The sequence below is a fragment of the Nansenia antarctica genome (assembly GCF_963989245.1).
Source record: "Nansenia antarctica genome assembly, chromosome: 5".
Taxonomy (NCBI): domain Eukaryota; kingdom Metazoa; phylum Chordata; class Actinopteri; order Argentiniformes; family Microstomatidae; genus Nansenia; species Nansenia antarctica.
In genome coordinates, this window is record NC_137690.1 from 25,554,006 (window position 1) to 25,698,184 (window position 144,179).

At 41.7% G+C, this 144,179-nt stretch overlaps 5 protein-coding genes across 5 annotated transcripts in view; 3 read left to right on the forward strand and 2 right to left on the reverse strand.

Moving 5' to 3' along the window:
* Nucleotides 1–14,099: 14,099 nt before the first annotated feature.
* On the forward strand, nucleotides 14,100–39,445 carry rufy3 (RUN and FYVE domain containing 3). Its single transcript, XM_080532796.1, has 18 exons — nucleotides 14,100–14,561; nucleotides 26,169–26,342; nucleotides 26,671–26,788; nucleotides 27,616–27,717; nucleotides 27,831–27,954; nucleotides 28,485–28,549; nucleotides 29,182–29,247; nucleotides 29,346–29,415; nucleotides 29,532–29,624; nucleotides 30,823–30,906; nucleotides 31,018–31,185; nucleotides 32,200–32,297; nucleotides 36,033–36,152; nucleotides 36,279–36,408; nucleotides 36,929–37,005; nucleotides 37,154–37,181; nucleotides 37,370–37,447; nucleotides 38,185–39,445. Exons 1-18 carry the CDS (start codon nucleotides 14,285–14,287, stop codon nucleotides 38,326–38,328), a joined length of 2,016 nt encoding a protein of 671 aa, XP_080388922.1. The 5' UTR covers nucleotides 14,100–14,284; the 3' UTR covers nucleotides 38,329–39,445.
* Nucleotides 39,446–40,054: 609 nt separating this feature from the next.
* grsf1 (G-rich RNA sequence binding factor 1) lies at nucleotides 40,055–44,918 on the reverse strand. The gene is made up of 10 exons (XM_080532800.1): nucleotides 44,541–44,918; nucleotides 44,156–44,303; nucleotides 43,214–43,369; nucleotides 42,884–43,018; nucleotides 42,569–42,707; nucleotides 42,176–42,297; nucleotides 41,118–41,203; nucleotides 40,747–40,882; nucleotides 40,496–40,548; nucleotides 40,055–40,268 (listed from the first exon to the last, which is right to left on the reverse strand). Exons 1-10 carry the CDS (start codon nucleotides 44,769–44,771, stop codon nucleotides 40,257–40,259), a joined length of 1,218 nt encoding a protein of 405 aa, XP_080388926.1. The 5' UTR covers nucleotides 44,772–44,918; the 3' UTR covers nucleotides 40,055–40,256.
* A 1,805-nt stretch (nucleotides 44,919–46,723) lies between these two features.
* Nucleotides 46,724–65,652, forward strand: mob1ba (MOB kinase activator 1Ba). Its single transcript, XM_080532365.1, has 6 exons — nucleotides 46,724–46,763; nucleotides 62,550–62,716; nucleotides 64,093–64,186; nucleotides 64,284–64,417; nucleotides 64,781–64,944; nucleotides 65,565–65,652. The coding sequence occupies exons 1-6, from the start codon at nucleotides 46,750–46,752 to the stop codon at nucleotides 65,640–65,642; spliced, it is 651 nt and encodes a 216-aa protein (XP_080388491.1). The 5' UTR covers nucleotides 46,724–46,749; the 3' UTR covers nucleotides 65,643–65,652.
* Nucleotides 52,133–55,255, reverse strand: LOC308159092 (polyadenylate-binding protein 1-like; the record flags this gene model as incomplete). Its single annotated transcript, XM_080532847.1, has 4 exons — nucleotides 52,133–52,273; nucleotides 52,389–52,817; nucleotides 52,943–53,251; nucleotides 54,689–55,255. 4 exons carry the CDS (start codon nucleotides 55,253–55,255, stop codon nucleotides 52,133–52,135), a joined length of 1,446 nt encoding a protein of 481 aa, XP_080388973.1.
* A 35,343-nt stretch (nucleotides 65,653–100,995) lies between the features above and the next one.
* The window catches only part of slc4a4a (solute carrier family 4 member 4a), a gene marked incomplete at its 3' end in the record, with an annotated part of 67,959 nt that continues 24,775 nt past the window's right edge, over nucleotides 100,996–144,179 (forward strand). Inside the window, 8 exon segments of the mRNA XM_080532248.1 lie at nucleotides 100,996–101,083; nucleotides 110,523–110,699; nucleotides 122,662–122,797; nucleotides 125,959–126,119; nucleotides 129,340–129,519; nucleotides 134,226–134,299; nucleotides 143,686–143,843; nucleotides 144,104–144,179. The exon segment at nucleotides 144,104–144,179 is cut by the window's right edge and continues 12 nt beyond it. Of these exon segments, the coding sequence (XP_080388374.1) occupies nucleotides 101,011–101,083; nucleotides 110,523–110,699; nucleotides 122,662–122,797; nucleotides 125,959–126,119; nucleotides 129,340–129,519; nucleotides 134,226–134,299; nucleotides 143,686–143,843; nucleotides 144,104–144,179 (1,035 nt within the window). The 5' untranslated portion in view covers nucleotides 100,996–101,010.

Consider the following 144,179-nt stretch of genomic DNA (forward strand, 5'->3'; position numbering starts at 1 on the left):
TGATCCGCGGTACACATGCGTGCCGAACCGTGGGGGGCGATCCGTTACACCCCTAACAGCTACCTATATTTTCCTTACCGGGTCAACGGTTACAGGCTGACTCTGCCCGCTTCTTCTGTATCCTCTCTATCCTCTGTATCTGTACCCTGCTCCCGCTCCTCCCTGCTAGCCTCCTCTTCAACCCTAACCCTAAACCTCTGTATCTGTACCCTGCTCCCGCTCCTCCCTGCCAGCCTCCTCTTCAACCCTAACCCTAACCCTAAACCTCTGTATCTGTACCCTGCTCCCGCTCCTCCCTGCTAGCCTCCTCTTCAACCCTAACCCTAACCCTAAACCTCTGTATCTGTACCCTGCTCCCGCTCCTCCCTGCTAGCCTCCTCTTCAACCCTAACCCTAACCCTAACCCTCTGTATCTGTACCCTGCTCCCGCTCCTCCCTGCCAGCCTCCTCTTCAACCTGTTGCTGTTGCTGCTGTGGTAAACTTGAGGGTGCAGCAAACATGTCCCTAATGTTTACACATTTGGCAGCATCTGCCTCGAGTTTCTTCTTGTTTTTCTCCCTAAGTTTTTCCCAGCCTCCCTTCCGTTTTAGTGTGCTTTTGCGCTCCATCTCTCTCAGTATCTATCTAGTAACTATCCAGGCTAACAAAATTTATTTTGCCGGCCGGCTCGGCCCAAAACTACCGCGAAACTGAGACGGAGGTCTGGTGCTGCGTGCGTGCGTGACCCCTGACCCCCCCCTTCTCTCTGTTGATTGGGCAAGCCCAGTGTCTGTACCGAAAATGGACCAATGGGCCGCTGTCCCTGATTTATGGGCCGTTCAATGGTCGCTTTCGATTTATGGGCCGTTCGATGGTAGCTTTCGGCCGGGCCGGCTGGTCGGCGGCTCGGCCCAAAACTACCGCGGCCCACCGGGCAAATGCCCGGTATGCCAGATGGCCAGTCCAGCCCTGCGCTGGACCGAAATACAGCACACAGAGTCCTCTCTCTGTCTAAGGAGAACAGAAAGGTGACACATCAGGAAGAGAAGCAGCCGTATCCTGATCACCCAGAGAGATTTAAGTACTGCCGACTGGTGCTGTGTAGAGAGGGTCTGACTGGGTGCTGTTACTGGGAGGGAGAGTGGAGGGGAGAAGGGGCTGATATAGGAGTGACATATAAAGGAATCAGCAGGAGAGGGTTGGGTGGTGACTGTGTGTTGTTGGGAGCCAATGACAAGTCCTGGAGTCTGGACTGCTCTGGCAGCTCTGACACTTACTCTGCCTGGCACAATAATGACAGAACCTTCATACCTGTCCAGTCCTCTGGCTCCCACAGAGTAGGAGTGTATCTGCACTGGCCCGCTGGCACTCTGTCCTTCTACAGCGTCTCCTCTGACACACTGACCCTCCTGCACACATTCCACTCCACATTCGCTGAGCCCCTCTACCCAGGGTTTGGCATTCCTCATGGCTCAGTGACCCTGTGTGAACTAGTCTAAGGGAGATCACACTGAACACCAAAGGCTCAAAGATGTTGGATCATAACGTGATGTCATGATGTACCGTAGTATTACACACATCAAGCTTCATACACTCAAACTCAAAGGTTGTGATTTTCCACTAAGATCAAGCCTACACACATGCAGTTAGACAGTGGTGTGTTTTCCCTGAGATGTTGGATGTACAGATGTTCCCTCTCCCCTGTGTCTAGTGTGTGCAGTGTGTAGTGTGTAGTGTGCAGTGTGTAGTGTTTAAGGTGCAGCGTGTAGGGTGTAGTGTGTAGTGTCAGTGTAGCTCTTGTGATGAGTAGCCCTGCCTGAGACCTGTCAGCCCAAAATGTCTTCCTTGGACCACAAGGACATCCTCTTGGTTTAATGGCAGAATCTTGGGTCATCCAGGGGAGAGGTCCCCCGGTTTGAGCCCTACTGGTTACATCAGTCCCACTCTAACCACTAGAGGGCGGCAGTGTATGTGCATAAGAGTTAATCACATTGGGTATTTGAGCTATGAATGATGCTGTATTACCGGTATGTGTCCTCTGTGTGTAGTGTCAGTCCCACTATGACCACTAGAGGACAGCAGTACAGGTCCTGTGAGATGGAGGAGTCTCTGACTGTAAAGTCTTCATACATGGGTGAGGGGGATGAGATGAGAGTAGAGGGTAAGTTTGGTGGAAAAAGGGTTTTTGACTGGGGATGGAATGGTAAGACCAGTAAAAGAGGGGTGTGGCCAGAGGAAAGGTGGTGAGGTACAGTCGAGGTAAAATAACTGCAAAAGGAGATACAGAGGCAAGAAGGGTAAGGATGCAAGAGGGGAGATTAAACTGCAGAACATGTGAGTTTATGTACTGACTAAGTGTCTGAGATGATCTGTGTGTTTTGAAGATGTTCTGTGTAAAATCAACCATATGGATCAACCATATGGAACCATATGGATAGGAGACATGTCATATGTCTTCACATCAGGTAATCCAGACGTAGTGAAGCTAATGATAGCTTACAGAGTGTTCCTGGAGGCCTAAGACATCTACTTTGGTACCCCTCTTCACACAGCATCTGCCAAGGGACATGTGGACTGTGCCAGGGAGCTGCTCAATGTAGGTGAGGAGGAAGAGGAGCAAGAGGAATATGAAGAACAGTTGTAAGCAAATCACATTTACATTTTTGACCAGTGACACTGTACTCTCATACCAGTGACCAGTGGTACTCTACACATGATAATGTAGACAGTGCATGGTATTACAGTATAAGGTATTACAGTATATGGTATTACAGTAAATTAATATAAAAGTGAATATACATGTGATGATATGTATGAGTATGATATGTACAGAACAGGGCAATTAGGTCTTGAGGTATCTAACATATATTCAGATGTAAAATTAAAGATCAATATAATAAATATTGTATGTGCCAATGCCAATGGTATGTGACAATGCCTGTATTGCTGACTCTGCCAATCTGATAAAACGTTTCCAAACAACTTTAACATTTGTTTGTTAACCCTAGGTGCCAAGGTGAAGGCTGCCAAGTACCATGATAGCTCTCCACCACACAGCCAGAGTAGAAATAATGGACACGATTGACCTGTTGGTGCAGTTTGGGGGCAACGTTTATGCCAGAGACAACCTGAACAGAAAGCCCAGAGACTACACCAAGCCTGGATCTCCTACTGAACTCTGCTTGACGTTTTATGAGAGTAAGTGTCAATGTGCTATAATTAGTATATTCAATTGATTTTCTTTCCAAATAATCTCAGGAACCGGGTACAGCGTCCCTCATAACAGCAGCCAAAGATGAATGATTGTATATGAAGTGTATGGCCAGTGTTTTATGAATTTATGAGGGGTTGGTGTGTGATGCGGACCCAGGTGCGGTGTAGGACAAAGTGACGACGGCAGGCAGCGGTTGGTCCCTTACTGGACTTCCTTTGCTAAAACAAATCAGAAATGATAAATTAAACATACTGTACATTTAATCATTCTGCTCCCCCCCTGTTATTTTTATGTTAAATGGCATTAATCCCAGTTACATGAATCTTTCTGGCAAATATGAAGCTGTGACTTTCCAAAGTGTTAACCATAGAGCAGGGCATAATACAGGACATATTAGGTAGTAGGCTATATGTAGCCTACTTGAAATCAACTTCATTAATGCTTCTGGACTAAGTGTATTAGCAATGGAATGACAGTGATGTGATCTACTGTATTGAAATAATCAGAGACATAAAGCTATCTAGGAAATATGAAGCAGTATTATATGTATCGTCGATGTATAAAGAATCAGAATCTCGCCGACTTCCGAGGTCATTTTAAGCAAAAGTATTTGGCCAAATGAGCTATTATTTTCAGGGATAGGACACTCGTAGCCACTATGGCGAGTGTTTCTTTGACTGAAGTGACTGGCGAATTCTCAAAATGGCTTCATGTGATTGGACGAACAAATCAGCCCTGGACTCAATGCACGGTGAGGCCAGGCCTCCCTTGCCCACCCATTTTCAGTGATTTGGCCAATCACATATTGCCATGAAAAAAATTGCATTACATTGACTTCTATGAGAAACCACTTTCCTGGGGGAGGCCTGGCCTCCCTCAATACAAACAGATAGGGATTTTGGCCTGTAGGTGCTTTACAATTGCAATATTGGGTTTTAGCCATGGAAAAATTCATATAAATAATTCAAATAAATAAATAAAATAAATATATATTGCTTTTTTAAATCTCTCTCTCTTCTCTCAAATTATTGGGGAGGCCAGGCCTCCTCCACCTCTATGGAGGAGCCTCCACTGCAGTGTACTACAGCACCAGAGTACCAGTGTACTAAAGCACCAGAGTACCAGTGTACTAAAGCACCAGAGTACCAGTGTACTAAAGCACCAGAGTACCAGTGTACTACAGCGGTAGAATGACAGTTCAATCGTTTTTTAGACTGGGATCTATTCATACAACAAGGGACACAGCACTTTCCCGTTTTTCCCATATTTGTCAGCGTCTTTGAGCCTCGGAAAAGCGCTATATAAATATAATTTATTATTATTATTATTATTACTGAGGCATTTCGAAGACAGCGCCTCAGCCAACTTTGGACCCGGAAACACGTCACGACTTAACAACCGAATACAAATAAAACTTGATTTGATTTGATTTGACTATTCTGCATTCATATTGAACTCAATCAATGTCTTTTAGTGATCTCATTACAAAACCAGAAGAGTGGGCTGTTAGATAGATTGGGGATAACACTACCAATATCAGCCCAAACCATAAAGACTCCCCGCACAGCTACTGGGGTAATTCAGAATTTATTTGAATTAGGATCTGCGCATTTTTCACCGCTAGGGCCAACAGCGGCCCGCTCTCTTCCATACAGGGAAGACTGATAATCTGGTGTACTGGCGCCCTCTAGTGACTCAAACGTAAACTGCTTAAACATGAGGATTTTATATTGCAAATGAACACAGCCAGCCTGCAGCACCAACATGTACCACACAGTAACCCCGTAGCTAATCAGATAGAACATCGCATTTATGCTAATCAGTGCATCTCGTATTAAACACCCCCTCCTAAATTTCGTTGTTTGGTACCTGTACTATAGCAATGACAATAAAGACCATTCATTCATTCATTTAGAGCCCGAATGCTAATCAGTGCAATGCATCCTGTATCAAAAAGAATAGCCTGAATGCTATAATATCATTACAATGTGCTATCGTACATGCCACCAAACTGTGCAAACTGTAGTAAATATGCCGAAACACTTAAAGGTAAACATTATAACAATGATGGATAATAATTTAACTTACAGATATTGCCACTCAAAGGGTTAGAAATTAAACGATAACTAAGGATGCTGCAAGAATATTGATGCTGTAAAAAAAACCTATAGTTTTCTTGTAGGGTTAATACATGGAAACCGTTCGATTACAACATAACTACACATAATTAGATGATCAAACGGTCCTTTGCTTTTTGAACACGTCCCAAAACGAAGGTATGTTTACATGTAAATGTCTCCCTAAAGCAGTAGCCTGCGGCAAACGAGAATAGTGAAATAGTGACTTTCAAAATAAACCTTTTTAATGGCTTCTGTGTCGTTCTGTGTGCTTTAAACTGCCCCCTGCGATAGACAGTCAGACGTGTTGTACATGTCTTTATTAGGATAACCCCTGGAGATGCATCATCTCGTTAGCCACGTATAGTGGCTACGTAGTACATACATCAGTGGCCAATGTGTTTCTATATCTGTCGGATAAACGGGAGCGTTGACAGGTATGTATAGGCCTACTTGAAATCAACTTCATCATGAATGTTTTTGGACTAAGTGTATTAGCAATTAAAATGACAGAGGGGTTGATCTGGTGTATTGAAATAATAAGAGACATAAAGTTATCCAGGAAATATGAAACAGTAGGTTAAGTAATTAGGTTCGTAAATTCGCCTAAGCGCACACTGGGTTCAACGTCATAATAGAACCAAGTAATTTGATTGGACAAGAGGCAGTCAAGCAGACGGATGACGTCGAGATGACTTGACGTCACACAACGCAGCTATAAAAAGAGCGCGGCTTCAGTCTGGCCACTAGTACGAATTCAGAGCTACGACGAGGTAAGCGCTCGTGGCCGAACTGAAGCTCGTTACCGTTGGAGATGTATTGTGTTTGTGTGTATTTGTGTGTTAAAATTGGCAAATAGTGGCAAATAGTATTTGTGATTGTTAAAATTGTAATTATAGAATTGTATATTTTTTATATTGTGTGTTTGTGTGTATTTGTGTGTTAAAATTGTAATTATAATAATTATATTTATATAATTGTATTATAATTTATATATTGTATTATAATTATATAATTATAATTTGTTATATTGTGTGTTTGTGTGTATTTGTGTGTTAAAATGGGCAAATAGTGGCAAATAGTATTTGTGATTGTTAAAATTGTAACAATCACAGCTAGAACCCTGTGGCTTTAATTCTTGTAATAGCCATCTAGTTGTGACATCACAATGTGCTGATGTCACTGGGTGAGTTATCGTGTCTGAGCTCAGGTTAGGTACAAACCACTGGTATAGAATAGAATAGAATACAGTTGCCTATACAATGAAATTGTAGTGGTTCTTCTGAAGGTGCAAAAACAGAAAACATATTCACTGCATATTCACAAACATATACACATATAACATATCACAAATATTACACACTAGACAATTAAAAAGCGAAAATGCTATAAAACAAGCTAAGAGACAATGAGGTCTGTGGTGTCAAGTGCAAATAAAGACAACAATCTAGCTGCTAGCATGTCCCAAGTACCAAGTTGACGGTTTATCCTGTGATGGCCTAGGCGTGACATCTTAAAAAAAAGATTTGGTTGTACCGAATGATAACAATCTATGCTAGTCCTATTTACACATCTTTGGGTGCAACATATAATATTAATGGAAAATGTGTTATGCATCATTTAACTTTTTAATTTTTTGCACTTCTGAAAACCTTATCCGTCATTGACCCATTTATGTATTGTATACAGTGTGTGTGTGTGTATTTATGTATTTTATATAGTGTGTGTGTGTTTGTGTGTGTATTGTATACAGCGTGTGTGTGTTTGTATTTATGTATTGTATACAGCATGTGGGTGTGTGTGTGTGTGTGTGTGTACACTGAGTAGAGATCAACGTGGGTCTTGTGTGTAAATTACCGGAGACTCTTGAGTTAGAGATTTGTGCATTAGAAATTTGCCTTGACCCATGAAAGTCTATGGGCTTGACCACTGTGAAAGTCTATGGGCTTGACGGCCCGCCTGTATTAATAGGATACAGCTTTTTGGCACGTTGCACCTGTCGTCATGATAACTGATGCTTCAATCACAATGTGATGTCAACACCAGTCACTTGTGCGGCTGAAACAGCCTCACAGTCATCCGTGAACTCATAGTAATTATATAATAATAATATATAAATATATAATACATAATTTCACATTCTCTTCCTTGTTTTTCATATTGTAGACATGGATGATAATATATACAATATCAGTGGAAAATCGACGAGAAGTAGGCATAGGAAGATGGCCGACCTTATGCAGACATCTGACCGGTTACAGGCTGCTAAGAGGCTGAAGGAGGACAGCCCTGTTACTGTAAGTGTAACCATCACTATTAGCACACACGTCCCTGCAGTTATACCATTGTTGTGTTACCATGCAGCCATGAACGATGCCACACCTCCTCTGTTCTGTCCTGCAGGTCTCCTCTGTGGGCACAGCCGCCCCCATCCCGGCTGCCCCCGGGGACACAATCGACCCCTGGAGCTACGACCAGAGGCAGACTCGGGGGAAGCCGGAGCAGGACGACTGGGAGGCCACGGCGAAGGACAACCCTGTTCCTGTGAGTGTAACCACTTTACATTTTTACATTTTTGGCATTTGGCTGATGCCTTATTCCAAAGTGACTTACAATCAGTACATTTGAGTAAGCAAGTGAGTCATCAATCCACCAGTCGTAGCAAACATTTTTTAAAATATTTATATACTGGAGAGACAGTACGGAGCCCCCCTGGTGTCACATGGTAGAAACATTTTTTTTATTGTGTGAATTCGTTCCCTCGGTTTAGTAATTCGTTCCCTCGGTTTAGTAATTCGTTAGGGTTAGGGTTAGGCCCTACGAGCCAGAATGATCGCAAGGATTAGGGTTAGGGTTAGGGTTAGAATCCTTGCCATCGTTCCTAACCCTAACGAATTACTAAACCGAGGGAACAGATTTACTAAACCGAGGGAACGGATTCACACATCAAATATTTTTGACCCCAGGGGGGCTCCGTAAGACAGGAACGGCACAAGGTGGTCAATAGAAGTTTTTAGGGGACACAGTAGAGGGGAAAAGCGGGTGTCTTCAGGAGACGCAGTGCTGGGGGGCAGTAGATGTCTCAGGAGTAACCATCACTATTAGCACACACGTCCCTGCAGTTTTGCCAGTGTTGTGTAACCATGCATGCCACCTCCTCCGTTCTGCTCCTGCAGTTCTATTTGGGTGACGAGAGAAAATGGCCAGGCGCCCAAGCCAAGACGGCAGGACCCCTGGCCCAGCAAGGAGCGCCCCAGGCCCAGAGACCAGCCCCTCTGGAGGTCATAGCTGCCCCTCAGGGAGAGAAGGCTGCCCCCCAGGCCCAGGGCGGAGCCCCCCAGGGAGCAGCCAGCCTGGAGGACCAACCCGGAGGTGTGTGTGTGTGTGTGTGTGTGTGTGTGTGTGTGTGTGTTTGTGTGTGTGTGTACTGAGTAGAGATCAACGTGGGTCTTGTGTGTAAATTACCAGAGAGTCTTGAAGATTTGCACATAAAAAAATTGCCTTGACAAGTAAAAGTCTACGGGCTTGACGGCCTGCCTGTATTAATAGGATTGTTGTAACTTTATAGGTTACATGATTAACTTTATAGGTTACAGGATTAACTTTATAGGTTAGATGATTAACTTTATAGGTTACAGGATTAACTTTATAGGTTCATGATTGATTAATATGTTACATGATTGGCAATTAAAAGACATTTATTAATATGTTACATAACTTAAAGAAGTACATTTCTGTTGTATTGGCTAAGAATAGGTAGAACTGTCCCACAAGGCCTTGCAGCAAGATGTCATAGAAGTTGACAGTTTAGTTTGTTGGTTTTGAGAAATGCAAATTGTAACGTCCAGAATTAAAGTGAATATCCACTAGCTGGTTTATTGTTTGAAAGTGATCAAAAGTGTCGGCCAACAGATATTTTTATATAAAGAAGCTTTCGCTTTATAACCCGACGTCCTAGCCATCATTTAGGAAGGTAGAAATACTACAAGGATACAGCTTTTTGGCACGTTGCACCTGTTGTCATGACAATGTCGCGCAATATCAACGTCAGTCACTTTTGAAGTTCAAACAGCCTCACAGTCATCCATAGGGGTCAAGTCATTCTAAAATAATAATAATATATAAATATAAAATACGTAATTTCACATTCTCTTCCTTCCGTTTTTTATATTGTAGTCATGAGCAGGAAGAATCAGAGGAAGCTTCGGCAGGCTGCTAAGCGGAGAGAGGAGGCTGCTGGGCTGACGGAGGACAGACCTGTTACTGTAAGTGTAACCATCACTATTAGCACACACGTCCCTGCAGTTATACCAGTGTTGTGTAACCATGCAGCCATGAATGATGCCACACTTCCTCTGTTCTGCTCCTGCAGGTCTGTTCGGCTGACAAGGCCTATGAGACCAGTGCCTCTGTGGCCACGGTTGCCCCCATCATGGCCGCCCCTAGGGACAACCAGGAGGTCAAGGCAGCCCCTCAGAAAGAGAAGGAAGCGCCCCAGAAAGAGAAGGCAGCGCCTCAGAAAGAGAAGGCATCCCCTCAGAAAGAGAAGGCAGGCGTCCAGGAGGTCAAGACAGCTCCCCAGAAGGAGAAGGCAGCCCCTCAGCTGGTCAAAGCAGCCCCCCAGGGTGAGGAGCCTCAGGGAGATAAGACCCCCAAAATGTCTCGTGTGGCCCAGGCGTGTGAGCGTGTGAAGGCGGAGGAGAAGGAGAAGTGGAGGGCCCTGCTGGAGGCGGAGAAGGCCAGCAGCGCTCTGGCAAAGGCGGAGGTGGAGGAGGGCCTCCTCCAAAAGCTCCACGATATGGGGCAAGAAAGGAGCAGCCTCCTCCACAACATCTCTGACCTGGAGAAGGAGAGGCGCCAGGCCCTCCTGGAGGTGAAAGAAGGCAGACTTAGAGACAGCGACCTCCAACAAAAGCTCCACGTTATGGAGAAGGAGAAGAGGAGCCACGCCCTCGCTGCAGAGCAAGAAATGGATAGGAGGCTGGCCAAGATCAGGGCGGGGGTCAGGGCGATCCTCCTGGAGACCGCAGACGCCAGGGCCAAAGAGAGTGAGGCCCTGCTGGACCTGGAGAAGAGCAGGGATGAGGCCTGCACGAAGCTCCAGGAGGACAGAGGCCGGTGGGAGAAGGAGAAGGCCTCCTTCACAGCCGCCCACCTGCGCACCGCTGAGGTTGAGAAGAGGAGCAGGGCGGAGGTGGACGCGCTGAAGACGGACCTGGTCACCTCTCGTCAGCAGCTCTCGCTCTCCCAGACCAAGCTGCAGCAGGTGGAGGTCCAGACCAAGCTGCAGCAGGCGGAGGTCCAGACCAAGCTGCAGCAGGTAGAGAACCAGGCTCTAACAAAGAGGAAGGAGTGGCTGGACGACCTGAGGTTGGTTGGCGACGAGTTGGACGCAGTGTGGGAAGTAAAGAGAGAAGAAAAGAGAGAGGAGGAGAAGAAGTCCAAAGTTCCCTCTCTTAAATGTTTAGGGGTAGGGTTAGGGTTAGTGTTAGGGTTAGGCTTTGGGTTAAAACGTTTATTGGGTTAGGGTTAGAGAAAGAAAAGAAAAGAGAGAGGAGAAGAAGAAGTCCAAAGTTCCCTTCTTTAAATGTTTAGGGTTGGGGTTAGGGTTTGGGTTAGCACATTTAATTCGTTTAATTAATTACATTTTTGGGTTAATTGGCATATTTATATGGTGTTTGAAAAAAAACTAAAAGTGTTTGAATGACACACACACAATAAAAAGTGTGCTAAAAAACTGTGTGAGACTTCATTACATTTTCAATTTTATGTGAGATTTCATTACAAAAGTCAGTAATTAGTGTGCTTGCTGTAGGCAAAGTCAACCAGGACTATATACACGTGTCCGACAGGTCCAAGAGCACCACTGAGACATGGGAACTGGCAGCCCTTTCTCTGACAAGACAAGACCACATGGAAAACGTGAAAAACACAAAACACGTGTGTGCCATTTCTACAGATTTAACAATACACAGATATCTTACATCAACATGTTCATCTCTTCACACTGTCACTCCACATCTGAATATCTAAGCCATAACATTAATAGTTTTCTGTCTGTTCTGGCCGTTTGACGTTTGTTTGTTCGCTAGCTAACACAGTGGCTTTGACACCTGGTTACCACGGTAACGGTCTATGGTCTTAACATACGGATGGGCAACTTGGATGGTGGTGGGGGCCACAGAATGTATGTACTGGTGTAACCGAGTTAAACATTATGTGTACAGTTAGGTATTTGTATATATTTGGACACAGACAGATTATTTTTTTATTTTAGCTGTTTACCAAAACATCTTCCAGTTACAGTTATATAATGAATATGGGCTTAAAGTGCAGACTCTCAGCTTTAGGGTAAGGGTATTCACATCCAAATTTAAGGAAAGGTTTAGGAATTACAGCTCTTTAATATGTAGGTCAAGGGACCAAAAGTAATTGGACAATTGACTCAAAAGCTGTTTCATGGGCCAGTGTGGACAATTCCTTCATTATGTGTTCATCAATTAAGCAGGTAAAAGGTCTGAGTTGATTCCAAGTGTGGCATTTGCATTTGGAAGCTGTTCACAGGTTAGTCACCCTCCATGACCTCCTGTACCCATGTAGGTACTTGCTCTAGGTGTTCTATGCGGAAGAGTGGCACCAATGAAGGGGCAGTGTTTCCTCTACATGCATTTCATCGTGGCGGACCGCCACGATGGAATTTCCTCCGCCACCATTCAGATTTCTCAAAAAAAAAAAAAAAAAAAATTAGGCCGCTTTTCAGACCTTCACATCGCTAGACACACCCACAAGCGCGAAGCGACGCGCTTGCAAAACTGTTTTGTGATTGGTCGAATACATCTAGGCTGCGTGTAGTCTACAAACTACTTCAAATGTTACAATATGCGCGACGACGGTGCTGGATCCTGGATCTGTGCATCGGTGTGCAGGAAGAACACGGAGCAGGCGCCAGACCAGACTAGATGATCGTGGAGTGAAGATATTATGAAAGTGTACGTGCTTGTCGATCACCCGTCGCATCGCGTACGCTTTAATAATCTCTTCACTCCACAATCATCTAGTCTGGTCTGGCGCCTGCTCCGTCTGTTTTTCTTCCTGCACACAGGTAAACAGATCCAGGATCCAGCAGCGTCTTCGGGCTCGCGCAAACAAACCCGGCGAATTTTTTTACTTGCCCCAGGCAAGCGTTACTGTTGAAGCCTGCTGATACATGATTCTTCCCTGCACATTGACAATGTTTTCTCTCTCTTTCTTCTGCGTTGTGAAGGGATCCACTGCAGCGTACACGAAAAGCGGCTACTGTGTCAACCGCTTCACATAATAGTTACAACAACCATAAAGCCTCCATAATGATAATGAAAAGAAGGGGAGACGAATTTTTTATTGACAACGGAATTACATGCTGGAAAAACATGCAGACACAGACAATAAGAGACACACGGGAGAAGTACGGGAAAACATTTTATTTTTTTTGGCCATCCTCGAGTTTTGGCTGAAATTACGTCGTTGTTTTGAGCGCGCGTGCGCGTTTCATGCGCGTGCACGCGAAAAAAAATCGCGGCCATTGTACAAATTCCTGGAGGAAACACTGACTTGGGCCCGGGGCCAGTCATAATTTACTAAAATAATTATTATTTATTTTTATTCTCTCATTATGACACTGTAGAAACTATACTGGGGGGTAGAGGGTAAGTAGATGTCTCAGTAGGGATAATCAATCAATCAATCTACTAATCTATCAATCTAGTTTTATATTGGAAAATGTGATGATAAATACATATAAAACGGAGGTATGATATATATGGCAGATATATATGGCAGTCTCACGCGCCTGTCACGTCTCCAGTACATTCGAACTTCGCATCCTTTGAAACATATGGCGGGATGTAAGGATCTTGTAACTTTGCAAACAATGTCAGAATTGAAATAGTTTAGTCTATGTTCAACTGCCACGGCGTTGCCTTTAATATACAAATATTGTATGACCCCCCCCCGGTCAGCCTGCTCACACGCCGCGACTCCACGGTTCTTTGGTGGAAAGGCATTTTTAACGAACTCCCAGCGAAGTCAAAACACGAAAATCTGCTCTCACTACCTTTTCCAATAGTTCAACTGGAAAAGGTAGTGAGAGCAGATTTTCGTGTGTTTTGACTTTGCTGGGAGTCGGATCTATATATATTCAGGTAAGTCACCTATTTTGGATTCAAAACAGCGAATTTCGCCGAACGGTGAGCGATTATCATGCCTGGTTGTTCCATCATCAAGCTTGACCAGCCAACATTTAGCTGGATGACCACCTTGGTCCTTGACCATCTCATTACCAGTTTGACCAGCCAACATTTAGCTGGTCGACCAGCTTGACCAGCAAATTGAACGCCACTGACCAGCTTTGACCAGCTAACATTCAGATGGTCTACCAGCCCGACCAGCCCACATTGAGCTTGATCAACACGACCAACACTGACCAGCTTCTTTAACCACGCAACATCAAATTCAAGCTGATCTAAGATGGATTTTTAAGCAGGGTACTCTCATAAAGGTATTTAGGAGATATTAAACGTAATCTAGGATATTACATGTTTGGAATCATAGAATGACCCATAGCTGCTGTAAGATGAAGATTAAGGGTAAAGCCATATTATTTACAGAAACTCTGGGAAAGCAATTTTACCAGTTGTATTTAGATTGTGATTGTGGCGACACCTAGTGGATAAACGAGGCAACTCTCTTTCTGGCATAGTACCGGTGGGGAAAATCAATTCGCGCTGAGTTATTGGGTGAGAATGCTTCGGCTAGTGAACTTTTAAGCCCCTGTGGCAGAGTTGCTGAGTAACTGGAATGTAGGTTCGACCTGGCAGCATTAATCACTCTTCAGCCAGAGTCCGTAGCGGCTAACCTCAGGTCTTTCAACCCTGTAGTGCTGCTCTGTTTTTGTTTGTCTCTTCGAACAAGTCACATGAATGTTCTGAGCTGAAGATGGCGGAGCAGCAGGGCATGTCAGCACCGGACCGTCTCCAGGACTCACAAGTTTCACAAAGTTCGGCGTCTGGGGACTTTGGTGGGACATCACATTTTCTAGATAAAAACGGACACCTCGCTAGCAGCCCGGAGGAGACTTTCTCCCCGACCTCGGTCATCTATTTCAAAGAGGCGTTGAGTTCTGCGAACATACGGTTCTCCTCGAAGACAGGACTGTCCTCTCCCACTCCGGCGCAATATGACTTCCAAATTGAGAGAACGAAGAAGACTAAAAGTGAGTGAGCTTCTATGTTGTACAATTCTAAAAAAAAAAGACTCTACAATCATGTGGTTATGTTAGCCAGCTGGCTGGCTAGCTAGCTAGTAACACTGCTTCTAGCTGACTGGCTTGAATAGCCTAGATTAGCTGCCAGTGGGATGCGTTCGTAAATACGCTCTGTAAATCTGATCAGCACTCATGGAATGTCTCTGGTCCAATCAAATTACTTGGTCCCCTTTATGACGTTGAACCCAGTGTGCGCTCCGGCGCTCTCAGGGCGCATTTACGAACGCAGCCCAGTTCTGGGCTAGCTAAGTAACTTTAGCCAGCTGGTTTGATGTCAACAACTCGAACACCCTAACGTTGACTGTGATTTGCAGTCAGTGTGACAACGAGCAATTCAGTAATGCTCGCCAAAGTCACCTAGCTGTACGGACTGTCCTGTATTAGCTAGGAGGAGATTGATGGTTAAAGTAATGCCAGACAGACAAACGTATAGCCTGCTAGTTCTCTACCATAGCTACAATGTAGGTCACTACTATGGAGAATGTTCAGCATTCTATGACATGTTCATGATCATAACTTGATACTGAGATTCTGACTAAGTACATATAACCTTTAACACAATAGTATTGAAACTGCAACACGGAACTGCTCTTAAAGCTGGTGTTGCACGGGGTTGACATTGAATCTTCAATCTTTTCCTTCTTCTTGAACATATAGATTATAATCTAGTTTAGTCGCTCGCCAAACTTGTTTGTTCTCCACCAGGGACGTGTGCAATATGGATCTCTTTTATTTATAGCTAGATGTCAGACAAAGCTCATACATCAATGGTCTGCAGCTACTAGGGCCCCTGGTTTTTGAGAAGGGATACCCAGAATATACAGAATGGCACTGTAGTTGATTGAGTTCAGTAGGTAGTGTGACTGACTGACTGACTGACTAGCAGGGTGGAAAAAGGGGATATTTTATGGAAATGCTGTCTTGTGATTCTGGCTCATTGGCATGAGTGTCCATGGGTCAGGTGTTAAGTCAGGGGGGGGATGCTAAATATTTGCTTATAAATGCAAATGCACACTAAGGATGAATCAGCTTGGGGTTGGCTATATGTTATAACATATAAAAAGCATATAAGAAAGGGAATACACATAATACAGAATATTACAGAATAATACAGCCCCCCCCGCTTTAGGCTAGGCTATTTCTTTGATGTTCACAATTTTCTATTAGGTCTTTTTATTTGATTTGATTTCTGCACCTATCATAGATTTAAACCTGGGCTCTACTACCATAAATGTTTGAGTCACTGAACGCATTTCATAAGTGGGCCTCGTAAGGACATCGTACTGATGCTCCAGAGATGGATGGATCCTCCCCTGCATCACCAGCATCAAATGGGCCACATCTTGGTACTACCCCCCCTCCTTTTTTTACGCATGCACCATCTGCTCACGTGACACTTGATCTCCTACCCAGCTCATTAGTCCACCATTTTGGTGAACACCCGCCCCAGTGTACTGACTGCGCACAGCCAATCCAATTAGAGCGAACCAGGACTGAGCTGTCCAGAGCGTTGTGATTTCCACCAGAGACGGGCAGTGCTCTCCCAGCGTTCTAAATCCCTAGGTTGTGCAGCAGAGACCACAGCAAGTAGGAGAGGAGGAGAGGGCAGGGCAGTCTTTGTTGAGACGACAGCTCTTTTTCCTTACTCATCCGTAAAGGGAGAAGAGGGGGGGAGGAGGCACAGAGAAAAGAAGAGCAGCATCATTTCTAAGACCTACTGAGGACTGCCGTTTGCCTTTCCTCCTCTTGTCCTCTTTTTTCCCCATTGTTTTCTTGGTCTTTTCATTCCCTCGCCTATTGTATTGTGAAGACAGCTCCGGCGGAGCGGTGAGAGCTTTTTTCCTCTCCCCCCTCTCCATTTTCCGCCTCTCTTTGCGCGTGGCCTACTGGAGAGAGAGCTGCACTCTCTCCCCCTGTGTTGTTATCGCCTCATCAGCTGAGTCATCATGTCTGATCTGACGCCTCAGACCGACGCCCCAACCCCAACCACTGACAAGATCACGCAGGCCGCCCGGGAGACCATTTACCTCTGCAACTTTCGCGTGTCAGTAGATGGAGAATGGCTCTGCCTGCGAGAGCTCAACGATATCTCCCTCACCCCAGACCCAGAGCCAGCCCACGAAGGTAGGTGGCGGCTAGGCTAGTGCGTAAGGCGATGTTGTTGCACAGTGCACAGCACACACTGGTGTGGATCCAGGCGAGTGCCATGCCCTGGTGGGTCCTGGTAATGCTAGTTTTGAAATTGAGAGGACTAAAGCTGTGTTCTTAGGAGTTATGTTGAGAAGGGGTACGATGCTGCATATTAATGAGGTGTTTCAGCAGACGGTGGGTAGCCTACCACCAGCTCCAAGGCCATCCCCTCTCCCTAGAATTGACCCGCCCGCAGCGTCTTGCATTTCTATGCTGCCACAGACAAATTTGTTTGTTTAGCAAATTCTCTCTGCTTAATGGCCGCACATTCTGCCCCAGTCATGTTATTTAAACACAGCACTGAAGGCCCCAAGTTATTCTTACAATATCATCATGAGTACATATGCGATTATAGCTTAAGACCAGAGTTGAATCCCTGCCTCAGTCAGCCCCTCCCTACTGTTTCCCCTTTTCTATCCGCATCTAGGCTACTTCATACCTGTTTAGATAAAATACCAAAGGGAGGTTGGATGTTCACTCTCCTTTTAAAAAATAAAATCAAGAAATCCTCCTTACTACTGTATCAGCCTTATGAATGACCGTGTCTCATACCATCCCTGTCCTCCTCCACTGCCTCAGCATGTTTTTAACGTGATTTAGAATAAATTAAAATCATGGCATACAACTTATGCAATTATCAAGCCCCCTCGCCTCCCTTCCCTGATTGCTGATACACTGAAAAGCACTGTGCTAATAATGTCCATTATGTCCTGGGACTTCATCTATCTGAATCTCTCTACTGTATAAGGCTACTCTGTGTACTAAAACATAGTAATTGTAATACAATATAGAAATATTATCTTTGTTGTAGCCTAGCCTTCTTGTAAGAGATTTTCAGATATTATAATCTCTTGAATTAATTGTCATATGGAGAGATCAAAAAGAGTAAACTGCCTCATGCCACGATGTTGGCCACACTGTCATTTGACATTAGATAGTCTAGATAACATTATAATTGTCATATTGAATTGGCTTGTTGTCAAAACGAATTAGGCCTAAGATTTATCGTTACAAAGTAATGCACTACAGTAATAATATTACTTTTTGCAGTAACTGAGTTACTATTCCAATTTGGGTAATAATAGTACTGATCAAATAAATAGGTTGTAATCGTTCCCTTTCTATTACTGTCCACATAAATATTTGTGATTACTGTGTGACGTAGTATAGTGATATGAGAAAAAACCTGTCTGCATCTAATTGTTTTTGTCCACTCGTCTAGTTTCTGTTTACGCACACACATACTACTAACTGCTTTAATGAGGGAGATAAAAAGAATGGCAGAAGCGTCTAAAACAGAACTGGGAAGGACTCCCATTACTTTGATCTGGTCTGTAATTATTAGGCTACTTGTGGTGGTGTAGACCTATGTAACGTTGTAATGTTGAGTTGTTGACATTGTTTATGTTGAGTAAGTACCAGCAATGTTTTGTTGCAAAAGTAATGTCACGAGTAGTGTAACAAATGACTTTTTCCAGGGTTTGAAGACTAACTGTGTTACAGACCCACAGGGTTAGGACTTAACCTGCTTGACTGTGTTAAACCAGGAAGGAATGTAGGCTAATTTGTTATTATTGAAATTAGTAACAAGATTTACATTTTTACCATTTAGGCTAGGAGATGCTTTTATCCACAGCTACTTACAATTAGAGATTACAGGGACGGTCTCCCTGGAGTAACTTTGGGCTAAGGCACACTAGTGGTGGTGTTCCCAGGTGGGATTTGAACTCATGACCTTCTGATCACCAGTCCAACTCACTATATCCACTAGGCCAGGCCACCACTACCCCAAGTAATAGGTAATACAAAATGTTTGATGATAATGCTAACACATTTAGCACATTACAAGTAATTAGTATAATTCAGATTAGATATAAACTCCTCAAAAAAAAGTTCGGAAACGTTATTTCGGTCGATTATTCCTTTAATAATACCAATTATTGGTATTGTATTTCATGTCGTTGGAAAGCCTGATTAGTGACCTTTGCAACGAGGTACAACTTGTAAGGATCACACATTTGTGGAATGAGCAACACAGCTAACCTGTGTGTGTAGCGGCCCCAAAAAAAGAAAAGGTACAAAATGTGGTAACATTCCCTGAAATATTATTCTGTTGGTATTTGAGGAGTTTTTTTGAGGAGTACAAACATATATATATATATTTATTTAGTTATTAATCTTTGTAGGCCCAGAACATATGTTGGCAAGAAAATGCAGAGTCATTGTACATTGATGTTGTAGCCTATTCTATTTTGGTAAAAGTTGTCCATCTGCCTGTCCTCAATGCAGCCCACAACATCACCCCTGGCCTCCAACAAATTGAAGCTGCAGAAAGCTTCATGAAAATGTAACACTCAAGGAAGGAATACAATGTGGGTGATGGGGTGATGGGTTGGGGAAGATGACGGATGGAAAGGGAGAAGATGGGCCCAATGTCCTTAGGGTATTCCTGATCCTTACCAACAGCTGTTTGGTGAATGGATACTCCCCATAGGATGCGAAAACTGTCTTTGGAAGAGGCCCATATATGCAGGAAAGCTATGGCTTGAATTGATTAGGTTAGACTACTGTATTCAACAGTTAAGTTATGAGTTGCTCATCCCTGATTTAGGCTTATTTTACTCCCTTCTCATATTACTAGGCCTAGCCTATAACATGGAAAATATTTTGAGTTTTCTGTTAAGATGAGCAAGTGAAATGTTGTTGTTGTTTTTGATTATGCACTCATGGGGAAAGAAAACATGCATGTAACAAGGGTAGGCGCAATAAGCCATGGCTTCAGCCTACACCTTTTTGGTCCTGTTACGTATTGTGACTGTGTATTTTTTTTAATACATGTATTGTGAATTGTATAAGGGACCAAAATAAACATTCTCAATCCAAAAAAATCAATCAATAGTTCTACAGTCTGGTCCTTTTTAGTTGGTCTGGTCAATGGAGTATTCTAAAATACAGTGCAGTTTTTGCAGTAGCTTTGTGAACTAAAAGTACAGAGCCTTTTTTCTCCAAAGCCCTATGCTTAGGCTAGTTCTGTACAACGGCAATAGTATTTGGAATTATTAGCCTAGCTAATGTGCAAATGATTGCGTGAATGATTAATCCACTCCTTGATGTGCATTGATATCTGTCACTAATGCGTTGTTGACATTTTGTCTAGCCAATTTGTTCCAGTTCTTTCACAACCGTCTGAATATTGTATATAACGTAGCCTAGGCCCCAGTGGTTCTCAACCTTTTTTGGGCCAGCGCCCCCCTGTCCATTATCCAGGTCTCTTACCGGCGCCCCCCATCAAAAAAAGTTGGCTTTTTTTCTTCCCTGAATTTTAATGTTGACTAATATTCTGTGTTATATCATTTAAAAAGCATGTCACTGAATGCCAAATAATAGATTTGATTTAACTGGGCAGTTGGAATATCATTATCATTAGTTTACCAGAGAGCAGAAAAGCCATGTGAATGTGAATAAAAATGCTGTTTATGAGTGTTAAACAAACTCAGACAACATCAGAGAATACAAACAGACTGTTTTATGATGCTAATATTTATAAATTTTTTGATTAGACTTTGTTTCCAAAGTTCAGAGCACTGCGCTCTGGGACCGCTCAGAGATGGGTGCTCTGACTGAAAAGACGGTTTGCCCGAGCGAACTGACCGTTCGTGCATTTACGAACGTACCTGTAATAACAGTGCTGACAGCTGATCAATCGCAAGCAGACAGAGTAGTGGTTTCCTATAGCAACAAAAGACGTTGACAGCTGTTCAGAGTGCTTATGTGTTCGTTTCCAGGGCATCACATGAGGAGCAACATATCACTAAAAAGCGATCGTATATTTTAGTTTGTAAACGTTAAGACGAACACATCGCAATGCTAAACTCAGAATGGCACTAGGGAAAACATCCACAACAACACTTAACAGTAATACATTTATGTAATATACTGTGATGAACCTGCGAGGGGAGGGGACATTCGTAGCTGATTTCTCCAGGTTAGATTATTGGTAGGATAAGCGACAGAGAACTTTCCGGACTGGTTTATTACAATACGATCGCTTTTTTTAGATAGGTTGTTCCTGCTGCGATGTTCTGGTATGGTGGTATGGTATTAGCAGCACTCATTTTTTTTAAACATTTTTTTTTAAATTTGTTTTTCAGATTTTATCCCTTTTTCACCCAATTTGGTATCCAATTGCACCCAACCTAGCATCCAATTATCCCCTGCCTATTGCGTAGGATCCGCCGCACGACCCCGTGGCCGGCAGCCCCAGAGGAGATCGCCAGGCAGACTAGCTGACTGGCTCCTCGAGCCCGACACGTTACTCCAGCACCAGACGGGGGCGGTGTTGTGCGACGGATCCTTGTCCGGAAATAGTCCTATACCCCCCTTTGGGAGCGGCCGCTCAATATGCCGCTCCCTGTGTGCCCCGGCCATATCCGGGTCTGGCGAGACCGGGATTCGATCCCAGTCCCCGGTGGGCAGCTTGCACTAGTGGCTAATGCTTAGACCGCTACGCCACCGCGGGGCTTGCAGCACTCATTTTAAATTAAATAAGCTGTATTGAAAGGAAGCGAACGAAGCGAACGCATAAGCGCAGAGGGTAGTGTGTATACGCGGGGAGGGAGTATTTGGCACGACAGGCTTACGTCACCGGCGGGGACATGGACTGAGTATCAAAACTAACATAATAAATATTCTCTCTCGCTTATAGCCAACAATTACAATGAGCCTACAAACTGAAACACGTCACTCAAGCATAGCCTACAAGGAAAACACTCATAGAAATTAAACAAGACCGTAAATTGAACAACACCGTATCGCTGTTAGATGAGCAACACAAATTAAATAGCCTATTCCTCATAAATCTTCGCCAACTGGCTAAATCCAAAGACAATCAACTATTTACAGTTATATAGCCTATTCCACTCCGTGTTCATTTGCGGGTGCTATGCAAGAAAAGGATGGCAAGGGTTGAAAGTTGGCTTGTGCTAGCATTAGCTATGGTGCATCCATGGTCAACATGACATTACAGATGGGATGAACCGGGGTTCTTTCGTAGACTAGCATAGTATTGCAATTTCTGCACTGTACATGAACTGTCAAGATTCTTCTACAATGCAGCTTACCCAGACACATTGGAAACTATCAAAAGCTCTGCCTTTGCTAGCTGAGTTTTTAGCTTAATCTTCTTGATGACACTCTCACTTTTATTTTTTTGGGCGCTGCGCTACGTGTGTCTGCGTCACAGAGCCCGGCCAAGTTCAGAACACTGCGCTCTGGGAGCGCTCAGAGATGGGTGCTCTGACTGAAAAGACGGTTTGTCCGAGCGAACTGACCGTTCGTGCATTTACGAACGTACCCGTAATAACACTGCTGACAGCTGTTTTTCATGAGAAAAATACTTTATGTGTGAACGCCCCCCAAGAACACCTCAACGCCCCCCTTTAAAAAATATTTGTTCCAGCCAGGGTTTGACGCTTACCTTTTCCCCAGGTAGCACTGTGCTACCATGTCAAAAAATTTAGTAGCACACCAACAATTTCAGTAGCACAATGAAAATTGCGCAATTTTCGTATGACGCCAACAAATTATCATAATCATAACATATCAGAATTATCATAACCGGCTCTTGGCCGTAATAAAAATGGAGACTCACACAATGTAAAGGGGAAGTAAGAATATTCATTTATTAATAAATGATTCATGAATAAATAAATAATTAAGCCCAGGCGAAATAGTGTGCGGAATTGATCTTCACAGCAAGGTCTTCTCTCATGGCATCCGCTATCTGCCCGATCATGTCAGCGCATCGTTTGTCATTACTATAGGTTGGATTTAATTCAACGCCATTTTTCTTGTGAAGGGCGAATAATTTGTGGAATTTAATAAATGGGATCTCTTCTTTTGCCACGTAGTAAGCGATGTTAAAATTTAACTTGAGCTGTCTTTTAATTTCCTCACTGGAGCTAGCCTTCTGGCGTCCAACAGCTTTCTCAAGGGGCTTGTTCTGAGCTGACATGAAAGCTTCCCTGCATTTCACATGTTTGCGAGACAGACCATGTTTTTTCACTGTGTCGCGTTTCAGCTGTGCGTCTCCTGACACAAACGCGGTCTTTCCAGCTAACTTCATGTGGGCGACACACCACTTGCAATACATCTTCCCTTCCTTCAGCAACAGCCACGGGAAAGATGTTTGCCACTCGGCACTGTACCTGTAGACCTTTGTCACTTTTGTCAGACCAGACTTCGCGTTGGCAGTGGCACCGCCATTATCACCGTGTGGATAATGACCTTCCCCCTCCCCTGACACACTTTCTGACCGGGCGCTCTCCTCCTCGCTTTCCCCGTCTCTGTTTTCTTCGTCACTCTCGTCTCCAGCTGTAATGTTGACTCCACTACCCCCCTCTACCTCCTCTCTGTCTGGAACGGTGCTAACATTAGCCTTGCTAAAGTATGCCGTAATCGGATTCATTTTAACAGCGGTCTTTTTCTGACAGGATTTTCAAATGTAAATGCGCGCTTGTTGTGCTTGCGGGTCACGTGTCTGTTTTTTTTTCCTTCTGTTTTCAAAGGATTGCATTGGTCTAGATGCGCTGTGATCTTATTAACGAACATAAGATTGACTGCGCATGACAGTAGTTCAGCTTTAAAATATATATATATAATTTTTTTTTTGTCGCACTGGTGCGATTGAATGTATTTCCAAGTCGCACAGAAATATATTCACTCGCAAATGCGACCAAAACAGTCGCACTGTCGAACCCTGGTTCCAGCGCCCCCCGATGTTGTCTGAACGCCCCCGTTGAGAAACGATGCCCTAGACCTAGGCCTACATCATCTTCTGATTTCACTTTTGTTTGTTAAGTAATGAAAATTCTTATTTGGCAGAAGAACATAAGAGCCTGATGTAGGCCTATGTATCACAATGAAAGGGCGCCTATGCCAAGATAGTGCTCAGAAATTGTGAATTAAGTCTTGTTTATGTGAACATACAGTCTTGGCCTAATAGGCATTGGAGGATTAGTATGAATATGACTTTCTGATTTGATCAGACTGATCCCTGATGTGGGAGTCATGCCTGATATCCCAGTGTCATCCAGGGAAATGGGAGTCATTCCAGTTGACTAACTGGCTATTTTCCATATCCATGCTTTTGCAAGGATTCGTGTATAGAGTCACACAAAGTATATCCCTTTGGTTTCCCTGTAGGTTTCATCTGATTCTGTGTGAGTTTCTGGGTTAACTGATATGCCCCCCAAAAATCCACCTTAAGACATGGCTTTTCGTTAAGCTAGGTGGGGCTATTCCAGTACTTGCTATTCTGACGAAAACATATCTTCACATTGAGTAGGCCTACATCCCTGTTTCCTTTACGGTTGCCTTTGTTTACACCCATGGTATGCATGATACTATCCTTGTTTTCTGTTTTTCTTTTCCATTGCACTTTGCAAAGACTCATGGGAGGATTTCACAGATTTGGTGGAGCACATGCAAACGCTTGATGAGTTCAAAGGTGCGTATTGCAGCGTCCCAGTTCAGCTCCTACCATTCCCGCCTCCAGTCACTCCCTGCCACGGGGGTCATCTCAACGCCTGGGCCACCTTGGCTCCGTCTCTGGCCGTCCAACCCATAGAGAACAGAACAATGTTCTGTCTCTCTATGGTCCAACCAACCCTGCCTGCGCTACGTGACATCTCTCATCCACCTCCATATGATTGCTCCAACCAGCTTGCCTTCAGCCTTTCTTTTAATCTTCCTTTCCATTTCTCAGTGTTGATTTCTCTCCATTTCTCTCTTAGTCTTCTGCCCCTATTTTTTTAGACAGAGATGATATACTAGACAGTGTATCATAGTCTCTCTCTCTGTCTTCTGGCACTTAATTCTCTCTCCATTTCCTGAAGAATGTGGTGCTTTATTGGGCCCAAACTGAAGGCCTCATGCCCTGCTGCTAGGCCTGTTTGTCTGAGCACAATGCCAGAGAATTCTCTGCCAGGTATACCCACACAAGCTGCCAAACCGGTACCAAATCGCCTGGCTCCTTGGAGAAATACACAACAACACAACAAGGGCTTACTGTTTGATATGATGTGTATAGCTACATTGCATTGCTCGAGTCTAGCCTGTTAAAATCTGGTATGACAATCCTAAATCACCATGAAACGTTTGTGGTTTACCACATAGAGGTGTTGAAGAGATGTCGTTTGGAATAACTTATTATTATTTTACCATTTTGTCATGTCTCTGTAGACAGAATGTAGTCTCACAATTTTTGAAATGATTCCTCGCCCACCTCTCTGATTAGGCCTGTGGTTAAATTTCCAACCTCTGTCTACACACTTTCAAGCTTCAACAGTCTTGTTAAAAGAAGAGCTGTTAGCTGGCTGACCTTGTCTCAGATCCAAAGATATTGGCAAGGCACGTTGTTGCTGTAGGTGTAGCTATTTTGTTGCATTTTTGCATTATTAAAAGGTGAGCCCTGTAGTACGGTAAGTAGAGAAAGAGAACTGTCGCTTCCACTTCTGCTTCTTCATTTTTCATTTTCATTATTATTAAGAGGTCACTCATGTAGCTCACATATAGCTCCGGTATATTGTAGGCTAGTTGCTTGAGGAAGGGTCTGTACCTAGGCTTACATCCATGTCATGATGGGGACATGCCTGCCTTTGAAAAGGAGTAATAGCCCCAGGATTGAGGAGGGTCTGTTTTAGAGATCGGCATGGAAGGTGAAGTTGATGTCATTCATTGTTTTTATATCTCCACATAAGCCATCCGTTATGCAGTATCAATGTGAAACCTTTATTATGTTTATCTATGTTTATGGTTTGTCACTCTTATAGGCCTCCTGTGAGGGTTATCTAGACACATGATTTAGTTATAGAATGTGCTTACAGCCTTTTCTGTCCTGTCAGGATGACAACATCTTTCACATTACTTGAATTCCAGTCAGTTAGCCACACTAATTGATACAAAATGATGGACAGTTTTTGAGGATCCCCTTCATGTTGTGATATAGGCTAAATTAAGTTGTAAAAGACTTCTGAAACATTATCTTGATTTGAAATATATATTTGAGATAAAAGCAGTTGATATGACATCTAGGCCTTGATATCATTAGATATATATCACTTGATATATCATTAGAAACATGGCAAATTAATCTCTTTTGCGTACAAGTTGGCTTCCACCTCAGGGTTTCAGTGTGCTGAAGTCGCACATCGCCAACATGTTGCTAGGTTTCTTGCCTTCTCAGCTCTGAGGTTAACACCCATGTGCTGCTGCCAGACCTCAGCCAGTGTTGTTGCTATGGCGACCCGTGCCTCTGTGCCAGGGGTTGTTTGTTGACTCTGCCTTGTACTGTTCTCCCGTCTCCAGATCCCAAGGACCCCATCGCCATCGAGAGGCTCAACCTGATGAACATGGCCAAGCTGAGCATCAAGGGCCTGATCGAGTCAGCGCTCAACCTGGGCCGCACACTGGACTCGGACTACGCACCTCTTCAGCAGTTCTTTGTGGTGATGGAGCATTGTCTGAAGCACGGCTTAAAAAGTATGGATGCTATGGCTTGGTCATCATTTAGTCCAAGTATTGGCTCAATTCTCGCAGTGCACTTCTCTTACAGGAATCGCATTCTGCCAAGTAAAGTAGGAATGTTTCTGTCCCTCTGTTCTAGATCACTACAAGCAGTTGATTCTCGCTGTAGGCTATATCCGATATAGGGGGACAGTGTACTTTGCTTGGAAAAATTAATTGGATAAAAGAGTCAAATCACCTAGAATGGGCCATTTTATTTTTAACATGAAATCATGAAATGAAATCATGTTCAGAACCCCATCATTGGTGACGCTGAACTTTGACTCCCCATCATGTGTTGTAGCCAAGAAGACCTTCCTTGGCCAGAACAAGTCGTTTTGGGGGGCCTTGGAGCTGGTGGAAAAGTTGACTCCTGAAGCGGGAGAGATTACTGCCAGTGTGAAAGACCTACCTGGCCTCAAGTAAGCTTTTAGGTTCAGCTTGTTATTCCTAATGTCAACCCCTTCATGTCCTCCTCTCATTGGATGTATATCTTCGATATATCAAGATATGTAAGCCCTGTTGTAGGTGGTAGAAGGGCAATTCCATGGTAATGCATTCCAACAGACTCTGGGACTCAATGTTTCACTTTCAAATCAAACAACACACAATAAAAAGCCAATCAAAAACTCTTGATAGCAAAGATGAACAAACTATACAACTATACGCACAAAGAATACTTCTAACAATTCCAACTTGAAATATACACGTTTACTTTAAAAACTGCAGCAGTAGAAGTAGAAGCAGAAGTTCGGCAATGGAATAACCCTGAAAACTCCCTCTTTTTATTTATTTATTATTTCATTTACATAGTGAGTTGACTATCATATGATGGCTTGAGTTTGAAAATAGCCTATCATATGATGGCTTGAGTTTGAAAATAGCCTATCTCTTTTGGTTGTTGATCTACTGTAACTGAAGTGGATTTACATCCAGTAACAGAATGCAAATACAGTAGGATAACCATTAATGTTGTCCTGAAGAATTCATAAGGGCATGAAGACAGAAAGTAGTTTGAGTAGTACTCAAAAAGTAGAGTAGGATGGTCCATTGAATGACTACACTGTGTTTTTTGTTGTGTAAGGTTTTATACTATTGTACACATCATTCCTTACTTTTTCAGAACAGAAGTAGCCTATATCGTATTAGTCTAAAACCTGTACTAGATCACAGTCTATATCTGATGAGTCTAAAACCTATACTAGATCAGTCTATATCTGATGAGTCTAAAACCTATACTATATCACAGAACCCCTTTAGGAAGAGGTCGGGCCTGGCTGCGCCTGGCCTTGATGCAGAAGAAGCTGTCTGACTACATGAAGACCATCATCAACAGAAAGGATCTGCTCAGGTGGGTTGGCACAGCACCACACCAGACATACGTTTACGTAACGACACCACAACCGTTCCATTATTGCAAGTGCTGTGAGTGTTCTGGTTAACAATGTCTGCCTCACCTTTTAGTGAATTCTATGAGGCCAATGCTCTGATGATGGAGGAGGAAGGAGCCGTGATCGCTGGGCTGCTGGTGGGGCTAAACGTCATAGACGCCAACCTTTGTATGAAGGGAGAAGACTTGGACTCTCAGGTCATTATCTTGTTCTGTACTTCCTAAATGCATTTTCATGCAATGCGGTTATCCAGTAGGGGGCGATTGGTGGTAGAGTGTGTAGTTGGAGTGTATCTGCAGTGTAGTAGAGAAAGAAAGCCTAGACAAACTCGCTAGTAAACGGTGAGACAACTTTCGTGGGTGGGTGAGTATTGAGGGGATATCTTGAGAATTGCAGTAGATCATTTGAACGCTATAAATTGAAAAGTTAGGTTGACTCAGTTGCACACAGTAGCGTATACCGTTAGTGTCTATATTGATTTTATTTTGTATAGATAGTAGCCTTCAAAGCACACACAGCTTGTTGGTTGAAGTACAGTAGACAAACAAAGCTATTGCGCTAATCAGGAGTCAAAGATGAGTGTGCTGGAAAAGTGCATAGGAAAGATTTCTTGGGCTCACTTGAATTTTCTGTATTATTTGGCTATTACCAAGTCTTATGTCACTTAAAACATAGTTGTTGTTTTTTGCAATAAATATACTCTTCTAACTCGTTGTTTCATCTGCAGGTTGGGGTTATCGATTTCTCAATGTATCTGAAGGATGGGGGACATAGCAGCAAGAGCACAGAGGGGTAAGTTCCTGTTGGCTTGTAACCTCAGTTATGCCTTTATCATTGGCTGAGTTTCATTCCACTTCTACTTGCTTTCACAGAAAGTTCTGTCTGATAGGACTTGATGGGGGAAAATACTATGGCACTCCCACTAGCATACCTAGCTAGTCAGCTGTGTCTACTGCTCCTTTGACTGATAGGAAGGGGAGTGAACAAGGGCAAAGTACAACTTTGTGGAATCTGTATGCCATTGTTATTGTCTCTGCATTTAGTCAGGGATATTCTACTCAAAATACAATTTGACTGACCTTTTTTTAGGCATGAATTAGGTCCAATAGTGTTGTTAGGGGGGTACCCCTTAAGTTATTTTAATTTGATTGCGAGCCCAGAAGTAAATTGTGGAAAAGTACCGCTAGCTGTTTGGCTAAGTCTAAAATTACTAAACTAAGTTCAATGTAACTTACGGGCCAATATATGTTGATGTTCTCAATTTAAAAGATTCACTTTGGGGGAAAAATCCTTCTTCTGTTTTTGTGCCACCAGGTTTTATAGGGAGGATGGTATATAGATCCCCTATAAATTCCGCCCAAAATCGTTGAATCCAACTGCTGTCAATATTTTGTTTTTCTCTCTTTATCTTTCTCACACTTCAGTGATGGACAGATCACAGCAATTCTCGATCAGAAGAATTATGTTGAAGAGCTGAACAGACATTTAAGGTACTGTCAGGCTTCCCTTAAAACAACTATCTTTCCTTACTTAATTCCTAGTTACTGGTTTTGACAAACGTATTCTGTCACGTATTCTCAATTCCCAGTGCATCAGTGAATAACCTCCAGGCTAAAGTGGATGCGCTTGAAAAGTCCAACACAAAGCTAACAGAAGAGGTGGGGTTTTTCTACCTCAATCACAGTGTAACATGAATAATTGTAATATCTAGCATGACCATCATATTACTTAATGATGCATCTATTGAAGTGCACTATGTACTTTGTCTCTTCAGCTTGCAGTTGCAAACAACCGGATCATCACCTTGCAAGAGGATGTGGAACGAGTTAAGGAGGAGAGCTCCTACCAACTGGAGTCCAGTCGCAAGGTTGTCTATAGTATTTGTAAAGAAAAATACATATGCCATGTATGAATGAAACCGTAGAAATCCGTTGGATCGCCCCGCGGTGGTGTAGCGGTCTACGCACTGGCCGCTAGTGCATGCTGCCCACCGGGGCCGGGGTTCGTATCCCGGCTCGCCAGATCCAGATATGGCCGAGGCACACGGGAAGCGGCATATTGGCCGGCCGCTTCCGAGGGGGGTATAGGAGTATTTCTGGACTAGGATCCGTCGCGCAACACCGCCCCCTGGGTGCCGGAATAACGGTACTGGGCTCGAGGAGCCAGTCAGCCTAGTCTGCCTGGCGCCCTCCTCTGGGACTGCCGGCCACGGGGTCGTGCGGCGGATCCCATGCAATAGGCAGGGGATAATTGGATGCTAAGTTGGGTTAAATTGGCTACCAAATTGGGTGAAAAAGGGATAAAATCTGAAAAACAAATTTTAAAGAAAAGAAATCCGTTGGATCTGCGCATAATGGTGTCTGTCTTAAATTGTTTGCCAATCCTATACCTCTAAAACGAACCGATAACCAACAGTAAAATGCAATATGATTTTGTCGACTCATCTGTGAACTCACACCTGCAGCAGCGTTGAGAGGGATGCACTGGACTCTGATATGTAGTGTATAACCCTAATTACACATTCAGTGTAACTGAATCATGACAACCATCATGACATTTTTTGGTAACGATCCATTGTGATGCAAATAGTCGTTTTGACAGACACAACCGTCCAGGTCAAAACAATGATGTACCATATAGGTGTTCATGTGTCCAGGGAGTTATGGGGCAAGCACAGTGAAGGCAAATAAAAAAAAGTGTAGAATAATGGGAACAGGGTGGTGTTCCATTATTTAATTTGCAACATGGTGTATAAATAATCTTTGTTTATAAAGTTCAGTACTGAGTTCAGCTTGTCTTCTACCCAGATACAAACATAACTTTATTATTATTACAAATTAAGGAAAGATTCCTCATCAAATTAAATTGCCAGGTTGGAGAGGAATAGAATCAGAAGGGAATACCTTTTGAGGGAGAGTGTGTGTGTTAAAGGGTGGAGGAGATGGATACCGTTTTGCAGATAGACCGAAGGTAGCAAAACAGTTGTTCAAAATCTTTAATTTACACTACTGATATTGGGTAACTTGAAAGTACCCAATGTGTAATGTGTGCCATGTCTTCCCCAGGCATCGAGAGCAGACGGATCTGCAGATGGTCAGGTGTTGGGTGAGGCACGCAAGCAGCTCAAGGAGGAAACTCAGCTTCGATTGGTCAGTTACACTCTTCGTTCCCCTCCTACTCTATAGAGGAAGAAGTAGAGAGGCTTAATTCTGATTGGGACTGTAGTCTGTTTGTAAAATGGTTGTCCAATGGTTGTTCAGGATGTGGAGAAGGAGCTGGAGGTGCAGATCGGGATGAAGCAGGAGATGGAGCTGTCCATGAAGATGCTGGAGAAAGACATCTGTGAGAAACAGGACGCCCTGGTGGAGCTCAGACAGCAGCTTGAGGACCTGCGTTCCCTCAACCAACAACTCTCTCACAAGTCACAGGTACACAGTCACAGAGTCACAGGTACACAGTAACAGGTACACAGTCACAGGTACATAGTCATAGTCTCACAGGTACACAGTCACAGGTACACAGTCTCACAGGTACACAGTCACAGGTACACAGTCACAGGTACATAGTCACAGGTACACAGTCACAGGTACACAGTCACAGGTACACAGTCACAGGTACACAGTCACAGGTACACAGTCACAGGTACACAGTCACAGGTACACAGTCACAGGTACAGAGTCACAGGTACACAGTCACAGGTACACAGTCACAGGTACACAGTCACAGGTACACAGTCACAGGTACAGAGTCACAGGTACACAGTCACAGGTACACAGTCACAGGTACAGAGTCACAGGTACACAGTAACAGGTACACAGTCACAGGTACACAGTCTCACAGGTACACAGTCACAGGTACACAGTCACAGGTACACAGTCACAAATACACAGTCACAGGTACAGAGTCACAGGTACACAGTCACAAATACACAGTCACAGGTACAGAGTCACAGGTACAGAGTCACAGGTACACAGTCTCACAGGTACACAGTCACACAGTCACAGGTACAGAGTCACAGGTACAGAGTCTCACAGGTACACAGTCACACAGTCACACAGTCACAGGTACACAGTCACAGGTACACAATCACAGTCACTGCACGTCACATGTGATGAGGCCTAAGGACCACTCCTGACTCTTCTGTCATGATTAGGGCCTGTGAAATTCTTGACCCCCTGACCTGTCACAAATCTTATCCTCAAGGCACCACTGCATGCACTTCCACAGTCCGACAGTTCCAGTTATCCTTCTGCCCACGTAATGACATGAAGTCAGCAACATTCTAAATAGACTGGGCTTGCACATTAATTCAAAACCAGTTTGGAATTCTACAGGTCAAGAATGTCCTGCTAGCAATTGATTTTTGCAATGTTCACCTTAAATTTGCATACATCATCACCATCTCCTTATGGCCTTTGTATCGTTTGGGGATGCGTCCACAGAGCACAGAGATCAGTGGCAAACAGAAGAGCGAGGTCATTATTCGCTTGGAAGAGAAGACCAACCAGATGGCGGGGACCATTAAACTACTGGAGAGCAGGTGGGCCCACACTCTCACCACCCACAATGCCATGCTTAGCTCACCAAAGCATTTTGGGTTTAAAAAGGATTGTGCACCCAAAATACAACTTCATCATGATCTCACACATACTTTGGCTGTGGTCTATTCACCGATCCAAGTTTTGGGATACTTAGTTCCCTAACTGAGATACGTCATAGCCATCATTTGTTGAGCATTATACTGTAAAGCCATTCATTCTGTATGTAAAACACCTTACAAATATACCATTCCATTCAGAATCGTATGCCTGCTTTTATTTTGCAATTGAGTTACTAAATTGTGTTATGGGGAAACTCCACAGTAACAGAATGATGCTGGGACTTGATTTTTCACTTTCAGACAAATGTCAAACAAAACCCTTGATAGCAAACAAACCATACAGCCCTATGCACAAGGACTACTTCTAACAGTTCCAACGGAAAGACATTAGTAAATTAGGGACTGTGCAGATTCAAATGTTATACATTCAGCGGCATACTAGTGTGATAGGAGTTATGGCAGTACAATGTGTAAACGAGTTGGTATTAACAGTTCTATGAACCCTACTCCTACTCCAGTCTTGCCAGTTGTAGGTGTTGGAATTTAATTGACGTGTGCCTCCTTTGTTTCTAGTTTCTTTGTCTACAAACTGCTGATGTTATTGATCATACTGAAATAGTACTCACATAGACCCATGCCCATGTGTTTGAACGTACAGTGCATTCAGTAAGTATTCACCCTGCTGGACTTTTTCCACATGTTGTGTTACAGACTAGATAAAATAGATTGAATCGATGTTTTTTGTCACTGATCTGCACAAAATACCCCATAATGTCAAAGTGAAAATTCCGATATTTTAGAAATGTTTACCAATGAATTCAACATGAAAAACTGAAATGTCTTCAGCGCAAGGGTAATAGTTCACGTGATTTCAGAATGAATATCTTTGGATTCCTTTTTATGTGGTATCTGAATTGCATAGGAATCAATTACACACTGGGTGGATCAGGTTGTCATTAGAAACTGAGCAAATGGAGAGGAACAGAACTGCTCAGGAATGCTTCTGAGACCTGGGGAGAAGAAAAATCTACAAAATTGGATGGCTGAGTGGAAAAATCACAGTCAATCAGACATAATCAGTAACTCTACAAAATGTCAATGTAACCGAGTGAATCCCTTCAAGAAAGCAAATCACGAGGAGAAAAAATATGGAGATTAAACAATTCACTTCTCCAAGATAAGATCTTTGTTGAAAAAAATCAATAAAGCCATAAAAGAATACGTAGAGATAAATGACAATGGAGATACTAATCCAACTATTATATGGGAGGGCCTTAAAGCGGTACTACGAGGACAGATAATATCATATTGTGCATGGAAGAAAAGACAAACACAACAAAAACAGAAAATACTTGAACAACAAATACAACACTTGGAAGACAAATTTAAAAATACAAATGAAATAATAGTAAAAAATGAATTAAAAAAGAAGTATAAGGAGTTGGATAAAATCCGTACAGAGGAAGTGGAGAAATTAATGACATACACCAAACAGAAATATTACGATGGAGGACCTAAGTCTTTAAAACTCCTAGCATATCGACTTAAGACACAGACTAAAAAAGCACACATTTCGAAATTGAAGACTGTAGAAGGCTCTGGAACAATAACGGAAAAGAAAGCAAATCACATCCATAATTGTGTTCGCAACAATGAATTCAAGTGATACAGCAAAGAAAGTGGCTGGAAATGGCTTTACTACAAAGCATTAAGTTTAGTGCAAATCCAGCACAGTTTCTGCATCATCGCTCGTTTGAAGAATAGTGGCAGCATCATGTTATGGGTATGTTTGTCACTGGCAGGGACTGGTGAGTTTGTCAGGATCAAGACCAAATTATGACATTTGCGGAGTTGGTAATGACAGTCTAATCCGCATAATGTGTAATTGATTCATATGCAATTCAGAGACCCTCTCAAATATATTCATTCAGAAATCACATTAACTGTTATCCTTGCACTCAGATGGTCTCAATTCAACTTATTGAATGACTTATTTTAATTACATTTAATTTGAGCTCAAGACTTAAGATTTCAGCTTTTCATTTTTAATTAATTAGTAAACATTTAAAAAATATATGTATATATTTTTCACTTTGACATTGAGGTATTTTGTGTAGATTAGCGGCCAAAAAATTAATTAAATCTATTTAAAGTCAGGTTGTAACACAACAACATGTCCAGGGAGTTGAATACTTAGTAAAGGCACTGTATATACAGTATCTAGTATTTCACTCTGTTCCTTAAAAATTGAGTTGAAGCCACTTGCCTGCAGTAATTTCGGTCTTCCTCTTCTGTCCCTTATTATTTTTGTTTTATCTATCCATTTTCATTCCTTTCATCGCTTGGTTCTCCTCCTTTGTTTTCCAAAAAAGTGAGAAAGACTTGATGAAGCAGGCTAGAAACTTAAATTCCGCCGCAGAGAAATTGCTTCAGAAGCAGCAATAGGCCCCTCCTCCCTCCAAGACGACACACACACATCATAGTTTCATACATCAGATTCCGAATCTAATCATAAAACCTTGCCTTTATCGATATGGCTAAACTGGGTATTTCTTTTCCAGTTTGACATACTATGTTGCGGTTCCTGTCTTTTTATGAACTGTTAAAAACAAACAACCTTTTCCTCCAAATCTCCTGAAATGGCTTTCCAGCATCAGCTTTGATTAGTATGGACTGAGGCAGTCCCTCTAGCTGCCCCTGTCCTTGTGTTCTTTCAGTTGTAACAGTGCGTGGCTAAATCGGATTAGCAACACTGCTGACTTTTGCCTGAGTTAATTTATGAAGTAATGTCCAAAATGTAACGCTTTTACAAAGGGAGAGTGTATCATATGTCCACTTGTAATCAAACATGATTGAATAAGTGGAGTTGAGATGTTGTTGGCAGTACTAAAATGGCAGTTTTAGCAAGTGAGATGTGTACAGTACTTTGGTCAAACATTTTAAATAGATACTGTCCTTTTCTTTTTTCCCTTACGGCAGAGATTGGTTGGTATAGCGCAAAGTCCTACAGTGGCAGGCATACATCTTTACAAATCAGTTCTAAAACTACTCTCACCCCATGACTACTAAAGGACAATTATTGCAGCAGAGATGGATACATATTAGCTAATATAATGATAGATGGACAATGTACCCAGGTTTCAGTTTGCTCAAATCTCTTATTATTTTCTTACATTATTAAAGCTGATAGCATGTTGCTAATAATACTCATGCTATTGGCTATACTGCTGTTATAATACAACATTAAAAAGGAATTAAGCTAATTTAAACCTGGTTTTGTCCATTTGTATCATTGTGAAGATATTATGCCCTTAAACAATCCATATCAAAATGTAAGGCTTTACTGTTTCTCTTGAGAGTCCAGGTCAGGATGATAACATACTCAGTGCAAAATGCAAGAAATGAAACGTGTATGTGGACATAACATAGATGTAAACTGTAGTAAAATCTAGCATAATAAAAAAAAAAGTCAAAACCAAACTGAGCGCCTGCTTCACTTTTCTTTAGATAAGGTATGTCTGTTTTTTCCCTGATCATCTCCTTTTTAAACTTCCTGCTAGCTATCATTTAGCTCCTTTTCTTTCCCTGTTCCCTTTTTTTCCTGTTGAAACTGGGTCTCTCTCCCCCATCCTCTTAATTTTCATTTTACCATAAGTTCATGTGACCCCAACCCAGATCCAAACAGGCAGAGCGTGAGAGGGATCTAGCTGAAGAGGCCAACCGACTTTTCAAACAGGAGTTTGGGGACAAGATCGAAAGTCTGCAGCTGGAGGCAGAACAGCTGAGAAAACAGAGGTATTTCATCAAGCAATTTATGAAGTGACCAATGAATAACTGCTCCACATAGGTTCTTGTTTTTGATCAGATTATAACTTGCAAGTTCTGTGCAAAACATCAGATGTGAAAAAGTGTATGTCACAGGTCCTGTTTGGAGCTTGAGCTGCGTAAGGAAAGGGAGCGAAGGAGTGGACCCCACATCGACCCTGTGTCTGGGGAGAAGAAGCCCTCTACACCCCAGAGGGACAGGAAACATCTGGAGGATGTCAGAAAGGTACAACACTGGCTCACCCCTTTACCGGAGGACACCAACTCAAATGTTTTCCATAATGTGGGTTACTTTGATCATGTTCACATTAAACTCATACAACACACATTTTGACAAAACAGGGGTTATTACTCCTAATTGCAGCTATATGATTTCAAACCATCTAGTATGATGTCCATGTGAGGGTGGTGGTAATCTATGCAGATTGAAAATTATTAATGTCTGGATGCATGCCTTTTGGCTCAAAATGTCATAAAAATCCATCCATTTGGTCAAACCCAAATGTCATCTTGTTTACTCTATTTTGTATCACACACAGTACATACTAGATTAATTTGCTCATAGCTCTTCATTGCCTCTGGCTGGTGTTGCATTATATATAGTTAGTTTCTCCTCTGTAACACTGCAAACATTTATATTCACCCTTAAGAGTTTAGATTAATTTAAGAAACATAATTCTGTAGTTGAGGGTTCTGGATGTTTCTTCAGGGGCTGATACAGTTATGTTGTGGTTGTTGTTTCATAGGAACTGGAGGCAGTTAAGAAAGAGAACGATCAACTGCGTACAGTGTTGGAGGACAAGGGAAGTCTAGGCTCCAACATGTAAGTATGAGGGAGGTTTATACTGGTGTCTATACTGGTAAGTAATGGCACAGTGAAGCATGTTTTCTTCTTTTAGCTCTACTCTTCTCAGTTAAAGTGATTAAATCATCAGCCAATTGTTTTGATTTGTACCTCTCTTGTTTTGAAGGTCATTGTCACAAAATGAGGACGAACAGGTAGGATGCATTAATAAACCATGTACATGATGAAGTACTTATACTTATAAGTAATTATACTGCTCACTAAATGTTCCTTCTATTCAAGCATTTATTAATTTTGATGTATTTGTTTGAACAGTAAGCATGTTTGTATTTTCATCTGATTAATATGCACACAATATCAACTGAAGCTGCGTCTTCTCTAGGATGAGTCATTCCTTGAGATCAGCCAGCCTTCAATCTGTACTTTGTGTGAACAAGAGGAGTCTATCACAAAGACTAAGGTACTGGGCTCTAACAATTAGACACTTTCGTTGGTTTGGTTATCTAAATTAAAAATGACCTTGTTTACTTTCCTTCCAATGACACTATCACACTGATTGCTTATATTTCTGTAAACTTGCAACGTGTGACTGCTTTCAGTGTTAAATTTATTAATTTGGTTAAGTGACATCACACACTGGCCTATTTGACTGTTCAATTGCCAATTCAGCTGCTGCAACTGTACTTGATGACATATTAAAACAAAAGGCCTACCGGTATTTGGTTTCATTATTTTATTAAACATTGGTTGCAAGTTTATGTAAAATATATTTGAGTGGTCGTAATTGTAAAATGGGATTTCATGAGTAAGGCCATGCAAACTCGATTATCTAATGGATTTCATTTCCATTAATTTTTTTTTTTAAGTGTATCAAATATCCAGCTTAGATGGATAAACAAGAAAAGTATCAGAAATATTATGATATCATTTTGGGGTCCCTAGTGGGATCTTAGCTGAGGTCATTGGTGTTTTGGTTAAGGAAAGGTGAGACAGGTGTAATTACCTCATGCTATTCGTAAGGATCAAAACCCAGGGGTGGGCACAGTATACATTACATTATTTGAAGTGAAGCAGGGCATCTGTTAAACAATGAATCAAGTTTGTATGGCCTAAATAGTGCATGCTTTAACACACCAACTAGTGATGAGTGTTGTGGACAGATCTGCCGGCGTCTCACCCCTGCTTTTCTTTCTGTAGGGACAGTGTAAGAACTGCCATGGGGTTTTCTGCGAGAGCTGTCTGGCCAACGAGTTGCCTTTACCCTCGTCAATCAACCCAGAGCATGTTTGTGACATGTGTTACTCTGAGTTACTCCAGCAGTACGCCTCAGGCCCATCCTGAAACACAGGCCCTGCTTCTTTAAAACTAGTGTGTGTGTGTTATTCATTACAATACAAAGGGACAATCACTTCAGTATGATGCAAAATGCCCTATTCAATCAACCATGCAGGATAAGTCAAATTCTACATTCTTGTACAGCTAGAATGGACATTTGGATTAATGTACTTCACAAGACAGTGTTAACAGTGTGACACTAAAATAACCCATACTTCATACACATCTAAACAGGAACACTGAATAAATGTTTTCTTTTTTTGAATTCGGCCAAAATGGCTACATGAGTTCTGAACTCAACTGGACAAGCGTCTTAAAGGTCTTCTCAGAAATGTTAGGAGGTTGTTAGTAGAAAGGGATATTTTCAGTTGCCCTGGGTGAAAAGCTTTATCTGCTTGTGTACATATCTGAATTGATCACATTATTTTGTCATTAATAACTAAAATGTCCACCAAGTGGATCTATTAAGTATGTTTTTCTGCTGTAATTTTCTGCAGTGTTGTAAGAACAAGTGATTTAGAACATCTATATCTTTAATATAACTTGAATTGTCTATACATCTCATTTTGCCTATCCTTTTCCCTCACATGGATCAACTTGTGCTGAAAGCATTGATTGAGATTCTGTATGGAATGCAATTTGTGAAAATGTGATATTAATTGTACAGTTGTGATTGCACTGACTTGCTGGTTTGCATTATGATTGATCATAGTTACTGAAATAGTTTGCCATGAATTTGACGAGTGGGAAAAATGCAAGACTTTGAACATTTTTATGTAGTAATTTTAAGCTGGGTTATTGAGTTAAATGCCTCTGTAATTATCTGGACACTTATGTTTCTGCTTTATTAAACCATGTAATACTTGGAGAGAACAGATGCATATGTTTCCTTGATGAACAATAAACTTTTATCAAGTTTTACCAAACCAGGGTTTATTTCAATGATCTGCTATTCCAACGGTCATGTTTTCAGTATCTTCAAATCCATCCAAAGATTAGAAACTATTATTCTTCATTGATTAACAACACACAAAATTGCATAATAAAAACAAATGGGAGAATATCTTCCATGAAATTATTTCCCTTTCTAATCTAGCTGCAAAGAGAACAGGTGTACAGGTGTTGTCCCGCACAAATGATGTAACACCTCTCCATTAAAGGACAGTGATGAAGAAATCTGAATCAAGATGTTTATTCATGAACATTTTACTATGACACTGGTTGTTTTACAGTGCTGTGTCCCAGTGAGGGCTTTTCTCTTGGTGTAATCACCCCCTGTGACCAAAGAGAAAGATATTATTTGGCTGCCATTAGGCTACTATCATACTAGCTCTGTTATGACACCTCTACTTCAAACACACATTTCACCAATAGGCTTAAGACAAAATATGTGCAGTCAAATTATTTTGTTGCAAATGTGACTGGATTACACAACTCTGATTTTCATCTTGATATAGGCCAAGTGTCGGTATTAAATTATGCTGCATAACAGACTTCCCATATTCATTCATCTATATGCCTACTGCATTTGTAGCCAGACTGAAAAGTTACCAGAACCTTATTTGATCATCAACAATCTTGATTCTTACAGCTTTGAGAATATTTCTCTCCACTATACATCTTATTATGACGATGTGTTTAATGATAAATCAGCATCACCTCGAAACTACTAAACAATCTTCATGACAAGACGCATATTTCACCAGTTTTGTCAAAATTGGGCCACGTGTAATTGTCCCAGTGGTGTTGGAGAAAAAACAAAATGCGTGTGACATATGAACAGACAGAGAATGATTTTATCAGTGGGGGATAATAACTAGCAGCACAGCTTTAGGAATGTCTTTATTGTTGTTGATCACTTATTTTACCTCCACAGCAAATATATACAGTCATGTTGATACAGATTATTAGTCTTCAAAGAGAATGTCCCTTGCCTAAGAATTCACCTGCAGACAAAAATAAAAACAGAATTATATGCTGTTACTCAAACCCATAATATGATGACTACTTACTACTACCTAGGAGTGTTGTACTTTGACAATGCTACCATATTAATTAATTATGTATGTCTAATAATCTAGACCAAAGATACAATCAGTAAATCAGTCAGTTCTGGATAGTGTACAGATTTTGTTTACCCTATTCATTCTGACATAGTGAATTTAATTCTTACCCCTTCATCAGTTGTTGTTGCCGAATTCAGAAACAACTCTATGTATCTTTCGTCTGCACAGAAAAATGAATGAGTTTAAGGCACAAGACTTTATTACAGCAATGAAATGCAAGTTGGATGGAATACAACCATCATGCAATTGGATTTTATATCTGCATCATAACATTATAGACCTACTTCAATTATTGTTACCCTGCATTGACAACACAGAAAGCTCTGGTATTCCAAGATCAGTCAGAAGTCAAACTTACACATGTGAGCCTTGTCTCTGGTCATGGCTGAAACAGCATCCATATGACACTTGAAGAAGACATCAGCCTCTCCACTAGGTCTCCCATCTGGACCAAACTCAACCAGGATCTTTGACAGAGCTATGGGAGAGAAGAACTGAAAAGAAAACAAGCTTATTATTATTCAGATAATTATTCTTATCAAAATGATTCCCCTTTTGACCTCTACTCAATACAAATGTAAAATTAGGGTAATATTAACATGACCTGATCGACCTTCTACGATAAGCTAAAAAACTGGGGTTCACTTTATCGCCATGGGGCATATCTTAGCATAAGATCCATATTGAGTCCTACATCAGTGCATGATGTGCAAGTTGTCAATGTTGTACCTGGACAATGTCTTCTCCAGTTGCTTGGAAGGGAAGGCCTCTCATGTGGACGTTATGTAGAGACTGACCAGACATTTGAGAGGATCCTAATAGAAAGGACAATTAGGTAAGTACCGTAGGCTAGATAATAACAGAAGTCAAATCGATACTAAAGGACATGATACAGTACAACACATTTCTAAGAAGTAGAGAAGCAGTTGAAAAATGTGCTGATACATTGAAATACAGCCCTCCTTTATATTTGGAGGCAAAGGACAAGCCCCAACTCAGATTTAGTAAGTACAATAAGTTCAACTTCAGGAATTGATGCATTTTAATTTCCATACATAACAGACTGGAGGGATATTTATTCTGCATCCACACACGCAACTGTTTACGTTTGTGGTGTAGCAGCTTACATTACTGCCCCAGTGGGTACTTCAGATTGTGCATGCTGGATCCCGGTGTAGCAACTACATCACTCCTCAATAAAACAAATTACAGCCAATCTACCACAAGGTGCGTGCTGTGTGCACATGGAGGAGAGCGAGGAGAGATATTAGCCTTCCTAATATCAGCCTACTTTTTTCATGTTGGTGGTCACGTTTAATACATAAGGGCTTTGATAAATAGGGAGACTAGAGAAGGATGATCAATAAGAGAGAATCATTGCACCTGTAATTTTTTCTGAGTGGGGCAGTCCCACTCATATTTTTCATTTTATTGGACAGATATAGTGAAGACAGGAAAGTAAGGAGAAGAAGAAGAGAGAGAGGGCATGTCAGCAGGGCATGGGCCAGATTCGAACACATGCCGACATGGGAATATGTGTGCACTGTAGACCGCAGTGCCAGACCACTGGACCACCCCAGGTCACAGGTGTTAATTTTTTTTGCCCTGCTTTTAAAACACCATGGCTCAAACAAACAAGGAAATCTCTTCCGGACACAATAGATACAATCCTTATCTCCTGAATTTGTATACGGTACTCTTATTTCTATCAACTGCTCCTTTTTCCTTGATCTGATTTTCCAGATATGAAAATGAACCCCTGGTTATATGAGTCATCTCACTCTCACCAGTTCTTGACTGTGCTGCAGTTTCAGTCCTCCTGGGGATGGAGGAAGGACTAGATGGAGACTGCTGACTCCGCCAACTGGAGTGGATCTCACTTCTTTTGCTGGGAAACACTTCGATGTACCTGAGCAAATTGTTAAGTGTGAGTGAGGTTCATTTAAACATTCCAATGCACACCTCGATTACATAGAGCCAGCTTCAAATAAAACAAAATGAATCAATAAAATCACTAAAACAAACTTTGCATCCACGTTTTAACATGAAGTCATCCAGACTGCACATAATTGCAGACAGAAAACATACTGTATGCTTACCGGCTTGATTAATTAAATGTTGTTAAAAGTCTCAAACTTCAAATACAATGAATTAATATAACTTGTCCAGACTGAACCGACCTGTTCCCTATGACCTCCTTGTCCTTCTGAAGGGCCTCGTCAGCCATCTCCTGGGAAGCAAACTGTACATAGGCCTCCCCAGAGTTTTTCCCTCTGTGGTTACTGACTATGGTGACTCCATTCTCAACTATATCCAAATCTGTAGATTACAAGATTATATTGTTAATAAATTATTTGTGGTGACAAAATTCCAAAAGTGTATGGATGATAAAATGTAAGGACTTTTTTTAGGATACTGAAATGTTTTGCACATAAACTGCAGACGACAAACAACAAAGTTACAAAATAGACGGTGTACTGCATACGATCCCACACCTGAGAAGAACAGGATGACATCTGTCTCAGTGCAACTGTAGGGAAGGCCTCGAAGTCTAACCACTCCATCCTTGGCTGGGAGCTGGACAGACTTCCTCAGGATGTCCTCAGCATCATTGTTGGTGACTTCATACACTAAATGTGGAACAAAGAACATGTTCTCTTACTATAAAGTAAGTAGTTTATAGTTCAGTCTGAAATCATGTGTGATTCACCATATAACTTGACTCCAGCTGAGACACATTCTAAGTCAAAGTCCTAGTTATTTGGCAACTTTCTGCAAGTTGCTAGAACAACAAGGAAATCAAATCATTCAATGGGGGAGCAAACCTTCAACATAGCGGGGTCCAAGATACTGCCTGTGCTTTTCCAAGGCCTTACTAATGTCCTCTTCATTCTCCAGCTCTATGAAGGCCTGTCCATTTGGCTTCCCGTCTTTATTCACAGTAAGATGAATTCCCTTCAACCCATCACGAATCCTGCAGTCTGCCAAGAAACAGAAGATGGATCAAGGATACAAAGCTTTTCTGGATTCCAGGAAGCGTATTAGATCGCAAAGGTAAGGAAGGGCTATCAAAGATGCAAGTAAGACAGACATTATCAGATGAGTATAACAGTTCAGTTAAGGTCTACAAGTCATAACTTATGTTAACATGATTATCTATGATTGATGATAACCATCAACCTGATAGCCACGGTGGATTCAACAGTGTCTTGTAGACTAATGGCTGAGCTTTATGATATACAGAGGTCAAAGTAGAGATTATCAGATTTAATTTAATGTTTTATTTTTTTCAGATTGGTTTCACATTACAACCCTTACATTACAACTATGTATAGTCCCCCTATTTCAGGGCCCCAAAAGTAATGTAAATGTGGTTTGATCTGGTAGGCCAAGACTTCTACAGTGGATGACTGAAGAATGCTCACCATAATTAACAAAACAAAACAACTGTCCCACTGACTTCAGGCAGTTATTGCAAGAATTGTCGACCAAATACATGAATACTTGGTTCGTTATTTAGACATTACATTTTCTCTCCAATACATTTGGAGCACTGAAATAGGTGGAGTATGTTTCAAAAATGTTGTACTTTCCAAATTGTGAACCCAATCTGAAAATAAAAACCGCTGAATTAAAGTTGAAAATGTCTACTTTGAGCCCATAGTAATTGTTTGATTTAAAATCGAAACTGTTAAAGAATGTAGAGCTAAAAGAAGACAACATGCTTTCTCTTTCCAATAAGTCTTATGGAGGAAACGATGCCTTACCAGAGAAGAAGTGCATCACATCTTCAGCTGTGCAGGACCATGGAAGACCTTTAGCCCGGATGATGTAAACGTCCTTTTTCCCAGGTTCTGGGTTGGAGCTGTAGTCTGGTAAGGGTGGGTACTCCTCATCTTTGTAAGGTGCCCCTGACTAAAAAGCACAATAAGAAAAGCGGGACAGAAAATCAAGCCACCATGACAGGATCGGGACCGCATGTACGATTGATATACTCAATACATCGACAGTTGTATCGGGTAAGAAGTAAGAACATGACAGCTGCATGTGTGTGTGTGTGTGTGTGTGTGTGTGTGTGTGTGTGTGTGTGTGTGTGTGTGTGTGTGTGTTGGCTAATGGTTATGTTGTAGCAATGCCATGAAAGCAACCGACCTCGGTGGACAGACCGTGTTGACAAATGTCCCAGGGAGACTGGTGTTTGTAGGGGCTCGGATCCTGAAGTGTCGCTGTCCAATGGTATCGAGTAACGTCAAGTCCACATCTTTGACCGGCGGTCCCCACAGCTGATGCTGATCTGCTGTGTAATAAGACGCTAGTGGAGAGTCGCCTGGCCAGGACACAGCGATGCACAGCCAACAACAAGGACCGACACTTCCCAGACATGTTCTGACACAGCAGGTTGCGGTGGGAAGGTGCGATATACAATACAAATACAGTAGAGTCTCGTATAGCAACCGTTAGCTAGTTTACTGAGCCATACACATTAACTGAGTAAATAAACAATAAAAAGTGCGCACACCGGTCAGTCGACTCACGTTGGCCCAAGGACAGCAGTTGTCAACAAAGGTCATAGTAACATAATAGTCAAAGAAATCGCCGTTTCCTGTGTATGTGTCGCCATCTAGTGGTAGGGAAGTCTGGTGTCTTCGAGATTATGCGACGTCGTTTCACGCAGAGGTTTTAAACCGAGAGTCCCAACTAACAAAACAGGGGCTGTGTTCGGAATGGCATGAATGAATGAATGAATGAATGAATGAATGGTCTTTATTGTCATTGCTACAGTACAGGTACCAAACAACGAAATTTAGGAGGGGTGGCTCCCCTGGTGTTAGGAAAGAACAAAAAACACTTTTAAAAAAATCACAAGAAGGGAAGGAGCTGGTTTACATAAATAAAGGCTATGTACACTATCCACTATACTATACTGTACAGATAGACGACTAGGGTTGTCATATTGCACAATAGTGTTATTGCACATTTATTTAAAGTGTCGCAGTTTGCAGGCTTGAAATGTACATATTTGTGCCTCAGCACTACACCTGATTTTTTCAGTCCAGCAGCTGCCATCAATCCGTCCAGACTGTCCAGGGCCCAGAACCTAGGTCTTTGCTGTGTTCAGGGCCTGGACGGCCCTGTGGTAGAAGCTGTTCTTCAGTCTGTTTGTCCTTGCGGCCAAGGTCCTGAACCGCCTTTTCGAGGGCAGCCGGGTAAAGTGTTCGTACCCAGGGTGGGTTGGGTCCCTGGAGATCTTGGAGGCCTTCCTGAGACAGCGTGTGTTGTACAGCTCTTCCAGAGAGGGGAGGGGGGCGCCGGTGATCTTCTGTGCTGTTCTCACGACTCTCTGTAGCGCATTTCTCTCCGCGGTTGTGCAGCTGGAGAACCAGTCCTCTGTGGACCTGTGGGCTCTGTAGGCGAACTGGTATGGGTCCAGGTTGGGCGGGAGGCGTGTGAGTATGTGGGCCCGGACTAGTTTCTCGAAGCACTTCATGATGATTGGTGTGAGTGCCACCGGGCGGTAGTCGTTTAGGCAGCTCACCGTGCTTTTCTTCGGGACTGGGATGATAGTTGAGGTTTTCAGGCAGGGTGGGATGGTGGCCTGGGACAGGGACTGGTTGAAGATGTTGGTGAAAACCCCGGCCAGCTGGTCGGCGCAGTCCCTCAGCACCCGTCCCAGGACGCCATCCGGCCCCGAGGCTTTCCTGGGGTCCACCGCCTTCAGCACGCGTCTCACTTCATGCTCTGTGAGGGTGAGGCTGCTGAGAGCTGGAGAGAGTGGTGTTTGTGTTGTGGTTACCTCCGTTCGCCCCTCGTCGAACCGGGCGTAGAAGGTGTTCAGCTTTCCCGCCAGCAGGGGGTCGTCCTCTGCGGCTGTGAGCCTGTTGGCTCTGAAGTTTGTCATGTGCTGAACCCCCTGCATACTAGCATACTACTCATACTAGATATGACGTAGATTTTGAGTATGCAGTGCGTTCACACGATAGAGTATGTGAAATTTGAGTATGCAAGAAATGTATACTAGATTTTCGGTCGGCTGGTATTGGCATACTTATTATGAATTTAGTAGGCAGTATGCAGTATATACTAATTGAGTATGCTAGTATGCAGTATGCTAGTATGCCATTTCGAACACAGCCAGGGACTTCCTCCTGGATCGCCGCTGGGCGCTGCAGACCGAGAAGGCGAGATCACAATTGTAGGGGACGTGAACGGAGGAGTGTGTCAGCAGCGTTGCCCACATGCCAGTCCCGTCTCTGACTTGGCATCATCCTCTTGGGCTGAACAAGAAGTTTACTGCCGGAATCTCGTAGCCGCAGTGAGTGGAGGGAGTCGAGGTTTTTGGGAGCATCTTTCACAGGGAGAAATGAGCTTTTTGTTGTAAGTAAACCATTCAGTTGTATCAACGATCAGCTTTGCTCGCTAGTAGCACCGTATCATTTTCCATCGTATCTCACCGCATTCACTGTATCGTCTGGGTTTATTGAGCTATACTATATTGACTAATGCCATGGCAACGGACTAGTGCTAGCAGCTAGCTACCTAACGCGTTTGCGTTGTGACAGCGAGCCACATATATAATAAAGACTGATCACTAAAGGCTGTGTGTCAGGAATCAGTTAAGGCATTGTGGCATTGAGCTTAACTATCTAGCCATACAGATATTATGTCATTACATTGGTTCTAGCAGGGTAGCTACGTACGTCGAGGTTCCCAAGGCGAAGGACAAGCGCATACTATCATATATATCATAATATAGATTGGGTATAACAGATTAGTAACAGAACAAGTTATCTCTGCTGATTGAAACAAACTGTTACAGGATTGCTGTGGGCAATGCAGTCAGATAATGTCATTTTGACTTGACTCTCTCACCTGAAAAACAATCTTATGTCCATCTATGGAAAAACAGACATTTCCAATGAGTGAGGGTTTGTTCCAATGCTTCAATCCACTTGTTTTTTGTATTTTATTACCATAAAGCCCAATTCTAGCAGAATAAGACATATTGTATTATTACTACTACTATCTATTATTACTAATCACCTCTGAGCTAGCTAGCTAGCTTGCTAGTTCGTTAACACTATTCACACAATGGAACTATAGCCACTTTCTAGTCACCAACTATAATATGACACTTTCTAGTTAAGTCACAATAATAATGAACAATTTGAACCAATGTTTTCTGTCAGAAATACAGAAATTATATTTGCTACGGTTACTTACTTTCATCTGCTGACTTCCTTCATCTGTCTCTCTCTCACACACACACTCCCGCGCTAAACAATTATTCTCCGGGCGAAGCGCGAGACTACTTGCGAACCAATGAGGTGCGTGTATGTAGGCTACTGGACCGGAGTGTGTAACATCATCTGTAATTGGGCTAGAATGATTTCAGAAAATAATAATAATAATAATAATGATAATAATAATAATGATTATTCTCTTTTAGGTCGTGCTGAGATGAAATTTAGGGATACTCAAGCACCCCTAAAAAGCGTCTAAAATCGTCCATATCGCCAGATTCGGGTTGGGTGCGTTTAATAAAAAAACGTTATAAAACGTTAAATAAATGCGGGAAGTTAGCCTGCTTGTCAGAGGTTTGGGGTCTACGTCCGTCCATTACTAAAACTATGATTGTTGGCCTTTATTTGCACTTCCAGCAGAGACGAATGGCTTGTTTGAGATTAGCACGTCAGAGCGTGTGTGTGGAGGGAGCTGAGCCCCGCCCTTCGTGAAACGAGGAGACAAGCGGACAAGCGTGGCAGCAAAACGCACAGAGGAGAAACATATTAAATGAGGGTGCACATAAATTAGGCAAATGACACAGAATAAACATATTTCGACCACATAAGAAACATTTCGACCACATAAGAAACATATTTTTATATAATATATACGCAAACGCAAAACCCTTTATATATACAACGCAAACGCGTTATAAATATAATTATTAAAAAAAAATTATAAAAAAATAATGAACCAAATTGACATTGAACATTTTTCTTGGGGGGGCGGGAGGTCCCGTTGGGGGGGCGGCCCGCCCTCCCAAGGCAATGGTAGGGGAAACACTGCACACTATCACTATCAGACTGACAGGTGACATGAACTCAATAGCTGGGTGATATCGTCTAAAAACAATAGTGGCCTGCAGTCTCTTGTTAAGTGGTAGCGAGGTGGACTGCGTTGTTGTGATCAGGAGGTGGTGGATAAAGCCACCCTACTGTACCAGTCCATCATTATCTTCACTTCACATCATTGTATTGAAATTTGTATTAACATCAGTGATAGCAGGTCGAGTGGCATAAGGGCTCTGCACACAGCGTGCGATTTCTGTTGCGCGTCAACATTCTATTTTGAAGTTTGAATGGAAGTCTATGAGAACATCGCATTTCAACACACACGGCCCCGATTTTCATTTTGAATGGGACAAAGCACAAGGCGTGCGAGTTTTGTCGCACTGTCAAATTTGTGCTTTTTCCCATTCAAAATGAATGGAATCGAATTTTCGCCGTGCGATTAAAATCGGGGCCGTGTGTGTTGAAATGCGATGTTCTCATAGACTTCCATTCAAACTTCAAAATGGAATGTTGACGCGCAACAGAAATCGCACGCTGTGTGGAGAGCCCTATAGAGGACTCATTGTTGTCCTCTTCTCACCTATCTTTCTCTCTCTCTCTCTCTCTCTCTCTCTCTCTCTCTCTCCTTAAAGTCAAGTCTACTGTACAAGCTAGCTAAAGTGGTGGACTCTGACAACATTGTTTCAGACAACATTAAATGCTTGTAACACTGTGCAGCTGGATTTGGATGAGTTAAAAGAAAACACAAATATTTCAATGAGCTTATATCCCCTCTGACAACTCATGCTCAAACAGCTTTTAATGGTAATGAAAAAGTATTGACATGCTCAACTTTACAGTGCAACAAATTCAGGCATGTTTTGGTGCTATAGCCTGGCAAAAAATCTAACTTGAAAAAAATGAAGATGGCCAGAGCACAAATATCCTTCAGCCATTAAGGCCATCTTACATGAATATCACAGCGGTCACAAGGACCATAATGTAATACCTCCCCATGTGACTTGTTATGGAATAAAAAAAAGCTGAGAGTGAGATCTACCCTACTAGGCCTATCATGGCTTTATTCTAGATATTCGAGAATCCAACATTGCAATGATGAATGTAATTAGCTATGTAGGCCTAGTTCAGTTTGAGGCAGGGTACAGAGTGAAGTGTTAAGTGAAGGCAATTAATTCCTGTAAAGGTATAAGACAGTACAGTGACTACATTGATGATGTGCCTTAATGGAATAGGAAGCAGGTAATAACATGTCAGTGCATTCTGTTCATTCTATGCTGTGCTTCTCTGTTTGAGTGAAGAAAGGGGGAAGCAAGCACAGACAGAACTTAAGTTGTGACTCATAGACATAAAGGTTAGCATTTCCACTGAGTGTTCATTTGGGTCGGTTTTTCTACTCACTTCCCCAATAGCGTCTTCTGTTTTCAGGCAAACATGATACTCGAAAGCCTAGAGACAAAAATCAGTCCTTGAATAAAGTGGTAAAAAAATAAATAAAAATTATCCTGCATAATTGAGTCAAGAGCCAAGTTCACAATAATCCTCTTCTGTTCTATGACCTTTTTGGGGACACACACCATGCATAAGACATGTGACAGTGTAGGTAGGCCTAACCGTTACAAACCTAACTTTTACTCAAAAACAAATGTTCGGGCTACTATTATCCTATTTTGCAAATAATCTAGGCTATAGCCTATACTTGAATGTGTGTCAGGTTTGATAGTCAACTTGTTTAACATGGCCATTATAATCAGTTATCTGATATGTTGTAGGTCTAAGCCTACATTTTACCATCAGACAATTGCGACCTCAATTCAGTTGCATTTCCTCATTCATTCTAGTATTTCAACATTAAACAGGGTCGTGATCTGCGATATTCAACAATTTTGTTTTTCTCCAACAGTGGTTGTTCTTTGTTGTGACTGTCATTCAGTCCACTTTTGCTCCTCCATCATACTTTCTATTATGACCCTGCCAAGGGCTGAAACGAATCATTACAAAAAATCCTTGAATAGAATTGTCTACCTCGAGTATTCTATTAAGCACAGTATTTTATTTATCTTTTGGCATTTTTAATGCTGAAAATGAATGACATGTTAAAACATTTTCCTGTTCTATGTATAGGCATTTGTCAATGGCTCTAAGCTGCAGAGGCTAGGCTATAGCCTACAGTACATTTTATAATTTGTTCTCAATAAAGCATTTTTAAAAAGCACTGTTTTCGCAATGTTTTTCAATCCAATTACTTGATTAACTTAATTACCAAAATACTTGATAGTTGCAGTTAGGGTTGGGTACCGTTTGGGTTTTATTCGATACCGGTGCCAAATCGATACTTTAAAAACGGTACCGGTACCAAAACAGTACTTAAATCGGTACTTTTGATTGGCGGGGTGGTCACTGACGCAATTTTCCACGTGCACACCATTAATGCCGAGCGGTGATGTTTTATATAGAAGGTGATCAAATACCAACATATCCTGACGCTACAGCTGCAGCAGAACATGGGGAACCCGCATATAGCACTGAATGTGACTGACAGATACGCCCAAGACACACACACACACACACACACACACAAAGATAATCAGCTCATTGAATATGAAGTACACAAGAGTACACACAGAACCGGGAACGCGCATACAGCACTGAACAACATTCGTAGAATATAAACTTGTGACTGACAGTCACATACATACACACACACACACACACTGAAAGATTATCAGCTCATCAATACGAAGTAGGCCTACATGAGAGTACATGCACAAAACGGGCTAACGTTACTCATTAACTGTTTACACAACAGCGTCAGTCAAATCACAGTGTGACAGTCAGATGGAGCATTAGGTAAACAACCAACAGCAAGGTAATGCATATTATCAGCTGAGAAAAACAACGTTTACCTTTGATGACATCGACATGAGCCCTGTTTACCCGTACCTCCGCCGTTCTGTTTGTGATGATTTTAGATTATTTTTGCACTGCACATATTGCCCTGTAATAAGAGCATGCGACCACAGCTCCCTTGTGTCTCGTATTGTCCAAATGTTCCCTGAATTTTAGCTGCATGTTTTTCCAGCATGTAAATCCGTTGTCTATAAAAATTCGACTCCAATTCTTTTCCCCTGCCAATATTGTGTCGTTGTTAAATCCAAATTTCCCGCTAAATTCTGACCAATTACAAAACTGTTTTGCAAGCGCGTCGCCTCGCGCATGTTGAGAGCGATTCAGTCTCGATTACGTGAACTGAGTGGAACTTTAACAGGCGATGTCACGTGCGGTTGACTGTTGCATGTAACGTCCATTTCGGACACCAGGGGGCGAGAGAGGAACCGAAACGAGGAACCGAAATCTCCGTTGCAATTCGGTTCGGTAGGTACCGAATGTAAAGTAACCGGTACCATACCGGTACCGGTTTTCGGTACCCAACCCTAGTGTGGAGAGAGAAAGACAGCGATGCTGAGCTGGGAGGTGCATTGCTGGTCAAGGAGGCCTTGTCTTGGCCTGGTCTATCTGGTCCAACCAGGGCTTTAACTTGTATCATCGAGGTCCAGCTTACCCTTTTCTAGACATACCTGAGTCAATCTATTTAATTTTTTGGAATGAAATAATTTATTAATATTGCAATATCTTTTCAATGCTTAAATATGCTTTATCGGTGAAGTCGGTTTAAAAAGTCTGGATCTTAGCCGCTTGGAACTCAAGATGGGATGTGGCCAGATTTCTGTGCAGCCTCCTCTGCCCACTGAGCCTCCAGCACAGTGACATGTAGCATGTTGTGGATGGATGAGAATGAGATGGGACGTTCAGCTGGAGGGATGGAGAGTAAATATCAGTAACATTAACTGTAACAGCTAATGGGGATCCATAGAAATAAACACACAGACTCACGTATTATCTGCTTCTGGTCCTCATGGGCAGCGACAGCCAGAATGGAGGCAGGGAGAGGCTCCTGGTCCTGGACATGGACAGCAGGCTGCTGGGCCTGTGGAATGGCAGCCATGAAGAATCCAGGTGGGGGAGCAACCTGGTAGAGGTTGATGTCTGGGTTGGGAACGGTGCAGACGCTGGCCATCCTCTGCATGTGCTGGTTGGTTCTGTGAGTCTGGCGCTCCTCCTTGCTCTGGGCCAGGGCCACATACAGGGGCTTGGTGGCCACGATGCGGCCGTTCATCTCAGTCACAGCCTTGGTGGCCGCCTCAGGGGAGGAGAAGCACACAAAGCCAAATCCCTTGCTGCGTCCACCCTCCATCATCACCTTTGCACTGGTGATCGTTCCAAAGTGGGAGAACTCTTTGTGCAGCTGCTCATCATCCAAGCGGTCATGCAAGTTCTTCACATACAGGTTGACACCCTGGTAGAGAGAAACCCTGTTTAGTGAGATGTTTTTCATCCCTCAAATACATCAACAATGTTTACCATGACTATCACCTTATTTTACTTATACAGTATATGTATATTTCTTTCATAAACACACACCTGGTATCTGGTCCTGCAGCCCTGCTTTATCTGCTCAAACTGGTGCTTCAGCACAGTCTGGCGCTCTTCTCTCTTCAGGGCACGGCCCACGTAGATCCATCTCCCATTTATCTCCTGGCCATTCATCTCATCAATGGCTCTCTTGGCATCCTCATGCCTTTCGAAGTTGACAAATCCAAAACCCATGGATTTACCAGCGCCATCAGTCATGACACGGACGCTCAGGGCTGGTCCAAATCTTTCAAACCTCTCCTTAAGGCGTTGGTCATCCATATCCTCTCCAAAGTTTTTGATGTAAATATTAGTGAACTCTCGAGTGAGTGTGGGTGTGGGTGTGGGTGTGGTTGTGGGTGTGTGTGTGGGTGTGGGTGTGAGTGTGGGTGTGGGTGTGGGTGTGGGTGTGGGTGTTTGTGTGCGTGTGTTATGGCTAATGGAGGAATTTCGTCCAGAATTTTGGTCCTCATGGGCAGCGACAGCCAGAATGGAGGCAGGGAGAGGCTCCTGGTCCTGGACATGGACAGCAGGCTGCTGGGCCTGTGGTATGGCAGCCATGAAGAATCCAGGTGGGGGAGCAACCTGGTAGAGGTTGATGTCTGGGTTGGGAACGGTGCAGACGCTGGCCATCCTCTGCATGTGCTGGTTGGTGCTGTGAGCTTTGCGCTCCTCCTTGCGCTGGGCCAGGGCCACGTTCTGTACAGCCTCCTCAGCCCACTGGGCCTCCAGCACAGCGACATCTAGCATGTTGTGGATGGATGAGATGGGACTCTCACCTGGAGGGAGGGAGAGTAAATATCAGTAACAGTAACTAACAGCTAATGGGGATCCATAGAAACAAACAAATAGACTCACATATCATCTGCCTCTGGTCCTCATGGGCAGCGACAGCCAGAATGGAGGCAGGGAGAGGCTCTTGGTCCTTGACATGGACAGCAGGCTGCTGGGCCTGTGGAATGGCAGCCATGAAGAATCCAGGTGGGGGAGCAACCTGGTAGAGGTTGATGTCTGGGTTGGGAACGGTGCAGATGCTGGCCATCCTCTGCATGTGCTGGTTGGTTGTGTGAGTCTGGCGCTCCTCCTTGCTCTGGGCCAGGGCCACATACAGGGGCTTGGTGGCCACGATGCGGCCGTTCATCTCAGTCACAGCCTTGGTGGCCGCCTCAGGGGAGGAGAAGCACACAAAGCCAAATCCCTTGCTGCGTCCACCCTCCATCATCACCTTTGCACTGGTGATCGTTCCAAAGTGGGAGAACTCTTTGTGCAGCTGCTCATCATCCAAGCGGTCATGCAAGTTCTTCACATACAGGTTGACACCCTGGTAGAGAGAAACCCTGTTTAGTGAGATGTTTTTCATCCCTCAAATACATCAACAATGTTTACCATGACTATCACCTTATTTTACTTATACAGTATATGTATATTTCTTTCATAAACACACACCTGGTATCTGGTCCTGCAGCCCTGCTTTATCTGCTCAAACTGGCGCTTCAGCACAGTCTGGCGCTCTCCTCTCTTCAGGGCACGGCCCATGTAGATCCATCTCCCATTTATCTCCTGGCCATTCATCTCATCAATGGCTCTCTTGGCATCCTCATGCCTTTCGAAGTTGACAAATTCAAAACCCATGGATTTACCAGCGCCATCAGTCATGACACGGACGCTCAGGGCTGGTCCAAATCTTTCAAACCTCTCCTTAAGGCGTTGGTCATCCATATCCTCTCCAAAGTTTTTGATGTAAATATTAGTGAACTCTCGAGCCCTGGATCCAAGTTCAGCCTCTCGTTCATCGCAAGATTTGAATTGTCTAATAAACACTTTTCTGCCACTCAATAACATGCCATTGAGTCTCTTAATAGCTCTCTCAGCGGCCTCCTGGGTATTATACTGCACAAAGCCAAAGCCTTTAGAGCCATTCTCATCAGATGCTACCTTGCAGGAAAGGATGTCCCCAAACACAGAGAACATGTCGTAGAGGTGCTTGCTGTCAAAAGTCTCCACTAAATTCTTGATGAAGATGTTGCCGACCCCACTATTCCTCAGAGAAGGGTCACGCTGAGACCACATGATGCGCATAGGTCTTCCATTGACGTCATCAAAGTTCATGGTGTCCAGGGCACGCTCTGCGTCAGCTTGCTGGTGAAAGTTGACAAAGGCATACCCAAGAGATCGGCGTGTTATCAAATCCCTGCACACTCTTATAGAGATGATTGGACCAGAAGGGCTGAATTTCTCATGCAGCATTCCCTCAGTGGTGTCCCTGTGGAGATCTCCTACATACAAGGAGGCCATCGATTGAATAGACGCACTAGGATTCATGTCTGCTGACCGTAAGATTGGAAAAGTTTGTGAAACAAATAACTGTCTGTCTATCTAGCTCTTCACAGAGGACTTGCAGGTAAATGAACAGCATGTGTACTGCAGATGGATTCTAGAACCCCAGCTGCATGTTTTAGAAGAATTCTAACTTCAGTCATTGTTGCATCACAGACCATAGCCAGGGTCCATTTAGAGGCCCTTAAGCATGTCTTTCCCAGAGAGAGAGAGTTGACCATATTACACATAGCTGCAACATTTGCAGGAAAAGCACTATGCAAATAAAAAGTTATTGTTATTAGTCTTATTATGATTATGATTATTATTATTATACAGCAATCGGACTGGTTGAATTATGTCTCAAAACCACCAAGGTCATGTCCTCTGTGTGTCTCAATGGGAGCTACAGTCCTGGTCCATCCATGTTGGCAGAGCCTTCTGAAAAATCATTTCATAGAACACTTTGAAAGAAGTTGAAACATTTGAAACAATGTAACTATTTATTGAACTAATAGATATTTCTTTGTTCATTCTCTAAACAACTGTTCAACTTAAGTTGAATTCAGCACATTGTCAAATGTTTAAATAACTTTAACTTTCCTCCACTTTGCACATAACTGTGTAGACAGAGAGCTTCAGATGTAAGACTGACAAACAGTCAGATATTGCTTCCAGCTGTTTTACTTTTTCTTTTCAGTAAACCTCATTATGGTTTATGGATACCCAAGTATATCAAAGTTAGCGTTGTTTTGGGGCCCAAAATACCATAACTGTCCCATCTCACTGCTGTGTACTACTGATATAACTACAGTAAACTGTGTAATACTGATATAACTACAGTAAACTGTGTAATACTGATATAACTACATCTCACTGCTGTGTACTACTGATATAACTACAGTAAACTGTGTAATACTGATATAACTACATCTCACTGCTGTGTAATACTGATATAACTACATCTCACTGCTGTGTAATACTGATATAACTACAGTAAACTGTAATACTGATATAACTACAGTAAACTGATATAACTACAGTAAACTGATATAACTACAGTAAACTACATCTCACTGCTGTGTAATACTGGTATAACTACAGTAAACTGTGTAATACTGATATAACTACAGTAAACTGTGTAATAGTGATATAACTACAGTAAACTGTGTAATAATATAACTACAGTAAACTGTGTAATAGTGCTATAACTACAGTAAACGGATGCTTGGTAAAGTCTGTCAGTGCTGCTCCACAAGGGATGTGTTAATAGTCTCCATGATGGAGGCTGAAGTTCCATACTGACAAAGGCTGACAGTTTACATGGTGACAGTGGCTGTAGCTGGTCTGCATGGGGAAGGTGAATGCTGGTCGCCATAGTGATGGAGACTATAGTTGGTGTCCATAGTGATGGAGACTATAGTTGGTGTCCATAGTGATTGAGACTATAGTTGGTGTCCATAGTGACTCAGAGGTCTTTGATGATGTTGCCCTTGAGGCAGATGTCGTCTCCTTGGCTGAAGACCTGCAGACGCAGCACAAGAGTACACACAGAACCGGGAACGCGCATACAGCACTGAACAACATTCGTAGAATATAAACTTGTGACTGACAGTCACATACATACACACACACACACACACACACTGAAAGATTATCAGCTCATCAATACGAAGTAGGCCTACATGAGAGTACATGCACAAAACGGGCTAACGTTACTCATTAACTGTTTACACAACAGCGTCAGTCAAATCACAGTGTGACAGTCAGATGGAGCATTAGGTAAACAACCAACAGCAAGATAATGCATATTATCAGCTGAGAAAAACAACGTTTACCTTTGATGACATCGACATGAGCCCTGTTTACCCGTACCTCCGCCGTTCTGTTCGTGATGATTTTAGATTATTTTTGCACCGCACATATTGCCCTGTAATAAGAGCATGCGACCACAGCTCCCTTGTGTCTCGTATTGTCCAAATGTTCCCTGAATTTTAGCTGCATGTTTTTCCAGCATGTAAATCCGTTGTCTATAAAAATTCGACTCCAATTCTTTTCCCCTGCCAATATTGTGCAATGTTTTGCAATGTTTATTGCTGGTAAAGCAATACAGTTTATTACTGAGAAGATAAACATATAAACGTTGTTAGAGTGCATCACCAGAGAATATAGGCTACCCAGTAGCCTATCTGGTGTGGTCGGCTTCAGGCAATTATTGCATGCAAAGGATTGTCGACCAAATACTAAACATTAGTGTTTCATTTGGACATTATATAAGGTTATTTGCATGAAAAAAATTATGGCCAGAGATGGGAACACTAATGGGAACTAATGTACACTCGCAACACCCATTAACAGTTGCACGGATGGGATATCTGCCTGTATCAAGTCCTGCTGTCGGGTTTGTAGTGTTGTGGCCGGCTAGAATGTAGGAATGAATGCAGGAGCGATAGTAGCTAACACAGGTACTTTAATAACTCCATTGCAATAATGTAACAAGAGACCAACAGGGTGAGCACTTGAATCTTTTAAACCCTACTCAATCAGCTGGAGCCTCTAGTGGAAACAGTAGGTAATGCATCATTGCAGTATTCTAATCTATATAATAGCAGGGTAATAGAAAACACAACAGGGTTCAAACAGCTATTCACTGACATGACGCCTACATGTCGTTAACCATTCACTTCGTCACACCCGACTGGAAACTACAGTCAAAATACCTACAGACTAGCTTTTTTCCAGAAAACCAGAGACGGACAACGTTGTTGGTGCACGCCACACAACACTTCAAAGCCCTAGCTCCGGTTTTTGTTTCCTTTTTTGGTTTCTTGCCCTTACTGTAATTCCATTCCAGTCTCTTTGTCATGTTTCATCTTGTCCCTTGATGTTTGTATTGTTCATTATGTGATGTCTTCAATGTATTTTGTCTTTGCTGTTTTGTATGTTCTCAAGGTTTTTGTAAAATTAAACAAATTAAAACATTTGTCAAGGCTGCCATTCCCAAATATCACCTGTAATCTATTGATGGAGGTCTATGCATATATGATTTAATTTGGTTATTTTCATGTCATATGTGACATGTGTTTATAAAGGCTAATAGTCCTGGTTCAGTAGAGTTATTCATGATGTCAAGTCGTGGCACCTTTTGAAACAAAATGTTTTGTACCTCAGAACATGTTTGAGAAATGTAGGAACACGTTTAGCTTGTGACATATTGTGCAGAATTTGTTGGCCATGTGTGATGCTGTGAGATCTCAGACAGTAGCAAGTGTGGAGAAAGACCACCCCAGATCACCAGAAGGTATAGTGACCTTGAGTGCATGACTGCATACTGCTGCACACACAGGTACCACATAGGCCTAGTAGGCTAGGCTATAGTAGCTAACATAACAGAAGTTGATACAAAACAAATGAGGCAAACACAAACTCATAAATGACACAAGGTTGATGAGACAGAAGGCCTATGGTATAAGTTCTGCCAGTGTTACGATACATGTAGTGACAGGGGTATTCATATTCGCTATGCTATGCAAATAAAGCACTAGTAGACCTGTTGTCTAATTGTTGGATAGCCCTCTAGGGGCTAAATTAAAAAATTAAAAACCCAGCCCCCTGCAGTGATGAAGAGCATAGATAATTTGAAGAGTGTGTTGTTGTTGTTTTTCGGTTATTGCTTCTTTTTCTTAATGGCTATGGCAATGTAATTTTAGTTGGGAGGGTTGTGCAAATAGGCCTAAACAAAACTTCTCACCAGACCCTCAGGTGTGGTCTCTGTCACTCAGCCATATGCTGTTACAAAGGGAACTGGGATGGCTCAAGATGTTTCAGTTACATCTTGTGGCAAATCTGTAGCCTGCGCACAAGCACGCCAATGCAACGTGATAGCCATGTGACAAAAGACCTGACGAGTGAATGAATTGTCTTGCTTCACTTAAGCTATCTCTACTGTTAATTGCCCCGATTTATCATGACTAGCCTATCATATCACAGAGTCTATCTTTGAAACAGAATAATGTTCAACGCCCTGTGGATCAGCTAAGCTGAGCTAATATGTCATTTATCCGTACAAAACAATTGGCACATGTATCTCTAAAAGTCTTCTCTTCCAGCGGGTTTCCCCTGTCATAACAGACCAAGAGTGAGCAATAAAGCCATTTGCGAGGGCATTCCTTTGCAAAATTGGATAGGAATCCGGGTAGCCATTACGCTAGATTCTGAATCCCCACAGTGTTATGGCTGCATGAGAGGGGTTCTGTGGATGGCAAGATGGAATGTAGCCTAATACCGTTATGAGAGGAATGTTGGATTTGTGCTACACATCTATTTTAGCTTTAGCTGATCCCTTCATCCCTTGTTCAGTCTCAGCTCAAAGCCAGATATTAATAATGGTGATGCTTTTTTGATACAGTAAGGGGAGTTCCGTGTAAGTGGACCCATGAGGATCAATATGTGAAATTCATCTGAGCATATCAAATTGGGTGTCAAATGAAAGCTAAGAGTCTATATATTTTATACCATCTTCCGTCATGATAATAGGGATAAGCAGAGGCTTTGACTTCTGGTCAAACATATGGAAAAGTGTGTAAGAAAACTTCTACCCGAAAAAGACTTTAAAGGTATTTAGAAAACCATCAAACCTCATTAATGTTCAAGTATGCTAATATCAACATTGTTTTTAGGAAAGGGTTTGGTGTCTGTAAGATTAAGAATCATTGCCCAGCCTCTGGGTCATTCTGTTACCAAAACTTTGGAATACGGTATGTAACCTCGGTTCTCTTAAGGAGATGAAGGAGACATCTCACTGGGATATATACACAAGGGTTGGGCGGTAATACCGTATACCGCGGTATTTGAAAATAGGAACGGTATCCGTTTCAATACCGCCATAGAAAAGGTACAAAGCCTTTGTCAAAGGTACCTGCTGCGCAATGTGCGCATATATTTAAGAAACGCCTTAAGAGTGTTTGTCCAACACCACTGTCTGTGTGGTTGAAGACTATGAAAGTGATGACAGTACTTTTTGTAAACAATGTAATTTGTCAAATAAACCTATCAAAAAAGACTACTATTTAGAAGCAATCATAATTGCGTCTCATGTGACCGCTTCTCCTCAGAAGAAGGATAGAGCACCCGCCTGCCGTAACATGTTCTGCGCTTTGTACTCGGGTGAGTGTTGGCAGTGTTTTCCATACATAGACGAGACTGTGGCGGGCTGAAACAGAAATGCCCCTGATCAGAGCCCAAGAGCTGTGTCGGTAACAGAATGACCAAATCAAATTGGTAATGGAATTACATTCGCTTATTGTACAGGTTGTACAGAACCTGAAAGGGTTCTTCAGCTGGCTCTGAGACAATCTTTTGGGTTCCATGTAGTACCCTTTTCACAAAGGGTTGTATATCTACCTGGAAGCTAAAAGGGTTCCAAAAAGGTTCTTCCACAGGGACAGCACTGGGAAATCATACAGTAGTAGTTACTTAAAGGAGAAATACGGCATCAACATCCTTACCAAGTACCGCATTCATATTCTCATCTCATGCTCCAATAAATGGATACTTTTTTGTTGTTGAGTACAGTGGGGAAAACAAAGCCAGCAAATCACACACATAATTAACTTCCACTGAGAATGATGACATACTATAGGCTACATGTTGTACACTTCTACAAAAAGGACATCAAGGGATTTAACTTCATCATGAAAGAGCTCACATATGTTGTGGTGTCCCTAAGACGGATTCTTAGGATCCTTGCCACACCGGTTGCAGACAATAAACAATGTTTTGATTTCTGATCTCTGAGGCAAACTAGGAGGCTAGGAGCAGATTGAGGGGTTCATTTTTAAACGTTGCATACGCAAAAAAAAAAGGTGTACGCCACTTTTACGCAAACTTTATAAAAAACTAAAATGTGAAAATGTGCAGTCCTCCACGCACACTCTGACCCATGCGTACATAAACTGGAGAAATGAGCAACTGCAACTCAGATGGCAGAAGGATGACGCTTTGGAATTGATACCATTGTGTAAAATGAATCTAAATGTCTCTCTCACGTATTATATATGAAGACGTATTATATATAACCCTAACCCTGGAGTGCGCACACTGCACATATCTTAACTAGCCTACATATAATCGCCCTTGTCCTGTATATATCACACTGTACATATCATTTTACATTCACATTCATTTACTTATACTCACTGTAATACCATATATTGTCCCACCATGCACTGTCCCATACATTCAAGGCTTTTGCACTATGCACTATTTGCTATTTGCTCTTTGGTTAGATGCTGAACTGTGTTTCATTGTCTTAGTACTCTAAAAATGATTTAGGATAATAAAAACAAATGGAGATATCTGTTTTTGCAAAACAACCCCTCAAATAATATATACAGTTTAATCATATCCAGTCAAGCGCATCCAAAGATCAATTCCATTTTTCTGGATTGTGGCCAGTTTTCCCTTGATTATCATCAGTTTATCATCTGTCTGATTTGATTCTCATGATTTTGGAGAGATTATGTGGTCATAGCCATTACAGAGCCTAATGAAGGTAGTTAAAACAGAAGCGGCTAGCAGTATCCACTTGGAAGCCTCAACCATGCAAGGTTTTAGCCTATTCAGTATTCATAGTCAGCCCATCAGTTTTAGCCTATTATTGACTATAAACACTTGTTCTGTTCTGACCTGTTGGAGTAACTGCCTTTGCTGCTTGGGTAACGGGCTGACTATGGATAATGTTCAGTGTTAGGATGACGCATGGGTAAGTGGTAGTCAGGCAAAAAAAAAAAGTTCATATCAAAGCTAAATTATGGGGCAAGTAAGTTCATGCTAGATGGTATGCAGAGTTTGAAGGTGTGCTTTGCACAACAATGTTTTAGGGGTAAGGAGTGGAAGAGAGAGTGAGAAAGAGAGCAGAAGAGAACATGATAACAGCCATTGCATTCAGAGACCTTGAAACAGTTAGGCTATAATCAAGATCATGCAAACAAGCTGGCAAAGCATTACTTTGCATTACTTTGTCTATTGGATTAAACTACAGTACTCTTTTCAAGTATGTATTATTAACTGTTGCATTGAGCATCAGTATTATTATATATATATATTATATTATTAATATGCTCTGTTCCCAGTAAAGGGGAATAGGCCCAGTGTGGACTGGTGTTTTGTTGTTGATGATTAATGCATTACCAATGAGGTTCTTGGACACAGGTTCTGAACACAGCCCTATATTGTTTAGCTATTTTGACTGTCTCTCCTTTCTCTTGTTCTCTTTACCCTCTGTGCCACTTTATTTTAGTGGAAGTCGCTCGTCAAAGACATTCAAACCTAAGAAGAACATTCCGGAGGGGTCTCACCAGTATGAGCTGCTAAAGCATGCGGAAGCCACATTGGGCAGTGGCAACCTGCGCATGGCCGTCATGCTGCCTGATGGAGAGGACCTCAACGAGTGGGTGGCAGTCAACAGTGAGTTCGCTCTCTCATCTGACACAGAGGCTGTGACTGAAAGCTCACACTGACTACTGTTTAGTAAAAGTATCTTTTCTAACCATACTACATACTAGTTAGAGTATTCTGTTTAATAAAATGTGACACAGCCCAATGAAAAGGGCTACCTGTAGGCGAAATCATTTTTCAGTTTTTTACATGTGCTTAAACTACAGATTGTAAGCTTTCAAATGATGCATCATACATTGAAATCGGAAACAAATTGAAGACGACATGAGTATTTGAAAGTTGCTACACCGGAAATCACTAAGCACAGAAAATCCCCATCAAAGATAATGAATCCCCATCAAACAACAAGAAACGAAGTCATTGTGTTATAGATTACACTTATTTAATGAACGTAAAACGGTTCGGAAAAATAACGAGTGGGTACTTCACATCTTCGAGTTGAATGTTAGCTAAAAAAACGAAAATTAAAAAAAAAAAAAAAAAACTTTAAAGACGAATTTGACGTCTTTCTCATTTCCGAGAGGTGTCCAGAAACACCAGGAGCAGTCACAAATGTATGCAGTGAAACAGGAAAAAGAAAAGGTACTGGATGAGATAAGTAGAACTTGCACATGTCTCGCAGATCCTTCTCAAAGTTTTGCTCTATGGTCCTGCGTGTACCTTTACCTCTGGAGATGCAAGTGGCCAATACTGCGTCATCACCAACCAGTGTGGTGTGCACAAATGCAGTCAAGACATTAGTACCTCTTCTGCAAAAACATGGTTTCATCCATCATACGAGAGCTGATCTAGAGTGCCCACGCTGGAGGGAGCATGTACAATTGCCACAAGATACTCCGATTGAGAGGGGAATTCCGAATAATGTGTTTTAATAGTCCTATAATAATCCAAAAAATAGCTCGATATTCCACATGTTCTATTCAGAGTATGCTTACTCGGATTAGGGCCTTATTCTGGGTAACAAAACCAGAATAAGTTCTTAACATAACTGACTTTTGCCTGATTGCCATATTCTGAGTAATATTGGATTATTAGTTCGTATGTATATGTAGTCACTGGTCTTGAGGTTTGAGCCTATTAAGGGAACTGATGTAAAATGCTGAGTTTGTAAACTCATCGGTTTCAAGCACTCAGACCTTTATCAGCTTGAATACATGTTAAAACTACAGCAAGCTCTGCCCAGCTATCGACTCTGTGCTGTCGTGTGTGTAATAACTAAGTGACTAAGTGTGAGATTGTTTATGGTAGGGCCTACTTCTTGATGTTTCCACTATATGGTATCTCTTTGTCCTGCTTGATTCCTCATGTAAATAATGGATTTAAAGAATGGAATGGAATGAGAGAGACACTAGATGTTATTATCTACTTTTCATGTCCAATTCCAGCTGTAGACTTCTTCAACCAGATTAACATGCTTTACGGGACCATCACTGACTTCTGCACAGAGGAGAGCTGCCCGCTCATGTCAGCAGGACCCAAGTAAGGATTGTGTATGTTTTTGTGTTACAAATGTCATTGTAGGTGTGTGTGTGCGTGTGTGTGTGTGTGTGTGCGCCTTACAAATATATACTTGTAGGTATGAGTACCATTGGGCTGATGGAACCAACATAAAGAAGCCAATCAAGTGCTCAGCCCCGAAATACATCGATTATCTGATGACCTGGGTCCAGGATCAGCTTGACGACGAGACACTTTTCCCTTCCAAGATTGGTACGCTCATATTTTTCTATTGTTGTGTGCTTTTTTTGTCAGATCCAAACATCTTTAAGACTGTGTATCTGGTTTAAAGTGGCAGTCAATACTGAGCCTGGTTTCTCTTGCTTAAAGTGTTCAATATTCTTCAACTTGTAGTCAGATGGTTCCTTACCATGAGAGTAGAGAGTAGTCTGTAGGCCAAGAGAAACGGTAATCCATGGTTCAGAGTTGTTTAAATAGCCACTGCTAACGTTACCGCAAAAAACAATAGGAGTGAATGGGAAAACGTTTGTGGTCACAGTCACCTCAAATGAACTCTCTGACTTGGTTGGATCTGATTTTGGCATCTCTTACACATCCTCTCTTGCTGGACCTTAGGTGTACCCTTCCCGAAGAACTTCATGTCAGTGGCCAAGACCATCCTGAAGCGCCTGTTCCGAGTCTACGCCCACATCTACCACCAGCACTTTGACTCTGTCATCCAGCTCCAAGAGGAGGCCCACCTCAACACGTCCTTCAAGCACTTCATCTTCTTCGTCCTGGTGCGCACCATTCATGGAATCTGGGACTGCTAAAGATTCATGTAGACTGTACACAGTAGGGCTGGAACTAATGTCTTATTTATTATTATTCTGTTAAATATTTTGTATACAGTGCCCTGTGTAACTAATGGGACATTGAAGCATGTTTTACTCTTTAAAAAGTTTGAATTTGAAATCAAACAATTACTATAAGGTTAAAGTAGAGATTATTTTTATTTCATGGTATATGTGTAGTACATATTGTGGTAGATGTGTACATAAAGTAGCTCGTTGGTAGCTAGTTGGCAGGTATAGACCCAAAACACCATCATATTTACAGTACATACATTGTAAATATGCCTAAAGCAATATGTCTGTTTCAGTATCACCGTCTCAGTATCACCGTAATACACAGGCCAAATCTCTAAACAGGCTTAGTAAATCTTGCCAATTATTAGTCTTATTCTGAGGCCACTGCTTTTCAGTGACAATTATTTAGAATGATCACTATAAGTTCTCTTATTAGTTATCATGTTGCATAAGGACATTCTAAATGAGTGCACAAATGTCCTTGTTTTCCTAGTTTGCATTGTAAGCCAGTCCATCGTCGTCTCATGAACACTTTCTTTGTTTTCTTTCAGGAGTTCAACCTGATTGACCGCAAGGAGCTAGCTCCTCTCCAGGAGCTGATTGAGAAACTCACCTCCAAGGACAGATAAATTGAAGCCAAGAAGAAGTTCTTCGTCCAGCCCATCTCCTTTGATCTCCCTTTTGGTTTGATTCTGTACAAGCAATGTTTTGCTCTGTTTTTACCCTTGGGCCACAGGAAGTGGTAATATTTGGGGAGGGGTCGGAGGTATGACAAAATAGACTGCTGTGACACCCTCACCAAGCTCACACAATATATCCAAGTGCCTGATAAGGTCCATCTTAGAATTGTAATCCTCCTACTCAAAATGCTCAGTAGCCACTATTGTATTGTGTTGTTATTGTGCGGGATGGAGGGAGACGACAACTGACTAATGTTTTGTTGTCTGAATAGCATTAGCATCATATCGGTTTGCATTGTTTGCTGTTTTTTTCTGCATCTTGCTTTGTTGGAGCATGTATTATAAAACATCTGATTTGAGGTTTTGCTATTGGCCATGGTGACTCGATTGTAACAAACGAACCGAAACACGCGGTGGCACTGCTAGATTTTCTCTCTACTAGTGTCTCTCTCAGATTCTCCTTTACAGGAATTTATCAGTAATTTTGTGGTTCACAGAAGATGAGTATATTAAAAATGTGTATATCGAGTATATAAAAAAGCTGCAGTATTTAGATATTAGAGCAAGAATGATTAAGTTATGCCAGCTGAACCCAGCTTAGTGTTTTTGCTCTCATGCCACCGTTGTTTTTGTCCCCAAGAAGGTATTCCTCACATACAGACTGTGTTTGGTTTCTGAATGTGAATCAGGTCAGTACTGATTTATTTGTTAAAACACATGACTTCCTATAGCCATTGGATGATGGCACTCAAGTCACAATCATTTGCACACAGAATTGAGAAGCCAATTTCTGAAATTCAGTACATAACCAAATGGATAAACCATTTATTATTACCAATACAAAGGTAATAAGGTTACAAGATTTGTGAGGTCCTTTCAGAGTTGGTAGGGTGGGGTTGTCTCGCTTACTATGCAATGTATTTTTTAAGATAAGCCGCTATTTCAGTGTCCCTTTTTATATCATGACCTTCTTGGTTGCACTTAACTAGATTAAACTAGATTAAATTCCACTTTACCAAGCAGTTGTGTGAAAGATTAGGAGCCTGTTGATAATGGTCTTGTCATTTTTGGGATTGGTTAGGCTTGAACATTATTTGTAAAACAGTGTTTTTTAAGGTGTTAAGGAACAATTGTTGCAGACCAAGTTTGTAAAAAAGAAAGAGGGAGACGTGTTTTCTGTTTATTAATTGTTAGCACTTGAATTCGCATTACCAGAGGTAAAGAGGCCATATAACTATCGCTCCCAAAATATTTGCTTACAAGTATATGTCTTTACCATTGCAATTATTTAATTGCATTTGTGGATATTGTGTTTTCTATCCTGGTTTTAGCTGGGTAATATTGTTTCATCCAGTTTTACCCCATGAATGTTTAAGCCGATGAATGTGACTGACTGTATGAGGAAGCTGATATTTTCATCAGACAATTGTTTTTAAAGACATAAGATCCCTTTTAACACCCTGTGCTTTTTCATGGATCAATCCTTTGGTAGGTCTCCTGATCACTAAGAACAATGTAAATAAACAAATAATAAACAAACGGAGGTACTGCACACTGTGGTATAGAAAATGCTTACATTTGCTGGACGTTTGTGGTATGATGTTGAATGCTTTTTGTAAGAAGAATAAAATGTCTTTAACTACATAATGTTTTGGTGTTTGGTGCTACACTTGGTTATATATGTGTTGACTGTGTGGCTCATGATATACTGTTAATGAATTATACACCACACATTCCTCAGTTTAAGGCCAGCAAACTTTTGCAAAAAAAGCTTTCGCTCATGGGAGTGGGGAGGTGTGCTCTCTGTCCAATCAGGTATTTCTGTCCATTTCAGGGACCGTTTTTTGGCTTGTGGGTGCTAATTTTAGAACTTTAAATGTCCTGGAATTAGGGTCTCTGCCACAGTTTTCCAGGACATTCTGAAGGATATTCTGAAGCCACTAATCCACAAAATGTGTCCAAAATCCCAAAAGTAATGTTGGCTGATAAGGTCTTTGGATTATCCCTTTGACCAAGCCATCGATGTTGCACGCTTATGACCCAGTTGACTCATGCGTTATTGAGATGACATGGAATTGCGCCACTTAGGATTCACATAAGGTATGGGTAACCTCATTCATTTTTAAAAGGCTAACTCCAAGGGAACCTCCACTGGGAGCGTGTCTATGTTCCCACAGCCCGATAGTTCCATAGCCCAATGGTCCCACAGCCCGAATGTTGCCACATTTCTAACTAAGTAATCTAACCTAACCCTAACCCTCTAAGTAATCTAACTAACCCTAACACTGACCCTAACCGATCGGACCCTTTTCTCATACAATCTCCGCGTTTGTTGCAGAGGAACAGGGTGACTGGCACCCTGTGACAAACGCGCAGATATGAGTCGGGGATGATGAAGCGCACTGGACTGAGGAACGGTCTAGCATAGGCACAGCACATCGCCATAATAGCAGGGCTGCCAAGTTTCAGGTTTGGAGTGAGATTTTTTGGCGGTGGAGCGACCCAAAACTGTGCATGTTTTGGCAGCGGCGGCCCCTCTCTCCCACCCAATTATTTGTGCTAGTTTCCTGCAATTTTACATGTTGTTCATAATAAACTAGCACACATTTTTAAAAATAATTAACATTTTATAAAACAAGACACAAATTCAGACAATATATCATATTTATGAAATCTTAATATACAAATACAGTAGCCTACAGACTCTAAAAGAAAATTGGGCCCCATCAACAGGACTCAGCCCCTTGGTCAGCAGCAGAAAGACCCGTGGTCATCATCTTATACAGATGGCTATCATGTTATACATGACATACCAGGGTTTTCCTGGGTCAGAATGAGGCCTTGGTGGTTGATTTTTTTTTTTTGGGGGGAGGGACCCCCAATTGTTGTATTTGTATTGTAAATTGTAATTATTATTATTATTATTATTATTATATTAATAATAATAATAATAATAATAACAAATACAACAATTGGGGGTCCCTCAAAAAAACATATTATTAATGTACCTGGTAGAAGGCCTCATTCTGACCCAGGAAAACCCTGTTATTGTACAGTAGAGAAACAAAAAACAGTTACCAAAACTGTAAAGTTGCAAAGTAGGCCTATCATCTCACCCAAATTAAGTGAGTAGGCCTATTTAAGAAACTCTATGACATAGTGTCTCTGAGATAAAGGATACAATCCGTTTTCACACTCGTGTTGAATAACAGAAGATTAATGGAGGGGAAAAACATGAGTGTGAGAGGACGGAGGATGATGATAAAAGTCCCATCATGGATTTTATCTGGAATTTCACTGCCAATCTCTCCTCCATCACCCCGAAAAAGAGAACAGAGGATGAAACAACTTGCGATTTGAAAGTACCAGGCTACCAGATACGTATGCACATATTTTGCTACCACGGTTGCCAGACGGAATTGACAATGTCCAGCCCAACCAGTCTAAAAGCTGCCGAATCCACCCGTCCAGTGTGACCAAAAGTAGCCCAATCTGGGAACACTGCTTGCTACGTTCTTGCAGCTCGCGTGAACACAGGTTCTTCCATCAGCGCTCGCCTGCCGCTTCGATTGCAGACTCAAGTTAACTCGTGTGCAGAAAGATGCCACGAAACTCATGTCCGGTAGCTTTCTTTCAAGGAATTTCACAAATAAAAGTCCCATAAAACAATTGTTATTTCTCGGCGTGAGAAATTTGAGGTGTGGTGTGAGAGCTGAGAACTGGTTGAAATGCGTGTTGGCAGCTCTGATAATAGAGATTTTTTTGGTTATGCTTGTTGTAAAGAAAAGTTCTATGATGCATTGAAATTACATTAAACTAAGATAATAAGATGGTTATCATAATTTTTCTAATCTTTATTAATTACAGAAAAAGTAAATTACATTTTCGAAGAGCGAAATCTGTTGTGGTATTTAAAAATGGCGGTTAGCGGTGAACTCTATGAACATGGGATGACGATGTTGTGACGATTTCCATTGACCAATCAACGGTCTGCAGCATCACACGTCACACACAGCCTGGCACGGATAGTACCTTTCGCTCCTAGTCAAGAAGGGTAGCTAAAACCAGCATGGGTACTTCGGCCTGGTACGGCTCGGTTGGCAGTGGAGAAAGCAAAACAAAACAAACAAACTGGGCACACACGGTATGGTACGGTAGTGGAAAAGCGGCATTAGACTTTAATTAGCTAGCTTGCACAGCACACCAGATATGGCTGTAGGTTTGACACAGAGCTGACAAGTCTCATGCTTTGGCCGTGAGACACACGCATTTCAACCAGTTCTCACGCTATCACGCCGCTGCCAAAATGTGCACAGTTTTGGGTCGCTCCACTGCCAAAAAATCTCACTCCAAACCTTTGGTGAAACTTGGCAGCCCTGGTTTGACATGACATCCATCCAGCAAGCTTAGCTACCTGTTTCTGTCCATCGGGTGGTTTTGACTTTTTACGCATCTTCTCAAAGTTGAGAGCTGTATGTCTCTGTCTTCTCATAGCTAGTCACACGTTCAGCCAAGCGCAGCAAGATTTTCTCTGAAAAAAAAGATGTTTTCCCTCACGATTGGAGCGGACCACATAGATTTGATTATATCACATGCATTTAGAAATTCATAGACTACTTTCCAAAGTAGCTAAATGTTTTAAAATAGCAGTGATATGAAAAAAAAAATGTGGTGTGCAAAATCACACTTATTGTAATTGTAACTCTAAGTTAAATGAGCCACTCAAATATTGGTAGGGACAATTTTGATCTCCAAAGTGTTGGTAGGGACATACCGTCCATATGCAAACCTACTCGTCATTTATTTTAGAGAGAGAATACTGGATAAGTTGTCCCAAGAAGTGCAAGTGTGACATCTAGGGCCCTATTATGCACTTCTTAACTTGCCGTCTTAAGTGTTAATTAAGACGCACCGCTACCGCCACCCTTATTATGCGCTTCATACGCGCTACTGCTATTATGCAGGTGTCGATAGGCGCCCACACATAAGACGTAAAACTCCCGTGCATATATTGCTCATTGTGGGAGTGTTCATATGTTAATGAAGTGCACTAGGCGCCCCTGCTATTATGCGATCTGACTCTGCTCCTATCGCTAAGAAGTGGTTTGAAAAGTTCTTAAGTTTAGACTTCATGCACGTTTTGAAACTCCGCGGTTTGCGCATGCATGTGGGCACACATGAACACGCACGTGGCTCCACGGCAAGACGTCAATTACGGTCACAGTGTAAATGCTTTATTTCAGAAGGGAGAGGCAAGATACACATTCAATATTGGTTAACAAGTTACATTGACTTTACTCAAATTGGTAAAACAATGTTGTTGTTTTTTTATTAAAATGTGAACAAATCAGTGAAATAAGACATGAAACTATTCCTACTTTCAAAATCAATGTTGTAGAATTTGACACTCACCATTTGATGGTGGCAAAGGAAGATGCTGTCTTCTTTGTGCCATGCGTGGTGCAAGCTGATGATGTTGCTGGACGTAAAAGCTCATTTCTGAAGATTTATGGAATATAGATTGGAGCAATAAGTTTCAGGTCTAGTCTTAGGGTTGTTACCACCAAGACTGAATGTTGGTGCTTATCAACCAAACATTCTAACTCCAACATTCTAGAATCAATGCCAATTATTTTGAATCAAAACTAGGGGTGGGCATCAATGATCGACGATCGATAATTGATCGATAAGGATCTTGGTCGATCACAAAATATTTTGATCGATAATCATTAACTTTTTATTTATTTAAGTGCTCTCGTAGTTCATTATTGTGGATGTTACAGCGTACATTTTTGGTTAGTGCCATTCTGAAGTTCACGCGAGAGAGAGAGAAAGAAAGTTTCAGCCTGAAATGGACACAGGATGTTTTTTTTTTTACATTTGTTTTTTCAGATTTTATCCCTTTTTTTCACCCAATTTGGTAGCCAATTGAACCCAACCTAGCATCCAATTATCCCCTGCCTATTGCGAGGGATCCGCCGCACGACCCCGTGGCCGGCAGTCCCAGAGGAGGCCGCCAGGCAGACTAGCTGACTGGCTCCTCGAGCCCAGCACCGTTATTCCGGCACCCCGGGGGCGCTGTTGCGCGACGGATCCTTGTCCGGAACTACTCCTATACCCCCCCTCGGGAGCGGCCGCCCAATATGCCGCTCCCCGTATGTGCCTCGGCCATATCCGGGTCTGGCGAGCCGGGATACGAACCCCGGCCCCGGTGGGCAGCATGCACTGGTGGCCAGTGCTTAGCCCGCTACACCACCGCGGGGCACTGGACACAGGTTTAACTAAAGAAAAACGCATCACAACTTGAATAAGTGAAATTATTCTTTATTTATAATGTTTTATTTGTATTTTATTTATAAACCTGATATAAATATATCTTATAACTAACATATTTCTACTAACTACTAAATTAATACATTTTAATTATTCAAAGACAGAACAAATTATTCATTCAGATAGGAAGCCCATCTCCAAAGCCAGGTCCAGAATCCCTGGAATGACCTCCAGTTTCTCCATCTCTTCCTCAGTGAAAAGCAGCTGCTGGTTTGAGCTCACACACTGTTTCTTCTGAGGAGGCACCATCCATTCCTCCTGGGCCTTTCTCTTCCTCAGCTGTGTTACTGTGCTCTTGTTGACCTCTCTCTCCATGGAGCGTGACCGCATAGCTCTGTCCCTCTGCTCTAAGAAGAAGCTGAACATACACCCCCTTGTCTCCTCAGGCAGGTAGTGGAGAACCATTGGGTCGTGCTGTAACAGCCAGAGGCAGTACTCTTGCTCAGAGATGTAGCGGTGGAACTGGTTCTGCTGGCACTGCTCGATGTAGTCCCACTCTTGGAGAAAGAGGTCTATGTGCTGCACAGGACCAGGCACTAGAATACACATTCAATATTGGTTAACAAGTTACATTGACTTTACTCAAATTGGTAAAACAATGTTGTTGTTTTTTTTATTAAAATGTGAACAAATCAGTGAAATAAGACATGAAACTATTCCTACTTTCAAAATCAATGTTGTAGAATTTGACACTCACCATTTGATGGTGGCAAAGGAAGATGCTGTCTTCTTTGTGCCATGCGTGGTGCAAGCTGATGATGTTGCTGGACGTAAAAGCTCATTTCTGAAGATTTATGGAATATAGATTGGAGCAATAAGTTTCAGGTCTAGTCTTAGGGTTGTTACCACCAAGACTGAATGTTGGTGCTTATCAACCAAACTTCCTAACTCCAACATTCTAGAATCAATGCCAATTATTTTGAATCAAAACCAACTCTTGACAACCACATTTTTGGAATGTTGGAAGGGTTAATTTGACTTTACTCAAATTGGTAAAACAATGTTGTTGTTTTTTTATTAAAATGTGAACAAATCAGTGAAATAAGACATGAAACTATTCCTACTTTCAAAATCAATGTTGTAGAATTTGACACTCACCATTTGATGGTGGCAAAGGAAGATGCTGTCTTCTTTGTGCCATGCGTGGTGCAAGCTGATGATGTTGCTGGACTCTTGGAGACTCTTGGAGAAAGAGGTCTATGTGCTGTACAGGACCAGGCACTAGAATACACATTCAATATTGGTTAACAAGTTACATTGACTTTACTCAAATTGGTAAAACAATGTTGTTGTTTTTTTTTATTAAAATGTGAACAAATCAGTGAAATAAGACATGAAACTATTCCTACTTTCAAAATCAATGTTGTAGAATTTGACACTCACCATTTGATGGTGGCAAAGGAAGATGCTGGGCCCTATTATGCACTTCTTAATTTGCCGTCTTAAGTGTTAATTAAGACACACCGCCAGGTTAAGACCTACCGCCACCCTTATTATGCGCTTCATACGCGCTACTGCTATTATGCAGGTGTCGATAGGCGCCCACACATAAGACGTAAAACTCCCGTGCATATATTGCTCATTGTGGGAGTGTTCATATGTTAATGAAGTGCACTAGGCGCCCCTGCTATTATGCGATCTGACTTTGCTCCTATCGCTAAGAAGTGGTTTGAAAAGTTCTTAAGTTTAGACTTCATGCACGTTTTGAAACACGAGCGCGCCTCCGCGGTTTGCGCATGCATGTGGGCACACATGAACACGCACGTGGCTCCACGGCAAGACGTCAATTACGGTCACAGTATAAATGCTTTATTTCAGAAGGGAGAGGCAAGATACACATTCAATATTGGTTAACAAGTTACATTGACTTTACTCAAATTGGTAAAACAATGTTGTTGTTTTTTTATTAAAATGTGAACAAATCAGTGAAATAAGACATGAAACTATTCCTACTTTCAAAATCAATGTTGTAGAATTTGACACTCACCATTTGATGGTGGCAAAGGAAGATGCTGTCTTCTTTGTGCCATGCGTGGTGCAAGCTGATGATGTTGCTGGACGTAAAAGCTCATTTCTGAAGATTTATGGAATATAGATTGGAGCAATAAGTTTCAGGTCTAGTCTTAGGGTTGTTACCACCAAGACTGAATGTTGGTGCTTATCAACCAAACATTCTAACTCCAACATTCTAGAATCAATGCCAATTATTTTGAATCAAAACTAGGGGTGGGCATCAATGATCGACGATCGATAATTGATCGATAAGGATCTTGGTCGATCACAAAATATTTTGATCGATAATCATTAACTTTTTATTTATTTAAGTGCTCTCGTAGTTCATTATTGTGGATGTTACAGCGTACATTTTTGGTTAGTGCCATTCTGAAGTTCACGTGAGAGAGAGAGAAAGAAAGTTTCAGCCTCAAATGGACACAGGTTTAACTAAAGAAAAACGCATCACAACTTGAATAAGTGAAATTATTCTTTATTTATAATGTTTTATTTGTATTTTATTTATAAACCTGATATAAATATATCTTATAACTAACATATTTCTACTAACTACTAAATTAATACATTTTAATTATTCAAAGACAGAACAAATTATTCATTCAGATAGGAAGCCCATCTCCAAAGCCAGGTCCAGAATCCCTGGAATGACCTCCAGTTTCTCCATCTCTTCCTCAGTGAAAAGCAGCTGCTGGTTTGAGCTCACACACTGTTTCTTCTGAGGAGGCACCATCCATTCCTCCTGGGCCTTTCTCTTCCTCAGCTGTGTTACTGTGCTCTTGTTGACCTCTCTCTCCATGGAGCGTGACCGCATAGCTCTGTCCCTCTGCTCTAAGAAGAAGCTGAACATACACCCCCTTGTCTCCTCAGGCAGGTAGTGGAGAACCATTGGGTCGTGCTGTAACAGCCAGAGGCAGTACTCTTGCTCAGAGATGTAGCGGTGGAACTGGTTCTGCTGGCACTGCTCGATGAAGTCCCACTCTTGGAGAAAGAGGTCTATGTGCTGCACAGGACCAGGCACTAGAATACACATTCAATATTGGTTAACAAGTTACATTGACTTTACTCAAATTGGTAAAACAATGTTGTTGTTTTTTTTATTAAAATGAGAACAAATCAGTGAAATAAGACATGAAACTATTCCTACTTTCAAAATCAATGTTGTAGAATTTGACACTCACCATTTGATGGTGGCAAAGGAAGATGCTGTCTTCTTTGTGCCATGCGTGGTGCAAGCTGATGATGTTGCTGGACTCTTGGAGACTCTTGGAGAAAGAGGTCTATGTGCTGCACAGGACCAGGCACTAGAATACACATTCAATATTGGTTAACAAGTTACATTGACTTTACTCAAATTGGTAAAACAATGTTGTTGTTTTTTTATTAAAATGTGAACAAATCAGTGAAATAAGACATGAAACTATTCCTACTTTCAAAATCAATGTTGTAGAATTTGACACTCACCATTTGATGGTGGCAAAGGAAGATGCTGTCTTCTTTGTGCCATGCGTGGTGCAAGCTGATGATGTTGCTGGACTCTTGGAGACTCTTGGAGAAAGAGGTCTATGTGCTGTACAGGACCAGGCACTAGAATACACATTCAATATTGGTTAACAAGTTACATAGACTTTACTCAAATTGGTAAAACAATGTTGTTGTTTTTTTATTAAAATGTGAACAAATCAGTGAAATAAGACATGAAACTATTCCTACTTTCAAAATCAATGTTGTAGAATTTGACACTCACCATTTGATGGTGGCAAAGGAAGATGCTGGGCCCTATTATGCACTTCTTAATTTGCCGTCTTAAGTGTTAATTAAGACGCACCGCCAGGTTAAGACCTACCGCCACCCTTATTATGCGCTTCATACGCGCTACTGCTATTATGCAGGTGTCGATAGGCGCCCACACATAAGACGTAAAACTCCCGTGCATATATTGCTCATTGTGGGAGTGTTCATATGTTAATGAAGTGCACTAGGCGCCCCTGCGATCTGACTTTGCTCCTATCGCTAAGAAGTGGTTTGAAAAGTTCTTAAGTTTAGACTTCATGCACGTTTTGAAACACGAGCGCGCCTCCGCGGTTTGCGCATGCATGTGGGCACACATGAACACGCACGTGGCTCCACGGCAAGACGTCAATTACGGTCACAGTATAAATGCTTTATTTCAGAAGGGAGAGGCAAGATACACATTCAATATTGGTTAACAAGTTACATTGACTTTACTCAAATTGGTAAAACAATGTTGTTGTTTTTTAATTAAAATGTGAACAAATCAGTGAAATAAGACATGAAACTATTCCTACTTTCAAAATCAATGTTGTAGAATTTGACACTCACCATTTGATGGTGGCAAAGGAAGATGCTGTCTTCTTTGTGCCATGCGTGGTGCAAGCTGATGATGTTGCTGGACGTAAAAGCTCATTTCTGAAGATTTATGGAATATAGATTGGAGCAATACGTTTCAGGTCTAGTCTTAGGGTTGTTACCACCAAGACTGAATGTTGGTGCTTATCAACCAAACATTCTAACTCCAACATTCTAGAATCAATGCCAATTATTTTGAATCAAAACTAGGGGTGGGCATCAATGATCGACGATCGATAATTGATCGATAAGGATCTTGGTCGATCACAAAATATTTTGATCGATAATCATTAACTTTTTATTTATTTAAGTGCTCTCGTAGTTCATTATTGTGGATGTTACAGCGTAAATTTTTGGTTAGTGCCATTCTGAAGTTCACGCGAGAGAGAGAGAAAGAAAGTTTCAGCCTCAAATGGACACAGGTTTAACTAAAGAAAAACGCATCACAACTTGAATAAGTGAAATTATTCTTTATTTATAATGTTTTATTTGTATTTTATTTATAAACCTGATATACATATATCTTATAACTAACATATTTCTACTAACTACTAAATTAATACATTTTAATTATTCAAAGACAGAACAAATTATTCATTCAGATAGGAAGCCCATCTCCAAAGCCAGGTCCAGAATCCCTGGAATGACCTCCAGTTTCTCCATCTCTTCCTCAGTGAAAAGCAGCTGCTGGTTTGAGCTCACACACTGTTTCTTCTGAGGAGGCACCATCCATTCCTCCTGGGCCTTTCTCTTCCTCAGCTGTGTTACTGTGCTCTTGTTGACCTCTCTCTCCATGGAGCGTGACCGCATAGCTCTGTCCCTCTGCTCTAAGAAGAAGCTGAACATACACCCCCTTGTCTCCTCAGGCAGGTAGTGGAGAACCATTGGGTCGTGCTGTAACAGCCAGAGGCAGTACTCTTGCTCAGAGATGTAGCGGTGGAACTGGTTCTGCTGGCACTGCTCGATGTAGTCCCACTCTTGGAGAAAGAGGTCTATGTGCTACACAGGACCAGGCACTAGAATACACATTCAATATTGGTTAACAAGTTACATTGACTTTACTCAAATTGGTAAAACAATGTTGTTGTTTTTTTTATTAAAATGTGAACAAATCAGTGAAATAAGACATGAAACTATTCCTACTTTCAAAATCAATGTTGTAGAATTTGACACTCACCATTTGATGGTGGCAAAGGAAGATGCTGTCTTCTTTGTGCCATGCGTGGTGCAAGCTGATGATGTTGCTGGACTCTTGGAGACTCTTGGAGAAAGAGGTCTATGTGCTGCACAGGACCAGGCACTAGAATACACATTCAATATTGGTTAACAAGTTACATTGACTTTACTCAAATTGGTAAAACAATGTTGTTGTTTTTTAATTAAAATGTGAACAAATCAGTGAAATAAGACATGAAACTATTCCTACTTTCAAAATCAATGTTGTAGAATTTGACACTCACCATTTGATGGTGGCAAAGGAAGATGCTGTCTTCTTTGTGCCATGCGTGGTGCAAGCTGATGATGTTGCTGGACGTAAAAGCTCATTTCTGAAGATTTATGGAATATAGATTGGAGCAATAAGTTTCAGGTCTAGTCTTAGGGTTGTTACCACCAAGACTGAATGTTGGTGCTTATCAACCAAACATCCTAACTCCAACATTCTAGAATCAATGCCAATTATTTTGAATCAAAACCAACTCTTGACAACCACATTTTTTGAATGTTGGAAGGGTTAATTTGACTTTACTCAAATTGGTAAAACAATGTTGTTGTTTTTTTATTAAAATGTGAACAAATCAGTGAAATAAGACATGAAACTATTCCTACTTTCAAAATCAATGTTGTAGAATTTGACACTCACCATTTGATGGTGGCAAAGGAAGATGCTGTCTTCTTTGTGCCATGCGTGGTGCAAGCTGATGATGTTGCTGGACTCTTGGAGACTCTTGGAGAAAGAGGTCTATGTGCTGTACAGGACCAGGCACTAGAATACACATTCAATATTGGTTAACAAGTTACATTGACTTTACTCAAATTGGTAAAACAATGTTGTTGTTTTTTTATTCAAATGTGAACAAATCAGTGAAATAAGACATGAAACTATTCCTACTTTCAAAATCAATGTTGTAGAATTTGACACTCACCATTTGATGGTGGCAAAGGAAGATGCTGGGCCCTATTATGCACTTCTTAATTTGCCGTCTTAAGTGTTAATTAAGACGCACCGCCAGGTTAAGACCTACCGCCACCCTTATTATGCGCTTCATACGCGCTACTGCTATTATGCAGGTGTCGATAGGCGCCCACACATAAGACGTAAAACTCCCGTGCATATATTGCTCATTGTGGGAGTGTTCATATGTTAATGAAGTGCACTAGGCGCCCCTGCTATTATGCGATCTGACTTTGCTCCTATCGCTAAGAAGTGGTTTGAAAAGTTCTTAAGTTTAGACTTCATGCACGTTTTGAAACACGAGCGCGCCTCCGCGGTTTGCGCATGCATGTGGGCACACATGAACACGCACGTGGCTCCACGGCAAGACGTCAATTACGGTCACAGTATAAATGCTTTATTTCAGAAGGGAGAGGCAGAGAAGCGCGCTGACCTCCTTCTCAGGACTTCCATAATAGCATAGCGCTAATGACTCAACGCAGCCGGTTCTTAAAGGGAATGGCACCTGGCACGCTGATTGGGTTGATTGAGAAGACGCCCAAAACACACCCATGACTAATTTCTTTGCTTAGCGCCGGGTTTTAAGCGCCCACTACAGCACGCTTAATAGCAAAGTGGCCTTGACCACGCCTCCACGTCTTAAGTTTAGATCTACCGCCTCGTCTTATTGATGAAGTGCATAATAGGGCCCCTATTGTCACAGGCATTACAGGTAAATGAGTCTCTGGCGATGTGCAGGCATAGAGTTCTACCACTAGAGGGCACACTCCCCAAAATTAACTGTGATTTTAACGCAGAGTGCCATTTAGTCAACTTTCTTTATCTTTTGTGATTTTATGTGGCTGTAATAATAGTATTCCTCATTCCATTCCATGCATTACAATGAGCACGTCCTCAGATGTCTACCTCCACCATCCTCACTGTATAGGCAATATGTCAGTGTATAGGTAATGTCACTGTAGCCTATAGTGATAAAATGTGCCAGGACCAAGTGTCACGTATTAGATCAGATTAGATGACATGGCCTTTATTGTGCAGAGTAGTGGATATTTGTTTTGTTCAGATCAGCAGCAACATGCAAACATACCAGCACACAAAACAAACAATCTGTAGATGGTTGCAGCAGGTTACTGGAGAGGTGGATGGAAAGCAAAGCAGTCTCTTAGATCTTAACCCTGACAAAGATACTGTGCTTAAACATTCGTCACTGCAGAACGAATTGGCCAATTGTCATTGTCTTCCTCATGTACTACCTTTCCCTGGCTCCTTTTCTCATCTCATTTCCTTGTCAACGACTGATCTCAAAATGACCATTAATTAGCATGTAACATGTATTGTAGATGTATTTTGCTTGAAGCCAACTCTTGAGAGATAATTTTATTCCCTTCTTTAACACATTTCCATTCTAATGAATACATTGTTTCATGTGTTTGACTTTGTAGGGACAGAGGATCAGGTTACCCTGGAGATACAGGTGACCTCTGACCCTGACATCCAGGTCACATGGTACGATTTGAGGCGGTGTGATTAACCAGTGTGCACTGCTTATGGCCATGAAGGGAAGATTACAGTAACATATTTCTGCTGCCAAGGTGCAGGTCACAAAAAAAGGTCTGCTTAGCAATATAACATTTCTAGCTAATGTATATTTTAAATGATTTCTTTATGTAGTATATGATTCCTGTTATGGTTACATGTATACTGGGATATTGCTTCAGGCATAGCTGTAAACATGCTTAGCTACTATATGTGTTCCTGTAATCATAGTTGTCTCTAGTTCTGATAGTTTGAAGATCACTTATCTAGTTACACAATGCTCAGCATGACACGTTCATAAGATATGAACAACACACAATCAAAAGGAATCAATGGAATGCAATGCTTTTTTATTAAGTCAACAACGGTTACAGGGTGTTCTTAGATCAGCGTTGTCTGCGTGGACAGCAGCACAGTCTGTTGGCAGCTGAGAGCATCTTCTGTGGCTTCTGTGTCCTAGGGGGTGTTCTCACTAGAACATTTGCTTCACTTGAAACAGAGTTTAGGATAAAGTTAGCTGAAACTCAGTTTCAAGTGAAGCAAATGTTCTAGTGAGAACACCCCCTTAGAAGCTCCTCTCTCCTCATGGGGAGTCGTCACAGCTGTGGACGCTGTGAGGGCCGCTGGAGAGAGGAGAGAGTTGTATGAACTTCACTAGGCCTATAGCTACAAAATAGAACGCTTTATTAGTTTGGTTATTACTCACTCCAGTAGTCATCACAGGTACGAGGTGGCTGGGAGGTAAATGCATGTGGATATAATGTGTTCGCTTGTGGTATGATTTTACAGCTCATGCTTCTTATCTTTGTAATTGAAATAGAAATCTCTAAATATTATGATAGCCAGCTACAGGTTCTGCCTGGTGCTAGTAGATCAGTACACAGTGGTACAGGATCAGAGGGTGAGGATGTGTGTTAGCTAAGCTATCTAGCTAATAACTAGCTAGCCTGTATTAGCCGAGGCATATACATAATTTGCTCACTAATTTGCTCACTTCTCGTGCAGCAGACTACCTACCTACCTACCTACCTACCTACCTACCTCCCTCCCTCCCTCCTGAGAAGGTCCCCCTCCTGAGAAGGTCCCCCTCCTGAGAAGGTCCTAGCAAAATTGCAAGTACCATTGCATAGCCATATGTTGGAGGTCAGGAACAGTATGACACTGAGCTACCTTTACACTCAAAAGGCAAAAAGGACCATGACATACAGTTCATAATTTGACCAGAGGGTGGCATCAATCGTCCACTTAATCAATACTAAACCCCTTCAGGCTAGGAAATCAACCCAGCGCTCACAATCAGTGATCTGACCAGAGACTATTTCCTTCATATCTAATTGCCCTTCTTCTGGACAAATGACTGTATAACCTCCACCTAGGCTTACAGGTTGTACAGAAGAATGCTATGACAGAGGTACATCTGCTATGACAGAGGTACATCTGCTATGACAGAGGTACATCTCAGCTTTTTAATGCTTTGGCTTGTTCTTTTTCTTTTTAATCATTATCTTTCAGTTTTTTATTTCTGGTTGTAGGCTGTGTAAGTGATTATCCCACCGTTACCAACTCAGAAGTTGTGTTGAATGGGGGCACTGTTTTGCTCAAGAAAAGTTACATAAGGTGGTAGCACAGCATTATATCAGTGTCATATGGTTTAGGCTATTACAAAAAGGATCTGCACACTCTTTCCAGACACTTATTCTGCCAAGCTTGAACACCCTTTTTAAATAAATGTTTTACCTTACATTTTACTTCAAATTACCAATCAAATTTACCAATCAAAGATTATTTAAGGACAATGAAGTAATGTTCAATTAGCTTCACACTAGGCTGGTGTGACATATTAGTGTGGAGGTGAGACAATTACAGCAATTGCAGTTTACCTCAAGGTTCGGAAACTCCTAAAATGACATTGATAAGGGTGGATTATTTACAATGGGTTGAGAGGTATGCATTGAATACACAGTGTAACACAGTGTAATAGCTTTAGTACACCAAGGTAAATTGATTTCCCCCAAACAATGTTGAGCCCCTTTAAATCTGATTATAAATCACACTTGAAATTCAGACACATGTCACCATTGCAGAATATCATAAAGTGCGGTCATATTTGGTGCACTCAATATCAATCACACCTGATGCTTCTCAGTACGGTCATAAAATAGTCATGAAAAGCATTCCAGTGATTTGCTTTGGTACTCTAAAGAACATCAGGGTGCTGCTAACATGTTTATGGTTGACTGACACTACATTGTTAGGATTGTTTTATCAGAGATAAGCTATCATCAATGGTAGTCAAAGATCATTGACCAGGGAGCTGGTAAAGTGGTTAAAAAGTGTCTGACAGACAGACTTGTTTATACCTCACTGATCAACCTATCTAACATGCGCACTCATGTTTCTGTAAATCTAAGTCTCCAACTCAGTTCCTGGAGGGCCAGTGTGTGTGATTATCGAACCCAGATTGCTTGATTAGTCAGATCAGGTGGGTAATTGCTGAGCTGGACCAAAAAAACAACAATCAGAATACACACTCGCCATCCAGGAACTTTATTTGAGACTACTGCTATAAACGATTCTGATGTCAGTATGGATGAATAAATGATTTTGATGTTATTTATAATGTAATGTGTGCCTTTAAATATGACAGCGTCTACTCTAGACTATCACAGTAGTAGTAGTATCACATACAGTAACTGCTCTCTAACACTCAATTACATTAAATGTGCATGTGCTGACATGGTTTTGTGGATTTTTCAATACAAAGCACACACAGGGGAATTTGCTAGTAACAAGGTTCGTGTATGGCTTGTTTTTGTTACAAATTAACAGTAATATGTAAAGCACTCATGAAGATTAGTTGCTCCACTGGTTCGGAGGAATGCCAGTGCTCTTTATGTTGATGATCTTTGCCTCTTCATACAGAAAGTGTACTTACAACTTTTGGCTAAGCATCTTTATCTGACCCGTATCATGGAAAAAAAACTATGAGCTGGTCCTGTGTGGCTCAGCTGGTAGAGCATAGAGCTAGCAATGCTACATTGTAGGAGTAGTCGAAATACAGGAACTAAACCCACAACCATGGCTTTGTGGGTACATACACAGAATGTATGCACTCACTATACTGTAAGTTGCTTGGATAAAGGTGCCTGCTAAATGGCATGTATTATCTCATTTTAATTAATAATTTTGCCATTTAGCAGACGCTTTTAATCCAAAGCGACTTACAATTACGAATTACAGGGACACTCCCCCTGGAGTAACTGAGGGCTAAGTGCCTTACTCAAGGGCACACTAGTAGTGGTGTGGTTTCAGGCGGGATTTGAACTTATCTGATTATGAGTTAGATATTTCATATACTATGTTAGTAACTAACACACTCTCTCTCTGTCATACACTTTAAACAGACCACTGAATTTATCACACACTCAACATGATGCACTTTATTTCACTGTTCTGTGTCCAGTAGGTGGATGTTGGACATAATACTCAACATATACTGTATTGTATTGTCTTGTCTGTAACACTGTTGGTGCTAAAACAAAGTCTTATCAACTGTTCATTGGCAATAACATTTTTATTATTTATACTCTACTAAATTCTAATTCTATGTAACAGATCAGCATTTCATACTGTAAGTATGTAGTCCGGTGGTACCAGATCTATACTGTATGTGCTTTACCCAACTCCTTTGATCCATGCATGTTTGACATGAAATCTACAGTGAAGTTGCACACACAGACCTGAGATCAGGCTACAGTACACCACACTGTTAACTCTAGAGAACCAGTGGTGGAGACTAGCTTGTAAAGGTCACAGTGGAAACACAGAAAGGACTTGTCTGTTTGTCTTCACAGAGCTATGAGAGAGGGCTTCCAGAGAAATCTCACTGCTGTACTAGCAGCTTGGCTAAAAGGCAAAGGACATTTTCACTCATCACAGCTTTTTTTCACAGCATGTCTCTCATACTGTAGTACTTTTCCACTTCTGTGCAAAAAACAATGGTTGACAGGCTCTTCACGTGACAGCTTGGGTTGATTAGTTCACCATCTACGTCAACTAAAAGTATAGTCCAATTATCATACCCATAACAAAAAGAAACATCATTAACATCTATGCAAATAAACCCCTCAAAAAAGTTCGGAAACGATATTTTGGTTGATTATTCCTCCCCTTTCATAATACCAATTATGAAAGGGGAGGAATAATCCAACAGAAGAATATTGCAGGGAATTTTGGCAAATCTTTTTGGGCCGCTACCCACACGTTTAGCTGTGTTACTCATTCCAATGCATGATCCTTTTGATACTTTGATACTTTTCCAAGTTGTACCTTGTTGTAAAGGTGACCAATCAGGCTTTCCAACAATATAAAATACAATACCAATTGGTATTATTAAAGGGGAGGAAGAATCGACTGAAATAAAGTTTCCAAACTTTTTTTGAGGAGTTTATTATGAAATACATGGTTCCAAAGACACAATTCCATGTCTAGATAGGTTGCAGAGGAGAAGGAGGAGGGGGTTAGTAGTAGGAGGAGGTGATGGTGGGCATTCCCCTTCCCCAATTGTACTTCAAACACTAGAGATGGCTCCAGTGCGGTTAGACAGCAAGGATCAAAAGCAACCCACCAGACACGTCAAGAACTCATTTTGATCTTCAAAAAAGCAGCATGCCATCACAAATGCCCCCAAAGCCCCTTTGACTCAAGTGGAATTCAGACACAGTCATGCATACTGTCTTATACATATAGTAGCTGGAGGCACATGTAAGCAGCCCACTATTACTCTGTTGAAAATGAAATGTTGCACCCTACACCTGCAACTTTCAGTGGAAGCCATACATGCCCAAGCCATAACACCCCGTCCAACATGTGACAGCAGCTGGTGGATCCGGGAACCGGGAAGTTGCCAATCAATTAAAATATTCAGACTTTTATTCAGAAAAATTTAAATAAATGTCAGCATTGTTGAAAATCAATGACACACTCGCTAGTCAAGTCAAAACATTGCAATGTAATGGATTCGGTGAGTAGTTCCCTCTACTCTACACTAACTAAGTAGTAGTGGATTACTCATCGAACAGTACCTAAAAGAGCGTGCAGAGTAGAACATAGAACTCTGCAGGCTCTTTTAGGTCCTGTTTAGCAACCTGGCCATCCTGTTTTTGGCTAACTAGTATTTTACACCTTGTAGTGTGGCCTCTATGGTTCTGCTGGTGTAGTCTCTGACACATTTACGCCTACCTCTTGGAGTGTGTTCCTGATAGTGAGATAGTTGTTTTGTGGTTTTTCTATGGCGATCTACTGTTGAAATGTTCCTTGGCCTACCAGGCAGTTCGCGATTTAGTTCACCAGTGCTTTCTTTCCTTTTAGTGATGTGCCAAACTGTTCATTCAGAAACACAACCAGAAATACTACTCGTAAAAAGTAATTTATGAGTGGTGAAACCAGTACACAAATATTCTAAAACAAAAGCTGAGAATCTCTACTTGAACCTCATATTAATTATTTGATTCAAATCCAAACTTTTGGAGTGTAGAGCCAAAAGAAGAAGAACATCTTTAACTGTTTAACATTCAACCGCCATGGATCGATCATTGTACTGTAATGAACATAATTGTCTGCTTACTCCTGTGATGTTATGAAATAAATGTGAATATGCTGACATGCTTGGTAGTTCAGTAGGTGATCTGCAGATGTTTTGCCTTATACATTGAGGTATGGGGGACATTGTCTTTATTCTATGCTATTACATTGAGAGAAAATGTGGTTATAGTGCTAGCCTCACAATATTTTGTGTTTTGAATAAAAACATGAAACTTGTTTTGAGAACAAGGTTCAAGTGGTGGAAAATACTACGTACATCGTACTTTAGACATCAGACATCAGCATGCAGCATGACTTTCACAACATCCCCTGTATATTCAGGCATGACTCTAGTTGAAAGCTGGATAAATCTTGCAATAACTGCATACTCCTGCTTTGGATCAGTCTGGGCATTCATAACATATTATGGACTTTGAGATGTACTATATGAAACACACATGCATGCATACACACACCGCACACACACACACACACACCCACACACACCCACACACACACACACACACACACACACACACACACGCACACACACACACACACACACACACACACACACACACACACACACGCAAACACACACACGCAAACACACACACGCAAACACACACATACAGACAAGTCTAAAGTAGCTGTCTCTGTTTATTTGTTCTTTGGTTCTTTGTGGGTAATGATCCTGGAAGAACGGTGGATGTTACATGTTAAGGATAAACACACTTTAGTTTAGGGGAAAACAACACAAGCCAACATGAACTCCTCCATCTATCATCACTTATTAATTCTGCTGAAAGATATGATTTGTCATCTAGTTTTGCTTTTTGTTATATTACACGTTTTCTCTCTCTTGTATCATGAATAGAGTTCCTTTGGCATTGAACCCTAAGTAATACTGTAGTATATTTTTTGTCATAACTCACACTTGTCTTACAAAGATGTCCAGAACAGAGGGGCGATTTAGTGAGCAGAACAACATCTTGGACTGTATACCTTAATATATCATGACTATGGGATAGTGACATTTAGAGCATTCTCTTGTCTCCATCTAAGAAGTTCTAGTTTGTGTTAACTTAGCTATTATGGTTAGATTGATAGACTAAGTAAGTCTAGACAAGGTTGCAAATCTTTCTCACTGTCAACTACAATGCTAGACAATGTTGTTTTTTTCTTCAGATTTTATCCCTTTTTCACCCAATTTAGTATCCAATTGAACCCAACCTAGCATCCAATTATCCCCTGCCTATTGCGTAGGATCCGCCGCACGACCCCGTGGCCGGCAGCCCCAGAGGAGATCGCCAGGCAGACTAGCTGACTGGCCCCTCGAGCCCAGCACCGTTATTCCGGCACCCCGGGGGCGCTGTTGCGCGACGGATCCTTGTCCGGAAATAGTCCTATACCCCCCCTTCGGAGCGGCCGCTCAATATGCCGCTCCCTGTGTGCCTCGGCCATATCCGGGTCTGGCGAGACCGGGATTTGATCCCAGTCCCCGGTGGGCAGCTTGCACTAGTGGCTAGTGCTTAGACCGCTACGCCACCGCGGGGCCGTTGTAAGACATTCCTAAGGGGTTTTCAATAGCTACGGTACTAAGAGTGTAATTTTTTACAGAACTGTTGAGACTTAGCGATTATGATCAAGGACCCCAATTGAAATAAGCCAGTGGCTTTCTTGGGTTTTTATCCTCTTAGTTTGACCTTGTATGTAATATGTACTTTCATGTACCTACTTCTGCAAACATTCTAATAAAGTTTTCAATCAATCAATCAATGATGTTGCCACAAGTAGGGATTATTACTTCAAATACAAACAAGCAAGATGCTTCTCTCGTTAGCAATTCCATCTGCATATGCCATGTGGAGCATAGTGATGCATTACTTATATTTAGGCTCCAGAGCTCTTCCTCTGACCACTTGGGCTGACCAGGAAATACTCTAGGCCCTAGACATGGTCTGGAAATATACAGGGCTCTTAAGGGCTGTCTTTACTTAGGAGACAGTCGAGATAGTTATCAAAATGCTCTATGCTGTTGTAAGAAAATATAGGACAGTAACAACTTCTGTGATAAAGGAATCTTTTACTTGGTGTAATCAGGCAGCAGAGCAAGCCCATGTTCTCTGATTTGATAGTTTTTGTCACACTTAACTTCATTACTCACCATCACTGGGTGTGGTGTAACCCAGTTCCAGGTTGGCCCGACAAGCCAGTTTCCCAACAGTCTACATCTTACAGTGTTTATTAATGAGTAAAGTAAATGTTTGCATCTTTTTTTCTAACGGTTCTAAACAACCTTAAGATGATGAGGCAGTTTCTACGTCTTCTGCCCGACCAACACATGTCCATGACAGGACAGCTGATGTTATCGTTTATGTGCCATCACATCGGCCCATATGGCCAGTGCCCCCACAGGGAAGGATGGATTGCTGACCTTCAGTTAGCCAAACAGATTCCCCCTTCTTGGACCAGATCGAACTTCGCCCACTCAGTAGGGGTCAGGGGCAGACCTGTGTAGACTTACACGAAAGGGCAGAAGGGCAGAGTGAGTGGTACTGGCTCTCTGTATTCCAAAATACAGACATTTGCCCAAAGTCAAGAAGAAAGAAGAAGCATTTAACTGAAACAACTTGTAAAGGTAATTGATGAGTCATCAGCTATCAAGAGTCAGTCGAACAGTTTAATATCCATGATCTGAACGACCCCCGCAACAACCCCCATATACCTGCAACTACAAAAATAGGAATTATGATGACAAAAAAAACATGAAAAAGGTGGATTAATAATTTGAAGCTTAGTTATGCAAGATTTCCTCAACACAAATCTCGAGAAAACCTCTGAACCTCTGAAAAAACATTTCAGCTGCATAACGGAACTGTCTTGTTTCATTACCGCCACTAAGTGTACAGTAGCACACAGTAGCACCAGGAACGGTTTGGAAGATATTGTTTATGACGAAGCAACATGTGAATCTCTTGTACAGAGGTCAAATCCATCCTCAAGTCTAGACCAGGCTTTATTTGACTTCCTTTGTCCTCACATAAACTCTTGTCTAACTCCAATGCTGACATCATTGTTGCTGTACTTTAATAGCAAGCCTTTGATGTGGGGCTTTGCATACAGTTTTTGTAAGAGAAAATTAAGTTATCCTAACTAGACATAAATGAACATACTGCTTCAGTGCCAAATTCATTCTAATAATATGGAAGACCCCTCAGTGGATAGCATTACAAGACAACCTCATGTACTAAGGTTAGAAAAGGACTGGTCTCTTTGGAGAGCTGTCGGGTTTCTGTAGTGGGGGAGTGGGTGTCATGTGAACATTTATCCTTTAGATGTCGCTATAGAATCAGATCACTTTGTTTTCATGTATCTATCAAAACAAAAATACTTTACATTAGTCTACTTGAATCGGTCTTAAACCCAATAGATAACAGGGAAACCTTGCACGAAAGCGTTGATTCCTATTTTCACTATGCATTCAAAGATTAAAAATAGGACCAACAGAATAGAAAATAGACAATGCAGTAGTCATCAAAATGAATGGGAAAACCGCATGAGAAGAGACTGGTTTTTAGTACCGCAGGTGAACATTTGACCGCATCTGGCGGAGTCTCTCCACACTTTGACCTCCCATTTAAGGCGTGACGTTGACTGAGGGATGGTACTTTAGATATGTAAAAGACACGTTGGGAGGTAACGAGTTGCATGAATACAGTCACAAAGTAACACACTGTCAAGGCGTGCGAAAAGCCGACGAAAAGGTATAAGGTATGTATCATCCGTTACAGACTTGGTCCGCGCTGTTGCGCGCTCCGCGACTTGAATTGGGCATGTTTCAAGAGTGTCCATTCAAAAGAACCGTGTTTGGACAAGTGTGTGGATCGACTTTCATAGTTATATTAAGTATTGATCTTCAGTTAAACAACAATAAGTACTATTGTTTAACGTTCGTAGGAACAAAAATGTCTCAATAGCAGAATATGTTGATTTGAATAGTCTACTATAATGCGCCCTTTATAGGCACTGTAAATCCAATTGTGTCCCATACAGGTCAAACACGCGCGGGGCGACTCCGTTTTGCCTTGTCGATCTATAAGAAGTTATCTGGCAATTTATAGAAATGAGTGGCGGCAAGAACGTGAAGAACGTGAAGTAAGTGATTTTTTAAAACCATTTTGTCTTTGAATACTATTGGCAGAATATTGTAGAACATTGTCGGGTAAATTGTCAATCAAATATACACTTCACATTTATTTTTCACTGATGAAATTGGTGTATTTATAGGCTATCAAGAGTTGGCTCGTTCAAAATAGTCGAATTTGATATTTCATTGTTTTTGGCAAACCCATGCACAGTGGACAGCCAGTTTGAAGAAGAAATAATAATAAAAACAATGCTGTGCACCAAATGTAAAATTAAAGTATCTTGTAGATAAATGGCGAGAGCTATAAGAAACAGTCTGGTTATTCTTGAGCAATATCCAATTTTAGTTTTTTTTTTACAACCAATGTATTAGTGGACTGTTAACTGACAGGACAGATAGGGATTGAATTGCGATTTTGTATACAGTCTACTAGAACCAACCCGCAAATCACAAATACGTTTTTCATGATGATGTTTTACCATTAATCTATTCAGGCTCGCAATTGTGGTGGCATTCAATTAAAACATGTTCCTCTCAAACTAGAGAAGTGTCTTACTAGTTAAACAAATAAGAACATCATGCATGCTTTTTTATTTTATTTTTTATAATACCCTCGTTCAAATATTGTCCAAGCTGATCAAATGAAATACCATGTAATAAGGTAAGCAGATGGTTTGAGTAAATGACCTAGATATTACCGTTTTATTCATCCATATTTAATGTGTTAACTCCTAAATGTTGCAGCAAGAGAGCATTTAAAATGGGATACAATTATTCAACATCCCCTGGGTAGTACTAGTGATTATTATTTTTGAACTGGCCATATCTTAAAATACAGTTCTGAAAACAGTACATATTGTGAACAAACTTTTGAACCTTTCCTCCGGCATTAGATTAGATAGCAATAGCGAGTTGATAAGCTATCAGCTGTGATCTCATGAAATTCAGTGACAGTATGTGAGTATCTCGACACTGTGAGGGATACATGTTCTTGAGAGTCAATACATGGTTGTGTGTTGTATGTTATGAATCTGCCTATGAATTTGTCTTTAACCCTATGAGCGACTGGCTACTCATCACAGATTAATTTCAAATCCCAGAACAAAATAATCATAATCATAATCCCTCTACATACTGTACTTCCAAACTTTGATTTAGCATTTGAATTCATATATCATTTCAGTATTAGAGAGAATCTGAACAACAATGTGTGGTAGGCGGATTTTAAATATAGTTTTTGTTTAGGGAATTTAGCCTGTTATGCCAGGGGTTGTTCTATAGGTGGCAATGGAGTTAATGAGAAGCCACCCGTGCTTGTTGGAGAAGCTGGAGGGGAAAACCAGGGAAGGTTTGTCTAAATTCTTTATGGTGATAGAATCAAGTCAATAATGTTGAAACAGAGAACAAAACAGTCAGCTGAGAACAGAATGATACCGTTGATTACTTTTACTACACCACATTGGACCGATGCTCTCCAGCTGCCGCTATGGCTTTCTTTTCAGCCAGTCAAACTATTGCAACACTTAGGCACAGCTTCAAAAGCTCTACATGTGCAGTGGCTGTGTGGTTTTCATTCTACCTGTCTTAAGAATCCTAAATAGTAATGGCGGGAATGAGACCCTCAGGAATGCCCTCTGTTTGTGTCAGGTTGTGTGTAAAGGTCATGTTTGATATGAGTTTCAATGTGATTCTGGTGTGTCCTGAGTTCTGATTCTCTATGAGAATCAATGAAAGTGGGACATTTCCCCAACACTGTTTTTAGCCCCATTCACTATAGTTTGTTATTATTACAATCCATGCAAGCTGGCACTAGTTGTAAGATAATAGTGACCGTATATCTACACTAACTCCCATGTACAAGAAACTATGCAATATGATTGGCTGGGCTCCAATGAGCACACCTTAATGAGCTATTCCAATAAATGACTCCCAGATATTGTTATCTATCAGTCACACTAACCTGCTAATACTATGGAGATTTAGGAGAGATTAGGTCACATTTTTTCAATGGTAACTTCAGGTCTTGCTCTAGTCTTGTGTTATAATAATGTCATTACAATATTGTGTAGCAACATGGCTATTATTTGGTTGTTCTTTGTGTAGATTCTGATGTGGGATTTGGGACATCTGTGGTTTGTCTCTATTGTTTAGAGCTCAGTAAGTTTTGTTAGTGTGGCTCACATTGTAGTGTTATCAATTCCCCTTTGTCAAACTGCTGGCTCAGAATGTGTTTGCTAACACCAGGAGTGACCCTCTACATCTGGATTAAGTATCAAATCAACAACGAATCTCCATGAGATCAGTCTCATGTCTTGCCTTTGTAACGTTTCAGAGAGAAATTGAAACAATGGATAAAAGTTTCATCTCCTTATGTGAGTAAGTAATTCGAGGTCTGTTAGGTCTAAATAGTAGAAGCAGGGTTCACTTTTAAAGAGCAAGAGAACAAGTAGGATTCTAGCTTCGAAAACTTTAGAAATGGGTAGCATGGGAGACATTGAACATTTAACAATTTAGGTTTCTTATATGGTCAATTACAGCAGGAGAAATATTTTCAACACATCAACATTTTTTAAGTCAACATATTTCCATTGCAGCTATTCACATGAAATTTAGACCAGACATTGTATTAACTCAATAAAACTACACGTCTAAAGAAATTGTAATATTCCAATCCATAAAAAAGCTATATGTTCAATAAAGTGAAGTGGAATGACACAGGAAGAATGTATTGTAAGACAGTAAGAAAAATCCCTAAACCAGCTTGACTAACTAATGAGTTCTCCTACCAGTGCTAATTACAATCAGCTGGGTTAGTGCATGTTGGTGGGTCAGTACTTCCACTCTTTGAAAAAGGGTTTCCCACCTCTGAATGCAAGTAAACAAATAATTTGTCACCAAGCTTTCTTGCAAGAAACATCTCATGATGGGTAGAGGCAAAGAGCTCTCCTAAGACCTTTGCAACAAGATTGTTGAGCAGGATAGTAATGGCACTGGTTACCGACGGATTTCTCAACTCCTAAATGTTCCTATAAGCACCCTTGTAAGCAATTTACCATGAAAGGAAGGAGGTTGTGCAGCATTTACCACTGGTACAGGGTTGTGGCACGAGGCGAAGCCGGAAAACCCTGTACCAGTGGTAAATGTCTCCACAACGAAATCTGACATATTTTCTTGTTCGTGATTGTTGCCTTGGAATGACACTCCAGGGGGCTATTCCACGAAGCTCGATAAAGTTCTAAGCCTCGATAAAGTTCTAAGCCTCGATAATGTTTGCGTTCGGTTCCATCAATGTGGCTCAAATAATTCGCTGCTTGGTTGAGCTCCTTCTGAGTCAGATATAATTAGCCTGGTCGCGACCAGGCTAAAACACAGGCTATAGTAAGACGCGCATCAAAAAAGGCTCACAGGCGGAAACTAAACCCCGAACGACAGTTCCTCTTTTAGGAAATATTAGTTCCCACTTCACACGAGATAGATAGATTAGATAGTTTGACTGTGTGATAGATAGATAATTTGATAATTTGAAAGTGGGATCGATCGATAGATAGTTTGATTGTGTGATAGATAACTAGATATTTTGAAAGTGTGATAGATAGATAGATAGATCGATGGATACATAAATTAAAAAGTGTAAAAAATAAAATAAAATGAATAGGTATGTCTGTCAACTTGCATTGCTGTTATCACAGCGGTCTGGTTGGCGCAGTGGTTAAGGCAGCCGGCTGGAGTCCCAAAGGTTGCGAGTTCGAGACTTGACTAAGTAATATATATATATTTTTTACATTTAACCGAAGATTTCATGCAAAGGCTTCAAACACCATTGTAATCGTGTCAGTTCTTGTAAATTAGCCTGCACCATAATTTTATATCCTACATACTTTTTTAGATTAGATTTTAGATTAGATTCAGACAACGAAATGCAGTAAAAAGTGCGTCTGAAGAGGGATTCGAACCACGTCTAAAAATGATGAATAAATCCTGTGGCAGCGGTCGATACCACTAGGCCATTGTGGCGATATGACGGTTTGTAGCCTGCTGCTGATATCACCACAGTAGTAATATTAATTTATTAAAATATGAACATATAACAATAACTGGGGCTAGTATGACCTACGCATTTAATCGGTCAGCAATTTCTTGCCAAACCATTTCCCTCGCCTTGTTAATTGCGGCAGTATTGCACTATTTTACAACTTATTTTTCCGTCTTCGTAAAGATCAATAATTCGGGAATGCTGCGCAAATGTAGTACCCCTGCAGAGTGGAGTATCTTCATTTCGACAGATCGACTCTTCAGGGCTCTTTATGTCTGCGTGCACGCGCCCATATCGAAGATTTGTAAGCCTGTCTTCTGTGAACACTCATCACACAAGGCTGATCCTCCTGAAATCACCTGAGGCTTGAATTCCAATCTCGAGTTGCCTGATCGCCGCATTTATTTCAATCGCCGCTATACTGATCCACCTTTAGTGGAATGGCCCCCAGATTTGTAGACTGATATTGGCTAAACAGTGGGCGGAGTCAGCACAGGTGTTCTTAATCAGATTGATTGGGAGGCGCATTGATACTGGAAATGCAGTTGGAGCTGAACTGAACGGAGTTGGGGTATTTACCACTGTTGCTAGCCAATCAGAATCCAGTATCCAAACATGCTGTTGTAGAAGGGGCCATTATCCACAAGTGGAAGGAACATCACTCGACCATCAACCAGCCACACACAGGAGCTTCTTGCAAGATTTCCGGCCAGGCAATCAGAAAGTTAGTCAGAAGAGTCGCCCAAGAGCCACGGACTGGAGCAGAGCTCCAGAAAGACCTGGAAGCAGCGGGTACTACAGTTGTCACAAAGAAAACAATAGGCAATGCACTCCACCGCCACAGTCTTCATTCGCGATCAGAAGATTCCATTACTGAATGTTTCATGTTGAAGCATGTTGAAGCTTATTAGAAGTTTGCTACAGAACATTTGGAGAAGTCTGTAGATTACTGAGAGAATGTGGTCTGGTCAGACGAGACAAAAATCGAACTTTTCGGCAACAATACGACACGCCATGTTTGGAGGAGAAATGGCTCTGCACATAATGCTATAAATACTATACCTACAGTGAAGTTCGGAGGTGGAAGCATCATGGTATGGTGACGAGACGATAACACTGGGAGGGTGTTTTGGAGTCCTGTGGTCGGTGATTGGGTGTGTTTTTCGATAACGATGACGCGGACACCCACAAATGTATTGTGTCTTACTTAATACTGTTCAGCACTTGGTTACATTCAATGCATGACTTGTGCTATATAGGCTAAATAAAATTATGAAAGTGGCAAGTAACAAGTGTGCGCATCAAAGGTCTAGGCATTAGGCACGTAACATCAATATGCTGTATAAATAAAGTTTGATTGATTGATGTATGGGCGCATTGCGTGCGACCCAACCATTCAGCGCAAGTCTTGTGCTATAAATAGCCTACACATGATAAACCAGTGCTGTGATATTATTTATCATCTTAGAAACATCTTAGCAAGAGGCACTTATAACAATTATCATAAAGTTTATTGGATATCTTGGATGCAGACGTAATGTAAGTGGAGAGAAGATTGATCGGGAGTTGACAATACTACCGAATGAATGAAAATGAATGAATTTCTATTATTTTACGGTACTGTCTCAATTATATTTTAATCATTTTCTGGGTCTACCAGTACGCGCATGCCCAGTGTACCTGAATACGCGGTTCCGTGTGGCCAGAGATTCTTTTGCGCGACAATGAGAAAACGCTTGTGTGGCTAGAGATCGAAATTGCGTTTCGTCTTCGTTTTGTCGTCATGTAGCCTATCCTAATTGTGAGTGACGCGAATCTATCGGCATTAGTCAAATACATGCTCACATCCAGTCATCCGCTCACTGCTCTCCATCAAAAATGGCACATCCATCATTACATAATAACAACTGCTCTGATTAGATTGCTTAGATTGTTTAATACATCAACGGGGGGAAAAGCGAGATGAACTCGCGAGTATCGTGCTTCCTCCATTGAACGGAAAGTCCTATCCATTCCATTCAATGCTTCCCTCTGGAAGAAGGTTGCGGCTGCCTAAGGCACTTAAGGCCCGCCACAGGCTCAGCTTCTACCCCTCAGCCGCCAGGCTGTTAAATGACTCTGGCTTCCCCCCCCCCCCGCCCCCAAGTCTGCCCAGGACTGAACTGGACTCAAAAAAAACTCTGCACTGCACTTTACTTTATACCGCACTATCCAATGCACTGTTGTCTGTCCTGTGTTGTTGTTGTGTTGTCCTGTTTTTTGATATGTGAAAAAAGTATAAACGCACTTGCTGTGGTGACGAAGCAAATTCCTATATGTGTAATGCATAGTGGCAATAAACGTTATCTCAATCAATCTCAATCAAAGTGTTTTAGCTTTCCCCCTTTCCACTGGTAATAAGGAATTGGCAAGAATAGATAGATATAAATAGATCAACATAATGCAGCACTATCATGCACAGATCAGCCTTAAAACATGTAACGTTAGATATATAACGGAGCGATGTATTTCTACAGAAAGGCTGACTGACGCGGGCGGGGCTCATACAATCTCCGCGATGGTTATAGATACGAGTGCTCCGGTGTCTTGCTGGTAGTCAAATATATTTATTTATATATACAGCATATGGATGTTACGTGCGCTGAAATCTATGAACATGGGATGACGATTTCCATTGACCAATCAACGGTGTGCAGCGTCACACGTCACACGCAGCCTGGCAAAAAAGTACCTTTGGTACCTTTCGCTACCCATCCTGAACAATAACTATTTTACCGTGCCGTGCCGTGCTGACACGGGCCGCTCAATGGAAAAGCGCCAAAGAACAGGGCTGACCCAGGTCGACCTGGGCTGGCCCTGTAGTGGAAAAGCACCATATTTTACCGTGCCGTGCCGCGCCGTGCTGACACGGGCCGCTCAATGGAAAAGCGCCAAAGAACAGGGCTGACCCGGGTCGACCTGGGCTGGCCCTGTAGTGGAAAAGCACCATTATGGCGCTTTTCCATTACAGGGCCAGCCCGCTTCGGCCTGCTTCTTTGGCCCTTTTCCATTTGTCGGCCCAGGTCGCGTCAGCTCGGTTCGGGTCGCTTCTTTAGCTCCCCTTCGAGACCAGGGTCTAAATTTTTAGATCCGGATCTTTTTGCCAGGCTGCGTGTGACGTGTGACGCTGCACACCGTTGATTGGTCAATGGAAATCGTCATCCCATGTTCATAGATTTCTTCACTAACCGCCATCTTGAAATACCACATTCGCTCTTGGAAAATGTCACTACAGTTTCTGTAATAGCTTATTAATAAAGATTCGAAAAATTATGCTGACCATTGTATTATCTTAGTTTAATGTCATTTCAATGAATCATAGAACTTTTATTTACAACAGGCATAACACAAAAATCGCTATTATGCACCGTCTTTGCCCGTGAATAACACCGTCTGTGGAGGTGGTACAAACACAATACTCCTTTGCTAACTTCACCATCGGTCTACGGTCATTTTGAGCCCTTAACCACCGCGCTGACACCCCGAGAAGTTATGCTTTTAACCGTAAACTCGATGAACTGGGAGTTCACCCCCTGCTGCTCGCAGCACCGCTTGCTGCTGTTTAAAGTTGACAGCGGGGGCAGAGAATCGTTTTAACAGGGAATTCGCTCCGCGCTGTTGACGGGGATAGGAGTGTAGGATCTACACCATTCAAATGGTTTTGGATTCCCTGTCCTCTCCCCTATCCGGACACGTTTGAATTGTTATCCTACGGTAAACCGAAGTTATTAACCCGCAAAGGGCACCGTGTTTGTCCGTGAATAACACGGCACACAATGATACTACAGTTCATAAAGCACCGCATGATACTCGCGAGTTCATCTCACTTTTCCCCCCGTTGATGTATTAAACAATCTAAGCAATCTAATCAGAGCAGTTGTTATTATGTCATATTATTGATGGATGTGCCATTTTTGATGGACAGCAGTGAACGGATGACTGGATGTCAACTTCAACTTCAATGGAATCCCAAGCTGTGCCGTCCAGCCATTTTCGCCGTTCACTCATGAGTCAAATGACGGTAGATTCGCGTCTTGTCGGCGTTTCCCTGGTTGCGAGATCTAAACTACTAGAACTGAAATCGGCAGGTTACAGGCACGTAACATCCATATGCTGTATATATACATACATATATTTGACTACCAGCAAGACACCGGAGCACTCTATAAACGCGGAGATTGGAGCCCCGCGTCAGTCAGCCTTTTCGTAGAAATACATCGCTTCCCAATCCCTGGTTGCGAGATCTAAACTACAAATCTACTAGAACTGAAAGCGGCAAGTAGGCTAACAGGCACGTAACATCCATATGCTGTATAAATAAATATATTTGACTACCAGCAAGACAGCGCTGCATCGTATCTATCTATGAATGCCGATGCTGAGATACAATGATGCTACAGTTCATAAAGCAGACAAGTGAAGGCAGTGGTTTTAAGGGTTCAAAAAACATGACTTTATTATGTGTAGAACAACATATGTGCAGAACAAAATCCAATAGAAATGATTCAAACATGCAGACAATCAGGCAGTAGCCATCTCCTGAACATAACAATGATGCTACAGTGAGGTAAAGTAGTAGCCATCTCCTTACGATAGCCCACATAAGTTTCTTTCTCTTTTCACCATTCCTCTTTCGAGTATCCTTCCTTCTGTCTTCGCTCTTCTGTCTTCTCTCTTTTCTCTCCAAAAAACCACGGTTAATAATATACCACATGCCGAGGGACAGGCATAGGATAGCTGCAAGTTCCTCCATTCTGCTATTGTTGCTGTGTTGTGTCTCGTGAAAATATACGTCACCACCATGGCGCGCTGTTATGACGCGTAACTCCGCCTACTATCGCCTACTCCTCCTACTAGTCCGGGTCGGTTGTGTATAATGGAAAACCAGAACTGATCAAAAGCGGGCTAAAGTGACCCGACCCGACCTGAACCGACCTGGGCTGGGCTGCTGATGGAAAAACGCCATTAGATTGCTCAGCCTGGTCTAGGTGTATGTCAAGAGTAAAGAGAGCAATCAGGTCTTTGTGATCATTTAAATGTGTGTGTTGTCTAACCAGTGTCAAGTTTGTAGTAGAGAATAGGTCACACTTGACCTATCAGGTCAATCAAGCTGCCCAGACAGTCTGACTGATAGTCACAAGAATAAATATGACAAAATGTTTATCAGACAAATATTTCCCCTACAGTATAGAGCCAAAAGAAAAAGAAAATCTTCACTGTCCCATTAGTTACGCAGGGCACTGTATATATTGTGAGCAATTGCCTGGGGATGAGGTTAGCAATTTTGGGAAAGTGCCACCACCTATCAAATCTTAGTTTCACCCAAATATTGTTTTGTTGAGGTGATGTGAATCCGAATGGGCATTTTTGCTGTGCAACAAGAATGTTTTTTTGTTCATCTCCCTGAGCTTTGAGTGTGTGCATGAGATTGAAAACAGCTCAAAGAAGTTTGGCAATTTGGTGGATATCTAGTGTGGTTAATCATCCCTAGATGGCTGGCTTCATCACACACAGTTTGCTGCATGTCCTTCTTGTATCTTTGTCATTATTTTGTGTCTAGTGTGAGAGCTGTAACACATACTACCAAGTCCCACCCCGCACTACCTGCCCACCATCCCTGCTCTCAAGGACGTAGTAACCTACGGGTCTGTATTACTGAGGGACAAAAGGATGCAGGTGAAAACAGATGGACAGTCACACGTCATGCACGCACGCACACACACACACACACACACACACACACACACACACACACACACACACACACACACACACACACACACACACACACACACACCTAAGATAATAAAGTACAGTGGAAGTGTTTTTTCCTATACACACTCTGTTGATACTGGTTGAACAGAAGAGGAGTAAGAAAGCCCAGAGTTGGTTCAGCTGTGAGCAGCCCAGAGGTGTATGTCCCCACAGCTGCTGGAGAGAGACTGAGGAGGCAGAGGCAGGGGTGGGGTTGGCAGTGGTAAATGGATAGACATAGTATATGGACCCACAGTATAATAACAATACAAATATGACATTAAACATTCAAACACGCCCCCGGAATATCAACAATTCAGAAAATAACGTTTGATCTCGTGGGCAAGACAAACATTTTGAACCTTTGATCTTGTGGGCGAGATGCATGTTTTTCGGTGGTCTGGAGCCAACCCTGCCCATAACCACCACCGGAGCAAGACACACGTTTGGGTGGGCTGAGCCCACCCCTGCCCATAGCTACCATCGGCCTTGGTTGTCACTTAAGTAAAGCTGGGCTAATCCTTTAAGGGCGGATGAGTAAAAGGCAATCATGTAATGCCCGGCTGGGTGAGGCAGGGTGGTGGGGCTCAGGTATTGCAGACCAGCTGGAGTGGGCCTCTTCAGCATGTGTGTGTGTGTGTGTGTGTGTGTGTGTGTGTGTGTGTGTGTGTCTGTGTGTGTGTGTGTGTGTGTGTGAGAGTGTGTGTGTGTGTGTGTGTGTGTGTGTGTGTGTGTGTGTGTGTGTGTGTGTGTGTGTGTGTTGGGGGTGGTGCGGGTGTTGGCTGAGTTTCTGTGTGTGAGAGAGCGTCAATGTGAGCCAGTGTTTATCATGTGCACATATGTGTCCGTATCAAAGAGAGTGTGTGTGTGTGTGTGTGTGTGTGTTCTTTCTGGTCAGACATGGCCTGTAGTCAAGGCAGCTCTTTGGACGATCTAGGATTTGTGCATGACCACTGTGGCTGTCACTTCATGGCCTGTCACACTCAATTAGGCTTGATTCACTCTAGCCTTCCCATCCCTTCTTTGGCCGGATTACCTACATTACTGTCTACCTGCTAGCCTACGCTTTCCTCCACAAGGGCAGGTGCTTCCTTAGAGATTGGGCACTTGAGTTAGCGTGTGTCCCCTGTAGACCCACACTTTTTAGCCTGGGAGCTGGGAGAGGATAACTTGTAAATGAGTCTTTAAGGGACGCAAAATGAGTGCTACCAGCAGCACCAGACTGACAACCACCTCTCCCAACTTGCTCCAGGTGAACGAGCCCAAGCGCTATGGCTCCACGTTGTCACTGGAGGAGAAATGTGAGCAGTCTTTCTTCCTCTTTTACTACTACAGGATGGAGGATGAAGCGGTGCTGGACAGGGGGGCATCCTTCGTCAAGCATGTCTGCGATGAAGAGGAGGTAGAAGGTAAGACCCTCCTCATTGTCCCATTTTTATCACTCATTCTCTGTTCAGTAATAATCACAGAAGCTACGTACTGTACTGTATGTGTAAACAAACACCCCTCCAGCCCAAAAGAGAAATACTGTAGGTGCTCAACAATAATTCTAACCCTCAAAAATCGTCTTCTTCTTGTGTTATGGTGAAGGAGGATAGTGTTTGACAAGGAAGCCACTAAACAAACCACCGTAAATCATTTTGTATTTGGTGTCACAGGCAGGATTGTTTTCCAACACAATCCTCATCCACACAATTTTGAACTGCATCACCTTACCAGATGATTCAGAGAATCAGGTCAAACTTTTATGTCTTTAGTTTCCCTCAATCCGGAGGTGCTCACTTTTGTCAGGCATTTTTTTGTTCTCTCACGTCGGCCTGAACCCACGCACAACCCAGCTAGCTTCCTGCCAGGCAGAAAGCCAGAGTGGGTGTTGTGTCCCAGGTTGGAGCCATGGCGTTAAAACACTTCCCCCTGCATTTTCCAGTGATGCCCCGCTGTTTGCTCATTTACATTTGACATTTTTGGCATTTAGCAGACGCCTTATTCCAAAACGACTTACAACAAATACTGACTAAGTAAGTTAATCATCGATCCACCACTCTTAGTAGGAAAAAGTAATCGAAGCTCAATCCAGGGGCCATTGTCAGTCGTTGTGCTAGAAGGAGGAAGATATTTCGGTATTTTTAATATGACACAGGAGAAGCAGTAGAGGGGGCGGGGGGGTAGCAGATGTCTCAGGAGAAACAGTACAAGGGGGTAGTAGAGGTCTCAGGAGAAACAGTACAGGGGAGTAGTAGATGTCTCAGGAGGGACAGTTAAGATGTAGTCTAGAGATTGCGAGAGTGAGCTTGCACACGAGATAACAAAGGTATAGGGCCAGGAGTTTTCCCTGGCCATGTGAACTTACTAGGAAGCACTGGAGAATAATCTGGATTTTCTTCTGGTCGGATACCATGCTCACTAAATAAGATAACACACAAACCTACAGGCCTTCTCTGTTCCCACTATCTTGTCATGTTTTGTGCTGTAGTTCAGAAGAGTACACACTCAATAGCTTTTCGCGGGCCTTGATTGTCAACCAGGGGTCCTAGGACCCCAGGGGGCCTCAGAGAGCTTTCACAGGGTCCCCAGAAACCCAGGGGGAAACTGCCAAAGAGAAAAGAACAGCAGCAAGGCAAAAATATAATTTTCTGGCATTATTTCAGCATAACATTCAGTGGTATAATATCATTTTCTGATAGTTTCTTCTGTTTAATGCTTTTAATTGCACCACATAGTTACATTTCCTCTGAGTGCAAGGGACCATTTGAAGTAAAGGGAAAGAACACCTTGCCATGCTCATGTTGCGTCAGATCACAACCATATGTTGTAGTAGCCTATTAGTCCCCCACCAACAGTGACATATTGCACAGCTATAATCCAGTGATATGTTAAGTCCTCTAATGAAATGTCCCCGGAAGACACTCAAGTAGATTCCAGTCAACAAACTCCCCCTCCCCCCATTAAAAGCAATATCATTTCTCAATGATTTCCTTTGACATTTAAAAGTTTAGTAGTGAAAACTCACTTTTCCTCATTATATTTCCTTATTATAAAAAAGACTTGCTCTCTTAACTATTCTTTCATAGTAATAATGCAATTTGAACAGTCCCTTAGGGGATAAATAATGTTGTATAGGATTGAATTAAATATAAACATAACAAAAGAATTACAGCCCACCGATCAAGAAGTGGATAAATGTCCTTGATAGCTCATTGGTAGGTCTTGCTTGTTTTGTTTTGTTCTAATCCAGTAGCTAATGCATCACAGTTGTATTAGCATGCTGTGGGTGTGACGTGGCACGTTGCCACCCTCCACATGGGTCCCTGCTGTCCCAGTAGTTCCGTTACTGGGGAAACTGGTGGAAGTAGTGTGCCTCTCCGGCAATTTAGTGAGCCAAACACGACTCCTGGGCTAGCAAACACAGGGAATTCACTCCATTCAGTCCCCTTCTTGGGGCGGCTCAAAAAGAAAACTCTCTCTCAAAAAAAGAACAGGAAGTCGACCACAAAGCTGCGCTGGCAGTGTGCAAATCTCTCCTTCCAACGCTTTCTCTTGTCCTTTCTTCCCTTTCCTCATCTGTCACCCTCCCTCGCTACTGCTATTCTATCTCTCCTTTTCGCTCTCCCTCTTTTTCACTCTCTTCTCTCTTGCTCTTCTCATCTATCACTCTACCTCATTCTATGCCCCTCTTTCTCTCTCTCTCTCTCTCTCTCTCTCTCTCTCTCTCTCTCTCTCTCTCTCTCTCTCTCTCTCTCTCTCTCTCTCTCTCCCCTCCAATATCTTTCTCACCTTCCGCTGATGTTGTTAAGTTGTCATGGCCACTGTGTGGTGTGGCTGTGTGGTTGTTTGGTTTGTTTGCGGAGTGTGCGTGGGCTAAGCTCATCAGAGTGTCTTACTGCGACCTCCGCTGTCCCCCCCCCTCCATCACCCCTCCTCTCCATTGGATTTGTGGGTAATTAGCAGTCAAAGTGGAGGCACATTAGAGTATCGGACCCATGAATTAAAAAGAAGAAAAGAAAGGAAAGAAGAAACACATTAACGTAAGGGTCTACTTTACGGTAACATGCTAATGCTATTAACACACATGCTAAATCCCAACATTCATTATGTGGAGTGAAGTAACGACTTCTGATTTGCATAAAGGAATGATTCATTGTTTACAATGTTTGTATTGAGCAATGGCTTGGAATTTATTTATACAAACAAGATCATATTACAGAATTGAAAGATTACATGGTATTCATGAATGCCCTTGAATACAATTATGGTTTTAGAGCCTTAAGCGCTTTTGATTAAATGCAAATGTACGTAAATGTTAGAATGAATCCCCCCTCACTCACTCACACACACTCACACGCTCTCTCGCACGCACGCACGTACACACACACACACACACACACACACACACACACACAAACACACACACACACACACACACACACACACACACACACACAGACACACACATTCTACTACTCCTTAAATTGCTACAAATAGATGGTGTAGATAAGTCCTGTTTGTGGTCACTGTTTCCAGTACATCTCATGCATGATTGATCTAGTGTTTTTAAATTGTGTAATAAATATTGGAGGTACCCCATGTTTTATTTTTTAAAAGGATGGTTTCGCACACGCACACGCACACGCACACTCTCTCTCTCTCTCTCTCTCTCTCTCTCTCTCTCTCTCTCTCTCTCTCTCTCTCTCTCTCTCTCTCTCTCTCTCTCTCTCTCTCTTGCTCATTGAGCAGGTAGAATTATAGGGAGCATCTCAAAGGAAGAATAGAGGCTTTCAGGATAGATCACTTCAGACATGATCCCAATTGCAGTAGACGTCCTGTACACGAGGACACGCCATGTGTCGTCAACACTGTGATGGGCATGAGATGACTCAGGCACTTCCTAAAGGTTTGCACTGGGATTCCTACCTTCAGACAACACTATCACTCTACACAGTGAGACAGAAGAATTCCTCACTGTCAGCTCTCCTTACCATCCTTCTCATCATACCAGATTTCTTGCACATTGCACATACCTTAAATATAGCCACTACCTACATACATCTGTACATACCATACTGTACATAGTTACCGTAACTGTACCTAGCTCATAACTGTATACCTCTAACTACCGTACCTATCTCTATCATGTTTTATATCACTACTTGCACTTCTGGTTAGATGCTAAACTGCATTTCGCTGTCTGGTACTTGTACTCTGCAATGACAGTAAAGTTGAATCTAATCTAATAATCATCAATCCAAATCACTTTCCAGTTTCTCTAGCCCTTTGTCTATGTTTCAATAAAGTGAAAAATATTAAGAAGATGCAGTTGAAAAAAAACCAAAACAAAGTTGTGGCCCTTATGTCAGGTCTCTATATTCAGAATGCTGGATTGTCAGTGATGTCATTTGAATAAACCACAATTCACAAGGCATTGTGGTTTGGCTGTGGAATAGAAAAGTTCTGTTGTGTGGTGCGGCTCTGGGTATTGTCTTTTGTTTTCGCAGCTCTGGGACTTCCTGGTCGTGTCATGTGCGCGTGGTTTGAGTGGCTGAGAGCCGGCGATGAATGGCACTAAGTGTGCCCCCAGGACGTTGTTTGACATGGATCTCATAGATGCCTTTGTTAAAGAACACTGGGTTGTTACAAGGAAAGGCCCTTGGGCCTAGCGCCCTAGAATCTAGACATTAGCATAAGGCTAGCCCTGAGCCTACCTACCCTGGCAAGAGTGGAGCTAGTGCAGTTCCATGACACTCTCTCAGGTGGGCTTTGGAGCTTTTAGAAAGTACAGGGTGTTTGAATGAATGGACTTTATTGTCATTGCTACAGTACAGGTACCAAACAACGAAATTTAGGAGGGGAACCATGCTGCACCTGACTGCCCAGTACACAGGCTAGACAAACACTCATTATTTTTAGATAGTGGGCCATGTTGTCCTAGCTAAAACTGGTAAGGTGGTTTGTGGGTCCCCAGGACTTTCTTGGTCTCAGACAACACCTTTGTGCAATTCTAGATATCTGTCTTGTTTAATATTTTCAGTATTTAAAGATTTCCTCTGCCCCATCAATCAACTTTATTCAAAACAAGTGGTGGGCCTGCACCTTTACGATAATCTTAGGAAACGTGAACTGTCATAATGTGTTTTACGCTCTAAGACCTGGATCTTACTGCAGACGGACCAAAACATTGAAAGTTCACTGTTACCTGCTATTTCTCTCAGCCAAAGTATTTGTTTTGACAGGCTGCTGCAAACCTCTATTTCTGGCTCTGAGTAGTACTTTTAGTAGGACTTTTTCAGCATATTTTTTCAACAGAGCACTGAAACTATTTCGTAAAGTATTCAGACCCCTTCACCTTTTCTACATTTTGTTGTGTGACTCAATTTAAAATAGATTACATTAAAATAATTTACCATCTGTCCACACACAATACCTCAGAATGACGAAGTGAAAACAAGTTTTTTGAAATTTCAGTACATTTATTAAAATTGAGAAATACCTCATGTACACTAAGTATTCAGACCCTTTGCTATGACACCTAAAATTATCTAAAATGCAAAAATGTAATCAACAAATCACTCAATAAGTTGAATTGAGTTCTTAATGCAAGGATAATGTAATTTTGGAATTAATATATTTGTATTTATAGGATCTCTGATTTGCATAGGAATCAATTACACACTGTGTTACACACTAGGAATCACAATCACAGCCGTGACCTTATTTTAACCCACGGAATTAATATTTTGAATCCATCCATCTGCCCTCATAACCATGTCCTATCAGATCATTTCCCCATCACTTTTGAAATAAAAATAGGCTTTCTCAGCCCTGAACCCTAATAAGTTTCTAGGCGCCAGACCCCTGGCTGAAAAAAAAACAGGCTTATTTCTAATGTACCGTTTTTGTTTAAAATGTTGAAAAGATTGTTGCTACACAGCTCACTGATTTCCTCAACTCCAATTGGCCTCAACTGTTAATTATGTATTGCTAATCTCTGAGAGCAACTCTGTGTCTATCCTTGCATCTTGACTTGAGTGCTGTGTTTGATACAGTCGATCACCAAATGCTATTACAGAGACTAGAGAAATGTGGGGATCTGTGAGTCTGCTGTGTCTCTGTATAATCGCATCTCACTTAAACATACCAATGTGTTCACATGAGTGGTGAATCTTCTGATCCTTGAACAATCAATTATGGTGTACCACAAGGCTCTGTTTCTGGGACCACTGCTTTTCTCCTAAATGCTTACTTGGGTAATATAATCCATTATCATGTTGTCAAATTTCATTTCTATGCAGATGGTACACAACTTTTGCAATGAAACCTTCTTACTATCTTGGAAACCTGTGTGACTGACAGTTGCAGAACAGTGATTACTGTAACACACTTTATCCTGTCCACCAAAAACAGCTTGACTGAACACATTACCCCTGTCCTTAAGTCACTATGCTGGCTTCCTATTTAGGTCAGGGTTGATATCAAAGTGCTCCTTATTACTTTTAAAGCACTTCATAGGTTGGCTCCAGCCTACTTGGCTGATCCTCTTCAGCCCTATATGCCAGTCTGTGCCCTTCGATCCTGTGGGGCAGGAGATTTAATCAGTGTGTTTTAGGGCTGTCAAAGTCAGCATGTTAATTCCTGCGATTAAACTAAATTAGTGCTAGTTGTTTTATGCCATTAACGCAGTTTCCTCAGTTTGGTTCTTGCAACGTAACATATTTTTAATTTGACTGCGTGCCAAACGACATGCAACCATGGAGAAGGACACGCACGCGAGCTGAAATCTGCCACGCCTAGCTACCGCAGCCAAATCACCGCAGGTCGAACAACATCCAAACAACAACATCCTCCCTAATAATAATATAAGATGCAATAGATACAATACAACCATTTTCTATACAGATCTCGTGTTCTTGTGATGGTGTGTGTGTGTGACAGTATGGGGAAGTCTATGTGTGTCATCTAGGATACTGGTTACATTGTGTGACTGCTATTGGATTCTGCGCTTTTCACTCACACTTAACCACTATGTTATTCTCCTGTCAAAAGTCACCAGAATTGCTTGTTTAACAGGTGATATGCAACATTTCACATGGTACATAAAGGGGGTGATGCGGACGGGAAATCTTCTGTCATTGTCAGAATCGGGACCAATAGCCAAAATGCAAGGTGTTTACCTTACTCCATCTCCATCTCGCATTACTTTGCTCTCTCTCACTATATGCAGCCAGTTTGTGTGGTGGTGCGTGTTGTCACAAGCTCCTGCTAGATAGTAGCGCAGGATTGGATGAGTTGGGATTGACATACTGATAAACACTGTAGGTCAATATGCAACGCTCTTGTGATCAGGGCTGTTTATAGGCCTTGTGTCATTTACCTGAGAACCTAATTTCATGCTTTTCACTCACACTAACCACTACATTATTCTACCATCAAAAGGCACCAGACACGCACGCCAAACCTCTGGTAACAGGTGATATGCAACACAGCCCCACCCTTCACCCCACCCTCAAAATATTTTAGGCAGCACCCACTGGTGAAATATACTTCCTATGTCCATGGACAGTAGGCAACTACAAATAAGTAGTGACAATTAGGGCTGCCACAAACGATTATTTTCATAGTCGACTAGTCACCGATTATTTTAACGATTAGTCGACTAATCGGATCATAAAGTACAGCTTATCGCACAATTACTCAATCGCTCTTATTTAGCTATCATCTTCTAAATCAGCTTCTAAATTTAGCTTGAAGTTGTTAGTTGTTGTTGTAGGCATGTGCTAACTAAAAATAAAGACAATTCAAATGATTGTTCACTCAAAAATAGATATTTTAATGAACTTTGCAGATTTATTTCTGGCATCACTTGCATGTAATGTAATGTAAAGAGTAGTAGAGAGTGCAAACTGCTGAGTAAAATGAGGTAGGCTAGGCACTAGGCAACCAAAAGAATACAAAAACAAAAATAAATACTTGTACAGAGTACAAAAGTTTTGCTTTGCTTCACTCATCTCATAGTAGAACGCGCCTTCTTAGCACTGTAACGTTAAGACAACATTTTTAGCTATTTGATAAGTATCGCTTTGATGACAACGTTACAGCACATAACGTAAAATAATGAAAGAAGGCTTTTAACGTAACGATATCGTTAGCCAATAACAAGCTAACTAGCTTACCGAGACGAGCCATCTTCTTCCTCGTCATCTGCCACAACGTGCTTCCTTTTTAGATGCTCGCGCATCATAGACGTGCTGCCATGATAAGCGAGTTCAGCTTTGCAAATTTTACATTTTACATTCTTTTTTTCAACGTTGTGGTTGAAATGCTCCCACACTTTAGAGGTACGAGGACAGGAAGACATTTCTCTGTTTGTTTTTCCGGGGATGTCACATGTGCCCCGGATGACCGACACTGCGCATGTACATCAAAGACACTGGGAGACGCTAGCCAGTGGCAGCTTCAGGGAAGAAAAACTAATGCTTATCGAATGAAATGAATGGTCTTTATTGTCATTGATATAGTACAGGTACCAAACAACGACATTTGGGAGGGGGGGCTCCCCTGGTGCTAGGAAAAAAAAAAAAAAAAAAAAAAAACTTATTTCAGCTCAAAAAAAACATGCGACTACGGCGATTACCAAATATGTCGGCGACGATTTTGGTAGTCGACGTCGTCGTGACTAGTCGACTAATCGTGGCAGCCCTAGTGACAATGAAACAATGAAAATATCATTTGTTTTATTCTCGTCATTGCACATGGCATGTAAACATATTTTATTGATGAATACATTTATGAAAGCTCAATATCAAGCTCAATTTCAATCATGTGAAATACGTTCAACATGAATTTGCAGTGCCAGAGCAGAAAATGATTGACGCAAACTGCGGCCTTTGCTTTGTGAGCAAGCTGTGTTCATATAGCCTACTTCTGAAATGCGCGGAATCAACTGAGAAACAGTACTGTACTGTTACTGTACATGTGATGTTGTACGATTGCGCACAATCTCACCTTTCCGGCAAATCCTTGTTTGTGTATCTATGACAATATATATCTCTGAGCTTTTGTGAAGTAAAATGATTACATTCATCATAGACCTTCTTTTTTGTAATATTTCCGCTTACTGTATTATATGTCTAAAAGTCTATATATATTTCCAAAATGCATCAAGATTTTCACATTACATTTCCTGTGTGTAGGTGAGACATCTGAGTACTTGTATGCCAACGTTAGAAACACCAGAGCTGGCATTATTAATCTATATGAGTTTATGTGTTCCAATTCCCAATGTGGCTAGGCTTTATTCTGCTTTTTTGTTTGTTTATGCAGTGTGTCACAATATCCACTTAAATTTAACCTATTTAACCACTTTTAGAGTAAAATATAATAATCTATACAACCATCCGTTTCATATGTGAGACCTGGAGTCATAATACACTTGGAGTAATAGTACACTTTTTCTACTCTCATATTCAGTCATATTTACATTAAGGGGTATATATGTTACGGTACATGTGGGAATACGGTACATGTGGGAAAACTAGGGTTAGGGTCAGGTGCTAGGGTGCTAGGGTTAGGGGTAGGTGCTACGTCGACTTGGTACATGCTGGCATGTCTAACCCTAACCCTAATCCTATCCCTAACCCTAACCCTACCCCTAACCGTAGCACCCTAGCACCTAACCCTAACCCTAGTTTTCCCACATGTACCGTAACATATATATGATATAATAAAAACATCCTCTGAGGATGTTTGTCCTCAAGGACACGCTTCTATAAGTGAAAGCTTCCTTCAGCGAGTGACAGTTTCCTGTTGCATTGCATCGAAACCCTCATCTGATCCCCATTCTGTCCTCCACCACAGGTCACCACACCTTCTACATCGGAGTGCACGTGCCCAAGAGCTACAGGCGCCGGAGACGTCACCGCCGGCAGCGAGGCAGCCACAAGGACAGGAAGGAGAAGTTGACGGAGAACGCTTCTGACAAGTCGGACACGGAAAACAATGATGAGGCCAGCAACAGCATCCTCAAACCGCTCAGTAAGTGCTGTTAAAATACACGTCAGGCCCGATTACTGGCCGCGACCATCTTCAGTGGCGGTCGCGTGGGGGCTGGGGACACTGTTTCACAGAAAAAGCCCCTGTGGTCCTCTGCGACCTCGGGGACTTGCTGACGCCACTTAGTCAGAACGGATAGCTTTATTGCCCCAGCGTGTAACGAGTGTGTTTGGACTGACTAGAGCGAGGACAAGTAATAGCCCCTGAAATAGGACGGGATTGGTTTATAATATGAGTCACAGAGGAGAGAGAATGTATTGTGTGTGTGTGTGTGTGCTTTTGTTGGTGTGTCTGCCTGTATCTGTGTGTGTACGTGTGGGTGTGATTGTTACATTTATATACAGTATATATATTTTTTTTTTGCATTTAGCAGACACCTTTATCCAAAGCGACTTACAACAAATACAATTTGATTGATCGTGTGGGTGTCTGGATGTGTTCATGATTTTTCCCCAATGAAATGATTGCCGTCATGAAATAAAACCCTTTATGATATGTTTGAAAGGACAGTAGCCATTTTATGTTATTTCTTTACACAATAATCATATTCTTGAAGATGTAATCGGAGATTTGTCAATGATAAATGTGACATGACCAAGAGGAATGAGGGGTGCATGTTTCCTGGTACTGCCTATCTATCACAACAACATGCATCTATCTTCCTACGTAAGAGACTTCTTACAGAGGTTAATACTGTAGTCAGACAGAGGATTACTATAAGATAGGACAATGTCCTGGCCTGTTGTCACAGTGGAGAAAGCATGCAGAGAAGAGTAAAGGCTGTTGCTTTTCTTATTGACCGCTTCCTGGTTTTGAGCCTTGATCCCGATCCAAAGCCGCTAGTAGTATTAATCAACTCAAGGGTATATATTGGTCTGCAATCGGCTTGCAGATAGTGGTTTAAGAAGCGATTATGAATGTTTTTGTTTTTTAGGTACCCTGTCATAGCTGTCAAAGTCAGTTTGTTTAATTCGAATGTTGTACTGCCGAGGCTGCTTTTACTACTACAGCACCTACTACTGTTATTGTTTTGCTGTTATGGGGTTTGCCCTGAAACTCAACATGGCCTGTCTTTTATCCAATCATACAAAGGGATATTTTTAGACCAATATAATTTTATGATACAGAGATGTGGCTTTTTTCTGTATCTTGTCTGAGCGGCGTTTTCATGGTAACCAGTCCGGGGTTGCACATTGTTGTTCTAGCCCAGTGCTTACACATCTGATTCAGCTAGCTAATCAATGCTTTGGTGGGTAGTTGCATTTTAGAGTCAGGTGTGTTATTTCTGGTATAGAACACAAATGCACACCTCTTGCGAGCTGAGAAACACTGATCTGATCCAATAAGACCTAACAGCCCCATCAAATCTTCAACTTATTTTGTTGATGATTCTCCACTCAACAAACAGCTTTTCTTGCCCCCTATGTTATGTTTAGTAGTATGTTTCAGCTATACAGATGTGCTCGAGAGTTTATTTGGGTATGGACAGAATGTACTAAAAGATGCAGGCGTTGGTGTTTATACACCTGTATATTGATTTCTCAGGCACTCAGCAAGACACTCTGCACTCTCACAAGCTGAGGACCCCAGGTTTCCCTTAGAACCCTGTTTTTTCAACTATGTGTTTGTCTGCCTCCCCCAGGTTATTCCCCCAGTACAGTAATGGTCCCACTAGCGCATGAAAAAGCCCTATTGTTGTCCTACCTTTCCTTCTGAATCAATGAGAGCCTCATTGTCCAACACCCCTCGCAATGCAATGTCATAACTATTTACATACTGAGGTCATGCCAAGTGAGTAGGTAGGTAGACCAAATATGCCCCATACCCCTTTCTCCTATAGTGGGAAGGGGAACATTGTGGACTTTAAAGGTAGACTGCAAGATGATATCATGATTAACATTAGGCACCACTTCCTGCTTAAATAATAGAACTAAAATAAAATACAAATAATCTGTGAGACTGCCATTCCCCTACCAAAAGGCCTTCTGACAAACTGTTGTGCCAAACCTTTGGAGACTCATATTTTGACATGCACATGGCAAACCTCTGGTAAATCTCTGCCAACAATTCTGGCAGACTTCTAGCAAACCCCTGGTAAATTTCTGGCAACAAATCTGGCAGACTTCCAGTAAGCACTTTTTGCTCCTAGGTTTTGTGTTGAAGCCAGAGGAGGATGGAACATAGCTGCTCTTGCTACACCATGGTGCTGTTGCGACTACTCCTAGACCTTCATTGCAAAACAGTGTTTTAATCAGGTCTACAAGTTCATGTAGGGAACTCTAGATTTAAAAATGTAGACTGTATCTGACTGCCTGACATTAGCTAGCAGGATGTCATGAAATGTCCCTTATCAGTCAATGATTTGTTAATGGAGTGTATTACAAGATAACTATACAATACAAACCATGTAATGTACAGTATGAACATTGGTGATAACATGGTAAGCTGTTCATTGCCGGCTACGTAATACTGTAAGCTGTTCATTGCCGGCTATGTAATACTGTATGTGGAGGTCACAGGCCACACTATTGAAAAAATATCAACAAGTCTTAACCCTCTAAATAGCTTTTCACCCCTCTGGTCAATAAATAATACTATGTCTCAAGCAAAATAAATAAAAGGTGAGCCACCTGCAAGGAGAGCAAGCGCTAGAGGAGAGTCTGATCCCAATGGCATTGTGGACCACAAACAACCTACTCCTCCCTCCCTCCCTCCCTCCCTGTGCATGGAAAACATTGCTCCCCTTATTAGGGGAACTCACTGTTTAGCTGTGGCCTGAAATCCTCCTGGTTGGTCAGATGGAACAAGACCGTTTGACCTCCAAGTCCCTTAGATTTGTTTTCATTTACTTTATTTATTTATTATTTTTCCAATACGTACAATACATCAGACATAAACAGTATCACACATCACCCCTTCCCTCCCTGTATATAGTATGTGTTACCTTCCACAGTGGAGGATCTGGGTCGCTGCATGGTTCAGCTCCCACACCCAGACCTAACATTGTGGAGTATCAGTACTATAGTATGTGTAAGCTATTAAAGTTTGTGTGAAAAAATAAATTAAAAAATCCCCAGCAACAACCAAGACAACCAACAAAACTACGACCCCCGACCCTCAAATAAACATAACAGACTGCATATAATTGTTCTTACATGCCATTATGATATTACCCCTAGAAAGAACCAGATGTTTATATATATTTTTTTTTTTACATACCTTCTATTTTAATTAGAATTTTAAATGGCCTCTCCTAGCATTTACATTGGGGGCTTATCTCCCACAATTTAGGCAGCGCGATAACCGCTCTAATGACTACTTATTTATAGTGGTGGTTTATGTTTAATCCAGTTCAGAAGAATGTATTACGAGCCACGAAAATGTTTTTTTTAAGAGATTGACCTGCGCAAAATTATGATTTATTTTCAAACTAAATTCTACCCTAAATAAATTATAACGATTATTAATCTATTCAGGTGTATCAGGGGTTATTGCCTAAAAATAATGAATAATGGATCATCATGTCCCAAAAAAAGAGAAGGCTTAGTTATTAGTTCAAAGTATAACATTTAATAAGTCTCAAAATAGTGAACTGTCTCTTTAATTGATTAGATAAGAGTGTTACTTTAATTTAATTACATTTTGATTTTAAATTTGATTTTAAAAAGCCGTTCAGTCTCTATAACCAGTAAGATCAAATTCCTCCACTTCCTGGTTGGATCCAAGTGTGTCAAAGGGAATCACTGGGACCCTGAGTAAGATCTCTCTACGTTCAGCCTAGTGGGTCAGACCTCGGTAATCCCATTTAAGGCCCTTAGTCCCACCTACCCCCACCCCCACCATGTGGCTATAATTACTCCATCTAGCATCCTTCTACACTCATCCTGTGATGACTTGCAAATGATTTGTTTGGGGGTAGGGAGATAAAGGCAGGGATTGTAAACATAATGTATTTATGTACTGTGGTCATGTCATAGGCTAAAGCCACTGTAGTGGCCATCAGTAGCACATTGTATTGCCTGCACGAGACACCTGTGAGCTATACCTATACCGGATATCACTGCCATGATATAGCCACGTATGGGCAGGATTACATGGAGGATGGTTTGTGGGAGGAGCACGGAGAGAGCACTTGGCTCCATAGATACTGTATGTAGAATTTGGCAAACTCTGTTTGAGATTTACAGTGGAATGATATACTTACTACATACAGAAGCCTTTACTCCTCCCAAAGCATCGGCCATTAACAAGTCCCATTGAGGTGCAGTGACCTCCTTTACAAGGGAGACTTGGCCAAGACAGCAGTATAAAACATCTGATGTTCTGCAGTATAAAACATCTGATGTTCTGCAGTATAAAACATATGTTCTGCAGTCAAGAAACAGATTAAAAAAACAAAAAACAACAACTATAGAATACAATAAAATGTAAATCAAAAGACACCTACCATAAATACTGTATAGCCCAGATTTGCCAAGGCTTTATATGTTACTTGCATAGTATGAGGTTAAAGTGACACTTAGTACCTCCTTTCCACCAACACAAACCTAGTTTTAGTTCTGGTTCGCAGTTGGTTCAACTTGCAAACCTTCTAAACCGGTTTGCTTTTCCACTGGCTAGAGAGCCACGTCATTACGTCACTGTATACTGTCTGTACGTATATGTCTCAGCTTTCACCAACATTAAGACACAACACAATAATTTGTTCTTACATGTTTGCCTGGTTAAATAAAGGTTAAATAATTTTTTTTTTAAAAACATGGCGAAAAGGTCCGCATGTAGGCAATTCTCAAGTGGCGCAAATTACCAAAAAGCTTTTCTTTCTTTTTTTTTAATGTGTTTTCCGTTTTCTTCATATTACGAATGTTTAAGACGTGTTGAAGAGCCCAGTCAATAACAGTTTTAGGATCACTAAATACTTATAATTTGTGAATTGGATTCACTGTATGAATGGAAAAGGACTGTGTGATCATCTAATTATGTGTAGTTACGTATGTGTTTTTAGTATGTTGATCAGCATGTTGTGATGTGCTAAACATGAAGTTAGATGTTCATAGGTATGCTCGCTACCAACGCGATAGTAGCAAACGCGTCTGTTTTGATTTAGAGCGATTTTCTCCGGTACTTGGTTTGAGGTGTACCAACATTCCAATAAGCATATCTTCTTCAACTATTTTCAATGTATGACACACCCTTTGAAAGCTTGCAATCTGCACTTTGTAAAAAAAGGGGGGAAAAATAAAAATGACCTTGCCCTACTTTTTCACCAGACCCTGTCACAAATTGTTAACATTAGAGCCAGCTGAATAGGCTGCTTGTTTCCCTGACAAACAAGGTGATTGCAGCTTTTTAAGAGTAATGGACAGTTCCATGAAATGACTGAGTTGAAATGAAATTGACCTCAACCCTGGTGGATCAGATCATGTGGTCTGAGCCCCCAGATTTGGTCAGATCTGACCAGAGTGAATATTCTTTGTTTTCTTGTGATCTTGAGTTATTTATATTATCATATATATATGTTATTTTCCCGAGATAACAAGATAGTATATATTGCTTTTAAAGTCATTGCAGGAAACATATCATTCTGTGTAGCGATGTCAGAGGAGCAGGAGCATATTGATCACTGCGTCATGTTTATCTTTGATCAAGGCCTGACACAGGCTGAAATAGCATTACGCCTTGCTATTACAATAATATACACATTAGTATAGTATATTAGTTAATGTGAAATCTTACGTTACATTTATTTGTTATCTCGGGAAAACTTTTCGTGTCCACTATGTTTTTTTCTTGAGATCTCAAGAAATGATCCCCAAATGATCCCGTTATCTTGGGAAAACAACATTTGTTATCGGGAGATAATGACATAAATAACTGAAGATCTTGAGAAAGCAACAAATATGAACTGATTATCATGGGAAAACTGAGTAAATGTATGAATATGAAGGCCTTTCAAGGCTTCCGTACCTACGTGACTAGACATGGAACTCCACATCATTGGGTGCATCCTGACATGCAGCTGTGCTGTCCAGCACAGTAGGATACAGCATAGTCAGAAGAAGCCCTACTATTGTGTCCCTAATATGAAGCCCAGACAAAACCGTGGACATCAGATCTCCAATTGGATACATGCCCAACAAGTAGGCCTTTAGAATAGCTAGGTTTAATCTTCAATCTGGTTCACAGATGCTTTTGTATATAACCTACTATAAAACTATACATCTACTCATTTAAGGTAAATCAATATAGCCAAATAATTACATATGTATTCATCCAGACATGATTTGCAATTGCCTTCCTTTTATTATTCCCCAAGTAGCCCCTCCAGTGGAATTTTGGATTTACTTTTGATCCATCATAGGTCACTGCTGTGAATCTCTCTCAAAGATAAACAACAGTTTTATGCATATACTGTACTAGCTGTCTCTTACCATTAACACACATTTACATGGGAGCCAATTAGATTGTTTCATCATTCAACACTATACCAATCATGATGATTAATACTTGTTAATTAACAGGCGTGTGTTAATCAACAGCTAATTAGCATAATACAGTTGCATCTACATGCATTTCTGTGTCTTTTATAATATCAACACAACCCCACACAAGTGATGAACATATTCCTGTATGTGCATCCTATTTGAATATAAATTGGCACAATTCAGTTTTGCATGAGCAACCTAAAATGCAAATACCATCTGATTATGAATTCTAATTTAAGGCAAAGTCATAGACATCATAGACAAAAACGTAATTGAAAGTCAATCTTATGCAGACCTGATATTGTAGATCACTGTTAGCCTAATGTCAACTCACATGCTCACATTTTCTCCATCTAATAGTAACAAAAGTTTAAGATGTAAGAATTGTAGCTGGTGGGGTGAGTGGATGAGGGATGATCAAGACAATCAACAATCCTAACAGCTGACCTGCTGACCGATTGTGCTAGACACAATGGACAAAAGCCACTGTCTTCAGTTTTAGTTGTGTCACTCACTATCAGTCACTTTCTTTTGTTACTTCAGCGTTGCTCCAAACTCCAACTTTGATACATTCAATCAGGAACACATAAATCTTAACCATTTACTGAATATAAAACCATGTACAGTTAGGCTTGGTGGATTTGGATGGCTCTGCTCTTGTGTGAGCTCTGTGCCTGGCAGTTATAAACAACTATATCAAGTACTGTACATGTATTTTTCACGCCAGGGACCCCATACATCTATCAACCCCCCTTGATAGTCAACTCAAGTCAAGTGTATTTGTATAGCACATTTTCATCGAAGTGCTTTACCTAAGACATTGAAAGTAAAGTCAATTTAAAGTAAATTAGAATTCAAAACTATCTTTAATTAGTTTAAGTTAAAAGTTAAAAACAGTTAAAATAGTTCTTTTCTAAAAAGTTAAAACACTTAAAATAAAAAGAATAAAAAGAACAGTTAAAACAATCTGCGAAGATTTAAGTATATGCGGTGCAGAACAAGAATGTGTTTAGCCTGTTTTTAAAGGTTGTTAGAGTTTGGGCATTTCTAATATCTTCTGGGAGTTTGTTCCAGCTGTACGTAGCATAGTAACAGAAAGCTGCCTCTCCATGTATTGTTTTAATTCTTGGAATGGTTAATAAGCCAACATCAGATGACCTTGGGCTCTGGGGGGGTTGTATGGCAAGCGCAGATCTCAGCTTGATTGGGAGCCAGTGCAAGGCCCGAAGAATTGGCGTGATGTGATCAAATTTCCTTGTTTTCAGCTGCATTTTGAATAACTTGCAGTTGGCGAATCGCTTTTTTGATAGGCCCGATAGATAAAGAGAGAGCAGAACCAAAACAGTTGGAGGCTTGGGGGTGGTAGTGGTATGTTATTGGAACACAGCCACAAGGTCATCAGTGGAATCCCATCTGAACATTGACAGTGAGTTGTGAAGACTTGTCATGGTTCAATTCCTTCTATGGAAGCATACACACACCTAGTCGCCTCATGAAGTTGTCACAACACAAGCTTGCGTCAATAAGCAGTTCCCATTGCGTGACCTAGTTGAACACAGTTTGTTCTTGCAGTACAAGAGAAAGGCTGTCACAAAGTGTTAGCTTGGTAGAATGCCATGCTACACAAAGTGCAAACAATCACAACAGGTGTAAAATTTGCTGAAAAGCAAATGACCTAATAAAGCTTATTATTATTATTAGTAGTAGTATTGTTGTGATTGTTGTTGTTGTTATTATTATTATTATTATTATTACGTCTATTACAACAACAAATTAATGAATGCTGCTATGCAACGATTAACCATATGTGACTGCGTTGTTGGCCCATGTTATTTTTGTGTGCAGACGCTAATCAGAATTCCTGGAAAGCTTGCCACCTTCAATGATCGAAACAACAAACAAAAGCCAAGCCTGTACAGGCATAAATGCTGTGCACTCAAAGAATCATCCTTTGGATGTCATGTCTGCTTCTAACCACATACAATGGTTGTAATTTCTCCTTCTAACCAAATGAATACAATCTTAAGCATTCCACCACAGCAATACACACTGACATTCTAACTTTGTGAGATTGGGTAGTGTTTTACACCATGCTTCTCTCGAATTGAATTCCATGACATAGTACAGTTGTGTACAATGGTATACAGTGTATTTGCTATCTAATGCCATACTATCTAGGAGGAAAGTTTTAGAGACTGCAACTGCAGGAGGGAAATGTTGGTATTTGTGTGTAGGATGCATGTCATGCTGCAAGTGAGAGTGGGACTAAATCAGCTCGGAGTGGCAGCTCCACTAAGCCCTCTTCGGGCAGCGGGCATTCTTCCCCCTTCTCCGTTCCCATGAGCCTCCATTGCGGGGACAAAGTCCTCTTTGTGCGCCAGTGGCTCTTGGCTACAGTGTGCCGAGCTTTGAAACGTGTTTGAACGATGGGATTTTCATTTCTATCTCTCCTTTCGTGCTTGCTCTCCCCTTTTTCCTCACTCGCTCTGAATCCCCCCTCCCACCTCCTCTCTTAGCAACTGGGAGACAGAGAGGCCAATATGGCATCCACACCACTGTTCTGCCTGTTTACAGCAAGTGTGGAAAGTGCACCCTGGACCTAAGTGTGGAACTGGACTCATGTGCCACATGCAACCAGAAGCATACTTTTACACACATTACACATTAAAGGTTAATTTACTTCGCTCTAGTAAATTCTAGTGGTTTAGAAAAATGACCATCATCTCACTTATTTTGAGCCGACCTTTCTTGTCACTTGACAGCAAAAGTGAAAGTAGTTCAGTCTAAGGAAGCCTGCGCAGAGTTCTAAATTCAGCTGCAGCACTTTGAGGATGGGTGGTCCAGGGTTCACTTTACTTCCAGGCCAGTTGGCTTCCGCACCAGTGAGGGTAAGAAAGGCAGAGTCTCCGCTGATGCACAGGAGATGAGAACTCGTGCTGTCACCCTAAGGCTATGTTGTCCCAAACATAAAGAAATATCAGGGGAATAGAGCTCATATAACAAAGCTGCGCCTGTGAAGCTAAGCCAGTGCAAAGGACCTGAATTGTCCTCAACACTATCATCTCCATTTCGACCGTCTAGCCAAACTGCTCCTCGGAGCATTTATGTAACAGTCATCACTTGGATTTTGAGGTCTCGTTAAAGTGAGAGTGCCGGGTCTGAAAAGTAAATACCTTCTATCAAATGTCACTGCAGTGGCCTGCATTCCAGTGGCCACATCCACTCTGGCTTTGAAGACGATTTTATTCGTTTTTGTCTTTTAGGGTTAGGGTAAATAAATTCTTAGGGTAAATAGATACAGGCAAAAATCGAGACACTGGCAAGTGTCATCCAGATTGATTCACTGAACCATCCAGTGTCCACTACTCATGTTACGCAATATCGCTCACTGACACTACACAGCGTGGGTTTCCGGTGACATCAGCGTTCTGGGGGCTTTGGTGGGCTGGGAAAAGGGATGGCGGTGGCATGAAGGAATCTAATTCAGTGGACTGGCTATGGGACTTTTGTTATTTTTGTTGATATTCACAAGTGACTGAGATGGAAGTGACAGAGAGCAGAGGATACTTGGCACAATATTTTCATTGTACTGGTCAGCAGTACAACAATGATGTGTTGGATTTCTGTCGACCCAAACGTGACTGTATGTTGACAAACAAAGGATTCTCCCATCATGTACTACTGTAGGCTTATGTCTACAATTAGGCACAGTTCTGTATTGTTATCCGAGTATGTTTTGTCATGTTTAAGGGAAGGCAAGTTTAGCACATTTCATACAACAGGGGCAATTCAGAGTGCTTTACGTATAGCATAAAAAAAATACATCAAGAGGAGAATAGTATAAAACAGATAAAAAAATAAAATGATAAGATAATGAATAAGATAGTGGAAGTGTTCGGGTATAATCATAACTGTTGCAAAACATTTTTAGCATAGATTTATGTTTTATGTTAATTTATTTACATTCTTAATTTATTTTTAGGGTTTGGGCCTGTTTGATTTCTTCAGGGAGTTTGTTCCAGGAGCATACGGCAGAGTGACTAAAAGCTGCTGCTCTGTGTTTTGTTTTCACTCTTGGAATGATTAGCTGATTAGTCTCAGCTGACCTTAGGGGCCTTGCTGGAATATAGGGTGGGAGGAGATCTGATATCTATTTTGGTCCAAGACCATTTTGTGATTTGTATACAATTTGGAGTACTTTTAATTAAATTCTCTGAGAGACTGGTAGCCAGTATAGAGATCTCAGGATTGGTGTAATGTGTTCAAACTTCTTAATTTCTGTTAGGATCCTAGCAGCAGCGTTTTGGATGAGCTGTAATTTATGAAAAGCCCCTTTAGATAGGCCTGTTAGTAGAACATTACAATAATCAAGTCTACTCGAAACAAATGCATGGATGAGCTTTTCAAGGTCTTGTTTAGACATGAAACCTCCCATGTTTAACCACATGCTATATACAGTAACACTTGGCTGTGGAAATAGCCCCTCTTCTACATACAGTATGTCCATGCCCCTTAACAACCAACATAGTCATGTGTGTGCCTCCCACATTGACATAATTGCTTTCATGGAAGTGTGTGCTCTTCTCTAAAGTAGAATGAGTTCTAGTATATCTAGCTTGCAGCAATTGCTATTGACTGAGTCCACACTTGTGTTCAACTGTCCATAATCACTTCAGCCACATTAGAGCATATTTAAAAGGGGGGCAGTGTTGAAAAGTATTAGTTATATATATCAATCCTTTTGATCCGCCCTGCAGGTTCTTTTTTCTATGGCCACTGATGCTTGACTAAATATTCAAATTAGAAGACAAGGGGGAAGGAAAGCAAAGCCCTCTTGTGAAGAATGGACAGTTTGTGAAACATTTCCTAATTGTTAATGAGGGGCTTTAGGGCATGGTGCCAAGCTGGAGGACCAATGGCGAGTGGTGCTGTTTGAGCTGTGACGGGGGGATGAAGGAGGGGGCCAGCAGTGGGGTGACTGTCACTGAGGGAACCCCCTTAGCCCCCTCTACCTGGGGCTCAGTGCGCTAAAGTGGGGGACCAAGAACAGCCGTCGGTTTTCACCATCACCAGAGGCTCTTTTTTTAATGAAGCTTCTAGCAGCTTCTTTTTTGGCTGTTGTGGGGGGGCCCATGTAGCTTACCACCTCCCACCTACACACCCACCCCTCAACTTTGTTGTTTTACCCATCGGAGGACATAGTTTGGAGAGTGAGGAGGTCAAAAAGAACGTTTTTGGGATGTCTAACAACAATAACAACCAGGAGGAGAAGGAGGTGGGCTCAGAGGAGAGAGATGAGGTGGTGGTGAGGATCCCACCACCTCCACCACCAGTGTTGAAAGCACTACAGTCGGAGGGCAAAATGAATGGTGGTTTGGGTGACGAGGGGAAACCCCTGGCCAAACCCAAGCCAGATGGGCACCAGTCTCTGAGCCATAGCATCTTCCCTCTTTCTCCAGTTTCACCAGCGGCCGAGAGGATCCGGTTTATGCTGGGAGAGGATGATGATGGCCCTTCACCCCCCCAACTCTTCACAGAGCTGGACGAGCTGCTGTCTGTGGATGGCCAGGAAATGGAGTGGAAGGAGACAGCCAGGTAAGAGTCCCTCACTAACTCTCCACTTCAGGGTTGGGGCCAATTCCAGTTAAATGTTATCAATTCAGGAGATTAGTTGAAATTACAATTCAAGATCTGGGAAGTGTCATTTATTTTTTGGGTTTGTTTGATTGTTAGTTTTTTGCATTTATTCATGCAAATTCAACAAGGATTTTTTAATTCTTGAAGAGTCTTGACTGAATTGTAAGGAAATTGACTCCAACCCTGCTCAACTCACTCACAGAACCCTAAGTCTGTTGAACAGAAATGGGCTTCAACATCGCGATTCACTTCAATTAAGGAAGTGAACGTGCATGTTTTTTAAAGGTTATTTTTTTTCTGAGTGGGGCAGTCCCACTCATATTTTTCATTTAATTAGATAAAGATAGTGAAGATAGACAGGAAAGTAAGAAGAAGAGGGCATGTCAGCAGGGCATGGGACGGATTCAAACCCATGCTGACATGGGCATATTATGTGTGCACTGTAGCTGCTAGACCACTGGACCCACCCAGGCCACGTGCTGTAGTATATTATTGATTGCCTGCCAAATTCTTCCATTTGGGAAGAGTTGAAAAGGTCTCTCAACTCAGCTACGGTAAAGAAATTACAACACATCCCAGATCACATGTGTGTATTTCTCAGCCAGGGTAAACCAGATTATGGGCTTGAATTTTCTTGTGAAAATAGTGAATATAGTACTTTATGAGAACAACATACCAGAATACTCTATAACTGATTATTCAACTAGAGTTTTAGTAAACAGTTTGAAAATGAATTGCACATTATGTATACGCTAGTTGCTGTATTCAAAACTCCAATTGGAAATAATGTATAATTTATTTGAAATATTACTGTTAAGCTGGCCAGATGCTCACTTTTTGGCAAGTGAAACAGAGAGGAAGGGATTGGTAAGGAAAGGTGTCAAGGAAAGGTGTCATTTTGAGAGAGATTATTGATTAAACCATTTTCGAACAGGCTTTTAATAGACTTCCTGCCAGTCATACCAAATTCTCTTATAGCAAATCCTTATCCAATATTAAAAAAGGTTTAAAACTGCAGTAAAATGCAATACACTGGCTGGACCCCATAGACAGGTTTATAAATAAAAGATCTCAAGTGCTCTGGTGGTGTCAGTTCTTGGCCAGATACTGGTGCCAACATGTCTAAACTGATGCCTGAAGTTGACACGGGTGCTTAGGTGCTATTCTTTTATTTTCCTCTGTCCTCTGACAAGCAAGAGGTTTTCAGCTTGACATATCAAATTCCAGGGCGTATTGATTGGATTAATCAATAACCAAGGATCACATTTTACAGCCCTGACTTCAAAGATTTCACATTTAGTAACTAAATGGTGCCTATGGCCTAGTGGTTCTTATTATAATGTATCCTGAAGAAACAAGCAATTCATTAATAGGTTATTACAGCATAACTACATCCATGTCATTTTTGTACTGCAATGAAGTGCTACCATGTAGTCTGTCTATTGCTTTGACTTAAGCCCACTGTCAACTCTCTTTGATAGAGTAGGCCACCAACTCATTCACATAGGTAGTTCTGTCTATATCAGGGGAGGGAGGTTGGTTTACTGTGATTAATGACGAGCCTTTATAAACAGATCTTGATTATGGTGCCTATTGAGCTGCCTGTTCAGATACTGTATATGCCATGTTTAGTCCTCTTGTTTTGCTCTTCTTATCCAGTTATTTGACATTCATTCTTGATTAATCAAATCAAGAATAACCAACATTTTGGTGAGAGTTCATACATTGTTGGACCCAGTGAGTTAGGAAAAGAAGTTTGTACTGTCATGGCTACACTGTTGGACTGTTGTGGTCAGCATTCTACATCATTTAGCAGCTGACTAATCTAAATAAACTATTGAATCACTACAATTAAAGGGATCGTTCACTATTTTACACTTTATTGTCCGATAGTTCCTTACCTTCAAAGTAGTCTATGGGCCAGGAGTTGTATAAATTGCTACTACCGGTAATACATTTAGCTAACGTTAGCCGTCACTAACAAAAAACAATGGGAGCGAAGGTGGAATAAAAAAAAAAAACACTCCCGTTGTCTTTTTGTTAGTGACGGCTAAAGTTAGCTAAAGTTAGTAATGGCCTTTGTGAAATACCACAGTAGAATAGAGGGACCACCTACCTTTCCACACTGGATCCCCACCAGTTTGCCTACCGTAGAAACAGGTCACCCTAGGATGCCATCTCCATGGCACTACACTTGACTACCTTGACACACCTGGATAAAAACAACACCTACCAAGGATGTTGGCTGTTCATTAACTTCAGCTCAGCATTCAACACTAGCATCCTCTCCAAGCTTGTCACCAAGCTCAATGTCCTTGGCATCAGCACCTCCCTCTGTAACTGGACTTCCTGACCAACAAACACCAGTTTATTAAGTTTGACAACCACACCTCCTCCACCCTGACCCTGAACACCGGTGTCCCACAGGGCTGTGTGCTGAGCCAACTCCCTGTCATTGAGGGCCTCCAGGAAAAGCGATGTTTGTGGAGGGTGTGAGGCATAATTCAAGACCCCTTCCGCCCCAGTCATGGACTGTTGGAGGCCCTCCTCCCACATGGGAGGCTGTACGCACTAGCAGGCTCACAAACAGCTTCTTCCCTGCAGCTGTCAATCTGCTGAACTCAAAATCCCAGTGGTAGCCTTGCCCCTAGCCCCCCCCCCCCCCCCCCATACCACTGATTGATTGATTTTGTTTTCCTGCTTCAATGGAACCAGTGGAATAGTCTGAAAAATGCAAACTCAAAGTTAACCTAATATATGTACCAGTATTTGAAGGCATTTGACATACTGATATGTATTTGACCCAGGCCTGCTTATTACCTGCCAGAATCAACTCACTTACAGTACAGTGTCTTCTCATCATGAAGATACCGGTTTTAGTGATGATAGCCATGATTTTATTCTAATCCTTCAGTTCAGCGTCTTGGACAATGTGTATCTTTTGTACCTTAGATATCAGACAATATCCACAACTATGGGATATGGCATATATTTGTGAGACACACATGGATTACGTTTCGACCCCCAAAGGGTTTTTCTGCAGGTTCTTCTTGTTTCTTTGCTTCGTTTCATTTCTGTCCAGTTGAATGTAACTCTCTTATCTTTCTGTGACCCACCAGGTGGATCAAGTTCGAGGAGAAGGTAGAGAAGGGTGGCGAGCGCTGGAGCAAACCTCATGTGGCCACCCTGTCCTTACACAGCCTGTTTGAGCTGCGGACCTGTATAGAGAAAGGCACCATCTTGCTGGACTTGGAAGCCTCCACTCTGCCCCAGGTCGTAGGTAAGAGCACAGCTCTGGGTAGGGCGGTTGGTGGGGATTGGGGCTTTCTGAACCTCGGACATACTGTGAAATAACCTCTGTACTACTTTGGGCCTGAGTTTTTCAGGGTCAGGTGACATTTTCAGGAAAATACTCCTAATCTAGTCCTGACCACTAACTATGGCCACAACCAGTACTCTCCTGGAAGCTGTGTGTCTGCCTTGCCTGTCATCTGAGTCGTCCTTTCAACATCAGTGGTCAGGCACAATGAAGACTGGCAATGAAATGTGCTCACACAGAAACAGATGATGGAGAGATATCATTCTCATCCAGGATGACACCTGGTTCTAAACCTGGTTCTGGAGGATCACTATGCACTATGCTCTACATATACAGTATTTTAATTTGACTTACCAATTTGCTTTTAAACCACTACCATTATATTTTAACTGTGCTTTGTAAACCTGTATTGTTTTGTGTTTTACCTGTATTGTACATTTGGCCCCATACACGAAAACACATAGGAGTCGTCTCTGAAAATACATATAGTACAAATATACAAATCTAACTCTGCCGTTGATGGTATGTTACAGTTTCAAATTCACAAATATAGATATATATATATATATATATATATATATATGTGACGGCAGCTGGGGAAAGGGGGAACAAGTCGGCAACAGACCAAATGTTCTGACTTTGATTCAGAAAAATTTGAATAGATTTCAACGTTGTTGAAAATCAATGATGAATTAACACAGCTTGTTTTGTGAGCCTGCTAACAATGTAAAGTAGTGTTATAGTTAACTAGGTAGCAGTTGGGATTACTCACCGAATCCATTGCATTGCAATATTATGGTTTGATTTTCATTGATTTTCAACAACATTTATTTACATTTTTCTAAATAAAAGTCTGAATATTTGGATTGGTTGCCGACTTGTTCCCCCTTTCACCAGATGTATATATGTTGTCCTCCCCTCCATATACAGTGCCCTGCATAGTAATGGGACAGTGAAACATGTTGTATTCTTTTGGTTCCATACTCCAGAAGTTTGGATTTGAAATCAAACAATTACTATGAGGTTAAAGTAGATATTTTCATCTTCAGCTTTTATTTTAGGGTATCTGTGTACATAATTGCTTTCACCATTTAGAAATGACAACACTTTGTATACATAGTCACCCTATTTCAGGGCACCATAAGTAATGGGACAGATTAATATAATGTCAAAATTAGGCACTGAAATTTAGTATTTGGTCAACAACCCTTTGCATACAATAACTGCCTGAAGTCTGTGACCCATTGAGCCTATCAGACACTGGGTATCTTCTCTGGTGATGCTCTGCCAGGCCTGTACTGCAGCCATCTTCAGTTGTTGTTTTCTTTTGAGTTTTTTTCCCTTGTTTTATCTTATCTTATCTTCATTAACTTGGCCATTCAAGACTTTCCCACTTTTTCCCTGAAAAACACCCTATTTGCTATGGCAGTATGTTTTGGGTCATTGTCTTATTGTAAGTGCCATCCAATGAATTAGGTGTCAGTTGGTGACGTATTCTGCGGATGGTAGTCTCTGACTCATTCATAGCCTACCTCCTGGAGAGTGTTCCTGATCTGTAGAACAGTTGTTGTTAATGTTAACAGTTGTTTCTTAATTATGGAGGGCATTGTTCCACTGTAGAAGCCTTCGTTGGCCTACGTGTTTGTTTGCGATTGCTGAGCTCCCACATCTTTTTCACTTTTCTTTCTATTGAATCATGTTTCAAACTGTTGATTATGGTAGGTTTAAGGTTTTGGCTATATTTCAGATTTCTATATTCTTTTCTGATATTTCAGCCTCTTAATGGCTTCCCCTCTTTTATCAACATCTCGTTGGTCCTTATGTTGACAGACACCAATAGAAGACTCCAAAGCTTAGAATCAATAGAGGGCTCTCTTATGACTGCACAAATGATCACACATCTGACGAACCAGAAACACCTGTCAAGCCTTTCCATCGATTTTGGATACAATAAAATTGTTTGATTTCAATTCCAAACTTTTGGAGTATAAAGCCAAAAGACATGCTTCACTGTCCCATTACTTACGCAGGCACTGTACAGTATATATACGAAGGGATGAAGTTGCTGTTCAGAACCTATTTAGACAAATACATCCAAGTGCCGGCGACTGAACTCATCACTGGAGTTCAGTTATCGCATTGAATTAATTGGAAATCCAATAGAAAAAGATGACCATGTTAATTAATAGGAAAATTCATCATTCAAAACATCACAATTAATTGGAAATCCATCATTCAAAAGATGACCAGGTTTTCTCGGACCATAGTCGGGGTCAATGCTAGAAAGCTTTTCGCAGTGAGGGAGGTAGAGGGGATGCCACGTAGAATTTGCTCACTAATCATGATCCTCTCTTCTCTGTCATATCACCCTGCCCTGCTGGGTTATCTGCACGGAGGAGAGGAAGACATATCACTTCAGATTAGTAATCTGTGGTAATCTGCGGTGCAGGGCTGAGTAGAGTCGGTCCCTCTGAGGCAAAGTGAATTGAAGGATGGGCCATTAACGGCAGTACCATTCAGAGGACGGCCCGGGGGGCTGCTAACCTTGCATTCAGGCTGCTGACCCTCTTTTTAAAAATAGACCTTATAGACTTTGTTCGAGCCGTCTTGCGATGCCGTGGCAGACACATCGCATGCAGCACCAGAAACGCAATCGCATCTCTGCTTTAATTGCCCCTTAAAATAGTAACTTTGTGATGATTTACTTCATTACTTTAAGTTCAGTTGTTGTATCTGCAGTTCCTAAAATGAAAGGATTTATAATACCTTTAATTTCAGTTTTACATAATCCTTGTAATATCAGAATAACGTCAGTGTCAGTAACAATAATATTAAGAATAATATTAAGTGTGATTATGGTGAACATGATCACGCATTTAGGACTTATTGACAGTTTATGTACAGTTCTAGTTTGTTTTGACAGTGACTCTAGATGTTCAGTACTGTTTCTGTGCCAGTAGTTATTACTAGGGCTCTGACCAGGAACAATGCAGAGCCCTTATTATTATTATTATTATTATTATTATTATTATTATTATTATTATTATAGACCCATATTAATTATAGGCCTCAATTAGGTCCCAGAGTTTTTACTGTTTTAAAAAAACCGTGGGGCCATAATCACCATCCTGCTCTTTTTCTCCGTCTCTCTCTCTTCCTCTCTTACCTAACCCTCCTCCAGAGTTGATCACTGACAGCCAGATAGAGAGTGGTCTGCTGAAACCGGAGCTGAAGGACAAGGTGATGTACACGTTGCTACGGAGACATCGTCACCAAACCAAGAAGTCCAACCTGCGTTCACTGGCCGACATTGGCAAGACGGTCTCCAGTGCAAGTAGGCTGTTTTCCAACACGGATAATGGTAATACGAGTGCCAGTTTGGTGCAGTCATTTTTACTATTGCAATTTTTATTTTTACTTCCCAGACATTTTTATCTCCCTTTTTTACTTTCTCATCTAAGACTACTAAGCACATGCCTCAGTTGTTTTTGGTCCCTGAGGTCTCCTCTCCTTAAGTTTAGCTTTTTAATTGATTTGTGAAAGCTTAGAGACAGACATACACACTTTCATGGTACATGTATAGCACTACTGTCACACTGTGCAGCAGAATGGCATTGTAGTGTAGATTAACAGTAGTTACAGTACATCATAGCTGGCCACTGTAGTGTAGATTTAGAGTAGTTACAGTACATCATAGCTGGCCACTGTAGTGCTAACCCATCAATGGCCTTAACAAACCTCCACAAACAAAATGTTGTCACATGTGCAATCTTGAGAGTGATTGGTTGTTTAGAGAATTATCGATAACACAGAGGTCCAGAGATGAGTTTGAACCTGGTCAAAGTTTGCAACAGCTGTGATCAGAGAGGAATGAAGAACAACGCTAGAAACCAGAAACAATTTTCCATTGAATGTAATCCTTCTCTTAATCAAAATTCAAAGAAAGTGTCCTATAGAAATGCAGTGTTTCCTCCAGAATTTTTCCCATTAGTGGCGGAGCGGTTATCTTTCGCGTGCACGCGCATAAAACGCGCACTGGCGCTCAAAACAAAGACGTAGTTTCACCAAAAACTATAGGGTGGCAACAATTATAATTTCTTAAATAGCGGTTAAGTCATTAAAGCCGAGCAGGTGATTTTATATAGCAGGTGATCAAATACCAATATATCCTACAGCTGCAGCGGAACATGCGGAACGCGCATTACACACACACACACACACACACACACACACACACACACAGAAAGATCAATACGAAGTAGGCCTACATGAGAGTACACGCACAAAACCGGCTAACGTTACTCATTAACTGTTTACACAAGTAAAATCACAGTGTGACAGTCAGACGGAGCATTCGGTAAACAACAACAGCAAGGTAATGCTATCAGTTGAGTTAAAGAAAACCAACTCTTACCTTTGACGACACCAACATGAGACCTGCTTACCCGTACCTCCGCCGTTCTGTTCGTGATGATTTTAGAGGCAATAGATTATTTTTGCCCCGCGCATATTGCTATGAATAGTTCGAAGCTAGGTGCTTGCACGTTAGGTGCGAGAATGCTCGGTTAACCCATTAGCGGGAACATTATTTGTTTCACAAAATAGGCTGATTTAGTTGACCATGAACATCAGAGACATACATTACGAATGTTCATTTAAAATACTCTATACTGAGCACTGGTATAAGAACATGAACCAGAGAACAGCAGTGTTATGTACGACAGTATGTCATTGCAGCACTTTGTTGCACTTTACGACGTCACGTTCTGTACGTCCGTTAGAGCTTTACGACCTGTGTGTGTGTGTGTTGTCAGAATGAATGGCACTTGACAGTAAACGGAGCTCAGTTTGTATACCTGTGTGGATCTACATTTATTAGCATAACACAAACATAATAAGCAGTAAATGCAATAACCCACAGTCGTCGCTGATGATGTTGCATTTTCGATTAGGATACGGGATTAAAGGCACCGGCGTGTGTCCCGCTAAATTCGGACCAACCACAAAACTGTTTTGAAAGCACGTCGCCTCGCGCCGGGCGCCTGTTGAGAGATTCAGTCTCGATTGCAGTGCGAACACAAACGACGAGGTTAATTGCAACATTGTAACATATTGTAAATAACTACCCCTAAATCGTAACGAAATGTTGGTCTGGAAGCGGCCTAAATCTAGCTTCAATCTGCTTTTTTTCTGTTCTCTGGTCATAATAACTCGCTGCCTTTCTGCGCAGCCTGAATCAAAGTGGACTGTCTGAATCAATTAGTGGCGGAGGAAATTCATTCGTGGAGGCCCGCCACCAATAAATGCATATAGAGGAAACACTGGAAATGTATATAACAGGTGCAAACTTTGCTTTGGTGCAAATGGTTGGTAAATCTGACTCATCGTGAAACTTTGATACACAGAAATTGTGTATATGATTTTTAGTGCAAATTAAATTTTACAGCGTCGATGGCAAACTAGAGACTTGTGTTATCAATCTGTCTCAAATCATCACTCTTCCATGTCTTCAACATTCACTTAATGGTTAGACAGCTGATGATTTGACTAATTCTATCATCTTTGAGTTCAACCGATCAGTCAGAAAGATCTCAACTCAATCTTTTCATTTTTAATTAACTACACTCTATATAATGGAATGTGTAATGATATCTATTGTCATAGATATCATTACACATTCCATTGTCACACACACACATTGTTGTAATATAATAATATTAATCTGTCCTCATTGAATATATTTGATTTCTTTGATCTATGAAATATCCATGTGATTTCATGTACACAAGATGTGGAAACAGTTGGACGTTTCAAAGTGTTAATGTGTGGAAGAATATGTCACTGATTGGCTAACCTTGGTATTTATTACCTGCTATCAAATTTATAATAGTCTGGTTAAAGACCATATCAAAGCTATCTATATCCATAATCTTACTTTGTAGTGGTGATCAAAAGGACATGTTTGTGTTAAGTGTTATTAAGTGTTATTAGGTTTCCATATTGATTTTGAGATTGCCACTCTTCAAACGTACAGTGCCTCCAGTAAGTATTCAGTGTGTAAATGATTCTTAAGCATATCAGAGACCCTATAAAATCAAAAAAACTGCTTAGTTGAGTGACTTGTTGTAGACATGTTTGCATTGTCATGGCAAAGGGGGTGAATACTTATTAACTCAAGACATTTCAGCTTTTCATTTTTCATTTTTTATTTCTAAAAAATAATGTTCACTTTACATTAAGGGGTATTTAGTGTAGATCAGTGACAAAATATTTCAATCCATTTTAAAGTCAGATTGTAACACAAAGTCCAAGGGGGTGAATACTTACTGAAGGCTCTGTAGGTACTACAGACAGTACTATGTCAATCTCCAATTCGTTATGGTCAAACTAAAGTCATACACTAATTATAACATATTTGACTTGAGCTAAATTCATCTATGTTTCCAATTGGACAAAGCCAAATTCTGTAAAATGACCCATATTGTGTCCCTTATTGGCCAGTTATGAATCACTCACTTCCCCATTGCACTGTGAAACTTGTCAAAAAAAGAATCATGTTTTTACAGCTTCTATAACAGCTCTGGTTCTGTCTGCCTAACCACCACTTACTGTGAGCTAACTAACGGTCCTCGCTATCAACACTCTCTCCGTCCTACCTTCCTTCTTCGTTTCCCTCCCTTCTACCTTTCTTCCCTTTTCTTCTGCCTGCCTCGGGTTGGGTTCTGCGCTTCTGTGCCTTTGACACTAAAAGCCCGTAGTCCTCTTGAGAACTCAGTGCCTTGCCTTACGGTTCGCAACTCCATGGAGGAGCTGCAGGCCCAGCGGAGTCCCAGCATGGATTGGCTTAGTAAGTTATCTGGAACTCCTAGTAGCTAGCTACCCACCTGGCCAAAAGAGCCAACCAACCCCCTCTCCACCCACCATCACATGAACCGTACTAGACTACTGTTGTGACACAGCTCTGGAAGTGATAGTGATTTTTAAAAAAATGCTACCTGTTTGGTTTCTGAGTTTTAGCCAAGTGTTTGACACAAGGTTCAAATGAGAGGGTGGATGCCGAGGTTAAGCCTCAATGTTGAGGGTTAAGTTTGGGTAGAGTGGGGGCGGGACTTTGGCCAAACAAGTATGATTTCTGATTTGTTGCAGTTCAGTTTGAGGAAGTTGCATTGCATTCCGGACTTGATGTCAGCAAGGCAGTTAGCAAGGGTGGAGTGAGTGGCTGGAGTGATAGTTTTGGTGGTGATAGGGTGGTATATTGGTCACTCAATATACTCTACCATGATAGATCTTAGTTGTCTGTTATGGAACTAGATGAACTTCACTCGACTGTACCTAGCCACACAAATAAATAAGCACAGTAGGAATTTAGTCCAATTTAGTTTTTTTTTTTTTTTACTATTTAGGACAATATTTAGAATCCCCTCCATTAATATTTTTTCTACTGGCTGCATCAAACTGACTTTCAAGTCATTATCCCTAAACTATTATTTGAGGAATGGAAAGAGGTAGCAAACTTTATGAAAAGTTACAGTGGCTTCAGACTTTACTGCCTCTCCAGTATCTCCAGTATATTCTGTCTTGTAAATGCCTCTGTTTCTTATCAAACCTACGTCTTGTTCAGGGGCCTAAATAAGCCACGCTATATGTGCCCCTTACCTGTCACATTCCTCTCTTTAGTGTTATTGTGTTGAGATAAAGAGGTGAATCAAAGAATTCACTGTTAGGTTCCCTAAATATAAAATACAACATATAAGTATGAATAATGCATAATGCATTAGCACTGCATGATCTACGTTGTAGGAGTTACTCTACACGTGACAGGTAAGAGGCCAACATCTGCAACATCTGCAGGTGTTTAGATATTTATACTGTACAGTATGTAGGGATAATTCTGTCTATCCTATGAAAGAGGCTACTTTTTTTACTTTGCTCTTTTCATTTGGCTCTGCATGGAGGGTAAAACTGGGCCACTGTCTTTTCTGGGGTTTCTGCCATCTTCCCTTCCATTCAGGCCTCATGTTCTTGCAGACTTTAGACCAGGTTAACCATGTGAGGCTGTCTTCATAGGTAGTCCAGCGAGCACACACCGGAACTTGGCGTCCAGCATGAATGACATCTCCGATAAACCGGAAAGAGATCAGGTGAGTGGGTGTTGGTTAACCATTCAGTCAAATGTGGTAGATGAATGTCAGTCAGCACATTGTGCCTGACATAATCACAGTGTGAATTAAGAGCTGCTCTTATCTCTAGCATGACTGTGCTCCTTATTAAAAGTGGGACTGCAACAGTGAGCTGAATGTGATGGAGCAGCATCTTGAAAGGTGTCTGTTGAATATTTCGTACTTGATCGTATTGATCATGGTTTAGCATGTCACTGGGGATTGATACCTAAAATAGAAATACAGTATGTGCATACACATTAGACAAAGTAGTTGAATTCTTTTGAAAGTAGTTGACATTTTCTTAGAGCATGCAACAGTTTTTCTGTATAACTTGACCAGTGTTGTAAAAAACACAAGCCTTTTGACATATCCTGCAGAGAGCTCCAGATACAGAAGGTAAATACAGTAGTTCCTTCTGTAAACGCAACAGGGATGAGGATTTATGAATGCTGCGGTGGACCTGACGCACCAATCCCAGTGTTATGTGGGTTGATCCAGTTTTAAGCCTCTGAAACCATAGGTTGATTATTATTAAAAACCTTTTGTTCAAAGTACAGAACACCACACGTTCCCCATCATGCGCATCCAGCCTTTTCCAGTGTGGCCCTGGATTTGTCAGTCCAAACCAGTTTTAGTTATATAATTCCACTTGACATCAAAGCCAACTCACCTCTCCACTCCACCTATTCTGTTGTCTTAATTTCTGGTCTCGGATCATTATCATTCTAGTCTGAGAAACTGATAAAGTTGGGCCAAGTTTTCTCATGGTTCCTTTGTGGACTTTATTTGTTCCCCTCCTTAGAGGGGACTCAGTAGATCATTGACATTTCTAGTGATAGGGGAAAGGGTGCCCTCTGTAGAAACATGACTGGTACAAATGTCACAATCCCATCTCACCCCAGACTTTACAGCGGAAGCACACTGTCTGTCTCTGTGAGATTAGTCTCAACCACATCTCCAGTCTACGTTTTATCTTCTTTCTTTCATTTGACCTTTATTTTACTAGGGAGTCCCGGTCAGCAGGAGCACACAGCTCCAACCCACCCCATAGTAGCGCAGTCAAACACAGCTGTCACCAGTCTCTTAGGAAACGGCTCTTGCCCCCCTGGGATGATGGAGTTGGGTAGGGGTGGCCCTAACTGCTCTGCTCTGGAACAGATTGGGCATGGGAGACAGATTGGAGAAGAGGGTAGGAGTGCGTCACACAAGGCTCCTCCCCCACCCCCTGATCACACGCTGTGATCTGGTCTATGATCACTCTCTCAAACCTGGTCCTCATTCAGCACCACACATGCCCAATGCCCAGGGCTGTATACCTCCCTATGCCCAGGGCTGTATACCTCCCTATGCCCAGGCTACATACCTCCCTATGCCCAGGCTACATACCTCCCTATGCCCAGCGCTATATACCTCCCTATGCCCAGGGCTACATACCTCCCTATGCCCAGGGCTACATACCTCCCTATGCCCAGGGCTACATACCTCCCTATGCCCAGGGCTACATACCTCCCTATGCCCAGGGCTACATACCTCCCTATGCCCAGGGCTACATACCTCCCTATGCCCAGGGCTACATACCTCCCTATGCCCAGGGCTGTATACCTCCCTATGCCCAGGGCTACATACCTCCCTATGCCCAGGGCTGTATACCTCCCTATGCCCAGGGCTACATACCTCCCTATGCCCAGGGCTACATACCTCCCTATGCCCAGGGCTACATACCTCCCTATGCCCAGGGCTACATACCTCCCTATGCCCAGGGCTACATACCTCCCTATGCCCAGGGCTGTATACCTCCCTAGAGAATAGGGAGTCCAGACTGTGACAATGAGATTTTGAAACAGACAGCAATTGAATAGAAGTTTTATCCAAACTAATTAACTAGGTGAATCTGGTCTGACCTGTACTACGGTATGTCCAGTGGTTGACTATGATCTGGTCTGACCAGTACAATGTCCAGTGGGTTGACTATGATCTGGTCTGACCAGTACAATGTCCAGTGGGTTGACTATGATTCATTCTCAGTTTTACAGGTAATTCACCCTCGGACCACTCGTTGTTCACCTCAGCTGCAGTGCACATCACAGGCCATATCCCTGATTGTATTAACTATGTTGTGGAGTAGATAGCACATACTAGATTTATGCCATTCGGCATAAGTTAGACTTGCCATTCGTTTAAAAAAGGTCATCAGTTTTTTGTTGTTGCAACAAAGCCTTGGCTGCTATTAAACTATGGAACTGACAGGGTGTACCTATTTTTTTTATTACTTATTTTAATGTCAGCATTTATGTTTCTCTTTTTGGCATTCAGCATTTAGTCACCTTCTTTCTGCAGGACCACTAAATCCCTGCTAGTGTGGTCATACATGTTAGTGTCTTAATCCATGAAAGTTCAACTGTCGGTCATGTGGGAGTTTGATGTGTATCTTAAACTCGAATTATAGAATTTGGCCCTAAATTTGACAGTTGATTAGCTTCCTGATCTCTCTCTGCTCTTTGGTCACACTTCACACCAGAGGTTATGGTCAGATTGAGGGGTGGTCAGAGTAAGATTTTCCCTTACAATTCCCTCCCTCACTCTTCTCTTAACAGTGGGTTGCCCCCTCAGGCAGAAATGTGCATTTGCATTACCAGACAGTGAACACAGCAACGTCACTGCCAGCTTACAGGCAGGAGTCCCACATCACTGTGATGTGTCAGATTCCTTCAATTGGAACTCAGATGAAGAGCTAGGTAACAAATGTACATTCTTATTTACGTTTGCCTTTGTTGATCTAACTAAATGGGCAATGGTGATTCAGAAAGTCACGCTATGCCTTATATTAATCCAATTTACATACAGAGAACCCCAAACCAGAATATTGTTGTAATCATTATGATTAGTGACAACAGATGGGGTTTCATGTAACAGCTAATTGTTTTAAGGAATGACATTGGCATTCTTAGTAAGGAGTGATGGAACTGTACAGCTTTCCTCTATAATCAAGCCTCATTAGACAGGTAATGAGTAGGAAGACATAGATTCAAGATGTATCTTATATGGGTGGGTGATTCAGATTAGTTGGTTACAGATCATTGCGTACAAATTCAATGACCTTTAACCTTTCAATCGCGGCAGACAACCCCATTGCCAAAAGTATACAGTACGTCAGTAGACTACAGGAGCGTCACTGATTGGACAAGCTGTCACCTCAAGGGTGTGTGTGTGTGGCCAACGGAAGGTTTTCATGACTCTAATCCTGAGGGTCGATGTCACCTTGAGATCACTTGCCAGAGAGGGAGAGGTGTCGTTGTCAGGCAGAACCCGTCCTAGATTTGTAATCTCACGTAATGAAGACCCTCTCCTCATTGAGTGTTTTTGTCATTAGTTGTAACAATGTTATTAATTAATTATTAATTAATTTTGCCATTTAGCAGACGCTTTTAATCCAAAGCGATTTACAATTACGAATTACAGGGACATTCCCCCTGGAGTAACTGAGGGCTAAGTGCCTTACTCAAGGGCACACTAGTAGTGGTGTGGTTTCAGGCGGGATTTGAACTCACAACCTTCCGATCACAAGTGCATCTCACTATCCACTAGACCACCACTACCCCTTATTATTGTTATTGTTGTGAGTGTTATGGCTGTGTGGTATTTTGATAAACTAGTATACATGTATGTTTGGACTTGAGTTGAAAGAGTATGTGTGACGTGTTGGACTTAAAGGCACACTAAAGTTGTTATCTTTAGTTGTTATCTGTATCTGCCAGGAGCAGACAATGTGTGCGATGCTAGTGCTACCTAAAATGGGAGGGATGTGTAATGAAACCAAGTTATATCATTGGTTTATTTGATATACTATACAGAGCACGCACCCTATTGGTGCTCCCACCTAAATCACACCCATCAAACTGAGCATTTGAGGGAGAGTTGCAGGTCTAGATTTGTACATGAGTACTGGAAAATTACAAAAACCAATTCTTTCATATTTGGGTGATTCTAATTTGATCTGGTGAAGCCACAATTCAAACCAAAACACTAGAAATGACAATATTCACTTCAGTGGACCTTTAAGATGAGAAATGAAATTCAGATTTCCCAGAAGGATTCACCAAACGCAAGTGGTCTCAACGACCATTTAACCATTTTGTCATTGCTACCTTGGCCATGGGTCCTGGCCTCTCCTGCCCACTTCCCCCGGTTTGAAATGTGATGTGTACTGTCTAAACGTTTTTATTTAATTAATTTTAATTTTGCCATTTAGCAGACGCTTTTAATCCAAAGCGACTTACAATTACGAATTACAGGGACATTCCCCCTGGAGTAACTGAGGGCTAAGTGCCTTACTCAAGGGCACACTAGTAGTGGTGTGGTTTCAGGCGGGATTTGAACTCACAACCTTCCGATCACAAGTCGAACTCACTATCCACTAGACCACCACTACCCCACTATTTGGCCTTTATTTAACCAAATAAAATCAGTTGAGAACAAATTCTCATTTTCAATGATGATTTGGCCATGGGCAAAGAAAAAAAAAACATATAAACAGAAATACTCAGGGTCAACATAAAACAATACATACAATACATGACACGGCAAAGACAGTGAAGATAAATAAATAAAAACAAATAGAAACAAAGTCAACTAACCTATGTGTGAAAAGAGAGAGCGGGGTGTGTGTGTGTGTATGTGTGTGTATGTGGGGGGGGGGGGGCAATCAGCAGGAACAACAGTCAACTATGACCTGCTGAAGTTTATTTTTGAAAATGGTAAGTGATGTGTGATGTGAGTGCTGTGAGTTTGAGTGTGTTCTGTAAGGTGGTCCAATTGTTTGCTGCCGCAAAATTGAAGGAGTTGCAGCCGAAAACAGTGCAGCCTTTTGGGATGGTGAGCTTGATGAGATCCCTCGACCTTGAGTGGTAACTGTTGTGAGAGAAGTGCAGGAGAGATGAGAGGTAGAGAGGTGTTTTTCCCAGGATTGTTTTAGAGATTAATTGAAGCCAGTGAAGAAGCCGCCTGGTATGGAGGGAGGGCCAGTCCACTAGTTTATCGTGATCGCAGTAGTGAAGGGTGCACCAGTGGCAAAGCGAATGGCTGAGTGGTGGAGAGTGTCAAGTTTCCTGAGGGCACTCTTTGATGCCATTTTATAGATTGTGTCACCGTAGTCCAGCATAGGAAGTATGGTCATCTTTACGAGGGTGTGTTTGGCGGAATGCGTGAAGGATGCCTTGTTGCGAAACAGGAAGCCCAATCTAGCTTTGACTTTGGCCTGAAGGTTATTAATGTGAGTCGTGAAATAAAGAGATGAGTCCAGCCAGAGGCCTAGGTATTTATAGGACATGACCAACTCCAATTCAGAGCCGTCGGCGCAGGAGATCTTGGAGGGGCTGGGGACATTGTTTCCCCGGTTGAACGGAATACATTTCGTCTTTTTGGAGTTAAGGAGTAGACGGAGGTTATTGAAAGACTGCTCGATAGAGGTGAGTTGGAGGTGAGTTGGAGAGTGGAAGCCGCAGAGTGGAGAGAAGGGCCAGCTGAGTATAAGATGGTGTCATCAGCATACAGATGTATCCGGGAACTGCCAGCAGCCTTGGCTGCATCATTGATGTAGATGGAGAACAAGGTTGGGCCCAAGACGGAGCCTTGAGGCACCCCTTTAGAGATGGTAAGTGGTTCCGACACAATGTTTTCAGTCTTCACCTGCTGAACACGGTTAGTGAGATAGCTGGCAAACCAATTGCAACAAGTAGTGGACAGGCCGATGCTGGAGAGCCTATGCAAGAGGATGTTGTGATCGACTGAGTCAAAAGCCTTGGCTAAGTCAATAAAGGCAGCTAAACAGACCTGCTTACTGTCTAAAGCAGTGATGATGTCATCAAGGACCTTCAGGGTGGCTGTAATACACCCATGGCCAGGCCGGACAGGATGTGGTTTGAGTCAATGAAGTGACTTAGCTGTTTATGAACCAGCCTCTCCAGGACTTTGGCCAGGCAAGGCAAGATGGAAATTGGTCTGTAGCAGTTGGGGTCAGAGCTGGAGCCACCTTTGAAGAGGGGGAAGATCATGGCAGATTTCCAGTCAGGAGGGAAGACAGACAGTTGAAGAGACAGGTTAAACAAGCTTGTGATGGGGGCAGCAATAATATGAGCGGCTGCTTTTAGAAACATAGGATCAAGCCCGCCATAGCCAGCAGACTTGTTTGGATCCAGCTTAGTGAGTTCATTTAGGACTTCTGAGACCAACACTGGCTGAAAGGGGAAGCCGGTGACACTAGATGGGGAAGAAGGAGTGTGTGGTGGGGCAATATTGGGGGCCGGAGCAGAAAGAAAATTGGTTGAGTTCACAAAGTGGTGATTGAAGAGCGAGGCCATGCGAGGCTTATCAGTGACAACAATGTCACCAAATACCATAGAGACAGGTAGATGAGGAGAAGTAAGCTTATTTTCCATGGACTTGACTATTTTCCAGAACTTCTTTGCATCAGAGCCACAAGTTGTGTATTTCTCCTTAAAGTGAGAGATTTTGGCTCTCCTAATCGCCTGCGTGTTTGTTTTTCTGCATTGCCTAAAGGCCAGGAGAGTGAGAAGATCTGGCTTTTTCGCCAAAAGGAATTTTTTTTATGGATAAGCTCAGCCAAGGCATGAGAAAACCAGGAGCTGTAGCGGTTCTTGGTCCGAAATCTTCTCAGTGGGGCATGTTTATCAAGGATGAGGCTAAATGAATTCTCGAAATAAGAGCAGGCATCATCAATGGAGGGGATGAAGTTAATTCTGTCCCAATTCACACCTGCAATGTCTTGTAGAAAGGCCTGCATATCAAACTTCTTTAGAGAGCGCTTGATCACAATCACTGGTGGGCTTTTGACCGAGAAGCCAGAGCGAATGCATACAAAAATCATTACGACAGATTAGAAGTAGTGGGATTATCGGTAGCAGGCCCTGGGTTGGATGAACATTGCCAGAGATAAATAACATGAGAATGATTAACACACGTTGGAAAATAGTACCAAAACATTGCCGTTGTTTATCTTTCACAGAGTGTTTGGCTAAAACGAATGAGGAAGAGTCATAGAGCTGCTGCAGTAACATATGAGTACAATGGAGAAGATATGTTACACACAGATTGGGAAGTCCAGCAGACTTTGTAATCCAGAAGGATGAGACATCTCTGTACATTACACTGAGGTCCAATGTGCCACCACCATAGGGAATGATGCCAGGCTCATGTGTGTGCCCGCTGGCAGGGCCAGGAGTCAGGGCCGGAGTGTATAGCAAAACCATGTGGGCCAGAAAGCCAGGGGAGCTCCAGTGATAAAACACATGTCTAGGTCAGCAAACAGCATATACATTAGCCCAAAGAACTGCAGTGGATTCCAGGTTAAAAACAAACCTCCCGCTACAGTAGTCTGGGCCTGGTGGTAGCTGGTAGCTGGGCTGATGGTAGCTGGACAGCTGGTAGCTGGACTGATGTAGCCTGGGCCTGGTTGTAGCTAGGCTGCTGCAGCCTGAGCCTTTCTGACTAGAAACTAAATAACAAAAAGTTATAAAGTTAAGAGCCGTTCAAATAAGGACAAACAAACAAATGCCACAATGTCAAACGTTGCCCAAAAACCGCTCAACAGACAATCAAAGGTAGCTCAGGCAAGGACAAACGAGAACAAACAGACATGACAACCTGCCGGCGGCCCATAGATATCTAGCCTAGCTATTCCTAAAATGATATTTACAAACCAAATTGCTTTGCTGGTAATTGGGGACTGGCTATGAGATTTTGATTCTTGAGATCGCTTGGCAACGCTTCCAATGCACTACCAAGGCCGACTGTGGGGGTATGTGATTACCGACACTATTACATTATCAAATGAGTTGGGTTAGTGTGTGATATAGTAGGGCTAAACTATTTTAAGGAATGCTGCAGGGGTTAAATGACAAGTCTGTTCTTCTCGCCCCTCTCCCAGACCCCCAGTGTGGTATGAGTGTTTCTTGTTTTGACAAATGCTCCTATTGAGTTAATTTGGCTTGCTTGGTGCCCCCTAGTTAGAAGAGACAAGAATAGAGTCCAACCATCTACAAACTATTTTCACAGGATAAGATTCCTATAGTTCTAGATCAATAGTTTGTGGTGAGACCTCAGGTTAGCACAGCTTGGTCCAATAACGTGTAATCATCACTGGGAGCTTGTTCCTATCTTATCATAATCAGTAATACTTAACCCAAACTATGTTGTAAATACTTAACCCAATCAACTAAATACATACCTTTAGTTTGCCCTTAATACATTTAACTGTGTATTACATGACAAAGGGTAGATGAAATGTACAGTATCTCTTGTCATGCGTGACGTGATGTATTGTAATGCAATGTGACAGGAAAGACAGCACTGCACAACCTGACCTCATCACCGGAAAGCACTCTCATTGGTTGTCCTTTCGTAAGACGTCCTTGAGGGCTCTGCAGTTAATAAGTAACACTGTGGTACTCTATATCAGTCAATCAGTTTATGACAGAGTTATTTAATTTATTGTAGGTACACGGTGAGGCTTACTTTATCAATTACTGCACACATATCTTTATCCAAGCATAATAGCATTTGTTATTAATGATGATTTATATTGTTCTGACACTATTTGTGAGTTCCAAGCACTTTTGATGATTGCTTTATGATTAATGATCAACCACAGAGCTGGTGTGGCAATCACTGACAATTAAGACAGTAGTCGCAGTCTTCAGATGTTGCAGGTTTGATAGCAACATTTTGTAATTGAAAGTTTCAATCAAGCATACACTATAATCTTGTAGCTTGAAAAACTATTAAATTGTCAACTATTTTGTATCATTTATTATTGCCATTTTCAAAGTATAATTTAAAAGGTAGGCTACTTTATTATTATTAGCCTATACAGTTATATGGTGTTTAAGTGAGTAATACAGTCAATGTTAAGACTATGGGTAATGGAAACGTCTTTGAAGTTGCTCTTAAATCTGTCATTGGAGATAAAGAGACACTTTATTGGAAGGCCCTTAACTAAAGGTTCCTCAGAGAGGTTGTCCCAGGATTTCAATGTCCTGTGGATAAGACATGCAAAACCTGTGGAGCTCTCACAGAATACAAAGTCCCATTCACCTCATGTGTGATCATACATCTTCCCACGCTTGTTAAGTGTGACATTTTCTATCTTCACCACTATCTTGTTATAATCATTAGTCTATATTTCCCTGGATCCTCTTTGCTTGGCATTTGAGTTGAATGTGTGGATGTGATTTAATGAACTAATGTGTGCCGTTTAATGTAGCCTGTCTAATCATGAGAAGGGTCCCTGCTGGTTGAGTGCTGGTGTGAAAGTAGCGTATGACATTTCCCCCTCTTTTGTGTCTCTCCAGCTGAAGAACAAGTTCATGAAGAAGTTGCCGAGAGACGCGGAGGCCTCTAACGTGCTGGTGGGGGAGGTGGACTTCCTGGACGCACCCTTCGTGGCGTTTGTGCGTCTGCAGCAGGCAGTGATGCTGGGAGCCCTGACAGAGGTCCCTGTGCCTACAAGGTACAGTAGGTGGAACGGAGAGCTGCTTCTACGTACCGTAGACCGGAACCTTAAGGCTAATGTGCTAATATGGTATTTAGTTGAGCATTCAGCCCTGGTTTGGGATAACAAAGTGGTATTAATGCTGTAATTCTGTAGGGAAATCAACCCCACTCTACCTGATGTATCTTTGTTAATCTATACACTGATCAGAAGAGAGCGCTGACATGACTGATGTGTGACTTGACTTTGACTTCTCAAACAAACTCTTTCCTTCTCAGGTTTCTGTTCATCCTTCTTGGACCCAAAGGGAAAGCCAAGTCGTATCATGAAATCGGGAGAGCAATCGCCACCCTC

What these genes read in the sequence shown, in the direction of transcription:
- rufy3 (XM_080532796.1), top strand. Translation starts at nt 14,285, where the DNA reads ATGGCGGAGCAGCAGGGCATGTCAGCACCGGACCGTCTCCAGGACTCA. An exon ending in GAGAACGAAGAAGACTAAAA is followed by an intron (nt 14,562 to 26,168) that starts GTGAGTGAGCTT and finishes TCCCGTCTCCAG; the next exon opens with ATCCCAAGGACCCCATCGCC. An exon ending in TCTGAAGCACGGCTTAAAAA is followed by an intron (nt 26,343 to 26,670) that starts GTATGGATGCTA and finishes CATGTGTTGTAG; the next exon opens with CCAAGAAGACCTTCCTTGGC.
- grsf1 (XM_080532800.1), bottom strand. Translation starts at nt 44,771, where the DNA reads ATGTCTGGGAAGTGTCGGTCCTTGTTGTTGGCTGTGCATCGCTGTGTC. An exon ending in TGGACCCCGCTATGTTGAAG is followed by an intron (nt 43,019 to 43,213) that starts GTTTGCTCCCCC and finishes TTCCACATTTAG; the next exon opens with TGTATGAAGTCACCAACAAT. An exon ending in AAGGAGGTCATAGGGAACAG is followed by an intron (nt 42,298 to 42,568) that starts GTCGGTTCAGTC and finishes CAATTTGCTCAG; the next exon opens with GTACATCGAAGTGTTTCCCA.
- mob1ba (XM_080532365.1), top strand. An exon ending in CTCATGTCAGCAGGACCCAA is followed by an intron (nt 64,187 to 64,283) that starts GTAAGGATTGTG and finishes ATATACTTGTAG; the next exon opens with GTATGAGTACCATTGGGCTG. An exon ending in ACTTTTCCCTTCCAAGATTG is followed by an intron (nt 64,418 to 64,780) that starts GTACGCTCATAT and finishes GCTGGACCTTAG; the next exon opens with GTGTACCCTTCCCGAAGAAC.